The sequence below is a fragment of the Anopheles moucheti genome, chromosome 2, assembly GCF_943734755.1.
Source record: "Anopheles moucheti chromosome 2, idAnoMoucSN_F20_07, whole genome shotgun sequence".
Classification (NCBI taxonomy): Eukaryota; Metazoa; Arthropoda; class Insecta; order Diptera; family Culicidae; genus Anopheles; species Anopheles moucheti.
Window position 1 is genome coordinate 28,706,691 of NC_069140.1, and position 144,179 is coordinate 28,850,869.

A 144,179-nucleotide genomic window follows, 5' to 3' on the forward strand; every position below is an offset into this window, starting at 1 on the left:
GCGGCTGCGAATGCATAACTGCGTCGACTTTTAAAGCGAACGTTTGAGGTACTCCCAAAAGGGGGCATGGGTCAGTGGCGTACCAGAGTTTGGACGAGGTAGAGTATGAAGAACGCTTATCGTAGGGATCGTACTGTTGGGAGAAAATAAATCCATCCTGCGAACCAAACCTCACGGTACGCAGGTTTCATGGAAGCATTGTAGTAGTTAATTAGAACGGCTAGCTTCATTCGCAATGGTAATATTAAAACCGTAGTTTTATTTGCATCAGCGTTTCGTTGCAAACGGTATATCAGTTAATTAATGTTAAATAAGATTTTTTTTCTTTTATGGCGTATAATGAAGTTGGGTAATAGCATAAGTTGATATTTTTTTTTATCGTGATTGTTATGTACCGTGATCTTGCACGTAAAATAAATGGTAGACTTAAAGTGTCTTTGACCCTACGTTGTGTATATTTTTCCGTTTTTCAATTTACAAAATGCTTAGATATTTGGAGCGAACCGAATAAGACACGTGCTCATATCCAACTCAAAAAAAAAACTCCTTTTCTTCTTTTTTTACTCTCCTTCTTTCTCTCCAATCTGACATCTCCTCGCCAGATTGGACATTTGACATTTGACGTTTCGGTGTCAAACAGTGATGATATATTTACAGAATCATGATCCCAACGTGAAACTTTCCGTAGCAGTAATTATACCCTTAGTGATAATTAGACAAGCCAAAGTTTTTAATTGCAATCTTTATTAATTTCTTATCAGAACAAAGCCTGATTCAAGCCTTTTAAACATATTTCACCATGTGCCTACATCGTCTCCTTTGTTCAGATAAGAGACGAATGCAATCGAAAGACACAAAGCTAAGCTAACTCATCAACAACTCTGTTCATATGAATGATCAAAAACGACTTCACGGGCTGGGATTCTAATGCTATGACCAGTAAGTTCATTATTCATCAATGCTGTTGTCGGAGCTGCCTCTTAGAAACTCTATTCTTAGTGCAGATTCTTGAAGAGTTCAAGGTCGTTTTTTCCATTATCACCTGAGATGTGCCATTGGTCGTTGTCATGTGTAAAAGTTCAATATTCAAAGTGTTGGAATCACATAATTAAAAAAGGCTTTTTCGATAACACATTTTTGCATGCTAAACGAAGCTCGTGAAAGCATCAATTAACGATTTAAACTCTGTGTTATAATGGCTCATAAAACGATACCTCTGTAACAACACCAAGCATCGTAATGGATCACCTGATGCTACCAACTTCAGGAAGTAATGGTTCCATTGAAGGAAAACTTTACACCAACCATTTGCATTTCTTCTCCTAATTACACTTGCTCTTGCAGAAGATTCTCCTGCTAACGGTGAGGATGACCCGTTTTGTTTTCATCCTGTTCAGCTAGCCCTTACATCAAACTAACAAAAGCAAAAACGTGGTTGTCAGAGCTATAACTCACTACTCCGGCTTTGCAATAAATGCAGCTCTGAAGATGTTGATTGGATGGGTATAAAAGTAGAGAATAAAGAATACAAAATTAATTCAAAGTTGCAACTATTCCCCATTTGACATGAGCGCTTTACGTTGGGCGAAGCCCAACAAAAAAAACTAGATGAAAACAAAACCAAATAAATGGTTCGATTACTGCAACAAACAGAACGATGCGGTAAGGCGAGAGGATTTTTCACACTTTCGCGTCCGAACCGAAAGCATCACCCCGGCGAGGGTTCCACTTAATTATACCGAATTAAGCGTGCAAACACGAAAACGGCAATATGCTGGCGGTTGTTGCACAGTTTGTTAATTACATTTTAATGAATTTGAGAATTAATTTAAGCTACAAAAATGGCAGGCAGAAAAAAAAACGGCCAACGAGTAGCAGCAGCGTGCTTGAGTTTGCCGATGCACTTTGGGAAACAGATCGCTTGGGTAAAAAAAAAATGGTTCATTAAGCAATTTTTTAGTTAAGAAGGGAAAAATATACAAACAACAATGCTGGCGTACAATCACAGTTATAACGGAGGATTGAAGAAGCGACAAAAAGAACCATTTCTTTGCACAATATTGGTGTCTCCGTAGGCAAAAGATCAAGGATCGTACAGCGTACGGGGGTTTCGTCTTCAACTAGCAAACTTGGAGTGGATGCTGTTGAAGGTGTACTGGGATTTGTTGAGATGGTAATGAATGTTTTCTAGTCTTGCTTGTTGTGGATGTTGTGCAAATTGTAATGATTGTCTTCAAAATTTACTAAATATTTAATCGTTCCGATTTTTGATCTCGTACGTTTTAAATCTTGTTGGAATATTGCTGCTCACTGCTAGACTTCATTCATTAATTTAATTGTCCTACTAAATGATTATCATAATATTTGGTAGTAATCTTGGCTTAGTAGTGGGTAAATTTCTCATTCGTAACGCTGTGAAAATGATTTTTGACCTCTTCCAGGAAGACTATAACAATCGATTACAGCAGCTTTTGGTTTGGCTTTCGTCGTAAAGGAGCAAAAAGTTTGTATACGAGCCACACAAAGTATGTTTCCCTGCTGTTGTCTTTACTCAAGTGATCTCAATGCAGTAACGATACTTAATCCTATTTTTATGACCATAGATAGCACATCCAAGGATAGACACTATTGCGCTATTGTTCCCTAGGAACAGCATTACCCTAAAAGCGCAACTCCTATCGCGCTACAAAATGGGCAAAAGCAGGGAAGACAAACAAAAAACAAAATGATAAAGAAACCGACAAACCACCCCTAGCATGGGCAGGCTAGAGGAAAGGCAGCCAGGAATGGTAATGAAACAGTAGAAATAAAATGCTGCTTCAAACCAAACAAACCGCTCCGAACCGGCCACATCCGGATGGTTCGCTGTTTATTTGCTCATTTACTCGCGTATTTTCTTTGCTGTTTCATTCTCTTGTCTTTGTTTTTTTTTGTGTTGGCGCTAGTAGCTATATCCTATCGCCCAACGTTCATTTCCTCACCAATTTGGTGCCGTTTTCGCGCGCAGAAACCAATTAAGAAACGCAAATAAATGTGTTTTTTTTTTTGCTGCGAGTGTGTGTTTCCCCTATTGAAGAAACTTTGAATATTTATGTTCCGTACGAGAAAAGTGTGTGAACGACCGAAACCACAGCAAAAAAAAACCTCACCAACTCCAAAGCAACGTAACACACCGCACGAGGATACGATCGTTCAATCTTTCTGAGGCACTGTTTGTGAGGCCTTTTTTCGATAGGGATAAACATCGTAACATCGTGCCTACGGAACATACCAACATTTTCGGCTTCCGATTGGGCCCGATATGGGTAGGGCAATGCATATCTCTCCGCATGGCTGTAAAAGACCCATCAACCCGAAACTTGGAGCTGGAGGCGCATGCCAGCGGAACCTCACGGATGCTGTGTGGCAGCAGTGTGGCGGCAAGTGCAAATCCTGGCCGCCCTGTTTTTTTTTTTTGTGATTCCCTACATCGTTAGCGGCGTTTTATCAATGCCCGAACTGTCAGTGGTTATTAACGAACTTTATGATGACATCGATAAAGTTCATCTTCCATCCGCTTATCGAACCCATCGGGCGCTGCCTGATAAGCGGAATGGGCTTGGGTCGCGGTCGGGAACCTCGCCGAAATATGAGGAACTACTGCGGAAATGCCTTTTATGATGCTGGTTGGGCGTAGATTAATGTAGCGGTTGCTATATTGCTGGTTGCTGGTCGTAGCGGGATGGCACTTGTATTGCATCGCTCGATACCACACTCTGGCGGGTTATTGCTTGTCAAGGTTTCATTTTGCATGTAATGAAACCTTGGTGAAGTAGTGTATGTAATGTATATTGGAAAAAAGATGTTGCGATTGCAAATTAGCGAAGTAGATCGTCATAATAGTTTAGAAATGACTACTATTTCCTTGAAAAGGAATCATTCGTAAGCGAGGATTTATTCTGCAGGGCATTACGATAGAATGAGAATGGTGGAATTGATGCACTGGTAAATCCAAACCAAATTAAAAATTAAACCCCTAACGGGTTCGTTCTTTCCCATGGAGCGCAACTCTCGATTAAAACTCGTATCGTGTTTCTAACACCGCGAATCGAGCGTACATCCGTCCATCCCCGAGTGAGTTCCCGGTATCATTTTAACTTTGCGTCAATCCAATATCTTCCGGCGGTTGGAGCTTGTGCCACAAAGTTGCGTTGGTGAATAGCCAATTGGACGATTAGAGGAAAGGGAATTCATTCTTCGATATGCTGCACCGGTTGCACTCATTCGCTAGACGACGATTAATTTCCTACGATTTTTCATCAATCCTCAATCTCGACAGCGCATATTCTCCTAGAAGCTCCGGTCTCGTTCAGCCATAGCGGACGGCTAGCAGCCCCATACAACAGTGTGCAATCCCACGTGCAATCCCGTCACGGGTGCTGCCCATGAAGTACATGTGACCCGCTTTCATCACGCTGGTTCCACCGATGCAACGTCAAATTACGCATGATTTACATATCGCCTGGGACATCAATATAATAAAGTTCGATTGGATATATCGAAGATTGAGGGAGAAAATTGAAAAAGTTTTCCCCACCCAGCCGGTTCCATCCTTTACCGCCCGTTCTGCAAGCGGGATGTACACGGTTTTGGCTTGCAGCGCTACTAACGACTGTCGAGTAGCTGCTCAGTGCGCTCGACCGTAGCACAATGGTTGGTGGTTGGGAGCGGGTTTTTGGTGGACCGCCTGGTACACTTCGGAACGTTCGCAGCACCCCGAGGTGCATAACTTTGCAGCTTCCGTCGCATTGCCCGATGCAAATTTATGTGTGTGTTCCAGTTGCTGTTCCGACCGTGTATGCGGTCATCATGCGCATCATGGACACATGGCGATACTCTGGCTGCCTGCTTGCCTAGCAGCCATCCAGGTGGACAACGGTGAACAGTGTGCAAAGTGATGGAAAAGCTTATTCGGAAAGCATTTTCACATTCGGGAAAGGTTGAGGCCGTCTCCTGAGAACGTAGCTATGGTTGACTCGTCTATTAAGTTCTATCAGTTCTAGTGCTCTTGAATAGTGGGTTTTTTTTGTTGGGGAAGAATAAACACTACACTGACTACTCGCTGAAATAATTAAAAAGCTTCATTCGCGTTAAAACCCTATAAGTAAATAGTAGGAAGTAAAAGAGTCTTATGCCTGTCTACAAAATGCAAAATAATCTTCTTCAACAATCCATTAGCTTTATGACCATAACCATCATAAGCAGTCTAGATTCCTTCGTTTTCCATCATGTTACTAAGCATCTTACGTATTGCTTCCATTACGTTACGAGCCACAGTTGCATCTCGAACTCTTTCAGTGTCTTGTGATGACTCTCTGTTCGTCATAGTCGCAATATGTTCTTTGTCATCACGTGCATTATGTGCGAGTACCTCACGTGGCTTACGTGTATAAACCATCGTCCATGGAGGCTTATTAAGAGATTAGTTCTTTGACTAATGTAAAACACAAACATGTTTCTTTACATTGCTAATGCGGTATTCGAATGTATTTAGTTGCTATGAGGCGAAGAGTTCAATTCGCGATTAGTAGTTCGCCGTAATTGATTTGATTATTAGTAGCTATAGCGCCATGCCTTTACGAATATCGTAAATTAATCAGTAGTTTAATTTGAGTATTATTTTTCGTCTGTATTTTTTGTGTTTTTACAAACAAATCTTTATGAATGCATTTGAATAAAAATCGTAACTTTTGATAATTGTTTGTAATCTTTCTCCTATATGGATGGGAAGAGTAATAAAAAGGACAATCTTTTTAGTGAGCTTGTTGAAGCAGAGACAACTTTCACGTGTGAACCGAACATCACGGCATTTGCTAACGACGTTTGATGATTCTTACACATTGTAAGTTGAAACGTTGACCACAAAAACACCAAAACGTTTTGCCAAGAATCGGTGTCTATGGCATGTTTGAACATCTTTTTCTTTCCACACACACACATACACACCTTTCTGCACAGATCTCCTTCAAGCTCCTCGTACATGGTGGTAATGAGAACAGACAGTACCCTGGCTCGGGGAGGTTTTTGCTGCTGAGCAGCACGTAAGATTAAGCCATAAAGTTTAAACCACCGTTTCGCCTACAGTGCCGACAAATCCTCCCACCCCAAGCCGTATGACACGAGCTCGATTGTGGTCGGCAATGGCAAACCATGGGCGCCAATCCACACATCTTAGCCACAACGCACCGCCACTGCGGTTGGGAAGGAATGGGACAAAATTAAGGAACAGGCGGCAGAAAATGGAAGCGAACAGGATCATGACTTTTTTTTGTTGCGGCCTCGTGTCTCAAGGACGCAACGCAAATATGGAGTGTCGGGGACTGTGGGGCTCAAAATGGATAATTCGAAATTCCCAGCAAAGCTTTGAATAGGGGCCAAAGTCAGGAGATCCGGACAGGAGGGCCCGGGAAAGTGAATCCGGCCCGCTATAAGCCCGGTCGATGGATACAGCAAACCGGTGGGAAGAAAATTGAAAAGATAAAACACCACACTGAAGTGCGAAAAGACTCGTGCGCCGGATACGCCACCCAGGGACCTGATGGAAGGATTTACCTGGGTTAGGGGCGACGCCAGGAAGTTGCACTGGCGGCGCAGGAGATGAAAGCGAATCTTGACTGTATGCAGGATTTTTCTGTATGGACCTCTGTGCTGTGCTCAAAGCTGCCACCCACCCGACACGCCGCTGGAGTGAGAATAAGCCGTACTTCTTGAGGCTTATGTGCCGTCTTCTCCCCTCAGATGTGTGCTGACACCCGATGCGATCTCCCTCCGGGGAAGCACTGGAAAAGCTGGAAAGCCACGAAAGACACAACGAGTCAGATGGTTTCCAGCGAAGGAATAATGGTTGGTTTTGCCCTGCCCCAACCACCTCGTCGTGCCGTCGTGCACGTGAAGGCGCTGGTGTCAAGGATCGGACGCACCGCAACGACCACCGCCAGTGATCCGTACGGCCATGGAAGCGGACGCCACTGCGAGGCAGGTCCTCCAAAACGCAAAACTCGGGCATCGAGTACAATCGGCATTATAAGAAGTCACAGCTCGAGCCACCCTTGGTACGGGAGCGGCCACACAAAAAAAGAAAAATGGAACTGCTTGTGAGGCTGTTCGGCGCCAACATATCGCCTTCAAGGATGATCGAGACCGTGGAGCACTGCTGCCGGGCTGGGATGAAAGAGCAAACCGAAGGTGACATTTTTAGTTTTCGTAATCCTCCGTCGTTAGGGGGTTTTTGTCCGGTGGCTTCGCTCCGTTGTCTCTTCGAGGGAAGACACAAAAAAAAAACCCCGCCAGCGTTGAGCTCGCTTCAACGCTCCCTTTTTTTTGCGTGTCCCTTACTTTTCATTTGTTTCGGTGTAGCTTTCGCGGTGTGTCGGAAGAGTGTTTTCGAGTGAAGCACTGTGAAGCACTCCGCACACACCATGCACCCATCGATCGAGTGGATTTCGTCCACCTCTGTTAGTGCGCGGCAGCACGAACAAGCTCTCTCTCCGCTGTCTTGTTTCTACGCGCCGTTTTTACAATCTCGCTGTCCTTTTTTTCACTCGGTTTTCAAGTTCACATCTTGACGTCAGTACAGATTAGACGAGTTTTCCTTGCGCTGTGGTTCATTTCGAGGTTGTTTATGCAATTCTTCTCGTGCCATTATCCCGTTCAAGCATTGTCGCCCACCCGGCTGACCCGGCCCGGCAGGGTTGCGGTCCGCAAACAGCAAACGGGACAACACCTTGAAAAAGGAGAGACACTTTACCCAAGGTTGCTAGATTTTATTGTTGTGCATGGAATAGTTCAAACAGATGCTGTTTTGCTGCGGGATAGTACATAAAAAGAAGGCGTTACATAAACAACGTTTTTTTCCTGCGAGCGTAACTGATCTGTTAACAACGATTTAATGTTTCATAACGAGTAAAGCACCCGTTTTGGCAATGTTACTAACCGCGTTTGTTAGTTTGTTTGATTGGTGTTAGAAACAGTAAACTTACCGGTCTTATTCCTTCATTAAGCGCTTCATGGAAATGGTGGCGAATTAAGGTAAAACTCAATACAATCATCATATTACACGGAAGAGTTTCTGTTCTGCCAACCTTCGATCGTGGAACTATAGAATCAGTCGAAACGTACTGCAAAGAGCAAAAAGGATTTTTATGTCCATAATCCATTTCAAACAGAAAAAAAACAGCTGTTGTTTCACATCAAAGCGAACAAAATGGCACAACTAGAATGGCTTGCAAGAGTACACCGAGCACAGGATACCATTTATGGCTGGAAAATGTATTCGGTGACCTAACAGCTTTTGATACGAATACGAAGCTTGATAGTCAAATCCTTGGTAAAATTCTTCTGGAGTAATAGAAAGCTACTGAAAAATATTTCCGAAAAACTATATTGCTATATTATACTATATTGTTTAATTGACACAAATTAGAGTCCATATTGTTAGAAGATCAGTGTATGAAGGACATTTCCTTTTAGTCGGATTTTTTAATGACGCTGAAATTATTTCGAACATGTTATTTTTTTACACTTGAAACGGAATAAAATGTTTTTCAGAACACATGAAAACTTTCCGATTCTAATTGCAATACTTTGTAGCGTTCCAAAATGAATGCCTCATGTTGCCAAGCGGCTAAAAAAACGACTGTTTAAACATTTGATTCCTCTACGCATAGATACGCGTTCTCCTAAGTACCGGGCTCATTTTTCACGGGGTTCACAATAAAATCACATTTTATAGCATCTGCGCTACCGTTTTGTTTTTTCTTTCACTGTTTCTCTCTCTCTGTTCGGTATTGATTTTGTAACGTTTTGTTTCTATAATAGTTTTCATCAATGTCCATTTTCATCGGCCCTTCGTTTGTCATTCGTACTGCGTTACACGGTACGGGATGTGCCGGGCAATAAATCAATCAGGTGTGACAGATTTATTGAACCATACGAACGGGGACGAATTGGTTCGGGAAAATTAAACAAACGCACCCAACAAGCGCTCCCGAATTCTGATTCTGGCGAGTTTGGCAGCGTTGTGATGCTTAGAGCGAGGTCGGGAAAAGCAAAGCACTGATCTGATGTGGTGTGGTAGCGACGAATAGAGACGAAACGCAACGGAAATTTTCACTTGCTGTTTTTTTCTGTCCAAGCGACCCAACGGACATGACGTACGGTGGATGATGATGATCGAATAATGAAATTTACGAAATGGAGGCGCATGGTGCGTTTCAGTTCGCAGCACGTGAAACATTGCTCACGGCAACAAAGCGAACCGAACCCTAGCAGATCAGGTTGGCATAAAAAGTAATCCATCTAATGGTCACAATTGGGCAGCCCAATCTGCAAACCTCAGCTTTTGCCGCTGCAGATTGCTAATGCCGTTTAGGTTTATATAATTCGTTCAACCCCTGGCGCCCCCCAAGTTCCGTCGCGCCGTTACCACGGTTGCCGCAAGATGGCAAAGTCTTCATTAAAAACTGTGATGGTCGCTTATATTTGAGCTGATGTTTGTTTCCCATCTTCCAACGTCTCGAAACAAAGAAACGTCCCATTCCGGTGATAAGCATCGTTGAAGCAACATTGTGTCAGGTGAGAGAGGAAATTCGCTGATATTGGAAACACAGACGAGACACACCGGAACCGGAACGAAATCCGCAAGCTGTGACAAAGGGAAAGGTTGCCGTAATTTGATGGCAAAAAGTTTGGGTTGTGAGAAAAGAAATGAACGAAACATAACGGGCAAGGGCACATAATCAAAGTGAAATGTTCATTCGCGATGACAAAGACACCCCCAAACCCAACGTCGTTTCGTTGTGACCTGCATTTTAATTTTCAATTCCATACTATTTTAGATAAATGAAAGCAAAAACGTTTCGGGATGATTTTACTCAAAGTCAAACAGTAAAATGTTGTTTAAAAATTTTTACACAAAAATTGAAACGGCAATTAATGTTTTATTCCAGCTTTAGCGTTCATTCGATTATTCGGATTAAACACGATACAACTTACATTCCTGTTCAGCAATGGATTTATTATTGGTGGGAAGTAAAGCAAAAACACGGTCAAATTCGGAGCCTTTCGACTAAAACACGTTCATTTATTAATCCTTTGTTCATGACACATTCATGCATCGATTCCGCATTCCGGCACATTTATGCATAGTTTATCGATGAATATATTACCAAACTCACTGGGCAATACCCACGTTCTTATGGAGGATGACAAAAAGCTGTTTCATTTATTGCCTTCGACGTCGCTTTTATTTAGAATTGTAGGGCTTATTATAAAATCACACTAATTATTAAAGTGTAACAACATAACTTTTCGTTAATATGAATTAGAAAAGACTTGCAAACATCCATCAGCTCAGTATTTTATCAATCACCAAGCAAACAAAAAGTTTTAGTGTGAAACAAGGGAAATTGGATTGATGCACAATTGTTTAGATTAAAATTTTGTCTTGAAGGTTTAGCTTGAACCATGAAGTTAAGCTAAAAATATCTGAAAATCGGTATATTTTAAAATGTTGGAACTCTTCACCTTGTACCTTGTTTGACCATTTGAAATTATTTATCACGCTGTCTAAATAATGTTTACTTTGTCATCTGAATTATCGAAACTACTTTAGGTAACTGCAAAGGTAATTTTAACATTAAATATTCTCAGAAAATATCAAAAGTATTAGCATAATTGCAAAATTATGAGCAGCGTAGGTCTTCACACGATAGGACCGGTACAATATTCCACCAAGACCATTGTCCCGAATGCAGCATTGACTATCCGGAGACAGATAAATATAGTCAAAGAAAAGCCAGTTTTGGCAGGTCTAAAATAAGGTATTAAAAATAATAAAAGTTGGTGAGATTTATTTCCTATCACCGAAAGTTTCTAATGCAAACAACTACAATATTTTAAGTTTTTTTTTTCAAACTGTAACAAAAACTATAACAAAGTTGCAAACGACTTCCGAAGCGAATAAATTATAATTGAAAACCGGAAAGCAAGGGTGATTTTTTACACCTTACATCGTTTTTTTGTTTAACTTCCTGCCGTGCATTAACCATTTCGAACGCTATTTATCTATCCCGCAGCGTTTTTCACCAATCTTCTAGAGGACCGCTTGCGACTGACGACTATTCTTTCATTACGTTTTCTTCGCGTTACTTCGTTTGTTAGTGCCGTTCGCACATGGGACCCCTTTTTTACGACCGTCTGCAACCTGCCGGAGGCCAAAAATACGTGTCGTAAATACGGCTAATTAAATGAAATTCGATTTTTCACGTTTCATTTTACGTTCCGCCAGTTTTCATTTCGACCGCGGCGTTACGATTGGGTCACAGGGCCGTTTTTGAATTAATGTGTCATTAACGTTCGAAGTTGGTGCGCCCCTTTTCGGGAAGCAAAATTGAAAGCGTACTATGAAACCAGCAAAGGAACTGGCTCAAACGAAAGCAACAAAAAATCAATTCAGTACCTTCAGCGTGTAATACACGCTCCAGGTGATGGAAAAGCGAGTGTTGGAAGCGGAAAGCGACCTGGAACAAAATGGGAAAAAGAGAGCGATAAACAATATTGCGTGCGAAAACAAAACGGAAGCCTAAATGAATGGCATTCTGTTCGGCTGATATTAATGTAAAATTTCATTTTAAAATGTGTCGCGGCATGGGATGGGATGGGGTATTGTATTGTAGCACATTGAGTCCAAACAATGGCGTTCCGAAAACCATGTCAATAAGAAGTGGAATGAGTTTGTGTGGGCTCAAACAGAAAGCAACAGAAATGTTTCACTGTGCCAATGACAATCAATGGGATGGAAATGAATGTGTGATTGATTTGAGCGCACAAAACGTATCCTAATTGCAATTAGGGGAAAAAAGAGAAGCTGCAATATGCGAGAATCATTTAACCGATTGTGGTTTATTTGTTGGATTTCAGCGAGCAAATCATAATGTGCGTTGTACCCCAAATCCTTTAAAAGCCTTTTTACCTGAAAGGATTGTTATTCATTTCTGTCGTTTGTGCACTTTCGTTTGGAATTGCCATAGTTATAAAAATGTACACTTTGGGAGTATTTATTTAATCCGTTCCATTATCGAACAACCGTCCATTCTCAGCGAAATACAGAGAATTTAAAATTAATTTCTAATACTAAAGCTATTCACTGCTATTTTTATTTTAAATGCGCTTTTATTAGCTACGAAAAAGTACTTGCATTCCGTTACTAATCAAATTCATGCGTATAGTACCTTAATGCATGCAAAAGTTCGGTGCACGGCAACACATAATGCGCATAATGTATCGAACATGTGCAAGTTGCTTCATGTTCCCGAATGTTTCTGCTGTGGTCAGAAATTTAAAAAAATGTCAGTGCAAATCTGTTTTGTCTTCGCTGTCCATTCAATCAATAACAATGAAAGGCCAGCAGCCTGAGCCTCTTTGATGTGGTTATGCACACGTTGCATGAAGTGAATTTAATTGAATACTTTATCTATTGTTGAACGGAACTCGATTTGACTCATTTGGCTCATTCCAGGCCATACTCGTTAGCCCGATTCGCGTTCACTTCGCTTTCGGCTTGCTTTATCGTCAACACTTTGTGGAGATTGTTGTTGTTCGTTCGGTTGTTTGTTTTGTTTTGTTTGTGCTGTGCTGTGTTCTCCGTCCAACAACACGCTAATAATGCTCACCTTTTAGCCGTGGCTACGATCGCCACTCCGGGGCCGGGACATTGTTTGCGTCGGTTTCGGGGTTTCGAATTTCCGCTTTCCTGTTTACGCTTGGCATCCTGTCCACGATGCACGATTCCCTCGGTGCGGCGAAGAAACGCTGCAAATAAATAAATCATTCATGTGTGCGGACACACACGCACACGTTGGACGGTATCGTACACCAGCACGGCATCACGTGTGATTTTATCCATTTATTCAAATTAATTTATTTAATTTACGGTTTTTAAACAGTTTTGTTCGAGCGCCGGATGTAGTTTTTGTTTGCCAAGCGTTCGGATCGTTCTGGACAGGTAATAAGTGGATTATCTGCTTCGCTCTCCCTTTACGGGGCATAGCTGTGTGTGATTTCCAGCACCGGAAATGCACATTTCACCACATAGTGAATGCCATCGTGAAGGAAAAGCACTATGACCGCTCAGATCATATTAATAAAGTAAAATGAACGAATACTCATGGGTGAACCAAAAATATTGCAACTGTCATCATAAACTGGTCAGATCGCATCGACAACCACAAAACAATCCACCGCTTCATGTTTTATAAATTTATCTATTTTATTTACAACTGCAATTTATAATCATATGTTTGCACACACTGTACTGTGCTTAAGATTCATTTTCTTGCTCGATTTTCAAACAGTTCCCCCGAAACGGTTTCGGTTGCCGCCCCAATTTACACCGCTCAACCATAACATTGCTGCTTGTATGCTGTAACTAATCGTTCGATATTACCTATGGTAGGACTTTCCGTACTCTAACACCCCCATTTTCAACCCCCTTTTTGGCCCTTCCGTAGACGTCATTGTGACTGCCGGGTCGGGTCCTACAATTTAAATTGTGTAGCGCACTTTAGACCTCATGTATTGATATATTAATATCTAGGTAATAAAGAATCCAACTTTTGATTTTGTGTTTTTTTTCTTGCTTCTTCACCTTCCGGTTTGCATTTTTATTCGATTCATGGTTGTGATTTGGTTGCTATCGTTCATTCGACTAATTTGTGAGTTTTTGTATCGTTTGGTTCGTAATTTTACATATTTACAGCTTAGCGGCGCCTGGAACTGATTTGACAGATTGTGTAGATTCAACAAGACATGCACGCTTATGTTGCACTCTTGGTTAGAAGGCCGAATAAGATGAATGGCCACTAACCGTCACCATTCGCTCTCACGACGCGAACGTTCAAGGCAATTGACCTAATTGAAAGGACTGAGCTGCTTTTGATTTTAACTTTGATTTTGCATGATGTGCTTTCCCGCTGCATATCGTGGTTTGCCTGTATCATAATGGTGTAGTAATCCTACCAGAAAAGTTATCTTTTAGAAGAAGTCTTTTAAACTTGCCAATGTTGAGCGCCATTCCCATGTTCCGTCCCGAAAGAGAGAGTAAATCATGAAGAGGTTCTTGGAAATTTGTGCAGAATGCTGCTTACCTTGCTCTTGCTGGCTTTGAGTCATTCGGCTATGGAAATTCAATTTTATTGTTTCACGCTTCAGTAAGACAAAATACTAAAGCTATACTCAATAGTTCGTATTTGTTCAACAATGGAACAATGAATTACTGTACATGCCAGGAATATTTGACACACTTTGGGAACCTTTAGAGACTGATATCGAGGCTTCTCCAATGAGGGATAGAATTTCACATCTACCTCAACATTTTCCATTTCATCTTGGAAATAATCTAAAAATCGCACTGCCTTTGTCATTTTAAGTCGAAACCGCTCTTGAAAAATATTTATAATTAATTCGTGCGTGAAATGAGTGGCTTTAAATGAGTGATTATTTACATCCAAAAGCTAAAAAAAAATAACATACCAATAGCCGAAATACGATAAGATTTTTAAGAAAAAAAAAAACACATATTTCATAACTTGGGAAATTTTATTCAAAGTACCATTGACAGGGAATAAAAAAAAAAAAGAATAAAATAATTAATTAAATAAGAGTAAAAGAAAGAATGAAACAAATCTTTGAAATAAATAAACAAGCTCAAAGTCAACAAACAACTTAAAAAATCAGAACAAGTTCGGCACGTTGCAAATAAAAGTAAGAAAAGTATCCCGTCGAGAAACAGTTTTCCGTATGTGAAAATCCAATTTCCACCATGCAAAGATATCTCCCTGAGGAACAACGAGCGGAAAAATAGGGAAGACAGAGCGGGAGAGACTAAAAAGAAAACATCTATCATCGATTGTGTTGACAGCTGTAACCGGCAAGAAGCTCACACGAAGCGAGCATCACATCATATACCCACAAGATAGTGGCTTCCTGCGACACTCGCGCGAAACGCTTTCCAATACGGAAACAACAACACCAGCAGCAACGAAACGACGCAAATATTTCGCCATTTTTAACGTCATCAATCACTGTCTGGTGGCGCACCGGTATGCACTGGTGTGCTACCGCGTCGTTATGCAACGGAAAGGCTTCCCGAAAGGGAGAGAGGGAGAGAGCACGAGTGGGTGTGTGTGAGTGTCATGGGAAATGGACGACACTGGAATTGCTGGATGGAAAGATAGCGCAACTACTGGCGATAAGGAGCGATTCCTGAGGTGCTCGTGTCCTAGGAAAAGGAAAAGGTGACACGAGAATCACCTTCGAGACGGGCTTATCCAATTCATCGAATATCGTGCAAGGGCGGTGTCCCCGGGTGGGACAGAACCGAACATGGGAACAGGAGCGGCAACAACTCGGTCACATTGCTTTTCACACTGCCGCAGTGTGGTGTCCCACATCGCGTTTGGCAAACGATTTCCTTCCCAGCCAGTTTTCATTTCACATGTTTTACTGGTTTTTATTATTCGCTAGCTAGAGTGTTGCTGGGACTAATTCCTCTTAATTGCCTGTGGCATTCGTTTCTTATGTGTGTGTGTGTGTGTTGGTTGTGCTGCGTGTTTGTTTACAGGTGTAATTTTGCTTCCTTTTCTGTGTCTAAATTTACTTTTCAAAGTTTGTTTTGTTTAATGATCATCTTTCGCTTATGTTTTATAGATCCCTAGTGCGCCCTTTACCTTGCCAAACCCGAATGAAGTATGAAGTATGTTTTGGCTATTTTTGATGGATCTGTGTAAATGTGTGTGTGATGTGAGGAGAGTTAGAACTGACACCAAAGTTTTCCTACGGTCACTTGAGCCAGTTTGTCTATGTACAATATTTACAAACCGAATCCGTCTTGAGGATAAGGTCGATTGCATTAAGTTGCATTTGAAAAAAGCTCACTAGTGTGTGTGTGTTTGTGTTGTATCCTCCATTTTGTTCTTCCCCACGTTGCCGCTGGGACACACTACGTCCGAGCGTCCGTTTTGTACGACTTTGCCAGCTGGTTCTGTGCACACTATGGCGCCCCACACGGTACCTACCTTCTCACAACACCAACTCGACTACTATTCACAGCGTACTCATATCACAAAATGATACAACGGTTCTAGCAAAGGAAAATGCGCACCCACGACAGCTGTGTGCTGCAGCCCGCAGCCGACTGTTTTGGTCTTCGCTCCAGCGGTACTGGTGACTTCCATTGGAAGCAAACCCCCTGGACTTAATTAGGTTGACAATGCACCGCCGCTGGCTTGGCGTCTGCCGGCGGTGCTGGTGGCGTCGCCTGTCGAACGTTACCCTGTCACGTGTGGAAACGGAACCACGGCACACTCTCACAGGGCCGTATCACCGACCCTGTGAGACTCCTATAGTCATACGGTGCTTTCGCGTTTCATCATCAGGGGCGTATCGGCGGACACTTCGTCCTCGGGCAGCCCGATGCACACCCGCGTCCGGGCGGTCGGGCCGAGATGCTGCATTGCGATGGCCGACGGTGGCGGTGGGGCCGGCGAACCCTGGTTGCTGGTGACGGAGATGGCCGTTATGTTGCGGACACCGGCAATCGTACCGCCGTACGATGGCCAGTGGTGCGCGTTGGGTGGCATGGTAACGCCCGGACCCGGGCCGCTGACGGCCGTCACCGGATGCCGGGGCAGCGTGCAGGTCGTGTGGGATGCCGTCGTGAAGGTCGACGGCATGTGACACATCGACACGTTGGTGATGGAGTTGGAGGCCTGCGGCGCACCGTTACGGAGCGTGCAGTACCCGAGGGTGGAGGAATGGTTGGCATGCAGTGCGGCCGCCATTGACGAACCGATGAAGTTTTGGTTCGGTGCGGTTGTCGTCAGCAGCAACCTGCTCGGACTGCTTGTGTCAATGGTCGATATGTGTTGTCTTCGTTTGATGAACTCCATCTAGGGAAGGGAAAGGGTTAATATTAGAAGAAACGTGAAAGCATTGATGAAAGGGTTTTTTTGGTAATTGTTTAAACAAGCAAGGGGAAGTTTTACATTTAAACTTATCGGACGTTCCAAATTTAAGTTGAGAAATTGAAACTAATTCTAACTAGCTTTCAAGCTTAACTGGCATATATTCAAGGGGAGCAATATACTAACTACGGCTTCAATATTTTGTATTGTCAAAAAAACATTTCAACTGCGATAATCCAAGAGAGTATTCCACACATTTGATATTACCTGGAAAAGTCACGATAAAGGTAAAAGCATTGTACATCGACCCCAACATATTCCAAGCCCATTTGAACAAACTTATCCAGCATTGTCTTCCGTTTCTTCTATTTCATCACATACTCCCATCTGTCACATAATCTTCATTTACTTTTCCTTCGAATTTGTGTGCCAAAGTTTGGGATTCAGGAAATTGTACTGGGATGTACTAGAATTTCCTGACGTAGAGTACAAATCCTTCACACATTCTAGAACTTAAGGAAGCTAATATGGATTCTTTTGAAACAGTGTATCAGTTGAGCCTGCTTTGATCAGAATCTAAATCTACCTCAAAACTTCCACAAATTAGTCCAACTTAAATGATGCTCCAGAAATGGTTAAATCCCTTTGCTAATTGAACTCGAAAATCCTGCATTGTTCCGTCCGGGGGATGTCCTACGTTGCGGTTTTGAAGATGTTTGTCGTAATTTATCTTTCACAATATTCTGGGCTCTGAAAAGAGCCGTTGGAGTTCACAAATGGGATTTCTTGTCGACAAGAACAAAACGAAAGAGAGCTATTGAGCCACAAAGTTAGGCTCATTTTCGAACTGCTGAACTGTTGAACTGTTGAGCCACAAAGTTAGACTCTTGAGCCTCTTGACTCTAGACTCCTTATATATCCTCTGGCGAGGATCTCATTTTTATTTCCATATCTCACTGGGGCTCTCACTGGGCACTTCCACTGTCACGTTCGCTCCTGACCCAATTAACATTCTCACGTCAGACGTTTGCCCAAACGTCTGACTAATCGGGATCGAACATGCATTATGGTCTAATAAATCCTTTAGACATTGCGTAAGACAACTTTTAAATCTTCTGATAGAAGGCTTTTTCTGAGTAAAAAAGCCAAAATACGGGTCCAGAATACATAAAACGTCTTTCGTAAGCGTATTCATCCTGTATAGAGATTTCTAATTCATGACTCTGTCAACGGTTTCTCGATTGTCCTGTGCTTTTTATCATCCCCAGCTCCCGTTCCCGCTTTGATGTGATTTCAATTTATGCACCGATCCAACATTTGAAAACAATCACATGCATCACGAGCCTCACACTAACCTGATCATCCGAATCGATTGTGTCCGGAATAACGTCCGGGTTTTTCTCGTCACTCTCGTTGCCATCGTACTCCTTGCTGGCGACGCTTTTATCGCTCGGCCCAGGCGATGATGTCCGCACGGTCGTACTCTGGGCCGTTTCCTTGTTCCGTCGGCCACCGGCACCGCACGGGAACTTCAGTGCCAGCACAATGGCACAGCTGCCAATCAGTACGGCCGCCGCCAACCCGATCGCAATCGACAGCGTAGGCGTGAGCGGTAGCGGCGAACGGGGACGCTCCACTGCAAAGTGATGGGAGACACGAGACAGGGAGACAAAATGAGTGTAATCCTACTGGTTCGCCGGTGGACGCTCCTCGTCCTCGTGGTTATCGTACCCTTCTCCGAGTCCTTCATCTGCTTCTCCGGCAGCCGCTGGGTGGCGGCACTCATGACGTACGGTTCCGACCGGCCCTTCGAGTTGAACGCGTACACGGCCAGCTGGTAGATGGCGCTCGGGTGCAGATTCGGCACCGTGAACCGTGGCACGGGCGAGGTGTTGTTGAAGCGCATCTCTTGCGAGTGGCTGTCGCGCAGCTCGAGAAAGAAGGATTGCGCTAACCCACCATTGAATCCTTCGTAGCAACGTACCGCCAACGACGTCATGGACACGTTCGCCACCGTACAGTTGTGTACTTGATCCGGTCGACCTAAGGATGTGAGAGAGAAAGAGAAAAAATCGGGAAAGAAAAGGGAAACAACAATGTAAGCATTGCAGTGGAAAAGGTATCATCCGTGTATTGTGCACCGAACGGTGAACCCAATTCCGAACTGCAATGGCCTAGCGTGCTGTGGCGAACGAGAATTGTGCTTCCACGTGGCAGATAGGAACTTATTGCTTGTCCGCTGCACGTGAGAAGCACAGCTGGCTGAATAAAAATGGAAGCTCGTATCTACCCATCCCCAAGCGTGGTAATAAAAAAGTGCACTTCCAATTAGGACCCTTCGGTCCATTCGCGCTGCTGCTGCTGCACAGCTGACGATCAGCGTTCGATAAACCAGCCAGGTGATGAAATGATTTTTCTTTGTGTGTGGACAAGAATGGAAGGCAAAGATAAATTGCACACCAAAAAAAAAACCGGGTGGAGAAAACATTCTTTTATTCCCGGGATTCGGGAAACACGGGGTGGAGTACACTCCCCACTCGTCCATGGAAGTGGAAGAGCGTAATTGGTTGTTTGTTGGCTCCACAAGCAACTTTCCAAAGACGGATGAGAAGGTACGGGTCGCAAACATACGTGATGGTCTACTGTACGTGCACTTTTTTCTGTGTGCTTTCGTCGCACCAAAGTAAGAGAAATAAGATTTACTTTCAAACAGCACCGCTGCATCAGTGCCACTGAGCTGCACTTTACACGGGGGGGTTTTTTTTTGTTGTACAGCTAATGCGGCAGCTGTCCGCACTTCCATGACCCGGTCGATGTTGATGAAAAGTGATTCCTAAATAGCTGCCAATGGTACTCGACACTTACTGCCCGACCCGGGCGTTGTGGAATTGTGTGCGCTTACGGGGGTTTTTCCTGGTTTTCTCTCGCCCTCTTCATATTATTGCCCGTGCTTTAAACCTGTTTTGAAGGAGCACTGAAAAGTTCCACTTGCACTTACGACATACGGTGGCGCTGGTCGCTTACACCCCAATTCTTGCAACTCTCAAGGGAAAGAGACGAAAATCGGAAAAGGTCCATCCGCAGAGAGCTTTCTCTCTCCCCCACCCAAAATACGTGGTGCCAAACAACAACTTCCAGCGCAAACAAACTAACATCAAACTTCAGTAAACTTGCGCCAAAAAAAAAAAACGATGGCCCACTCCACTGTGCGCCACCTCAGGAGGGTAAATTTGGAGAACTCCTTCACTATTCCCATTTACTCGTTTAAGCTTCGCCTGGTTAGTGTGTGTGTGTTTGTGTATGTGTTTTTTTTTGCGTCATTCTTTTGGCGCTCTTCACCTACTAAAAGACCACAAACAAACCTCGAAATGAACCTCTCTTTGAAAATTTGCCAAAGTCACCACAAAAACATAATAGTGCTGACGATGCTGCCGCTTATTCGCAGGTTTTGCCAAGATTGGGTTGCTTCTGCTTCGCGTTACCAAATTAAACTTCCCCGCACGAGGGGGGGGGCTCTGGTACCGTTTTTGGAAGGGAGACTGCAAAGCGGATTGTTGGGCGGTGTGTTGTGCAGAAATGTTTGTTTGTGCCCGAATACTGGCACAGCTGCTTTCTGGTGCAGGTGGTAGCGTTTACATTGACGTTCGTCGCTACTTTACCAGATCCATTTAAATGTGGTATTTAGCCAAGGTAATCACAATTCTACGGTGGATACGTAAGGTTCACCGCCATTAGGTTGGAAGGAAAGAATCGTTGGTGATGATAACTTAATGATGTGCTGCATTCTTACGTGAGTTACTGAGCACATCATTTGCAGCTGGGTGTGTGGTAATCGTATATCTTGACGTGTTTTTTTTAAGCTTTAAAGTTTCATAGTGAAATACATATAATTTAAGCAATGAAGGAACATTCTGAGGGGCAAGTCGAGTAACAAGAAAATTTCACATTTCTCAAAAATGTTATATCTCTCAATAATTTAAATTTTGTTGCCTAATTCACATCTATAAATAATGAAATTAAGACATAATCACGTGCGATTTTCAACTTCAAATTAGTAATGTGAGGTACAACATTATCCCAACCCTCTACCCAAAATACCTTCGCATAATGCTTCTTTTCTATCATCTTCCTGTTGATTGTTTTACCCTTAACCTATTATTTGCAAACAAAATCCGGACAATTATGAAGGAGTATATTCACAACACATTCACCAGCGCTTGTTATTGTACTAGCGCAAAGGTACAGCACATCCTGACGTGAGCTATGTTCCGGACAACGATACCCAACTGTAGACTTTCCGGTCAACCTCACGATCCCGGAGCGAGGTACGCCGTTGCTGCTACTTCACAGGTCGATGATTCTTTTGTTTTGAGCTACGCAACCCAACACAAAAGATAAGCCTGGAACGGTTTGACTCACGACTAAACCGTGCCTACCGTTTGATCATCTACATCGACAACGTTTGGTCTCAACCGGACGTTCGACACGGCGTTGATCTTCAAAGCTTTCACCCGCCAACTGTCATGTGGCTTCTGCCCTCACTGTCCAGCATCCGTTCCTAACTTCATTCTAATTTGTAGCTGCTATCCCCTTCCTTGAAAAAGCCTCATGATGCTTCAGTGGCGTTTCGAAAAGGTAGTTTAATTTTCAAAACTTAAAACTTCGTTTCCATCCTACAGATGGTTTCGCGTTTGCTGTAAAGTATGTATACTACTTCATCCATTTTGCAGTACTTTTGCCCTTCCTGGTGTAGCCCTATGCTCCAAGGGTTGTCTTTTTAGTGCACAACGATACGGGCACACAAAAGGACACTCCTTTAACTGCGTTTGCTTCTACAGCAATAAAACATTTCGTACAGGGCTAACAGGAAAAAGGGTAGTAGAAAAGAAGGATAAAGGATTTTCTTTTCGGTTTGTTCGTTTCGGTCACATTGGGTGTTTGTTTCTTGGGTGTATTATTTAATATTTAATCTGTTCTTCAGTTTCACTCTCACGGGATACTATCCTCATTTCCTGTACAGGGTGGTTGTGACCTTTTTGCTGCATGAAATGGAGCTATAACCAAACCCCCGGCAGCATCCTTTCTGGGGTCGTTCTCACCTCACAAAACCGGTGCACCCACGTAAAGGCAAAACAATTTGCCTGACAAAAGATCAGCCAGGATTATGCTCGTTAATTTAGTCCGGCTCTTGTGTGCGACGAAACATTTGAACGGAAAGCTTAAGTGGATTGGTACGGGAGATTTAATACCCTTATATTCTTCCCACTATTGTTCAAGGTACTTCCTTTCGCTATTGCAATGTTTTTTTTTTTGTATGGGTAACATAATCTGTTTTTTATAAGTACACCGACCTTCTTACAGTTTGTGTTTAATTAGACGTGTACGCGATACATGACGAAAGATACGATGAGCTATTAGTGGGCATAGTTGTTACTTCTATTGCTTTTATATACGTTAAGGATTGTGCCATTTCTCACTAAGCTCTAGTGCACTCACTCATATCATCTGCCGAAATCGAGTCGGTATCGGTGTTCGATCCTAAACCGAAGGATGTTTTTCGTAATATTAATGAAATGAAGACGACTTACGAATATATTTGACACTTCACCCAGGATTGTCAATAAGCTAATCTTTTAGGTTGAATGTTACAGAGTATTTCGAGGACTAGTTCGAGTAGAACTTTTTCTTCTCGTTACAAGTAGTAAATCCTAGCTTTGCTTCTGGTTTGATACTGGTCCAGTCGTGCGGAAGACTAACCATGCTGCTGATTTCTCTTTAGTAGATAATACATTTGTTAAAACTACTAGATAAGACTTGTTTCTTATGTAGTAAATAAACCTAACGAATATTTAGTTCAGATAAAAAACACGCTCTATTTATGATCATTAAATATCATTAATTTGTTCACTTTTGCTACGAGTTTGGTTAACAATTTAATAACACGTAATGAAGTAGAATATTTGTGAACGTACAGAACTGACGAAACCTACACCGTTCTTTTGAAAGGCGTCGGAAAATTTTTGAACATTTGCTCAAATAATCTAGCACAAAACATAGTCCCAAATACAATGTTAATTGCAAAATGGTTTTTCAATTTTTACTAACTAAGGAGCGCAATCAAAACATGGAAAGGCGCAAGAAAAAGATCATTCATCAACGAGCAAATCCAATACCATCCAATCAGGTACGGCTACTAGAGCCCCCGTAGAACGTACTGATAAGTGAAATAGATATCCGTTGGGCTTGCTGGTGCCCGCACCGAGCAGCCAGATGGGACGATGGTGTGGAAAGAAATTTATTCCATGAAAACTCCTAATGAAATCCCTCCCGGAAGGTTTCATTTAAACGTTTGAACAACTACCAGCTACCAAAACCAATAGCACCGTCGTCGGGGGTTCACGAAAGGTACAAAATTGATTGGCGAGAGTTTCGTCAGCTAGCAACGCTTGATTTAACAAAATACATCTTTGCTGTGTGTGTGTGTCTGTCTGTGGATGTTAGTATATATAATTAGATTCTACATCGTCTTCGCTGGTCGCTCTTTGATGTGACCATTAGATTTTCAAAGCGGTTGATTAATGCAATATACGGTGAGGTAGAACGTACAGCAATAAATATGCTAATCTCTCGTCTGCTGTTTCCCAGCGGAAATAATGTTAGTGACCTGGCAAGGCGTGCTACAAGGAACAAGATATTTGATAATCGAAAAGTTAAAGATATTTAAAGGGTTCCGGATTAGGAGTGATTTCATCAAAATTGATTACAGTGAAATCGTACATCTAGCACCGAACGCTTTTTTATAAACGCATTGTTTTTACGTATTAGTTTTCCACTAACCAATTTTCATGGCACGGGCAATGGAAGCGTGTGCTGTTTTATGCATCTTCACTATTGGGATTAACTTGCCGGTATCGGATTATATTACCAATTTTTGTGCTTATTACCTATAGCTCCAGCACAAGAGAGAACAATACATGAACCAGTTGGTGGAAAAGAGGGCAAGAAAAAAAAACCAACACTCGCTTTGATAATCAAGTTGATTAGATGAAACTTCCCTCTGCCCGGGATTTAATTTCGTGCGATACTCAACTCATCCCATCAGAGTCCGTCTTTGCCGTTGGAATGAAGTGATCGACAGGCGAGATGAAACGCTGCCTGGCAGGAAATACTAAAACCAGCTAATGGATCTCCCGTTCCCAGCAAACGGCTGGCCAGAAGATCGTAACAGGGATGGAGCTTTTTTCCCACCCCCACAGCTCTACTTTACTTTTTACCCAAAAACCCAGCACGGCAGAAGCTGCTCTGCATCCGTAGATGAAGTCGATGCTTAGATCCTGTTTTATGCTGTCTCGTATCTAGCAGCTAGGCACCGACATTCTCTAGCTCCAACCGTCCAAATCCATCGCCCATTCCATCGCCAGCTCTGATTCATCGAATCGAAGTTTGGAAGGCGATCGGTTGATGTCAAAATGTTACTTCACGATTACGAAACCGATTGGATTATCTTTCCGCAACTCGGTACGCCTGGCCGACAGTACGTCCGGCAAATCGGGAGCTTCTGTTTCGGTGCGGTTCAACGGGCCGAATAAATTGATGTCTGGTAAGGTATGCTAAGGTTATGAAATGTTGCTTAAAATTCTTCGTTGAGTAAGTGTCGTTTAGTAGCCTATTGGAGTGCAATCGTCTTGGTGTTTGCAAAGTTCGTATATTGCAGCTACAAATAAATGAATGAAAGACTCCCTAACAAGCTTTCGTTTCGTTACCTGTCAAAATCAAATTCCCGTGTGTTTCAAAAACAACAGCAATCAGTTTGAAACAATGTCGTCGAAACTTTCCTTAGTTAAAACTAGCGCGTAACATTATCACAAACACGCATCTAAAATGGCAGCGGTGCGATAAAATCAATATCTAACATCGTCCCGTCGGACGTACAACGAATTGGTATCATGTACCGCATGGTGCAAATCTTTCATCTTCAACAAAAACAACCCACCCCTAACACACATACACTTTCATCAAAACACCATCGAACGAATGGACCCGCAAAAAAAAAATTGCCAAACAAGTGAAAGTTATTGCAGTCCGGGGGTGCAAACGCTCGCCCAAGCATCACCTAGAAGTAATCTCAAATACGGGATACGGGGTTCATCGTCTTGCCGGGGTTACCGTTGACTTGAAATTTACCTGCAGCGATGATGTGGAAAACGCACGGTTGCCGTTGCTTGCCGATCTTGTTGGTCGCCGAGCAGAGCAGCGTACCGTAGTCGAGCTCGGTCATTGGCGTGTACGATACGATCGATGACGTGCCTGTCGTACGATGGCGACACACACACACACACCCCAGGGGTTCATCATTTATTCGGAGGCAGCACGACCAGTACGAGAACGTAGCGCAACAGCCAGAAGCGCAGCATGGTAGCATCAGAGGAAGAAATTTAAAAAAGCAACACAAAATGCGGAGTGTTAGTGGAAGTTATGCAGCAAACTGGAATTAAAATGAACCGGTAACATCGTAACGAACTTTTGCAAGCACAATGGATGGGTTAACTTTACATCCCTTTGCTGTGCACCGCTGTACGAATATTATCCTGGTACACAAACCGCTTTAACTGCCTCGTCCTTCGTGGCAGAGAAAAATTCAACGAAACTGACAGTTTAAAAAATCAAACACCATCGATGATGGCAATACATTACCGAGTCTTGAAATGTGGCTCGCCTGCACGTCGATGCTTTCGGCTGAATTATTAAACGTCCACTTGAACTCCACATCCGGCGGATTAGCGTCGACGACGCAGCGTATCTCGGCATTTTCCTGCTTGGCCACACCGTACACCCGCGGTTGGTTCGGTGCACAGGTCGGTGCATCTGCAAAAACGGGAACAGAACGGGGCGACACACATGACACGACAAACCCATTGCTAACCGATTGTCCCGCCGCGCTACACCGAATCGATGGCCGAGTCCTTGTAACACGGCACGCCGAACGGTGAAATCATGCCGGTGTGACGACATGCTTTCGCGGGGGTCGGGTCGGCAGACGAAATGAAAAATTCAATTATTCACTTACACATCACATTCAGCTCGAACGTCGGGCTGCTGCCCTCACCCTCGGCATTGAAGCCGACGCAGGTGTAGTTGCCGGCGGTGGTACGTGAGACGCCCTGCAGCACTAGCGAGTGCTTGCTAACGATGACACCCTGCGATATGTTGCGTGTTAGCGTTTTGTTCTGCACAACCCGACCGGTGGGGGGGAGGGTAGGATCGATGTCGTCGACATTTGGATCAGTTCCGCAAGGAAAATGAAGAAATTTCGAGAATTAAAAGAAAAAAGGATATTTAGTTACACCAGAACCGAAAGGAACCACAGCACAATCGATCCACTCACATTGTGCTTCCATTCGACCTTATAAACGGCCGGATGCGCTTTGACGATACAGTCGAAGTAAACGTCCGTGCCCTCGCGGATTGCGTTCGGGTCCAAGGAGCTCCCCAGCCGGACGGTCGCATCTGGTACGTCTGTAAATGAAGAACGCAAAGCGATAGAGGTAATGGCGTGCGGTTATGTCCACTGCCTGCCAGCAACTTACACTGAATGTCCAGCTGCCAACCGTCCTCGAGGGCGTCCGACTGCACGTAGGAATTGTACGCCTTGCAGGACAAATATTTGCCCGCATCGGTACGGTTCAGCACGATGGATAGTGTGCTTGTGGTTTGGTTGCCGTCGGCCGATGTCTGCATTTGTGATGGCGCCGGTCGCAGATCCCACGGTGACAACGGATTTGCGAAAACCGAGAAAATGTGTAAGTGTGTTGTTGGCGTCGCGTTGCGGTCAACCGCCCGAACGATTCCACCGCGCTAAACATGGCCGACTTACCGTTTCCTTGCTTTTGTCGAGCCGCACACCGTCCAGGAACCAGGTGATGGAAGCGGCTGGCCGTGAACCAGCACTTTGGCACAGAAGGTCATATCTTCGGCCGGCCGACAACGGTTGATGGGCGCCGATCAGTCTTATGTTTAGTGGAGCAACTGGTAGTGTGTGTGTGTGCAAGGGCCAGATCGAATAAAGTGCGGATAAGTTTGGTGTAATACTGCCGTTCAACATTGTTCAATCACTTACAGTTCATATCGATCTGGACGGACTGCTCCACTGGATTGGCCCGGGCGTGGTTGGTCGCCCGGCAGACGAGCTTGGTGTGCAGGTCCTGGCGGGTCAGCGGACCGAGCGCAATCTCACTCCGCAGGTGCTTCCCGAGCGGCATGTACTTGGTGTCCGCTGCCATTGGCACACCGTCCCGGTACCAGGTGACGGTAGGCGTGGGCCGCCCACCGTACACGTCACAGCGCAGCTTGATGTTGTCCCCTTCGCTGTACGGTCCGGCCACCGTCGTGCGCTCCATGCCGAGCTGATCACGTATCACCATCCGCTCCGGCGGGACTGCAAGTAATCAACGGTTCCACGGAGCGAACGCGAAAGCACAACAACAGCAATACGGAAGAAAGAAAGTTCAGCGTCAGAAAAGTAATAAAATTACTGATATAATAAAACTTTTTCCTGTGCACGCGCCAAAAAAAAGGAAGCCCCGAATCATTTCCTTAACCGTACTGGAAATTCACGCTTTCAACTATCACCACTGCTTGCTTGCCCGTCACCGACTTCCCCCTATTCGAACGTGCGAACTAGAACAGGATGTGTACTTAATGGAAAATCTTGGCAAAACTTCTCTCCGCCCCCCGGGTAGCTAACCGAGCAATTCGGTTCGTTTTTCCACGCGCAATATCCACGCGGCGCCCTCCCCATGACTTTTTCCTCCTCCTCCTTCTCCTCGACAACGTCTGTAGGATTGACCAAAAACTTTGCCAAACGCTTGTCGTCTGCACGGAGGCCACCAGTGCAGTGCTCATTTTCTCGTGCACTAATTTTAATGATCTGCAGTTTAATTACGTTTCCACAAGCGCACCTTCCAATCCACACTGCCCACGGTGGCCCATGGTGGGAAGTTTTGCTGTGTTTTACTTGCTTGCGGCATCTTGGTAGCTCCACTTACCTGGGTTAGAGTGAAGAGAGCCAAAAAAAAACCATTCCCACACACAGACACACACCAGAACTGCATCTCTTTCTTTAAACTCTTGACCCAATACTGGTACTTGGCAAGCAACGAAAGCGATAACGAAGGGAATGGGTGTGATGATGATGATGGTTGTAACGGTGCTGCTCCTTACCATATTGGAGCGAAGACCATCAATGGGAAGAAAATTAAAACACGAAATTGACACTCACGGATGAGTCCTTTGACTACTGCTAAGTGGCAGACTGCACGGAGAGGCAGAGTGTAATGGTGTTGCTGCAAGTATTTCTGTCGCTTAATTATGCACTGCAGTGAAGCTTCGAGACAGCATATTTAAGCAGTCAGCTAAATGGGAAGGGCTACAATTGAGAAGGTGTATTCCGAAAATGGTTTTGTTTTTTTTGGGGGGAACGGGAATGCTTTATTGAAATTACTCTATTTCCATTTCCGGAATGAACGTCATCAAAGGGTTTAAAGAGTTCCTCATTTCAGGTTTGTCAATTGCAGTGGTACAAACGCTCTAATTTGGATATTAAGATTGCCTTATAAGAAAGAACAGCACGGCATTTCTTTGGAGTTCGAGAAGAAATTTTGACTGGAAGAGTTTTACGTGATTTCATCAAGTTTACCTAGAGGATTCGGTTTTCAAGTGCGATATGGTATGATTTAATCACAATAGTACATTTTTTTGTTCCTCACTTGATAAAATATGTAATATTTTAGCACCTGAACTATACCACAGTTTTTAACTTTGGAAAACAAAATAAGAATCATAAGGTCAAAATTCACAAGAAGAGAAAAATTGAAGCAACAGCAAAGGGATGGCGATTAGAAAAGTTAAAACATTATTTAAAGTTGTCAAGTAGTTAATGTTATTTGTGAAAGTAACGAGAATGGAAGCCCATGCTGAATGATTTTTAACAACAACTAAATTTGCTTAATGATGAAAGGTTATTCACCCTTAGAAAAGACCAGGCTGCTCCATTTCACTCAATGTGAAATGTTGCGCTTATCTTAAAACTGTTTAAACTTATTGAATGAGTGGGGCAACGTCATTGTGTTAACGTTATACTTGCAAAAAAGTCACTCTTACTAAAATTAATACTAAATAATTAAATTAAATAAAATTAAAAATAAACAAGTAAATAAATAAATAAAAACTAATAAATACTAAAACGCAAAACTCCAAATGCGTTAGAAAGCACACCATTATCAGCGGTAATGGCAGGAAATAATACTTACATTCCTGACACGTGTAAAACAAATGACCAAATGAGTAAAAAGGAACAGGAAACAATCTTAAACGTTAGATGTCCTACAAAAGACCAGGCTGCTCCATTTCACTTAATATGAAATGTTGCGCTTATCTTAAAACTGTTCAAACTTATTGAATGAGTGGGGCAAAGTCATTGTGGTAGCTTTATACTTGCAGAAAAGTCACTCTTACTAAAATAAATACTAAATAAATAAAATAAATAAAATTTTAAGAATGAAATAAATAAATAAATAAAAACTAATAAATACTAAAACGCAAAACTCCAAATGCATTAGAAAGCACACTAGTAGAAGCGGTAATAGCAGGAAAAATAATTGCATTTCTGACACGTGTAAAACAAATGACCAAATGAGTAAAAAGTAACAGGAAACAAGCTTAAACCTTAGATGTCCTACAAAAGACCAGGCTGCTCCATTTCACTTAATGTGAAATGTTACACTTATCTTAAAACTGTTCAAACTTATTGAATGAATGAGGCAACGTCATTGTGTTAAATTTATACTTGCAAAAAAGTCACTCTTACTAAAATAAATACTAAATAAATAAATAAATAAAAAAAAATAAATAACTTTATTAAAAAAAATAAATAAATAAATTTATTTTTGAATAAATTTATAAAAAACTAAAAAATACTAAAACGCAAAACTACAAATGCGTTAGAAAGCACACAATTAGCAGCGGAAATGGCAGGAAAAATAATTACATTCCTGACACGTGTAAAACAAATGAGCATATGAGTTAAAAGTTACTGGAAACAATCTTAAACCATAAATGTCCCCCATCTTAAAACATTGATTTCATTAAAAAAAACATTTGTTGCTTTTTCGCTGAGTTTGATTGATTTCAGATGATGATGATGATTTTAATATCCCGTTTGTATCAAGTTATACCTCATCTTCCCGCGAAAGAAATAATTGTGTCATGTGTTTTTCTGAAACTTTAATTTCAAGTAAATCACAAGTAAAGTTTATACATCTGTATATTAAACAAACCCATTACAGTTTTTTCTTATCCTCGGTTTGCAGAGAAGCTAATATTGCAGAAAGCGATAAAATAATATCAAACACATCAGCCAGCTAATTACGCCAGCCGCTTAGCTTGTTAGCTTAACGAGCTTGAGCAGCGGTACGAGACAATGGCAAAACTGTCGTACGCTTATAAATGGAGCGCAAAGCATAAAAGTACCGAACGATGGTTTGTCATTCGCATCCCTCCCCATGTACGATGTATGCACGCTTCACGTCAGATTATGCTCAAAATTTAACTGAACTGGTGCTCCGCGGGCACAACTCTACGGAACGCACATAACGCGACCAACTCACGTCATGATACGAACCACACAGTGACAAATAAAAAACCATGCACACACACACACACACACTCACACACACACACACACACACACACACACACACACACACACACACACACACACACACACACACACACACACACACAACATGCAGTAAAATTGCCAATAAAAAATGGCAAAATATAACACATAAATGAGAAAAATGTCCATCAAGGGAATGAAGCTTCCTGAAGGGTGTATACCATTGGCTGCAATCATGTGCATGGGAAAAAAGACAGTTTTCACAAACCACATCCCCATCCACCCCCAGAAAAACCTGGGACTGTGCCGGGTACCATTGAGTTGTGTTTTCAACGAGTTAGCACAATTCTTTCCGGCCGGTTTAGCTCGTTGGGACTGTTTGGGCTGTAGATCGCCATGTGTGTATGTGTGAGAATGGGGGGGCACAGTACGGAAAGGGAGCGAAGGGACAAAACGACGGCTCAATTTCACATGCACTCACAAACACACACACACACACACACACACACACACACAGTCATGCTTGTACGCACATGTACGCTCACCCAGCCACGCATAATGCATGAGCCATCCATATTTTGGTCCCAGTCCTTGATAGCTCCCGTACCCGAGTTTTGCGGAATTTGGAATGCGCAGAAACAGAATCCGACTATTGTTCTACATATTTCATATTTTATTCGCGTGAAGCGTACCACATTGTGGAGTGGATCCGGGCGACCGTGTTTGGTGGTGGTGGTGGTGGAGGGACGCCCCGAGGTACGGTGGGTCCGGGTCGCGAGCGACTCGTTGAATATCAAAGCACTCCCTCGTGGCTAATTTTCACCGTAAAAAGTAAAGCCAGGGAGCGAGGTACGGTTGGCCGGGTAGAAAGGATGAAGTGGGAGCGGCGTGTGCATGTGATGTGGATGAAATATGGACACGTGGAGAGATCCCATCCCGGGCAAATCCGGGGAAACATGGTTGGGTAGAATTCAAGCAAAGGTAAAACAAATACAGTTTAATGTTCGTGCCTTTTTCCGTTTGCTTCCAGGTCGAACTGGCTACACGGGCTGCGGTATACACTCTGCCATCGGTCGGTAAGGTAAGTGCAAATGCAGTTTTGGAAAATTGTTTGAAAAGAAGCACATACTAGTCAAACAGAAGAACGAAATAACATGCATGACGGGGATCAAGGCGCAAAAAAAACTATCTATTACAAACCGCTCATCATCCAGCAAACCAACTCGTTGTAAGCTGCTGAACAAGAGGACAAGAGGACGTTTGGGGACAACGGAAAAGAAGGATGTGCTAATGTACTGGCATTGTTGGTGCTGTATGGCATTTTAAACCAACCCTACCGAACAGGGAAATTCTCTTCCCGCTTCGGTGTAAACAAAAGAAAAACTCCATCCCGGGACACATATAGTTGCATTGCGCACTCCATAAAGTTCGCTATAGCAACTACCCACAAGCGGATTATCGGTTTTGGTTGCCATGCAAGGAATTTAACCACTCCAGTTCAAGATTTGTTCATGACTGCGAAATTGTGTAGGAATTTACTGCGGAAGCAAAGCTTAAGCCATCCACAAAGTTTAGAGTTTATGCAAATGATGTGCATTCCGGTTTTTGTTGAAGTTGAAGACCAATTAAAAATAGTTTAACATCCAACTGCTCAAACATCACTGGACATCATCAGCTTAGTGCGCTCGGTTACTCCAAGAAAGCTCTTCACATCCTTGAAGCTTCTGCATTTATTTACCTAAAAGCACTACCGCTTACACTCAAAACGGGCACAGTTAATCGATTTTTATTACTGTTAGTCCACACACAGACGACAAAACCATTAATTGGACGCTTGATTACGCCGAGGATTAATCTTCTTAGCGAAATAACTAAGTGCGGCAACAAAAAAACCAAAAATAAAGCACAAACTGAATGAAGTTTTTCTGGCCCAAAATTAGAAACACCGACATCATATTCCTCACCCACTCAACCACCAAAATTCCCAAAGTCCCGCCGGTATGACGAAGGATTATACTTTCGATTGTTAAATAACTTATTTCATCTCTGAGCGAACGCGCTCAAGCTTTCCTTCCTTCCCGGTCGGCGTGATCCCCCATCCCATCCCTGCTCGATGCCTAATGTCCCGAACTCATCAGTCATCAGTTCTCGCATTGACAAAGGGACGCACCTCCGAAAGCAATTATGCCCACCCATCGCTGGCCCGGGATAAGACCCGTAGGCCTTTCTGCTATGGTTTTTATATGTTTTTTTTTTGGTTTGACTGTGAAGCTCTCCTTCATTACATACAATTCCACGCCAATGAAACGCACAGGACAGAACAAAAAAGGACACACACACACACACACACACACAAAAACTCCCAACAAAAACCGCTGCTAAGTAGAGCAAAAAAAAAACAAAACAGGGGGCAGCTGGGTGTAAAAACGATCCATCCCGCACGCTGGACAATCCGTTGCCGGTCAACGACGGTCTTAATGGTTGCGTTGTTTGTCCAAATCTCCCATCATTATTCCCTGCTTAAACCATTTAAACATAATTAATTTACAGCTTTCTGGTAGAGTTTGATGGAAAACGGTTTGAGGCGATGAAAATGGGAAAAGCCTGCCAGGGTCTGTGTGTTTGGGAAAGCTTACCATCAGCGTTTTCTTTTTTTTGTGTGTGCGTGTCTTCCGCTTTTCTCCGCAAAGCCTAGACTAGACACTGGGCATACACCAGCGGTGGTATACTAACGAACGGATTAGTGACAGCGACAAAATCGACTGAAGGCTCCAGAAAGAGCGTTCGCTGTGGACAAGCGATCCACCCCGGTTAGTGGGTGGATGGTTAATTTTCTCCACCAAACCCAAACCGAAACGGGTTGGTGAGGATGGGTGGGAATGGGAGGAGGGAAGTTTCATCTTGTGGCTTCAACTTTGGTGCGATTCACACCGACAGTCAGTCAGACACTGACGATGATGATGATCCTTTTCCACTAAACAAAAGCGAGTTGTTTGACGTTAAAGAGTGATTTATTTCGTTCGTTTCCTATGACGACCAGGGAGTGGATGTACAGCGGAGGAAGTTGCCAGAAGGTTGCATCATCGATGGGATTATTGAAAAAAGTGAATCGATTGTCTAGCGTCTGGGAAGGTGGCCTTGTGAAGCACATTACCTTAAGCAGATGCTAATGATTCGTTGGAAGACTTACCACAAAAACACTGTTTCTTATTAGTGTTGGAAAAAGCGACGGGTTTTGCGAGCTTTGTTTTTTTTTTTTGGTTCCACATAGAATCATTTCAAAAGACATACACAACGTACATGAAACCGTCTACTGCCCGTAAATCATTTCGTTTGGGCGCCCTTGGAAATGGAAGGTTTCGGAGGGAAGAGGACGGCGATCACGGGTCGACAGCCGAAAGAAGGTGAAAAGGATAACACATCCTCCAGTTGGAAGAAGCACAGGGACAGCAGCGTCTGGTCCAGAAGCGGGCATTAAACACACATTAGAGGAAAGTGAATAAATCTCTTGTGCGAAAATAAACCTTCCTTCCAGAACGCTCGGTCCCGTCTCTCGATGGTTTTTACTTAACTTCCCACCCCAACCTGTGGACGAGACGAGCCCAAGCAAAACCGGTGAGTTTTCCCGTTTTTTTACCCGCCACCTCTCTCACCAGCTCGATCGGTTTCAGCGCTCGCGGACCCCACGCTTGGTTGCCGGTTTTGCTGCTTTACTTTTCATCTGCTTTACTTCTTCGGGCTGCCCACACTCCCGTAGGCGGTTCTTGTGGGTTTCTCACACGAACTTCAAGAAGAAAACATTGATTGTTCGGTTTTGGCTAAGCTGCATTCGGTTTGGCTAACCGTTGGGAAGAGGGACGGGAGCCCAACCATCCGTACCGATGGAGATCCTTTCAATGGTACGGGTTTGCTGCTGCACAGGGAGGCTTGAAGTCTCACCCGGCTGAACAGCACCGAAAGCATTAACGGCCATCCGAGAGCAGAAAGCAGAAGATTTGCCCACAAGGCTTCAGGTTCTGTTGGGATGGTGAAAGGGGAAGAAACTGGGAGGGACAAAAAAGGCAAGCTGCTGGGAGATTCCACTTAACGGTGTAGCCAACAGTCAGCCATGCGAAACGTGAAAGGCGTCCACTGGGACCAGGGACCTCTCTGCAACGGCGAACACTCGATACAGGCTGCCGGGGATTGGGGTGGTAGTGTTATTCTACCCCGCAAAGCCAAGGTAAAGAGGGTAAAGAGCACGGAGCATGGAGCAAAATGTCTATGGGAAAGAATTAGCGCCAAGATTTCGCAGAATCCTACGGCGCTGAGGCTTGAATTCGCAAACAAAGAAAAAGTGAATCGAGTCAGTAACCCGGCGGGGGTGGAAAAGCAGATGTTCTACCCGAATGAAAGAGGGATCTGAGCTGTTGGACTCTGTTACTTATTCTTTCTCTTCCTCTTCTTTCTCTTCCTCTTCTTCTTTTTTTTATCAACCATTCCGTGCCACACCGCGCACCCTAATTGCCGATTCAGTTTTACCAGATCTTCAACAGCCCAGCAATCGCTTACATGATACGCAAGAAAAACCACACTGGTTACTTGGTGCACTGAACCGAAAATAATGCCGGACCGGTTCTAGCCGGTCGGCACTCGCTTCCCGAACTCTCGAAAACGGAGGCGCCGGAGTTCCATAGCAAGTTTGTCGAGCAATAATTCTTGCATCGTTCTCCCATCGCATCTCGCGTCTTCGCAGCGGAGTAGCTCCCAATTCTTAAAGTGCAAAACCCTTCACCCAACTCCGGGATGTCCACAGTGTGGCTGGATCCCATTCGTTACCTTCCAGTTTGGTGGCGGCGAACCGTACCATTCGAACGGAGCAATTGCAGTCGCTTAATATTTTTGCTACCGATAATTTAACACAGCTGCAAATAGAACGCGAATCGCGCAGCGCCTTCGTACACCACTCGCAAGCGCCCAGTGCTCCGGCACCGGGTCTTCATTGGCTAAATTTAGTGCCTCATGAAGCACAGGTATTGGCAGGGGGGTTTTTTCCCTTTCACTGCTTTGCTTCTTTTTTTTCGGCAAAGTGAACCCAGAAATTAACCTCCACCAGCTGTTTCTTGTTCCCGTTCCTGGGCGTACGGCTTCGGTTTGAGTGCGACCTGCGCACACGCGGTCAAGATTGATGTAGTTCCACCGGTTTCCGGTGAATGAATTCGGTGCAGAAGAGGGCGCAATACTTTTACACAGCATTTTACCGTCCATTTCTGTTCGATTGCTGCCGTGCACTAAAGAGATGCAATTTATCTAAAATGGTTTTGCGGAATTATTGCATCCACCAGCGGCACTAGCCGGGCGTACCGATACGCGAGGAAGCGGATTTTTTGCGAGCTGGCAAAAAATGTTTCAGCGCAAGAAGGAAAAGGGAAGAATTAAGTTTAAACATTTGCAATTCAACTTCCACTGGAGAAATTAAAAATTCAACACCTCCGCACAAAGGCTGAAAGCATCTGCCGAGCGCGATCAAATGCACCGAACCCATCGCGCGCCGCTCAGTGTGTTAACCTTATTGGGTTAGTACTTTAAAAGCAAACATACAGCACATATATTTTTCATCCGCCTCGCGGAACGATTCACGTTTCGAGTGCTCTACACAAATCATCTCTCAATGATGTTACCATGCTTTGGTCCGGTTCCCATCGCGAGTGGGTAACCATCGGCATCGCCAGGCCCAGGCTCGCGATGATAGGACGAAGGATTTTATCTTTCCTTCTTTCTTTTTTTCCGTTTCCACCATTTTTGATAGCACTTTACGACACCATTGCACGCGCCTTATCAAATCCCGGAAATGAGAACGATGAATGACAAACGGTAACCATAAGGAAGGGATCAAACAGCTTTTTTTTCGCCCCCCATCACAGACGGTGATTTCCCTTTTTCGCTGCACCATGTTCGCCCGTATCATTGACGTTACCGGTTTGACGAGGTTTCACTATGGTCAGCAATATTTCCGGTTACTTTCACTAGCCGGTTCTGTATTCCGGATGTCGTGTGTGTGTGAAAGTGCCACTCGGCAGAGGATGAGCGTGTTTTGCAGTCAACCCAAATGGAAATGCTTTCCACAGTTTGTCGCTGTCTCTTCCGCGCTCCGATCAAAAATGGCAACCACTGATGAGCAGGGTTGAATTTGAATACTGCCTAGAACTGACGACGCCGTAGCTGGTGCGCTGGCTATTGCTGTTTGGTGTGCGTTTTTTCCGATGGTTCTTCAACGTTATTCCTCCATTACGATTCCCGGACCGAAGGGAAACGGGCCATCCCATCGTGTTTTATGTTTATTTCGTTCCATTTCATTTGACGCCCTTTTTTTGTGGAGATCGATGTGGGGGGTTTTTTTTCGGCGGGGTGAGGTTGCTCTTGCTGCAGATGGGTTCGTCGTCGTTCGGTGCGGGTCATTATTCGCTTCACCGGTGGTAGACCATTTAGATTTTAACGGTTACCTTTATGCAGGGGAAGCATCAAGCGGAGCGTTAGGAGCGTAGTCGCGTTAGGGACAAACGCGTCCTATCAAAACATCCGTCATCGACGATTCCGGTTGAAAGGTGAGTGGAAATCGATGGGATGGAAATGGTTCGGCGGTATATGTTTACGTGCCGGCATGTACGCTTGTGGCAGGAGGTGGAAAAATACTACCATCCGGCAGAAGGATGTCATTCCGCGGGCAGTTCATTCATTTTCAGACCTTAACGCTTTAGCTCTTTGTGCGATTAATGCGACTGCATACAGCTTAAGTGGATCATTGGTACAGTGCTGGAGCCTTTTGGATTGAAAGTTACTTTTACAAGTCGTTGGCTTATTTCATGTGAGTCATTACTCGATTACAAAAAAAAATCAATACACAAATCGAGGAACTCTTTGACTAAAGCTTTAATTGTGTGTGAAGGAACTCACCGGCAATGGCGTGTTAATAATTTAAGCTGTTATTAAAAGCCTGAAGAGTATTTCAACGCTCCCGAAAGCAAACTATCGGTAATGCTCGAAAAATCAATAATAAAGGGATGAATTAATTCCACACACATGGGCCAGGTGGTTTTACCAATCTGCATATGTCCGAAGCCAAATTACTTTGTGCAACCGTTTGCGAAAATACAAACAACGATAATGATTATTGTGGCAGCAACTGTGTGAGTCGAATGAAAAGTCGTGTTAACCTTCCAACAACACTTATTTACACAGCGTGCGCTGCGTTGAGTTTAAATTAAACTTTAAATTTTCCTCTTATCCTACTTATGTGAAGAAAAATAATTAACTCTCAATTAATATTGAGCACACTTAGCAAAGCAAAAAAAAATTATGTTCGCTTACTGTTATGCTGTTCTCGAGTATCACCACTCGAGCAGACCACCCAACAAAAGAGGTCTCCCTTTCATCATCGGGTTTCATAACGAAATTAAAATTCCTCGTCAACCTGGCCAGCATAGTGCGCATCGTGCGCGAAGGTCTTCATCGACAGATAATATTGCGATGACATGGCGTTCGATATCGCTTCCCATCGATTACATCGCCCGGGTATGCTGGCGGTGCTCATAAAAATGGCATCGTTATTGTCACTTTCACTCAGCTGGGAAACGAGCCACATCCAGCTTTGCTCGGCACATCTAAGGAGGGCTTCTGGAGCCATCACGGCAACGTCCGCGAGGCAGCTCTAATCTTCGAGCCTCGCCCTGCCCCCAGGACCGTTTCACATTTACACTTGACTAGCAGCAACATTATAAAAGGTCGTCGGTAAGATCATAAATGCGTCATCGTGAGAAGAAATCGAACACAAAAAAGCTGCTGCTGCCTCATACCACCTTTTTCGTCATTCCCGGCTATCCGACGACGACCCATTCGATTCGCGGCCAGCTCAGTGAAGGATCGCCGGGCTTTTTGGTGTGGTGAAGTGTACGGGTGAAGATGGAGAAATAATGGCTCTCGTGGAAAGGCATAAAAGTTCGATTTCATTTCCCGTCCGATACGGGCACGTCCGCACAGTACGTCTCCACAAAACGCGACCGCATCCGGATCAAGCAAAAACTTCCTTTCCAACGCTGAATCGATGCGTTTTTTTTCAATACACCAAAGTTATGCGCCATAAAAGTTATACATTTCTATCGGTGATCGCGCATCCGTTTCTTTACGCTTTACGCGGTGGGAAATGTTTTTACTTCTCCAATCCCACTCCAGCTCTCTCATTCCCTCAACCTTCCCTGGTTCCTCCACCACCAGCAATGGGCGCCACAATGAAGGCATTTCCCGGCAAACCGAGCATACGCGTTCAAGATCGTGCCAAGGACGTCGCCGTCAGAGCATCGCATCGGTAGCGGCACCATTATACCCGAGACACTTCAACTTTCGAGATATTTATTGTGGTTGTGCAAGACCCGCCCAGGCTTGCAGGGCCGCCCAGGTCACCCTGGCGAACGAGTTCGCTCCCGGGTTTGAGTGGCCAATTCCGGAGGCAAAACCGGAGGGTTTTCGCGCTTCAGCCATGAACCAGCCTGAATAGGATATTGAAAATTATGCAACAAGAAGAAAAAGAAAAACTTTTCCATAACTTTCATGTCTACCACGCGCGCGCAAGCCGCATCCAACGTCTTGCCGCGTGTCGGTACGGCAAACGCTGGCCAGCTGCTGTACATGCAGGAAAAAGCGATTTTCCAATAGAAAAATTCGAACGACCATCTTTCCGATCCGTCGCTGTCGCAAGTGTTCGATTCCGGTTGCGCTTCATGGCGTACATTCGCACGGAAGTTGCCGTGCGTTAAGGTTGACAAATTCAAGAATATGGTAACAGCTTTGTAAAAGTTTTTGAACATGTTTTTTTTTCTTCTCTTCCTCAGCGTCTCAGATAAAGCAAGAGAATGGACAGTTGTTGTGAATTATGTAGTGAAAGTTTTCTGTTTTTTTTTTTTAATTGATAAATTAAAAAAAAAGAAAAGGAAAAGTGATGCATGGAAAAGTATTAGACCACCCTAGTTAATGTAAAGCATTACATTTGAGAATAGGGAAAGCATTAGATACATGTCAAACATTTCCATCTAATCTTACAGAAGTGTGATGAATGGAATACAACCTGGATCAGCTACAAAGGTAATCGTGGTTTTCACCAAAGCTTCGTCTATTAAAAATATTTTTGCTTTCAAATTTCATTAAAAAATACATTAATTGCAGTCAGTGGCGGGTTTAACGGTAAGCAAACTAAGCAATTGCGGGGGGCCTCGAGCTGACGGGGGCCCCGAGCTGAGACAGGCCGAGAGTTGAGGATTTACCTTTTTCAGGAAGTGGGTTAAGCAAAAATTGGAGTAAGCAAGCTACGGGTATGCAGGTAAAATCCAAGATAATTTTATAAAACAAAGTCTACTGATCTACTGTTCTAAGAATGCCCTGATCTTGGGCTAGACCATTCTTCGGCAGGAGGCGAACACAGCAAATGTGTGCACAATTGTTCGAGCCAAGAACCCTTCAGTGCATTGCAGGTGATGCAATGCAGGTGATGAATTAGAACATTACTTACATTTCATGAAAGATAAGGACACAATTAAAAGTTCAGAACTGAACATTCAGGAAATGCATAAAATAACAAGACAAATGTCACGCACTTTCCTAAACATTGCGATTTTATTGAAAATTTTCTTAACCATCCCAATGTCAAATGCTTCAGCGGAAAGATCGTTCTCCACTTTAAAACGTGTTAAATCATATTTGAGGCATACACTAGGAGCAGAAAGGCTAAACAATTTAGCACTTTTGTATGTAGAGAAAGATTAATTAAATCAACTAAATACAGAGAAAATATTCAGGAATTCGCCATTAGGAAAGTCAGGCGCAAAAATATTTAGCTCATACTTATAGAAAAGTGTAATATTTGATACAAAATTAAATACAGTTGCAAATGAACTCCAAAACGACTAGAATCAAATTGTTTGCTTTTCATTTAAACGCAAATTTCAACTTAAAAAAATAAAATCAATAAGGCTAACCAAAATGGAATATTTGAATTAAATTAAAGAAAAAAATGAACTACAGGTATTTTTCATCTTTTTCAAATAAAACGTAAGATATATTTAATAAGAAAAGCATTTTTATTAGGGGCCTTAAAACTATTGTTGCTCAGGGCCTCCGCACTCCTAAATACGCCACTGATTGCAGTAACTTAATGAATATTAGTTTAGAGATCTTATATGCAAAGGACTAGTTTTATGAATTACGAGTTAATTATTGTTTGTCAACAAGATTCTGTTAAAGTTACCCCATAACAGCCACTTCAAATAATAAGTTGTTCCGATACTCCGATTTTGTCACTTTGCGTCCCAGTGGCTAACAAGTTTGTAACATAAAAGTAGAATAGTTCTTGGTTTCCAAGTAAGCTGTGAGTGTCGTAATGACAACAACATTACAACAACTTTCCAATGAACTCGAAAGTGATTAGCACCAAACAGAATTATGTTTACTGCTACCAATAATCGTGCTTGAACCTTTCCACTTAGAGGTTCCTCCTTTTACATTAATAACGTTTTAAAGTGCCACAAAAAGGTACAAACAAGCTTTCCGATCCTTTTTGCATCCTTTTGCCTCCCAGCCCACTTTGGTTTCAAATGATCAGCAAATATTCTTCATCGACTAAGCTGTGTTTCTTCCACAGGAAAGTATTTCAAAAGACCCGTTCAAAACAATTGTAGATAACACATTTATCACGTCCAAACTGTTGCCGGAATCTATTTCAAAGTGCTTTTGCCAAAAACGGGAAACTACCGATTTGATAGCAAAACACACACACACACAGAAAAAAAAACATGCGTTTGACCGCTGATCCCGAAACGGTTTCCGTACACCGTACACGTCTGCCCATTTCACGTGGCGGGTGTTCGGTGAAACCCTCCCACGAGATTGTTTTCTCTCGCTTTTGGTCGCCCTTGTTCGATCGACACGAGTCATCATCAGTTAGCCTGTCAGAAACTCGACCGGAGTGTGGCGCATGGTGAACAAAACCGTATTCGGGCGACATGCTTTCCAATGCCACCGTCCCTACGGTTGGCTCAACCCACTAATGGCGAACCTGGGTTCTGGGCATGGGGTCAACCCCATGGAATGACGTTGGAATGGAATGCTCTGCCCCCTGCCTTTCCAAACAGACTGGTCGGTGGTAAATGGTTGGGTGTGTGTGTGTGTGTGTTTTTTTTTTTTGTATTCGCTTTATTTCCGTTCCCTGCTCTGCAAACTCTGGAGTGGAGCTCCCAGTGAAATGAGAAGTCAAGAAGGGGTGCAATCGTTGACAAACAATCGCTCGAGACATGCTGCTGCCCTGCGTTCAATCAACCGGAAAGAGGTGATCTTAACACTGCCTGCTCCTAATGTCTGGGAGTTTGTTTGTTGGTTGCGAGATGGTAAGCGAGAAGAGGGGCCGAGACCGAGGCGAGGCAGGGCACAACAACGGATCGTAAGAAACCCTTTCCCAGTACAGGATCAATCAATCCTGCCGGCGGTTCAATGTTTTCCTTCCATTAAGCTGTCCCACCACCACTACCAACTGCGTGCCAAAGCGGGTATAAAAGAAGCACGAACACCACGACAGGAGGGGGGCGAAGAAAAACAAATCGTTTTCTCAATGGAAGTCACCCGTCTTGGCTGTAACCTGCACGTCTCGCAGCCGCCCGATTTGTCCGATTGTTCACCCGGGAGATGATGGTCTGTGTGGCGATTCCGTGTTCCATTACTATCCTTTTGCTGCAATCGTATTTCATGGCCGACCCAAAGTGCACGACCGAACCGATGGGGACACAGAAAAAGAGAGAGGAAGTGAGGTCACGACAGGGAGAAAATAATCAATTTAACATAAATCGATCTGTTGAATGAGATGATTATTTGCAGCGCGCTCTGTTCCCAATCACCTTTCGGGATGATTGTAGATGATGGTTGTTCAATGGGTTTTTTTTTGCAACAGTGGAACGGAGTGGAAAGCAAGTAGACTAAGAAGGAGGAAACGGCGGTTGGGAAATGCAACAAACGGAAATGAATCGGTCCGATCTCGTTAGTGGAAAAGTTTGAGGTCAGGACGATTAGTGCACCCGGGCAAATGCTGCTCCCAATTCCCATCGTTCACGAGAGTTGTGACAAACAGCTTGACAGTGGGCTGACGACCGAGGATAATGCGACGGCAATGGCAAACAAGCCATCCGCACCACCAGTTGTTTGTTACTGTCGCACTTTACTGTTCGCTTCTTCGTAACTGGGATGTTGCGTCTGTTTGCAACACCAGTCCACACAGGATTTGTTTTCCCGTCCAACCATCCCGCCCGTCATATTTACGTTGCTTCGACGATAACCCCATCCGTTACCCCTGCGCACCATTCGAGGTGGAATCGTTCGACAGAATTATTCCACCAGGAGCAATACCGGTAGCAGGGGGTTGATTGTACAGAAAGTTTTCTGCTTCCATGCCGGTCACTGATTACGTGCTCTGTATGTAGTGTTGCCTTCACAGTCACGGTACGACCGGTTGCTGGCTGGTCCGAAGGGAAATGTCAGCATAATGAAGGAGCAAATTTTGGAGCATAAAATGGGTTCTTTCAGCAGTGTGAAAATACACTTAGCGGCACAATTTCGTTATTAAACAGGGCACTAAAAACAGGAGCTTGAAATGATTGGGCAGAGTTTCGGTGACGTTTAAAGGTATCGTTTGGCAGCACTGATATCGCGCGGTGATTATGTGACAAAGTACACATCACAAGTTTATGCAAGGTGAAATGAAAGATGGGTGCTTCACTTGGCTGAAGTTAAAACTACAAAGTTCTCATTTCGCCCGAGGTAACTGCCCCTCCCGTGCATTCAACCGATCGTTATCGTATATCCCCCCGCATTACAAAACAAACGCCCCCGGAATTGAGCGATAAAAAAGTCGTCGGTCAAATCTCATACGAACAGCATCTTCAGGGTTTTCCGCTTTTAAAGATAGTAAAAAAGGAGTGAATAAAACTCACTACTTTATGGTACATAGATTGTTACGTCGAGGACACGGCAGCCACTTGATGACTTCTTGTGGCCGTATGTAATGTGGCCACAGTGTACCGGGCTTAAAAGCTCAATGACAAAGCAAGCAGTTCAACGGGGCCCGGGTGCTTCGTTTAATAAAATCAAACCCCGGGCAAGTGGCAGCAGCCGAAAGCAGAAGCAAGCACGAGACACGAACCGTGTCGTGTCATCTTCCAAGCCACCACGGTGTGCGCAAAAGGCACACCGCCAGAGCGCACCGACACCGGCCAAGAGTGGAAAATAACAAAACTCACATTATTACGTTATAAATTTCCACTTTAAAAGGTTATCTAAGACCACCTCAGATCGCAAGTATCCGGCGGCCCGCCTACAGTGTGCCCAGCATTGACACTCGTCTATTCAGGGTGCTCAGGGTTTGGGACACACCTACGACATCGCACGAAGGGGTTCGCTAACTCGGACGGATGCAGGGCATGCAGCCGGGTGGTAAAACCATCGCTTCGAGAACTCTTTGCAGCCATATGCGATGCGTTTTGGTGTATGTGTGGGTGGGCCGTGTTGTTGGCCGTACTCGCAACGGTATGTTTGTAAACGGTTTAGGTTATTTTTATTCCATCAACTTTTCACTCACAGCAGGACAAGCGCTCATACGCCCAGGCACCAAGGGGTGTGTATGGACGGCTCACTGCCCTGCCACCACTCGATCGGATGGTGAGCAAATGTCGCAAAATGCTTCCCCAGATAAATATGCCATTTTATGCTTTGGCGCTTGGCGTACCGGCCCGTTCCGGAATCGATTTTGAGCGGTTTAATGCTTGTAAAAGAGTAAGAGCGCAACTTTGTGTCATTTTGGCTGCCGCTCACCATTTCCGGGGTATCGTTTCTTTCGCCTAAAGTGTTTCCTGCGAATTGGATTACTTAAGTAATTGGTCTCTAGTGAGCTGATGCTGATTTCAAACTCCAATCTTAGTATTCTCCGAACGATTTCAGACATCTCAGATTGGCAATCGGAAACCATCGTATTGGAACATGATTGAGAGAAATAGAAACACACCGACTTATTAGTGCTAATGCTTTAATGTATTTTAGCAAAACTAAGCAAAATATTGTTGATGAATTTATTGAAACAATTATGCATCTGTTGATGTAATCAGTAATCTATGGTAATGGATTTCAATCAAACGAAAGGCCTAGACCTCTTGAGGTTGTAGTGCCGCTAAAGAAATAAAAGGAGCTTTGATCTCTGCAAGACCTTTCTCTCCATACTCAGAATAAGCTAACAATTATGATTGGCAGGTCTTCAATCCTGGCTATTAGATTAAAATAAATTCCAGAGAACATACAAAAGTAATAAAATGAAAATCAATATGCAGCTTGAACCTTCATTCTACTCCATTCTAGTGAAAACACTGATTATTCTAAAAAGGTTTAGCAATATTAATTGATTGCCCATCGATTACCCCTATGTCGAATTGGAGAACATCATTCCACCTACACTCCAGTCCCACGTGTCATAATAGTAACTTCTAAAGAACTCATGTCAGGCATGTAACATTTATTTATTTACCCACCGTTCCGGACAAAAATCAGTTCCCTGTCACGGTATCGTCAATGATCGGTGCTGCAAGGTTTGTACACAAATATCAATTTATTATCCCACTAGAGCGGATGGTGCGCATAAGTCGAGTCAATGTCCGTATTATCCACTCTTCATTCGACTCCACCCACGGTTCTCATGGGAATTTCACAAAGCTGCTCGCATGCCGTTCCCGGTAACTAGCCTACCCGTCAAATCAAACACGGACGGGTAGGCCCAGCCGCTCTACCATCGAACAGTGCAGGACTTCCAGTTGCGTATTCCAGTGGGTCGGTATTCTTCCCTTTGTTGGCCTTTACCATCGATACTACTCAACTCAAACAAGCCCGAACAAGGTCGGCCAAGTGATCGAACTGACGGAATGACATAACGGTCCACCGCTACTGCTTACGAGCAATCTTGACGACACTAATCCATCTGGAGCAGCGCATCGAGTGGCAGTCGGTCGTCAAGATGTCAATTTGGGAAGTTTTGTGACCTGCCATGTGCCATGTCGTGTATGTCGTTTGGCCCCGGTACCGTGCGCGCCGAACTCCCGATTATGATTGCTCTATCAATTTCTGCTCGGAACTTGGTGGTACAGCCCGACTTTTCGATAACGACCATTCCCACCCCACACACACACACACACACAAACCGGACGGTCGTAAAGATATGTCACCAGCATTTGCCAGAGCATTACGGTTGCGGGGTGCTTTATGATTCGATGGTGGCGCTCTTTAACATCGTGCTGGAGCGCACTTTTAAAGCGATGCTGGTTTCATCTGTTTTCCCTCGCATCACATCCCGGGAACTATATTTCCATTGCACTGGAGCACACATTTCGATGTTTCATATCCGAGCGGAAAGATGTAAGTACCGAAGCGCAGGAATCATGATACGGGCGCGCACGCAATCGGACAGACTGCCGGCAAACCAAATTGGTCCCCGGTGGAGCGTAAAAGAGAATCGGGCAGTGCGTTTTAATACCACGCCGTTACAAGCAACGCTATTGATTCTGATTTATATTTAATCATTACAACGTTCGCTGAAATCAACGATACGGGGCCAGTGGCCGGTGGGAAACCATTTCCCCAAACGATCGTACCCGGGATAAGGTGCCGGGGTCGTCCTGATAATAGCGATGATGAGTGACACGAAAGGGGTCCAGATCGACACGATAGCGAATGGGTTCGACTGTCGGGGGAATACTTTTTCACGGCAAGTGATTTACAATTGTTTGATGGAAATTCATTTTAAGTGTACGCGATAAATGCTTTAAGCGGAAGAATTGTTATTCTGCTGTAAATAGTCGTTTGTCATTCAATCATATCGCTTTGGGAATCAGCCCATCTTGAGATGAAATCTTATTCAAATGTCAAATATGTCAAAGCTCTTATCTGTATCTACACGAACTATTGGAATTATCACCTTCTGAGGATGTTTTTCGTTAAGGATTTATTGCATTCCGTAATAAAATTATAAATCTTAAGTAAATACAGGCAGTCCCCGACATACGCGGTTAGTCTTTTACGTGTATACAGAGAAACGTGGTTTTTGGAAATTTGACAGATGAGCTAATTTATAGCACAAAATCTAAACAAAAAGATGAAAATTGGTCGAAAATACCTGTTTTTGTCACATAAAACATTATTTTCTAACTTATTTTAATGTATCCTTTCTTAAAAATGCCTGATTAGGTGAAAAAATTAAGTCCAGAGAAGGAAGTCGACACTGTGACGTTGAAGTATAAACGAAATTGCACGAGGATTCGAGTTACGCGGGTTTTTCCCAGATTATAGCGGTCCGCTATAATAGCGTATCTCGGAGACTGCCTGTACTAATGATCCATTAGCTTGACAGGCATTATCAGAAGTTGCTTGTAAGACAGCTTATTATCAAAAATCTGAACTTCATAGAAACTGTCTAATTCAATTGCACGAATTTTTGAATTATTTTTACCAATTACCCATTCCAGTACTAAACCGCGCAAATCACTAATCGATTGCCCTTAACCACACCAACCGTTACTTACCGATTATTGTAAGATTTACGACACTATTTCTAGTTTGTGCTACGATGAAATCCACCCGACACCGGTACATGCCACTGTCGGTTTCGCGAACATTCTGTACCGCCAGTTCGCCCGGTTCCTTCTCGAACTGGAAGTACGCCCGATCGCCGAACATGGCATCATCGGACCAGCGCTTGGGCGATCCGATCTCGCGCCCTCGCGTATCAGCACTGTGAAGAGAAAATGGGAGATTAAGCAATGAGTAAGCGTGTACCTTCAAAACCCACAAACGAACCGAACCGAGTAATGCGAAGTGTCCTTTATGAAATGAAGCCATTTCCATGTTGTTAAAGTTGGCAAATCTTACATTTAATTTATTCCAGCAATATAACTTAATACTGTATTCCCATCATGCGGCACAGTTTGCTCAAGTTTCAGACGAGTTCGCCAAAATCACAATTTGTGTGCATTTGTTGTTGTTTGCCTGCGTAGCCGTGTCGTTTTGTCGTCCATCACTAATCCACTCGCCGCACCAAAGTACGGTTCCTCGTGGGACCGTACCATTTCTTAAGGTATCGGGGACCGTTGGACCAAGTCGCGAACAGCGTCGAAGTAAAAAAAAAAGCGAAAAGCGAAAAAAGTACGACCAAAGATGAATTATTTATTCACACCTTCAAACGGGCAGGCCTTCACGCGGCCAAAGCAGCGGAAATCGTCGTTGCATAGCGTCACGAAGCCTTTGCCCCGGACCCGACGGGCCGACGGGGACGTTGCGATTGGGCGATGGCCGCGAAGGACACGCAGTACACAAAACGGAAACATGATCTACATAATTGATGAAGAATTGATTGAAGTGTTGCGAAATTGAGGCCTGAGAGCGAGAAACTTTTGTCGACGACACTCCCCCGCACACCCGATGATGTGGAATGTCGGCTTTTTGCCGTTCGTCCTTATTTCGATCAGCTTATTCGGGTGGCATGGGAATTTTATTTGGGCATTGCCAGATTTGCCAAGCTCGGAACGCCGTGGAAAACAATACGCATTGGCGTTTGTTGTTGCGCGCTGATTATTGTTGATTGATCTTTTCCTTTGTGTGATGTAAAAGGTTAGGGATAAATCAAACAGAGTCCTTACATTAATTGCACACTGAAAACAGGCTGTACATAATTTGTTTATCACAAAGCTTAAGAAGGGAAGTTGTTGAAAAATGGACCAGAAAAAAAAGAAAGATGGTTGACTTAATTCAATTCAATTCAAACAGTTCAATTCTTCTTTGGTACGAAAGGCCCCCAGTCTGACATTTTCGTCTTAATTTGACTCAGTTTTGGTAGGCTGCCTTCTGTCGTATATGATAAGATGATAAGATTTGATTCCACCGTCAACATTATCACCTATGCATGTAATGTTTCTCGCAAAAGCTCTCTAAAGTTTCCTCCAAACACTACATGATGAGTTGTAGTGTCTTCGTAAAAATGCATTACCTCCTTTCATCATGAAATATAGCTTTGTTTCTTACACCGAGAACCTCACCGTATCTCGTGGCCAGCTAATCAAATTAGCTGTTGCAATAGAAACACTGCACTGCTTGCTAATTAGTAAAATTCATCCACCAACTCTTGCTACCAGCCCGAGTAAGCTCTGTTTCTGCGAATGCAATCTCAATAAATAGTTATATAATCAAATGAGATCCTTTCGTCAGTAGTACCGTCCGGTCGGAAGATGTTCGTATGTGCTAGCATGTGTTTTGGTACGGGTCTGGTAGCGGAAAAACAGCGTTGTCGTCCATAAATCAGTCATTCGTGGAGTAGAGGCTTTGTAACTTGGCGATGGCGTTTCGTTGCGAACCAGTATTGCGCCCGGTGCCAATCGCGAAACTTTCGGACAGTCGCTCTTGCATTTCCGTGTTGCTTTTAAACCGGATCCCCATCACACTCATCTTCCCTGGGTGCCGTGGCCGCGTGCGCGTAATCCGCTTACCTGTATATGGGCGATCCTTTATCTTCCCGGTACCATAGCACCAGCACGACATTGTCACCCGGTTCGTGTGTGCTGACGTTGCACGGCAGATAGATTGTCTCGCCAACGAGCGCCTCCATCGTTACGACAGGAACTGGGGAAGAAACGAACGCAAAACGTTAGAATGGGAGTGAAACATGTCAATCCTGTCTGCCTGCCTGCCGTTCTCGTTTGGGTGGACGGCATGGAGCGCGAGATCGTGTTCGGGATTTATGTCAATATTTTTGTCAACTGTTTGCCAATATATCCGCCTGGGATGCCTGTCGGAAATGAATGCCACCATCAGCACCATTGGCGACGAGCATGAAATGTTCGTTTTTTTTTTGTTTTGTTTCCCATCCTTTTTTGTGCATGAGTGTGTGTTTCTGTGCGTCAATGCCCCCAAACCGTGGGCGTGCTCTTATGCATATTACATTCGATTGTTGTTCCAGCTTGAAGTCGCCCCTATTTTTACGGGCGATGTTTTGTGTTTTTGTTGAATTGCTGGAGCCGTATGCGAGCGTGTGATATGTTTCTGCTCGTTTTTGCTTCCTGTTCCTGCAATATCGTCGATTGGATGCCCAATCATGCTTTTGCAGGTCATCCAGGAAGTAGATGGAGGGGTAGGAGATAAAAGATTCAAACGAACAAAACTCAAATGAATATTCAGAATACAGCATCCAAACGAGCAGTTATCGAACGTCCGCAAAGGGATATGGGAAAAGTGGCACTAACAAAAAAAAACATTCTCATCTCCCAAAGCACACACCAACACCCACACACACACACACACACTGATGAACTCCGGTTTAGTCCCGGTCATCGTTTACTGCCACAAATCGTCCACGGACGCTTCTGCAAACGTCGCGGGATCGGTTTCCGGTTGCCAGACCACGTCTCGAATACACGTCGTTGGGTGTTTGAAATCATGAAAATGGACCCAGCGACCGTAGCATGTACCTATCAATGAGACGCGGCACAGCTTCCCCAACAATAACAGCAACAGAAAAAAGGTTCATTGGGTGCCGAATGAAGATACAAGAATTCTGAAACTCTGATGGTAAAATGAAGCGAACGCAACTGCGGACTGCGGACCAAATGAAGGAAAAAAAATCCCGGGTCCTCCATCACGGAACCCAACAAGAACGTGATCCTTGTTACACGGCTTATCCCGTGCTAGCACGGTGTTGGCTGTGAGCTAACCAATGGCCCCGAATTGGACCGGTTGAGAACAGACAAAAAAAAAAGATTCACCCACCCGGGTTGTAACGGTGATCCTGCGCTGCGTCACGTTGAAGTAACCGGGATAACATCAGCTTGAATTCGTGCCGAACATCAGCACGGTCCCATCAGTGAACCTGGTCCGTCGTGGTCAAATTTCGAATTTCGAGCGTGTGTTACCTTCATTTTTTTTGTTTCGCTTCCCACGTTTCGTTTGTAATATGGAACCGGCCCGTGCAGTGTCGAAAGTGTGGGATGCTTTTTAGGATTTTTATCATAACGATGGAAAAGGAGTAAATGACTGAATTTCACCCTTTCGTGTCGGGGATGGAACCTATGGCCTAACCTGTCGGAAGTCGCTATTGTATGCGTACCCCGGTTCTGCTGCCGAACCTGGTTGAGATTAAATGGGTGGGGGAGGGCTAATTTTGTGGCTGGTTTTGCCGGCATGGTTTACGGGTGCGATGAGCGCTTAACGATTCTCCGGTTCGATGCACAGGTTTGGATTTACAGGTGTTGTTTTCTTTTCCTATACTTTCTTCCAAACGTGAACCGTAGCCAATGTGAACGGATAAGGTATCTTATACATTTGGGTCTTTTTTTTTATGTATCGTAAAAATTCTTCATGGAAACAGTTTGATCACTAGAAGGTAGCGTAAATCATTTTTACTAGTGATGGGAAAAATCACTCCCATGTGGGATTCGATCCGACCGATCCGGATCCGCCTTGGGATCGATCCTCCGAATCCGATCCGAATCCTACTAGATTTTTTTATGACCACAAAAAAACTCTTTGCTTTGTAAACAAAGAAAATGCAAGATGGATATGCTAATACGACATTTTTTATTCTTGAATTAAAAAAGTGGGTTCACAATTGAGCTATTGTAAAACAAAAAAAAGGAAAATTAAATTTATTTATTTTTATTCATTATTTAAAAATTCATATTTTTCAATGCATTATTTTCAGTATCGATTTCAGTGTTCAATCCTTGTACACAATTGAACGCTCCTTTTGGTATTTTTCTTTTCGAAGGACCATTTTATTTTTAACTTAAACTTAACAAAATTCACGACACGTCCGTTCCCCTTGGCGATCACTCTACTTCTCTTTTTTCTCGATTCGTTCTCACCTCGCTCTCTCACATCCTTCTAGCCCGCCGCATAGGGATGTGTAAATGACGAAATGTCATTTGGGTTCCTTTCGTTCCGGATGGGAACGGAACATACTCCCCCCGTTGAGGTCACTCAACATCAAACTAAGGGAACCTTCTCTAAGGGATGTATTCATTATCCTCGATGGGTAGTACCGATATTTTGTTCACGGCACGTCGATAAGTAGCCCCTCTTGTGAACACATCTATAGCTCGAACCAATCCATCCTCTCCTGGGTAGACTGCGGTTACTCGGCCCAACTTCCAATTCAGCGGTGGAAGATTTCGATCATGCAGTAGAACAACCATGCCCTTCCGAATATTGGGCATTGCGCGTGTGTTCTTCTTTCTAGGTTGCAGAGTATTAAGGTACTCTCGACTCCATGCACGCCAAAAATGCTCACGCATGAGCTGAAGATGTTGCCAACGCGACAAACGGGTGACTTTGACGTTTTCCAAAGAAGGCTCAGCCATAGCGGTTAAGGGTCGTCCAATCAAATAGTGGGCTGGGGTAATTACCATCGGGTCTGCAGGGTCGTTCGATACCGTAAACAGTGGGCGGGAATTCAACACGGCTTCTATTTCAATTAGCACTGTACTCAGCTCTTCGAAAGATAACTTGACGTTGCCGACAATGCGTTTCAGGTGAGTTTTGGCAGATTTAACAGCAGCCTCCCAGAGGCCGCCGAACTCTGGAGCATCTGGCGGTATAAAGTGCCACTCGATTTCCCTGGCACTACAAAACTCCTCGATGGCATCGACCGATTGCTGGTTTTGAAATTGCTCAAAGAGCTTCTTGAGTTCATGATTAGCTCCTCGAAAGTTTGTCGCATTGTCGGAGTTGAGCTGCTGGACCATCCCACGTCGACCGATGAAACGCTTAAGGGAAGCCAAAAACGCATCTGTGCTTAAGTCAGATACTGCCTCTAAATGTACGGCTTTAGTTGTCATGCATACGAACACGCATACATAAGCTTTGGTAACCACTGGACGCCGTAACCCTTGTTTTATAAGAATTGGACCGGCGTAGTCCAACCCTGTGATTGCAAAAGGAGGCGACGGTGTAACTCTGGAGGCTGGTAAATTTCCCATTAACTGGTTGTTGTTGGTTGGGTTTAGTCGGAAACATCTCACACATTTCCGTGTTACGGCTCGAATGGTAGAACGGGCGTGGATAAGCCAATAACGTTGTCTCATAGCGTTTACCAAGCCAGTTTGTCCAATATGCAGATGCTCTTCATGCATCTGTTTTATCAGCAAACGCACAACAGGATCCTTGTTGGGTAAGATGATTGGATGGCGATTCTCGAATGGAAGTTGTGATTTATCTAAACGACCACCTACACGCAGTAGCCGATTATAATAGATTGGACGAAGGTTTGCGAGGTTCTTGCACGGTTCGTTGTGAATCACTCGCTGGATCTCATCCGCCAAATAAATGTGTTGGATAACTCGGATGATCGCTTCGGTAGAACGACGCAATTCTCCAACAGATAAATGACGGCATTTTCTACGTTGGTTCGAGGGTGTACGGCAGTTTTCAATGAAGCGTAGTACGTATCCCATAATGAGCTGAATCTTCCTAAAACGACTAAACTTGTTAAAGAATGCAAGAGGCTCAGTACTTACAACCACAGTCGAGATTACATCCTTCAATTCAGGTAATTCGTCATCAGGGATTGGGTTCAACCGCAATACTTCGTACTCTAATCGGTGCATACTCTCAGGACCATTCCACCATAGGCTGTTACCTTCCAGAGCCTCGGGCATTTGTCCTCGAGAGACGACGTCTGCTGGGTTGAACTGGGAACGAATGTATTCCCATCTGCAGTTACTTGATTCTTCCTGGATCACGGCAACACGATTGCGAACAAACAGCTGCAACTGGTTGAGCGGCTTTTTAATCCAGGCTAGAACAATCGTGCTGTCACACCATAACACGATTTCACGAAGCATCAAATTCAGGGCTGGCAGTGCCCTTTTCAACAGTCGGGTAAGCAGGAGTGCTGCGCACAATTCTTTTCGCGGGATGGAAAGATCATGCAATGGTGCAAGCTTCGATTTGCTGGTAAGAAGTTGTAACCTTGCTGAACCATCCGAAAACAGGCTGCGCAGGTAAATGCATGCTCCGTAGGCGTAAGATGAAGCATCGGAGAATCCGTGTATCTCATATCCGATAGCTCCGTCGAAAGTTACACATCGTGGTATTTCGATAAGATGTAGTCGGGACAAAGATGCTTGTAGAGCTTGCCACTCTTGTGCTGTAGCTTCGTCGACGGGATCATCCCAATCTATCTTCAGTTTCCATAATCGTTGGGTAAGTAGCTTTGCCAAAACAATGACAGGGGATACCAGACCGAGTGGATCGAAGAATTTGGCTATCTCCGAATACATACCGCGTTTCGTAACGCGTTGAAGGTTAGTTGTTGAGGAAATCTCCGGACGGTAAGAGATGAACAGGGTGTCTGCAGTTGGATCCCAACATACTCCCAGCACTTTGATGGTTTCGTTAACTCCTCTTTCTTCCATTTTCACCAACCTTTCACGGTCCTCTTCTGGTATTTGCTCGAGGAATTCTGGTGAATTCGAGCACCATTTTCGAATAGGGAAGCCTCCTTGCCCTAGAAGTTGCTTTAGTTGACGTTGCGCGGCAATCGCATCGTCCACTGAGTCCGCACCCGACAGTACATCGTCCATGTAGGTTTCTTCCTGGACGATTCTCGATGCAATTGGGAACGCGCCACCATCTTCTTCTACTAATTGTACTAAACACCTTGTTGCTAAAAATGGTGCAGACGCAGTACCGTAGGTAACGGTACTCAGTTCTAAAACTCGTAACGGTTTTGATGGGTGATCTCTCCAAAAGATTCGCAGGAATCGCTGATCTTCTTTCGTGTGAAATATTTGGCGATACATCTTAGACACGTCTCCAGAAAAGGCTATTTTGTATTTACGGAAACGAAGCATGATGAAATGCAGGTCGTTTTGTACTACTGGACCTATCTGTAGTACGTCATTCAGGGAAAACTCGGATGGATGTGCCTTGGCACTAGCATCAAATACCACTCGACATTTAGTACTTGAGCTGGACGGTCGCAACACTGCATGGTGTGGCAGATAATAAACCAGTTGGTTTGGTGAATCTAGGGCTTCGTTGATTTCGTTGCAATGACCTAGTGCTTCATACTCGTGAATGAATTCCTTATACTGTTCCTGCAGCTCTGGGTTTCGGGCAAGACGTCTCTCCAGCATAAGGAATCGCTTTAGCGCAACTGCTCGGCAATTGTTTAATTGGTCAACGGTGTCCTTAAAAGGCAATTGGACAATGAATCTACCAGTCTCATCACGCCTGTACGACGATAGGAAATGTTCTTCACAAGCCAACTCTTCTTTAGCCAGCTTAGGAACCTCGGGAACCTCCTCAATCTTCCAAAACTGTTGCATCATTCGCTCCAAAGTTTCGACCGAAGCGTGGTTAGATTGTAGCAAGGAATGGTTAGATGCTTGCGACTCTGTGATGATTCCAGAAACGATCCAACCAAAATGAGTATTACGCAGCACTGGAAGGCTGTTCATTCCGTTAATCATTCCAGACTTAAAAATGTCGAAAAACAGTTCGGCACCAATCAGCAAATCAATCTTGTCCGGCATATAAAAGTTGGGATCTGCTAAGATAATACCATGCGGAATCTCCCAGTGATCGATGTTTATCTGAGATGATGGAATTGTACCCGTGACCTTCGGCGTTACCAGACACTCCAAGTTGACTTCAAAGCTAGAAACTCTCGATTTAATCCTCAATTGTACCTTCTCTCGAGCAAGGGTACGCAAGGCATTGATACCTGAGATCGGCACATTCGCTGGTGATTTTGTTACTCCAAGGCGGTTGGTGAATTCTTCAGATACAAAATTTACCTGTGAGCCACTGTCCAACAGGACTCTACACTGATGAGGACGATTCTTGAAGTCGAACACTTGAACAACAGCTGTTTGAAGCAGAACCGTTTTAGTTGACCGAACAACATTTGAAGAACATGTGGTGGAAACCGGGTTGGTAATACCACGGTTGATCGTCAGTCTTGACGTTGTCTCAGACGTCGTAGCTGGAGTGGGTGGAAATCTATGAGCGGTTTCTGCTGGTTGAGGCACTAAGGAACTAGAATTTGGGTAAAGTGCGTTTTCGTCGTGGATGATAGTATGGTGTCGTCGTTGGCACTTACGACAATTCACTGTTGATGGACATTCTCGAGCACGATGACCCTTTCGCAGACAATTAAAACAAACTCCAGCGGTTCGAATTCGTTCAATTTTCTGCGATGTTGTCAGATTATTGAGTTCAGTGCAATGATGATTGCGATGCGAACCACTGCAAATTTCACATAACTGCGGAGTGGTAGTGGCTGCTGCATGGCTTTTCTGTGGTAGCTTCCTTTGCGTGGTGTTCTGTGGCGCACGAGGGTTAGGCTGTGGCTTACCATTGGTTGTAGCCGGAAATGCTGTTTCACAATATTCCAAGATTCCACACCGAGATTTTAAGAACTCTATGGTTTGTTCATACTTGGGTAATACGGTTTTCTTCTGTGAGCCTTCCCAAGCTTTCCGGGTAGATTTGTCGAGTGCTGACACTAACAAATGCACAATCATGAGGTCTGAAATTCCTAAAAGTTCTTGTCCCTGATATTTCAAACTCTCCACATGACGTGACGTTTCTTGGACCAAGTGGCGTAACTCGATGTGAGTTTCTGATGTCATCTTCTTCAGGGAGAATAAACCACGAATATGGTTTTCGATGATGATTCGTTTGTTCTCATATCTCTCGGTTAATATGTTCCATGCCTGTTCGTAGTTGCCCTCGTTAATCACTTTTGCATCTAATATTCCAGCAGCTTCTCCGATGAGTGCCTTATCCAAATGATACAGCTTTACGGCCTCACTGTCTCCGGAATTGGCCATCAAATCTTGGAAAATCGCTTTGAACTTAGGCCATGCTGTATAAGTGCCATCGAAGGTCGGGATCGGAACCTTCAACGGTTTTTGCTGGATTAATATCTGTGGTTGCATGGGTGTTTTTTCTTCCTTCGTGTCTATTGTTAATTTCAATTCGTCAATCTTGGTTAGTGTTGCGTTATTTAGTTCTTCAAAATCAATGTATTCCTTTTCTTGCTCTTCCATCGCATCGTCACTCGTTATTCCGATTATACTCATATGTAGACGATTGTAGTCATTTTCAATCGACGTTGCGGTTTTCTCAAACACGTTGAATTGGGACAGAGTAACATGCAGTGTCTCTGTAAGCGTTCTGTGCAAGCGCAAAAGTTTGCTTTTGACATGCGATCGTTGACGAATTGCCTTTGCCAGCTCTTCTGGTTTGGTAGCCATTTTGTCCTTATTTGCGTTTTTCTGCGAACGCGTTTCTGGTCCCATGCAAAAACGAAACCTCTTAAATGCTCACAAACCAGGCACACCGCACACACACGATGAAACTTGTAGCGCAAGATGCACACAGGTAACAGTTACTGAAACGCGTCCTTTTGCGAGATTCTAGGAACAAGAATCGATCTGCGCACAAACACAAGTCACTCACACAAGCTCGGATTACCGGAACCTCACTCACGCGCATACACGAGGGGACTATGAGCCTGACGATTTCTGGGAACACTAACGTTCTTTGTTCACACACTCTCAAACGATCGACGGTAGTCGCGATCACAATCACGACCACATGTAGCAACACACAAACACACGAGTAGTAGATGGCAAATTGGTTCTTTTTCAAATGATTTGGGCACGACGCGCACAGACGCTGGTTCGCGGAAAATGTTCTTCTAGTATGCGTGTGCTCACACAACTCACACGGACTATGGTTATCGGGATATTAAGTGATCGGAGCGGTCACTTACACACACACGCGCGCACCGACGCTCTTGTGTGGGGAACGTTCTTAGAATAAAACACGTGGTTTCATACAACGCACAGGGAACATTCGCAGGAAACTATCCTTTCTAGTGACACGGATGGTCACACAATGCACGCGGGCGGTGGTTGTTGGGAACTCCTTTTTACTTATGACACGGGCTGTCACACAACACAAGTGAAAAGTCACACAACGCACGCGGGCGGTGATTGTGAGGGAACACTTTTCTTGCGTCGCGGGTGATCACACAACGCACGCGGGCGGTGGTTGTTGGATCACTTTTTAGGGACACGGACGGACACACAACGCACATGGACTGAGGTTGTGAGGGGACACTTCTAGTGACACGGGCGGTCACACAACGCACACGGGCGGTGGTTGTTGGGGAAACTACTTTCTTGGAATACGATTGACGCTGGTGGTCACACAAATTGGCACGGACACTGACAAACGCACGCGGGCGGTGGTTTCAGGCCGCAATCCTGGTTTTTATCCGGTTCGATCGGACCAAATGTTCAATCCTTGTACACAATTGAACGCTCCTTTTGGTATTTTTCTTTTCGAAGGACCATTTTATTTTTAACTTAAACTTAACAAAATTCACGACACGTCCGTTCCCCTTGGCGATCACTCTACTTCTCTTTTTTCTCGATTCGTTCTCACCTCGCTCTCTCACATCCTTCTAGCCCGCCGCATAGGGATGTGTAAATGACGAAATGTCATTTGGGTTCCTTTCGTTCCGGATGGGAACGGAACATTCAGTATTACTCAACATTCATGAGACTATCATTTTTCAGCATCAGCAGATTATCAGCATATCACAATTTTATCAAAAAAAAAAAAATTATCCAATTATTTCTATGTCTTCCTCGTTTAAATTATGCTTTAGAAATAATATTTCATTCATTTTTTGGGGAGCAGTCTATTTCTTCTGTCCGTGTAAATTTGTCCTGCCTTAGAGAAAATACGTTCACATGGAACAGAATAAAAAGGCAATAAATCACAAAATATCCGCATCCGAAAACAATCCCTACCACAATCCCACATTCCAATCATGACAGATCCGGATCCGGGATCTGGACTCTTGTTTTGGATTTCGATCCCGGATTCTCGTATTGACGAGTCCGGATCCTGAAGGATCCGAATCCGGACTCTTGTTTTGGATTTCGATCCCGGATTCCCGTCATGACAGATCCGGATCGAAAAGGATTGTTTGGGATTCCAATCCAGAGGATCCTGGATTTGGGATCGAATCCGGATTGATCCAATGAAGGATCCAATCCCAGAATCCGATCCGATCCGATCCGCCCAACACTAATTTTTACTTTTCCAGGTTAACAAAAAAGCCATTATTTAAGTTTGCTAATTTAAATCTATTAAAACACATTCCAGACCATTACAGTGCTCCGATTTTCATTATTTTGTTTTGGGTTTTTTTTTCAAAATTTAAGTTTTGAATTATTTTATAAAACACAGAACATGCTAAGCAACTATAGTATAAGATATTTAGAATAAACCCTCCATGATCAAAATTGGTACTTGGAAAAGGACAGGAATTTTTACCGGTTTTGTCGTTTGAGAAACCACCGTCGCTATGGGCAATTCGCTAAAGCAACCCTGAATTCCATTTAAAATCCCGTAAAGTGTGTTAACAAAAACTCGCTTTTGAAGTCTATTTTCCCTATATCGTATAAATAGCAATACGGACAGGCCGTTTTTTTTCCTGTATACAAAAGATATATATTTTTGTGTACAAATCTGATATATAATACCTCGTAGGGTTTACTTCCACTTTAATATAATTTGAGCCAACATAAATCCCAATTTTGTCAAATATTAACAGCATCATATTCTTAGGCAAACATAATTTCAACAAAAATCTCATCGTGGCTCAAAGTTGAGACGGACGTTTTTTTTTACAAGAAAACCAGCATAACAGCATAACTCATCCTAAATTATTGCGGCTTACTGAAATTGTGCTCGTAAATTCGAACCAAACACTGCAATGTTCACTAAACGATTTGATCTGTTTTCGAAAACAAATGCTACCGGTCCGGTTTTTGAAGCAAATCAAATTATCAGACCGGGGTCATTTCAGCTTTTAACTGAAAACCACGAAAACCCAACCATAAACAGCTATGCGTAAGCATACTTAACAAGGAAACAAAACCAATCATCTATCGCACGGTGCCGCATTGTATCCATCATTTGTGTTTGCGACGCCAATGGCATTCCATCATGAGACTCCATCCACATTTTCTCTCACATTGCCACTGTCACCAACAAGGTATTGTGTTATTGTTTTCTGCCAGTAGCAAAAACAAGCCCCATTTCATATCGAGATTTTCACCAATTCTGGCCGGCCGTTCCGTAGCATTGGTCGCGATTTGAATATCGATATGAAACCGTTTCCCGAACTGGCCATTTCTCCAGTCGAGTGAATCGGGCGCAATTTCCGGGTTTTGCTATTTTCGAACCGGTCGGTCGCTTTGATGGCTTCATGAAGTGGACCCGGCGAATGAAGGGTGGGAAATGGTGTTTTTTTCCACCAAATTGCCCCACAGCGTAAAAGATACTTTCCATCGCAAATGATTGAGTTCCAACGATTGGTGTGCGGTCATGGTGCGGAACGGGAGCAAAAACGCTACGAGCCAGTATCTGGCTGATAGGAGTCGAGTAAATGTACGTAGCGTTTGGAAATGGAAATGTGAAACTAAGCGGCGATAAAACAAACCCGCGCGCCACGTGAGCAGGGGGGAATAACAAATTTATCCAACGTGTGCCCCCGAATGCTAGCGACCGGATGGGTCAGCTTGACCGTATGTATTACCCTGCGAATATCACTCCGACTCACGCATGATGGATTGAGTGTCGGGTTGGAGTGTAAGACTTTCCCGAACTCGTGGTGTAACCGGCATGAAAAGGGACAGCCAACGGTGGAAGAAAAGCAAAACATGAAGCTTCCACTGTCCAGAGCGGACAGTTTGGATGGATGAATGCACAAACGGATGGACGGTTTTGGGGAATCATATGTTTAGTTATGCTGACGTCATCGGTACAATAAAAGAAGGCTTTCGGTTTGGTTTGCTTCATCAACTTTTACGCTGGCCACTCTGGCCATCGGTGGGATCTATATCCAACACACACACACACACACGAAAAAAAAACCAAAATCCCCACCACCAAGGGACAAATTTTGACCGTACCGAAAACCGAACAGCAATCCATCTGTGGCACGGTAAGTTGATGGTTTACGATGGGACAAAAAACCGAAAAGAAAAAAAAATCCTGCCTGCACAATCAAAGGATATTACACAAATTACAGTGATTTTTACGACGCCCTGCTAAACCCAGGCACAGATGACGGAGCATATTACCGGCACACATGGGCAGGAGTTAGCTAACTGAGCAACAGCAAGGATGAAAGCTTGCATTTTGCGTTCATTTTGTGTAGCATGTTTGCCGGGGAAGTGTCGGTGGTTTCACGTGCACGCATAACAGGCTGCTACCACGGTGGACACGGTATAAAAATAATTTGCTCTGCTAACCAAACTGACCTGCAATATAAAGTCAGCATAAATATCAAAAAGATTGGACAGATGCTGATGTGTAGTATATTTATTGCTGAAATTACAATGGCAGCCAAACTCGGCATGCTGAGTGGATCAAAGCTAAGAGGACATTAAACAAAAGGAAAAACTGTTTTTATCATTAAAAAAGTCCCAAATCCCCAAGATACTTTTGGATTATAGCTTGGAAATAAAGATGAAGCGAAATCGAAAACTCCAGAATGATCGGACTTTTGAAGTTTAATGCGTTACCCTACGTAAGCCTGAAGTCATCATTTACAATAGTGTCGATTTTCAGCTGTTTTACATGCTTGCACTAAAAGGTTTGTTTAGGATTAATCGTTAAAAGATTAATAAAGCATAACAAACAACTTAAAGTGTTCGGAGTGAAATAAAGAGGAACCCACACAACTTAGCCATTTAAACGATCAGATAATCAAACCAGTGGTTAAGGGCTGAGATTCTCACGACCATGCTCATTAACAAACTAAATTCGATTGTTGCCCCATCTGATAACAGTACTTCAAATTACCTTCAATAAAGGGTGTCCCCGAAAGTATAAGCACAATTTCTAAATGACGTATCTAATAAACGGATGGCGTAAAACAGCTGATTCTTGATATGCTTGATTGCTTGAAGAACATGAGGTACGGTACGTGCCGAAGGAAATGAATCCCCCGGAACTGTCCTGAAGCCAGACCGATTGAGTTATTTTGGGCGCTAACCAAGGCACAATTGGGAAGCATTTTAAAGCTACGGAGGACATCGACAGTTTTCAAAAAGACTGGACGAAAATGTCGAAAATCGTTCGGGACAAGTCTGTGCTGAGCCTGATGGGAGGCGTCAGATCAAAAGTGCGATCATTTGCGTACGATTATATTTTTTAAATTTATTTTTGGGAAATAGTACAAAACACTCCACAAACTCTATTTATCAAATAAACATTCAGTTTTTTGAACAAATTTTATTTTTTGTGTAACTTTTAAATCGTGCTTATACTTTCGGGGACACCCTTTATGTAAAGTTTTATACAAAATGTAAATAACTTTTTGCTGCGAATGAACAACATGTCAGTTTTTCGGAGACGCTCTAATGAAGAGATGTATAGTGATGCAGATCTGATGAACTGGTCTTGTTATAAGAATGACATTACATTGTCCAGGTTGTAAATGATTAACGAAACCATCGAAAAGGATAGACTCTGATCGGATCAAATTGACATGTTTAAGGCGTAAATGAGTTGCTCCATATGTCGAGATGAATTCCTGTAATAGGTCATGATTGGTAAATCCCTACCAGCAGGTTAGTCATATTAGTCATTCGCTATCTCTTTTCTAAATTTCGACTTCCGTAAAAATATCAAAAAAAGAGCAGGTGACAATATCACACTCTTCACCATCACCGCATTTTAATGTACCAATTGGCACATTGGCAGTACGCAACAAGAGGAGTCGTATAGCTAACCAGCAACAATAAAAAAACGACTTCCCAGCGGCGGTAGCTTAACGAACAATGGACAAAAATGATTTGCATTTAAAATGTCAAATAAATGCCGATAATACCGAAATCATGCCACGGAGACAAATCTAATTTATATCATTACGCGCCCTGCCTGACAAGGGAACCCTGAAAGAGCGTCCCTGGGAATAGGATCGATATGTGTGTGTGTGTCAACTTGGAGCTCGCGTTCGATTTCCTCTTACTCCTCTCCGTGGCGTACGCGGACACAAATTGATGCTCAATTTGGATGTTCAATTTACTTTGCACGTTTCAATATCTTTGCACCATAACATTATACCTGACACGTGTGAAACGTCGAATTGGAGCGATGGCTTTTTGGTAGCTGTCACTAATGAAAATTATCACCACCACAAACGATCGATTATTAACAACGGGCCCCAAATTTAAGCCCGATGTAGGGTAGGCACGCACAGTCGACATTCACCCGATTTTGATTGACCCGAAATGATCGATGTTCGATGGGTTGAGGGAACTTGTGTGTCGCAAACAGTCTACCACGGTTTGATGCACGTTGAATTCTAGCACCCTTCCCATTCGCGTCAGCTTATTGTGCTGAGGATGGCGTTCCCTTCCAACCCATTACGCAGCGTTCGAAGGCAGGAGAGATTTTTCACTCCACACAATTTAAAGTGAAAGCAATCGTTGCTAAGTTGCAAACATCAGCCCAAAATGGTAATGAACGGAAATATGTTTCTTTATGCGTCCCGCCAGTGACAAGCGCTCCATAGATCGCTTATCTCTTTCGTCAATACTATTACCCATAACAACAAGCTGCTGGTGCGAACGGTTGGGTAGAACGGAAAACTGGCAAAACATCCCAAGAAAAGCGTGAAGCAAAGATGCTTTCCGGCACCACGGCGCATACACCCAAACCGCGATGGAGGAATATTTTCCCTTCATTCAACTTATTGTGTTGCGTTGCTGCTCGCGTCGACACGGTTCGACTTGTCGGGTTTGACTTGTGTCGGTAGACAAATTACAAATAAGATTACGATTATTATTTCCCAAACGTCGATTCCATTGCTTCCAGTGCTTGCAAAACGAATTCGTGTTTTTTTTCCCTTGCTTGTGTCTATCAAGCCATCCACCGTGGATCCTGCTCCGATGAAGCACGGCATTGTGGCGCATTTACTGCCGTTTTTTTTCATCTTTTTGGAGAGGATGGCATTCTTCTTTCGTTTTATTTTCACCCACTTTTGATAACAAATCCGGGCCAGCTCGTATCGAACCGAAGCGCCTGCCGGGAACCGGATCGGGAGAGATGTTATTGATTTAGCAAATAATCTCGAACGAACGATGGCGACAGGTGGAACGTGGCGTCAGCCGCATTGTCGACAATCTACAGCAGCACCCCCAGCAAAGCATCTATAGCTCATCGAGCGGCGAAATCAACCACCACTGAAAGACAATCCAAAACGCTCGTTAATGGTGAACGATAGAGCGAACCTTCCACATGTTCACTCACTCGTGGGCACATTGCGTTGCGAGGCGAAACGTTTGATGATCGTTGCGCGCAAATCTAATGGAACGAAATGATAATCTGGTTCCCCGCGAACGGTGCACGCAAGCATCACCGACCGAAAGCGAACATCCCGTTCACAGCCGTCCGGATTACGTTCCAGAGCGAGGGAACGCGTTTGCTCTTATTCCTGTTACTGTGATGGGGTGCCAGCTTTTTCCGTTTTGCTGTTGGGGCGTGCAGCTCAGCACTCAGCTTCCGTCGAGCCCTATCGTGAAGTAGCAAATATAAACAGAGCAGAGAGTTGTTTTTCGTTGCACGCCAACGGAAACTAATCGTGTATTGCTGTGATTTTTCGAGCCTTGGCAAAGATTTTTCGCTGCGGTTTTGTGTTTTGTTTTTATGCTTCTTTTGTAAGCTGGTTACAATATAGCTTCAGCTCTGGTAGGGTTTTCTATCAGAGTGTTATTTTGTCGGTTCACTGGACCGGATGCTTCGCACTTTTACGACGCGTGACACAGATTAGTTAATGATAGGTTAGAACTGTGAACGGTAAACTCTGCAAATTTGTAATGTTTTCACTTCGACTGTTATAAAATTTAATAAATTACAGATCAGAATGCAAAACATAGAATGTTTGTCATTGTCTTAATTAAGTCATCGCCAGTTTTAAAAAATCTATGTAAGATCACATATTCAACTTTTTTACAAATCAGTCTCTTTGCGAACTAGAACCTTACTAGAATTGTTACAAGACTTTTAAAAATATTATTTTGATGACTAAAACTATAATTTCGGTGTTTAAAACAAAAACACAGTCTCATCTTTATACAGTAGAGCAGAGATTTACGTATGTTCAACCTTACTGGGCTTTAACTCACTGAGCTGGTCAAAATCTAAACATCCGTTCCCATTAAATTCGAATCTCCTTAAATTATATGAACTTTATCCCAAGAACTACTTGTATTGCTCTCTAGAAAATCGTGTCAACATTATTACCCAGCCAAACATATAAGGCCAACAGACACCGACTAAGCAGTAATGAAAAACCAATCGTAAAACACTAGCAATTGACCTGCTGACCTTAATCAAAAGATCTCCAACACCTACGGCACTGTTACACTCGCTTTTCGGCTTAATCAAACCGAAAAGCTTTAGAGCAAATCGGACCTTTTTCCAAGATTTTCGTTTGAAGTTCATCTGTCCTTTTAACCGTTTGACTTCGTTTTAGCTCATCCAAAGCTTCAGGTTCGATTGTCGAGGAATATGCCTCGCCCGTACGTCCTAGGGTATATGAAGGGTTACATCAGCCATTTTCCAAACCATCCCATGCTTTCCGGGCTGTGGCCATATTTCAATCGATTTCCTGTGGAACGATTGAGTGATCGGAAGGTGGGAGCGTGGGCCAGAGTTAAGATGCTGTGAAATTGAGGACACAAATCGTTTGAAGCGAACCACAGCACCCGGTACATTCTGCCCTGGATTCATCCCGCACACCCCGCCCAGTCAGTAAAGGTCAATTAAACTTGTATTCCTCGATTTGATTGGTTCTTTGATTTCCTGCCATTTGGGTTAGAGTTTTTGTTGTTGTTATGTTGATGCTGCGTGCGATCACGAATGTAATGTTCCTTCTGTTTTCATTTCATTTCACCTTGTCCCCAGTACCAGAAGCTCTAGAAGTCATGAAGGGTCAGCGACCGATACTGTTGGTGGTCAGAGTGACTTTTTCTTCATTTTGATTTATTTGCCAGCCATCCTCCGGTTTCGCATTGGTAAACCGCATCGAATTCGCACAGGTTGTCATCGGTTTTTTACACGGCATTGATGAAACTTTTCTACTCGAATCGAACCAACAACAACAACAAAAATACCCCCGGAGAAGCCCGAGAAACTTTTCAAACCCCGAAAAATAATACGATCCAATTAAAATATAATTAGGCCAATTTTAAAAGGATCCCCAGAGACGCACATCAAGCAAAAACAGGGAACCCAAAAAGGAATCGCAACGGTCCCTTGGGATGGGAAATAATATTAAACTGCTGAGCCACCATCCGCCACCACCACCAGGGGTTTCCAACCGGTTGCGAGCAGGTGAAATATTCGAATCTGGAACGGTAGCTAACGAAGCATGTCTGTGCCAGAACGTTCGTCCGTTTGACGTCAGAATATCAATCAGAGTGGTCAATGTGGAGGTTATCCGGCAGTGGGTTGCTTCATGCCTTATTTAAACGATAAAAAATGGAAGGCTCCCCGTTCGAAAAATCGAACGTCTCATTGTTGATGGCTCCGAGGGAAATCGGAGTCGGAAGACAGGTGATCCCCGAAAAATTGTTTTTTCCCCTACGAAAGGAGATAAGCCTTGCCTGATTGTTGCGCACAAATATTTTATCATCGTACAGTAAATTCCATTTCACTCTCATCGGTACATTTGATATCTGCTCAAGCATTGTGCTCAGTATAGAATGTTTGAAGTCTTAGCGAAAAGAAAGCGAAATGCATGGTTTACCACTTGCTAAAGATCCGTTTCTTCCAAGCTTAACCGAATTTGAAGCGCAATGTTGTTTTTCTCAGTTAGAAATTTAATCCAACAGGCTTTCTTTGTTATTTACGAGTTGCTTGAGAAAGTCTTAAAAAACAGATTGAGTTTTCTTTCTTAAATTACAAAAGGGGTGACGTACCGTCACAGACAAATCACAACAATATTAAAGCCAGAAGTTTTGGAAGGGTAAAGGTTTTGCCTGGTTTCAATTTTTTTACACCCATTCTGTGAATTGAAAATGTGTTGAACAGAATGGTTAGTGTATTGAAACACCTTCGATGCGAAAAGTGAAAAATAGGCAGAATATGTTCCAAAAATGACATGATTGCGACACGTTCTGGCTTTCGGGAATCCTCACATGGGAGGCAAAAACAATGGGAAACAAAACAAAAACAGTCATTGAAACTTGCTAGCTTGCATAAAATAGCAACAACACAAGAAAGCATTAAATAACAACAGCATGCGACTTGTCTACAGTGCTACGGCGAAATGAAGCCGACAAAGTACACGTTCACACGAGTCCCCAGTCGAACGTGATCTCGTGAAATGTTGCTGTGGATACAAAACATCGTCTCGATTGCACATCGGCAGCATAGGTGGTCGCTCGTTAAAAAAAGATTTGCTTTCAAGAGTTCTGTTTATGTTTCAAAAAGTCAAAATGATTTTTCTTCCCGTAGCAGCTGTAATGCATAATGGTATGCGGGCGGATGATTTCATGTGCTGGATTGATGCTATAAAGCAGTTGTAAAGAACATTTTACATGGAGGACACTACAAAAATGAATGATTAATACAAAATGATTAAGTTTCGCTTGTGTTTCCTTTTAACATCATACAACTTTGCTATTATTGCTCAAGGTTCGGTCTAATGTGAACAATGAAGGGTTTACAACCTACCAATTCTTGCCAAAGTGTTGCATAACTCTACAATGCTCCTTGTAGTTTCATCATCAGTTTCAAATTAGATTTATCATCTTTTGTCTTCCGCGCTATTGATGTGAAAGACCAACAATATACCGTTAAAGATTAAAATCAAAATTAATTAAATCAAAAACATCTTCATTGTGAAATATCCTTCCATTATTCTGACGTATGCATTATTTAGCCTAATGTTGCCACCGTCGTTAAAAGCAGTGCTCTACCGTGGCACAGTGTTTTAGTATAAATGGTTGGATAAAGCGAACGCGTTCCTGGTTGCACAAAATAGAGGGGCTGATCGAATTTAATTAATTAGCGCTTCGTTTAAGGGATCATGGGAAGGTATGTGGATGCATGTGGCAATGCAACGTAAATATAGGCCAGGTTGAGGGCGATATTTGCATTCCAATGAATGAGTAAGCCAATTTATGCTTTCACCTCGATAGCGGTTGTATTGTAACATTTCTATACCTACCAGAGTAGAATATAATGCTATACAAATGTCAAACAAAGGAGATAAATACATAACCTCATGTGTATCTATATTTATTGATTGATAAAAGTGCAATGCAATAACACCGTCGTAACTGTTCGATTATTTGTTGTTTGCTTCGACATTGTTACATTGAACTCGATTTTTCATCAACCGTTGTTGTTGATGCGAAACCTGATTTGTATGTAAATTGTTTCGCAAAAATGTAAATTATATTAACCTGTTTATTTACTGCAAAAATGCAAATTATATACCTACCAATGCGTTTAACATTTGCATGAGATACATTGTACCTTGCAAATATAAATTCCATTCGATCAATTCGACTTAACGAACATAACAGCTATAATAAACCCACTTGTAGCTGATCATCTACTTTGTACTATATTTATTGCTTATTATGCTGAACGGAGCTTTCCCTTTTGTCTAATCACGAACCGTCACTTGAGCCGTCAGCTTAAGTATGGCACCGTGCGACACGGATGGGAATTAAATCCATGAGCGGACTGTGTTGGAAATTTGGTGCACACCTGAAACTTTTCCCTAACTTCATTGTTTTGGAGGGAATGCTTGTCGACTAAACAAAATCTTGTCGAGCGATTCTTATAGAGGAAAAACTTCAGAGGCAGCTTTTCGAGATGGCTCTGAGACATCAAGTCTTAGTTTTTATTGATTTATGTTGGTCGATGGCTATCAAACGAATGTGCTGTATTTTCATGACCTGTCGAGTCCCCAACATTTTTAGCAAAAGTTTCTCTCGTTTCGGAAAGACAAGAATCAGTGATTTATTTCAATTGTTTTATTGAAATAAAAATTCAAACAAAACCAAGCTCTTTTTCTAACACACAAATTAAAGTAATGTATCAAAATTTAGCGAAAATAAAGCACAAACAACGAAGGAACACACAATTTATGTGCGAACGGGGCCGACGTTAAGAAAAAGCCGTAAAGTGATAATTAATTACTTAACTGAACTAACGAATCGTACGATACACGCCACTTCACTCAAGACACATGTTTGAATCACTCTATTCTGAAGGTCTTCACTTTTTCCCTTTTGGCAAAGTGAATGAAACCATTAATTTTGTTCAACATTTTGTCAATTTTTCGCCCTTGTAACAGGCTTGTCAGTCATGCGTAATTTGAAGTGTGCCTGCGTAACAGGCCAACCATTGCCGGACGAGCATGAGATGTTATCGAAAACGTCAGCAGAACTGTGTTGTCCCGTGGAAGTGACAAAGTTCGGCTCAAAACGGGCGATGTGCGTGTGTCCACTGTAGCTGGGCCCTGCCCCTTCTTCGACCCCCGTGCATGTATCACCTCGGGATAGTGATGAGTGTTACTGATTGGTCCCCTTGGCTCGTGAAACTTGGGCCACACTCATAAGGCAAAAAAAAAACACCCGTAAGCCTCTACCGTGGGACCAAAAATGGACGCAAAACGGCAACAAAAGGAATAAGAAACAAGCATGACACGGTAGGGTGTGTTAGCGATGGGAAAAGTTTCCAGCTTCATGCCTCATCGGAACAGTGATTAGAAGTGTCATTTTTGTGTTTAGGAAAGTTTTTTCTCCCATCCTTATCTCGTGTATGTGGGGCTTCCTATGGTTTCGAGCCTGTGTGGTTCGGGATCTGATAGTAAGGGCGAAATAGCCGATCGTTTAGTAATTGCCTTGTTTTGCCCGCTAGCTAACGATAAACCCTTTGTGCCTGTCCGTTAATCACTTCAAAGCAGCCGAGCAAGTTGCTTTCTTTCAAATAAAAGGACATGCCATCAGCTGTAAATTTATTTAATTTATTGAATTATTGAATATTTACCATCTTTATCAACTAATTTTAGTATAAAATGTATGAATAATATTCTGGGATGGACATTTTGTGTCGAAAAAATGGGCCGAAAAAAATCACCAAAATAGAACTAAAAAAGGAAGAAAGAAAGAGATTATCACTTCAATCAAAACAACCAATCTTCGTCATGCATAAAGATACGTTTTATACTTTTCCACACTCCCATAAAACAGTCTCAAGCAGCAAAAGCAAAAACCAAACGCGTGGCAAAGCGGAGGCTTCTTCTGTTGGCCCATTAAGATTGCTCCCATCTTCCGAATGCTGTCCCTTCCGTGCCTTTTGTGCTCCCAACCAACCACGGCAGACCCTTCGCACGGGCACACTTTTGCAACCCGCAAATATGACAAAATCCGAGCAGACGAGCAGACGGTGGAAAATTGTGATGAAAATGCCAGCGCTACTGCTGCCGTCCTTTCGTGCGTCCTACGGAAAGGCACAGGAAACTGAATGACACAATCACGCACATAAAAGGCTTGACGCTCGTAATAAAAAACCAAAGAAGAGAAAAAACCCCCCACACACACACACACACACCCAAGCGGATCCGCGTGCCAAACGGGGATATACACATAGTTCGTTCCCCCCTTGGTGTTACGGTTTGGGGACGAAGTCGGTTGGAAGTCTTGCTCCGTTTGCAACCCGCTCGCACCGTAACATCCGTTGAACCAGAAATAGAAGAGACACCCGATAACCGGCCGAACCGGCACCCGACCTCCGCACCACAGGACGGGAGCGAAAAACAAGCCTTCGCTTGATGGAAAAGCCCTTACGGAACACATAATATGATGAAGATTAAGATATTACGTATTCATCTTGTGTGGATAATTTATTTGTGCTTTGGCTTTACGTTTATGTTCCCGACGCCCTCGAGGCATCGATCGTCCTCGAGACAGGGGTGGGAGGGTGAGTTTTCTTCCTCTCTGGCACAGGGCTTATGTATTTCTTGATCCCTTCCACGCCCCCCGGGTAACATTGGGGCGGGCAGGGAAGCGGCACCGAACCGAACCGGGCACATAAAGCTTTAGCTCCGGTCCGAACATTGTTGAGTGCTGTTGAGGTAGACCACACACTTTTGCCCCACATGCACGTGAAGCCATTGCGCCGTGGCGAAACGGTGTTTCGGGGTGTTGCGAAGGTTGCTTTTTTTTATGCTCCATTCCGGGGCACAAATTTGGTCGCTCTTCCCGGGCGGGACGCTTTCGCTGGATGAAACGATGCGATGAAAAGCTTTAAGGAGTGAAGCGAAGACAAAAACGCACCGAACATGCAGAACACCGCATCGAAGGTGCGCTAGCGCAGTTAGGCTGGCACCGGACCGGACCACCGCCAGACCACCACCTCGACAGGTGGGGCGGGCAGGGTGGTAGATCGTTATCAGTCGCCACACAATCACAATCACCGGTAAGCAAATGGCCGCACGCCCCGGGACGACCGGTATCGCCTCAAGTGTTTCTTTTCTCATTAAAGGATGGATAAAACCGCGACTCCTTTTGTGTGGCCGGTACGCCTTTGGGGGCCTGGGGCTGATGGTTATCGTTTTTGCTTTGCGTTTTGCCACTTGCGAATATCCTCCCAAGGTACACTTGACAGCACACTCATTGGACAGCTCACTGCAGCGGTGCGCACGGTGGTCGTTAAGTTATTGAAAAGAAATATGTTCCATGAGAGGGGGGAGGATTGTGCCAGGTGCCGTTGCAGTGTGTCATGATTGTGTGCTATCATTCTAAAGTGTTTGCGGCCAGTGCGGGATATTGCACGGGAGTGTACGCTTCAGAGCTACGCCATTGCGCTTAAATCACCGGTGTGTGTGATGTGACGGTCATGATGAGGTGTGGTGGTTCCACTGCATCTCCGTCGAAGGTGTTCCTTTATGCGAAACGTGAAACATCACGATAGTGTAGCGTTAGACACTTTACCATCCCCATGGTAGGAAAATGCTCAAGCACAGCATACCCAAACCGGACACGCTCACCACCGCAAGGTGATGAAAGCAATCGATTTTATCAACATGCTTATGCGCTGGGAAAATATTTTCTCAATCCTTTCACACACGCACACACACTCGCTGCCCGGTTGGTCGCCATTTTGCCCATCTACCACGAACACCCAACATGCTGCCGGGATGCTGCCCGAAACATATGCGTTGTGCATGTTTCACGTTGCTGCAGAGCCGTAACCGGTACGCTGATTACGGTACGTTTTGGTGCACGCGGCTCTATTTACCCTGCACCCTGGTTGATTTTTATCAAACAAACGAAAACACATAAAATGTGCCTGTTGATGTTGTGTGGCAGTAGGACTGGTGATGCTGCGCTAGGGGTGTGTACCCATGTGAGATACCGTGCCACATTTCTATGGTCGGGTCTCTCCGGAGGCTTTCAGAGCATAACCGATTCAATAAGCAAAGCCTTTGGGGGGATGAAAACCCTCACAGCAGCATCCCATACAAACACATACGCAGAATGCTCCTACATTTTCATTTAACAACAACCAAAAAAAAAAAAAAAAACCCACCCGATGTCGAGCGATGTGCGAGACATTCAGGGGTTTTTTTTTTCTTTCCCCAGTTTCCAGCGGAGTTTCCTTCTGCTTCCATTCCGTCTTCCGCAAGGTGTCATAAAACGTGCCACATTTCGTTGGGTGCCTTCAGAGGCGTGCAATGTTTGCCCTGTGTTTCGTCAGTGTACAAACACCGAATGCCGGGCGAGAGATGGTATCGGTAGCGATAAGCAGGTGGCACAGAAAAGCCACCACCTTCGATTCGGATTCATCAGAAGCTTTAGCGATGAGCACATATGCCACGTGTGAAGGTTTTTTTTGTCTTCTTCGCTTCTTCTTTTTCCTCTTCTTTTTCCTTTTCTGCTTCTATTTGACAACCCTGAACCGATGGACAGTTTGAGGGGATGGTTTGCTGTTGGTTTAAGTTTGCTCCATTTTGGTTTGCGCACCGGTCGGTGTGCGGGAATGTGATTAACCGTTCGCCTGGAAACCATGATCCGCTCGGCAAACACCAACCCAACGGTGCGTTGATTTATTTGCTGATAATTTCTTTGTTTTCTTTACGCGTGGGAACTCCTATCAATTCCTCTGTACGAAATGATCTAGCGTACGGTCGTGGATGATGGTTGTTATCGGATATCACAAATGCGCTCTAATGGAGATCCTATCAAGGAGATTTTTGGTAATATATGGAAAGAGGTATCATTAAGGATACATATTAAAAAATTAAAGGCATGACAACGATACCTCAACAATTAGGTAATTAGGTTTTTAAATAATAATTCAGTGTCTTGTAGTTTGAACCTTAAACGGTGTTTCAAATCGCCTGCCTCTGGCAAATTCATCTTAATTCAACAAAATACACTAACGAGTGAGGATTCCGAATCGATCAACGAACCATTGAACATATTTCCTCGAGAAGCTGGTGAAGCAACAGGAAGGAGTGGATCTACCATTTTCTCTTAGATATCAAGAGCTCCTCTAGATTTCGGTTGAAGCCTTAACGACATGTCAGAAATCCAAACTGCAGATTATGAGGGAAGGATAACTTTCAGAACCCTTTGCTACCACCATGGCTCAAAACCAAGCTTGTCAGCGCTTCAATCTACTGCGAAAGAAACTTGGAGCGTAAAACTTCATTCTCAACTCACGAAAGGTAACTAAGCCATCGCAGATGCTGATATACCCTTTAAACATAGGCATCAATGGTTGAAGGTACTTGTAAAAGTTATCAAAATTTGCATTAAGTTATTGTAAACGTTAATAATATTAGTTGTTTTTTTCATTCGTGAATAAAAAAATTTTCAATAATTTATAGTAAGAAGAACATTTAATAATTAATATTTGAAAGCTTTCTGCCAATTGTTTAAAACACCACAATAATGTGACTTCAATCATATGGTTGCAATAAACTACATAATTAATATATTGTAGACCAATGTGTAGATGATATCAAAGTAACGTGTCAATCAAGCATTTGTGTTACATTTTGATTGAAGTTTATTGAGTCTTTGCCCATCCCCTTTCAATTACACCTTGGCTATGAATTATTGATAATGATGCAACAAATTTACCGCTATGGTTCATCCATTCATAGTGCCATAAATCAATCCACATGCGAATCACATTCAGCACGTGCAGTTTGTTGAACCCAAAACAACTTGTTTACATTGTGTCACTGTTTCGTACTGCTGCTAACGTGTACGATCACTCACCTGCGATAACAAACATTCGTCCACGAGAGGAACAAAAAGGGAGAAAAAAAATATGGCCCAACCATAATTCATCAATCCAACTCTAGCAATTTTATCACTCAATCGACATATGCACTCACACGCGCGAACGGCTCCCGTATGTCAAAATAATCGCATACGTAAACAACCATCCGTCTCCATCGTTGATCAATTATGAGCACCGGGAATGGGCGAGGTTGGGCGAGGGCGAGGGTACGGTCCTGTGCCGCCTTATCCGTCATGCAAGCTGTCACGACCTGGTCACATACGTTCTTTTTCTGCCATTTCCCGTGCGGCTTGCGGCTTGATCCAAATTTCGGCTGACACAAACACTCCCAAAAGCTAGCTCATCTGTCAGAAGCAGTCGCATGTCGTGCCAAATATTCGTACGAAAAAGCATAATCAATCGCAAAGTTTGTGTGTGTATGTGTGTAGGCGCGTATTGCTTTTTCTTTTCTTTCCCGAAGGATGGGAAAATATAGCGGAATCCATCCCAATCATGGCGAAAGCTTTGATCGAACCAGCCTTTCCGCTACATACTATGTGCGACAAGCAACACCCCAATCTCGTGTTAGATATCGATCGTACCGCCAGCATAACGCGTTCCGTTGGGCGCGTTTCTTACACCCAAGCCCGGTGGGTTGCTTGAAGCTTTTCCTGCCAGCTTTTCCTTGTGCAGTTTACTGGCGGGGTATGAGTGGACGAGTTTTTTTTTTTGTTGGCAACGCTTCTCCATCGCTTCTCGGCGAGTGAGATATGGAAGCCATTTTTGTAACCTACATAGTGTTGCATAATTTATGGATGGTGGATGTGCTTTCCTATCTACCATTTCCCTATCAATAGAAACGATTTCGCCATTTGCAAAACGACAGTGACATTGCGACGCAGGATATGCAACGTGACACAACAAACGTTTGGGTTTCGAGTTTCTTTTATTTTTATTCATTTTTCTCCTGCATCGCTTTCAGCATCCCAGATGTTGACTGGATGGATGGTGTTTTGAAGCGACAGCAAATCAAAACACACTCCATATTGCGGACAGCGCAATCCAATCCCTTGACGCCTTAAAGCATTTGCTGGGCAAACAGATTTGCTTCCAACGCTGCCTGCTTATATTCCAATCTTCGTTTGCATCCTTTTATTTTGCTGGTATTATGGACGAGGCTTACGGATGATGGACTAGCCGTTCAAAACTCGACCAACCATATCGGGACGACGACGACGATCTTACCTCGAACAATTGCGGGATGAGGGATATGGGGCCCGTGTGTGCAATCAATCTAAGTGTATCTTTGCGATAAATCATTTCTTCTCAAGTGTAACACGAGCTTTTCGTGCCGCTGTGACTATTTGTTGGGCTGGGCCTGCAGGAAATTGTACTCCATTCATCGCAACGCAAACAGCTTTTAATAATATCGTCCTGATGAAAATAGCTTTAATTTCTTCACTACTTTTCCTGGTAGGGCTTTCGCTTTGATCGCTTTAATTCCATCAAAGCATAGGGAGGCGTAAATGTGTTTACAATCTCAGTTACATCGTACACGCCATCGTACGCTCCGTAGTGATTACCAGGAAAAATATCTCATTTCTCACATTCATTATCCGGCAATTGAAACCTTCCTTACGTCCCCGTTACCTTCTGTCTTCATCCGCCAGCTTCGACGCGTCTCAAGTCGCTCCCGAGGTTCTGCGCTATCGTTAGCTATTCGGAAAACTTTCTCCCACTACAACAAGGACGGCAGCTTAACTACACCATATTTCATCTCGCACGTCCACCCGAACGATGATAAAGCTCACTGTCGGCAAACGATAGCACAGCAGACACAATCTTCGCGCTTAACATTGCGGTAACGGATAGTTTTCCCTTACACATTCAAAAACACTTTCCCAAAGCCTCCATCAAAGCTCGCAAGATCTCGGAGCTGTCTCGGAGCCCTGGAAGCTCCAACCACATGGCAAAGTTTTTCCATCGGCCAAACAACCCCGTTCTGCTGTGCGCCGTCGGAAGTCCTTAACCTTCTTCTCACGGGTATCACGTTGACGGGAAGGATCCCCCAAAAATAAGCACACTTCAGTACAACCAGTGGCGCCGGAAATCGGTACGATTTGTATCGGTTGGTGGTAAAATATGCAACTCCCCATCATCCCCAACCGGCGGCCCGTGTCGTGACCTCTTCGCTGCACAAAGCGATGCACAAAGCGATTGGGGCAAGTGTTTGCGAATCTCGGTTGCATAAAATGCACCTCGGTTTCCTTGCCGGATTGCGGGTTTTGTGGGCACTAAATGTCATTCTGCCTTTCGAAAAGCATCTTGCAAATGACGGTGGCATGGGAAATGAGGAATAAACAGTTCTAGAACCTCCCTGGAAGGTTCGCACCCACCCCGCCCCGAAGAACATGAAACCGAATGAGAGTTTTTCGAAAACCGCAAACAATACGGCGGGAGCGATAAAGACAGCAACTTTTCTAGGCACTGATCCGGTTGCCAAAATTTTCATGAGGTTAAGCTGAACGAACAGAACGAGTCGATTGGTTCGGTTGACTGTTTGCATTAGACAGATAATCATGCAGCTGCTCAAAGCAATCTCAAAGTTTGTAGGATGCTTTTTTACAAAACAAATCATGAATAGAGTGCATCGGAGGGAAGAGTTTGTCTTTTTCAAAAGAAAACTAATTTCAGTATAAACTCATGTATTGATCGATTGATTGATTGACTATAGGGACGCTTCAAAAGAGGCAGCAAGTCATCGGTTATTCTCACAATACTTTAATGACTTCGTAGAGACCAATAAGGGCTGCCTTTTTGGCACACACTGCTGAAATAAGTCTTCTGTTCTGAGAACAAAGTGACTTCCGAACATTATTTCTGAAAGTTCAGTTCACGGAACAGGTTGACGAGAGAACGAGAGAGGTACGTTCCCGCGACGTGTAAGTAGCGTAAAGTATTGCCCATTCCCGGTAAATCGCTTTAACTTCATTAAAGCCAAGAATCGATTTCTATAAAACATTCACAAAAATCTGCATGCAAAGCGCTTTAGAGCCCGCGTCTACCATTTCCAGCAAGTTTGCAACCGTGACGCGGTACCTTAATTGCTGCGTGATCGATTTTCGCGCCGTGATGTTTCATCATTATGCTCTTGTATTTTTCCAATTCTCCAACAATCATCTACCAATAGCCTTCCACCATTCACTTAGCGACACTTATCTGCCATCTTATCATCTCGCCACTCTTGTGCATGGTGTGGCGACAGTATTGTTCGCACGATTGCTAGCAGCTGACAGAAACATTGGCGCGCGACAGAACGAGCCCGCGACATGACAGCGAAACGGCGTAACAAACGCCACGATTGTCCTGTGTAAATGTCTCATAATGTACGAAGGCCCATCAGCGAAGGCTTTTTCCGTTACCCTTCGTGTCGACTTTCTTTACCTTCGGGTCGGGTTTTAATTCCATTCCTCGCGATGTAAACCCCATTTTCGATGCAAAAGCGTATGAATAAAACGTGGAAAAGCCTCGGCGAAACATTTTACCCCCCCGGACCATGTACATGTTGATGAATAAATTTAGATAAAAGATTAATTAAAGGCAAGGAAATTTACTTCATCCAGATGACGCGTAAAAGTACGGACTCCGGTCTTGAATCACCGTCCCGTGCTATACCACGGTGGGTGTACCATCGCCCACCAGCATCGTCGAGCGGTTTGGGTCGAGTTTCCTTACCACTGCCAATCCGTCTCCGGTATCGCAGCATGTCTAAACAATTCTTGTGCTCAGTTGGCCGGCTTCATTTCAACAGGGAAATTCTCCGACTGTCTCTGACGTCACGCTCGAGCAGGCCTGATGAACCTGAATGATGATTATGATGATGCTGAACCACGGTGACGAACAAGACCCGACTCGGTCTGGCACAACACCTCCTGGCCGAAATGATGGATGTTTCCATCCTGTGCAACATCGACTAGAGAGAGACCCCCCTGTCTGTGGTGAAGCTGCGGATGTTCCCGAAGGGCCTCCGAAGAAACCATATATCTTCTTATCAAATACCTTCCCTACCTTCCTTACGGGGCCGAACACGGAAGACAACATCATTGCCCTGGTGTGGCCGGGACAGCACAAAGCGAAAATCTCGCACGAGCAGGCTAACTTGCCTTTGAATTTCTAATCTTCGTCTCTGGACGCGCAAGACGACCTTCTCTTCCACGGCTTTCCCTTACCGCCGGGTGTTGGCTTTCAGACCGAAGCGAACAAGAAACTTCAAAATGATGAACTGTGACACTGTGGATGCCGCCAAGGTAGTGGGGCACTGGGTAGGCGTCGTATTAAATGTTAAATTCTGTACATTTCACATCCTCCACCCAGCTCGTCCCCATCCGTGCACGAGCCGAAACGATTCAGGGTTGCTACACTCCACAGCGAAAGTTGCCTCGCTAGGAGGTGCTAGTGTGCTTGCTGGTGTCCTCGGCACAGTGAGTGATAGCACATTTAGCACAGTTGGCCGTGTTCATTTCCACCAATGGTGCAACCCAGCGGCGACCGTTCGCCTCTCCGATCTCCAGACAAGCACACACAATTCCCACAGGCTAACCGTATTAAAGGGCATGTGACCTGCCGCTGTTAGGCCACCGTTCAATGTAGATCGCATTCGCGCCTAACCTTCGGCACACTGTCCGTCCCCCCGAACCCAACCGGGACGGTTTGTGCAAAGGGCTAAATAATAAATTGATTCAAACCCGATGACAAATATCACACCTGTCTGTTGGTTTTGCTAACGTCCTACAATGTACGGCGGGCAACCTCCACCCGAGGGGGAAAGTGGCACTGCAAGGTGAGCCACGTACACACCGAGCCTCAATGTCGAGGCGCGCGCGTTGGTTTTGGGTTGCCGGTTTTTTGTCGCTCTCTCGCCCCATTTTGGCTTCCGTTTCGTGCGGAAGGTTTGATGAATGATGTTTGGTGTCAGAAATTGGTTTATTGCTCGTTAATATTCAGTTTTTCTTCTCGCGTTAGTTGCTGCATGACGAACAGTTTGCCATTTGCACTCGATAGGGTAACAGGACGTGCGCTCCCTGGAGTTTGGTGATGAAATTCTTTTAACATAGTTTTTTTATTATAATACCCCGAGGAACGCCACGTTAGTGTGTGTGCGCGTGAAGCGTATGTGCTTTTGTTATGCACTCCCCGATTGCGGGTTGAATAAGATTAGCTTAACGAATATTTATCAAACGCCAAACCAAGCGCCGGGATCAAGTGGTGTTTGCAGCAAATTATAGTTATGCCTATCATGCAGCAAATTGTATAACAAACGTTTTGGGATTGAGATGATGGCTTCAATTATGTGCAATAACGGAATTAGTGTATTGAAAAGAGATTACTAAATTAAACTTTTATTCGGTATTTTTTTAATGTAGAGAAATAATTTAAAAAGTAGTGAAACGATTTCACTTGCTAATTGAAAAAATTTAATCATGTCACCAAGAACCCTACTTTATATTTATTCACCCAAAAATGAGCAACAAAATCATTCTCGAATCCTTCTATTCCTAAAACATGTTCATTAACTTATATTGTTTATCATTGGATATTGTTGTTATTTCAATAATTAATATATTTAATTAGTAATAACTTTTTTTTGGTTGGTTAGTTATATTTATTGCCTAATTATTTATTGTTTTGACTCAACTTTGACATTAGAACACTGCATTAAAGCATCTTTGAATCTTGCATTAAGTAGCCGAAAGTTACTGTTGCTAAAAACTGGTAGTTACAATTCTTCCTATTTTTTCAGTTACAAGGACTCCAACGCTAAAATATTATATGATGCTAGTTGAGCTGCTTCAACATTTTCAATTTATTAAAGGTCGCTCTCGTGCATAATTATTCAATTTAACCTACAAATTAGGTACTTCAATCTGTTCGGCTGCAAACCTACCTATAGTATTACGACACGTCCATGGACAAGAGATTGCCCATAATTTGGAGGACGGACATCAAATGATGATACCATTGAGTACCAGATTGAAATTCTCTTTATTAAAAATCTCTAATATCGAATGAACCAGACTCTCGTTTGGGTCAGCGAAATATTGAATTAGCTTGCAAATAAACTCTATCGTTGTCGTTGGATTTATCTCGCAACAGATGATAGTGAGCATTAAGCATCAATTCAATAACTAGAGCAGAACGCGGACCGCAGTTACGCGCAGTTCACATCATCATCCGAACATCGAACGGAATGACTGGACACATTAATTTTCCTTCCCATAAATACTTATGCAGACTGTCTGAGCCCCTTAAATCATATTACGGTACTGTGCATTTGCAATGTACAGGCGGCTGAAGTTGAACCGAAGTTAACAGCCTCCATAATCGGGACCGAATTCCAATTGCATTTGACAGAGAATTATGGCTTTTTTTTAAAGGTTAACCGACGAAAAAAATACAACGTCACACACACACACACACATACACACGCCTTCAAAATGGTATTTCCTAAAGTTTATTCCTACCATCATAACTCACCGCGTAGATAAAAATGGTACCACGTAAAATGCGATAAAAACTGAACGCGCGCGAACGATACACACTCAATTTTTCAGACAATTTGGCAGCAAGATTATGAACACCTCGTTACACTTATGGCAATATCGAAACGGCGGGTGTGTGTGTGTGTGGTAGTGTGAGAGTGCGCTTTTTTCCAATACGTGCAATGAAAAAATACTCCATTCATCTATTACCAAGCCTCATACATCATACCCAAATCATCGAGTACTGAAAATGGGTTCCACCATTATAAATGTACGCGCGCCCATTTGTACTGTGCGCCGCCACGTGTATCACGTGATCAATTCCGGTGAGTCCTTTCGAGCAAGCATAAAAGGTTTATCAAAGTCGTACCAAATTCTAGCGTACCGTGGTTCGGTTTTCGCCATAATGCCACAATGAATGCCGCGGACAGGAGCAGGAAACCCGAAAGCACATCCGGCCCGGACATGCTTGCAGCATACCCGCCATCACCACCACCACCACTATCGAGGTCACCGAGGTGCACGAACGCGCGGATGGGAAGCGGTGCGATCACTACCAATAAATAACGTTTTATTGTTGCCCCAGATCAATATATTCTCATTTGTGCGAATTTGCTATTGACCCAATTGCCTGGAGCGGAGCGGCCCCGGAAGCGCACTAAGGCCGGAGACGGATGGATACCGATTTTGAAGTGGTGCGGTACGATCGTTTTCGGGTGGCGTTTAGGTGTATGCCACTTTTCATTAATAGCACACGCGCGAAAAAAAAAGAGAAGTGTAGCATTTTTTGTTTTTAAATCGAAACTCCACAAATTTGAAAGTGTACCACCGAAACGAACCGAAGTTAAACGTGGCGTTGGTTAGGGTGGGAACAAAATATTGAACATCAAGCTCCTCACCCCCTCAACCGAACCCCGTTTTATTTGCACATAAGCCACCCGCCAATCTTGGTAAAATGGAAAACGCGAGAATGCAGCGGTACAAAGCGGTAACAAATTGAAACACAAACTTCACCGAACAAATCGGACGGCTGCCGATGGTAAAGGCACGTGAAACGTGCACGGGACAGAAGCATAAAATCGACAAATGCCTTTTCTTTGGCGGAAAGCGCGAGAGCGGGGTCCCCCCACCCACCCACCAATCGAATGGGGTGGTGAAGGGGTGGTAACGGGTGGTGGTGGTGCTTTGTGTACAATTTATAGCCCGAACCGTCTGGGCATAAATATTTCGAAATCAGTTTTCGCATACAGGTTCTCTTTATGTGTGTGTGTCTGTGTGTTCCTGTTTCCTTTCCCTCCCGTCTTGCTCTAACGGGCCACCTTCTTATGCTGGGTTGCCCTGCCCAAAATGTGTTTTACATTCCATCGTCACTCTATAAACACGCGAGCACTTGGGTACACGAAAAGTAAGAAGTTATGGTACGTTCTGTCCCGACGAAAGATTATCGTTTATTACGCACACACACACATACACATACACGTAAGCAAACAACGCCCTCGAACAATCTTCCCAAGCTCGTCTGGGTGGGACATTTCGTGAACCGGAAAATGGCTGACGCAACAGGCCCTCGCCCAAACCTTTCGGGAAACTGCCAGGACAATGCCATAACTTCAACAGCAGACCACCCTCACGGGGTTCGCTTTTTTCTACTTCCCCTCTCTCTCTCTCTCTCTTCCATGTGTTTGCCTCTTTTATCCTTGCGGGGAGTGATCCGAAGCGATTCTATAACGTCGTATCCGTTCACACCAATGGTCCGCCGGACGCGCGCCTCCTAATAGCTCGTGGTTTTGCTTTCCATGGCGCTTATCTTACGCTTTCCGGATGGTCAACTGGGCAATAGACCACGACCACGAAAGCCCCGGGAACATCACGTTCACAGCGGGCATAAACATACATCTTTACGTCTTAATGGCGTCACCTCCTGCGTACCCTTACCGCGACACGGTGTTGGGTGGTTAAGGGAGCACAGAGAAGGAAAGAAAAAAAAATCAACCCCCTATACCACCCGTCGTGTCGCAATTTCCCCGTTCCGTTTCGTTCCTCCTTGCCCCACCACGCTCCATCGCTGCAGTGCTGTGAATTCTGCGTACTGATTAAGGCGGTTCATCGATTTTTCCCCAAAAGTTTTCCAACCGAGTTGATAATAATTTGCTACGACCTGTTCCCTTTTCCGGCGTTCCACCATGCGCCGGCTGCCGCATTCAATGGTGGCCACGGATTTACGCCCGAAGCCAGCATCTTTCGCTTCCGGAACCGGTCGGAACAAATGAGTACCGAAATCATCGTTCTGGTGAAGAGTTTTCATTCCGGGCCACGTCCCGACCGGTAAGGTTTGGATCACCGACGAAAAGGGAATGGCTCCAATCAGCTAGCTTTTACCGCCGATTCATTGATTGTGCCAGCAGAAAGGGAAAACACTGTCTCGATTGATTGGAAAACTTTGGGGTTTTTTTTTGTTTTGGTTGGACCTTGTTGTCTACGCCAAACGCTTCTGTCTGTTCAAGCTCTTTAGTATAAGTAGGAAATTAGGAGCTGAATGGTGGCAGAACAATTCTATTCTTCATTTAGTTGAAAGATAGCATTGATTCCATTTTTCTGTGATGCAAACAGCATGAGTTAATTGCTATTTTATTGTTATGTATTACAGCCAAATTTACTGATTTGTGGCCTGATTATTTTTTGGTAGAATTCTCTAAAGATTGCCACAGGATTTCCATGTGACGACTTTTATTTCCTTCCATCCCATGCATCACAGATGCAATCCAGTTTTCAAAAAATATTTGAATTTAAATTATATAACTTAATACTGTCGGAAAATGTATGCATCAATTCCGATGCCAAAAATTTCGTACAGCGAGAGAACATTCAAGCGAGCGAGAGAAAACCTTCATCTCAACACGTGATCCACTCCCCCGAAGCTCATTCATTTGCGAGCGGCCCCGAAAACAAAAGCTCACCGGTGAAAATGGTGTGCCGAAAAGTACAATTTTCATCACAACATTTTACGGGGAAACGATCGCTCAGCTAAGGGTTGCAAAATTTCATCTTCACAACATCTCCGGGTGGGCGCACTGCCGTGGGTTCGTTGGCTGACTCAGCTGCTTTTGGTATCGATTGTTTATACAATCACTACGAGGCGGAAGTCAGAACTCTTGTTTCCGCTCCATTAGCATGACCCGGAACTGATGCGTTGCGCCGGTATTGGTGATGGCCGCGTATGCGTGTGTACGTGCGCTCGCCTTTGATCGCTGCAGTGCGAAAGAGATGGGGAGATGGTTTTCTTTCTCTCTCGCCACATTAGCATACGGTAGGTTCGCCACCCCACTGACTGACCCCACCCCCCCTCCACCGGCAAGAAACCCGGTCGGTGAAGACAGGAAGGGTCCATTTTGCCAAATATTCCGATGGAAATTAGGTGCTAAAGCCGAAATCATCATCATTTGTCGAACCATTCAAGCGCACCGACTAAATGAGGTATGCGCCCCACTAGACGGTAGCGGACCGGGTGAACAAAGGAGCAAATGTTGCCGCGGAGGAGCGGGTATGAGCCTCGGAAAACATTGTCAGGTCAACCGGAACGTGGGGCATTTCGGGTAAGCAGCATGATTGCAAAACCATTCAGCCCCTTACGGTGCTCGAATGGCTGGCTGGACCTTTGCTGTCCGACAACTTTTGACTTATTGCGTATTGCTTGTTTACATACGAACTGCCACGGTTGGGGTTTTGGCTGTCGACGGTTGACATTTCCGGTAGACCGAATCATCCACAATGCATTGGGGTGGAAGGAATGGGGGGCCGGCTCGGTGCACGGAAGCCGAAGAATGCACTTTTCTACTTATTCACCGGTGACCGGTTTGGGGCAACACAATCCGAGTCCAATCCATGCTGAAGAGAATGGAGCAATAAATTATGAAATAATGCACGCATAATAAACTGCTCATGCATAACGCTTGCAGTGGGCATTGAAGTGTGGCAGATGCATCGAGATGCATTCGATTGAAGGACAGCACGACATTTGTTTTGTTGATTTTTGCTGTAGTACTGGATAAAACAGGATATTCTTAAGCAAAGATAAACATTCGCTGCAGGGGTTTAGGTCGATATAAAATGCTGAGCTTATTCGGAAAAGCCATTTAGATTCAGAAAATAAATAGAAATACTTATTGCAACAACTCTTCCGAGAACTTTGCGTCCCTTTCGAACAAATACTGTCGAACAAATACAGAATACTGCATTAAAGCTGTTTTGATCAACAGCGAACAAAGAATTCAACCAGCTTTGCTAGTTTAAACGCAAGCTCTGACTTGAGCGGCTACCCACACATATTTGCTTGACTCGCTTCAAAATGCTCCCCCAGGCGTAACATTTTGCGATGAAATGTAAAATCAACTGAAGCGTTCGTTCTGGTCGACAGAATCGCACATATTACGCCAACACGATCGATCCCAGTCCGATGCAGAAATCTCGAGAATTTTGCCGACCATTGTACACCGATATGGTCGGTGTGCTGAAATATGGCTCCAGGCTATGCGCTCCATTTGTGCCTGTGTTCAGGCAAAATCTACGCACCGAACCGAACCCACGGAACGGATCGTATGGAACAAAAATTACCTGTAAATGAAGTTCCTGACTTCCGTCGCGCTACGTTACCGAGCCCGTGAAGGTGATGACGAATATGCTGAATTCCCCGCAAAGCACACACAGGCAAGTGCGTACCCATCAAAATTCAGAACTAGAAATGCCAGACCGTGCCAACAACAGCACCGAACTGTCCACAGTGGATTCCGCTTGCCCGCTAGTGGGCAATTTTCCCGGTTTTTCCGGCCAACATGCGCCTATGCGTTGTATTGTTTTATGTGTAGCATAAAATAACTTAAAAACATATTTCTTCCCTCCCTCCCGTCTCGATCCGTTCCCTTCCCATCCATGCGCCAGCACGATCCTGCTGCACAGCACGTTGCCATGGCCATGGAAGCGTGGCACTGTGAAAACGCCACCCCAGTGCCAGAGGGCCGGAACGGCACCCGAAAGCTGACCCAAACAGAATCGGACATAATTCGGTACAGTATTAGAATTTATAAGTGCGGCTGTTCGATGTTGTGTTTTGTGCAAGTTTTTTTTATTTCGAGTCTATTTTTCCCCACGCGCGCGCTCTGTGCTCTTTTTTGTTTGTGTCGTATTTCTTTCCCTTCCGGTCCCTGTCGCTGTCGCTTGCCAAACCCCGATCCTCTTTCGCGTGGTGGTGGCCAACCGCCATTTTTACTGTACACGCTTCCGTTCCATTGCACTCTGTTCCAGTTCTGGGGGCCCATTATTATTGCAAAACATGCCCGGTACCGACCGCTATCCCCCTCCCTGGCAGACTGATGCTTTGGCCCCAGCCCTAGTGCCGTGTTACATGTTCGGCCGATGGAATCGCTAGCTTATGGGCTATGTATTTGCATTGTTTTATGTGCTGCTGAGTTTTCCACCGTAGAGAGCAAAGCAGGCCATGGCTTGCCCAGAGCTTGGCAGCAGGAACAGGCGCGCCCGTTTTCGTGTCTTTATTAGTGGTACATTATTTGGGACATTCAACTCCGCATCTGTAGGCCTTTAAAACGATGCCTAGGCGGTATGTTTAATCCGTTTGTTATTTTTGGGTGAATTTCGAATTTCGTTTGTTTTGTTTTGCAAAATCTTCACCAGCGCGATGTAAACCGGCGGTTGATTTTCCATTCACAAAATTGTGCACACGACAGCAAATCCTGCATTGCCGATTCAGTAAAATTTGTTGTGTTTCACTATCAAACCACCCATTACCATATTTGCTGGCGCGATTCTCCGAAGAGTATAGAATTTAGTGATTGGAAAATCGGCTCGTTCAAGAACGTACCGGCAAGATGAAAAGTTAAAGCTATCAAATACAAAAATTTAAAAAGTTTTGAGTTAAATAGTTTGACAATTTTTTATACAATAACAAACATTTCTATTTTGTGTACATTAAATTTTATAATCAAAAAATCAATTTCAACTTGCCGATATGAAAACCAAAGGCCGATATTCCGTTTGCTAAATTGGGTAAACGATACCTTATTTAATTTGACTGATTCAGTAAAGTTTGTTGTGTTTCACTATCAAACTACTCGTTTCTGTTATTCATTTGAATGATTCAATTATGCTCCAGATACGCCTTCTTTTGCGAAACCTTGTGATTTACAGTACACAATACGCTCTAGGTGTGCGGTAGAGAAAGAGTTTTATCAATTTATTGTTTTAAATGGACACATTTACTTAAAAGATTAAATAATGCTTTTCGCTTGCAATAACATTGTCCCTGATGGCGGCTGGGTACGAGCAGCATTAAATGTAATTCCATCATTTAGTAATCTTTCGACAAATATGTACCGAGCATACAAAAACTCGTGCCCCCTCCATGCTTCTTGCAAAAACACTTGGCCACCACTCAAAAAAACGAGTTTCAGATCACGATGACCGCAAATGTTTGCACCGACATTGTATGCATACGAACTAAATGCACTTCGGGGCGTGTGTAACGACGACGCACGCCAGCGACGCAAAGCGTCCGAAGGCGGACGACCGAAGGGAGACGGAAGCAGTTCAGATATGCAGATAAAAGAGGACACCAAAGGAGAGGAAAAAAAAGGAACGAACCATGTCACACTTAGTTACTGCAGCTCCATTTGGCGTTATTGGCGACCTCCGTCGGGCCAAGGCGATCGAAACATCGCCAATATTGCTTCCCTTCCTGCCTTCCGAAGATCCTGTATGCCATCCCTCCTGTCTCGCCGCCCGGACGGAAAATCCAGGCCAACATTCCACCGGGTTCTAGGTTCGTGTGAGAAAAATATGCTAATGTGCAAGCATTCGCCTCCCTGCACACTTGTGCACGGTCGATAAGGCCGGAAGTAGATGACGATGGGCAAACGGCAAATTTTCATCGGCACCGGGCGAACGAGGCCAATGCAAACCCATTGGAAAGATGAGCACGTTCAGAGGGGTGTGTGTGGGGTGTAGAGGGGGAAGTGGGGATGGGGTAGAAAGTAGCGGTAAGAAAAAGATATAAAATATTTGAATAATTTCATCTCCTTTCTTGGGCTGGGTTCCGCATATCACCCACCCTGCTGCGCCCATTCCATCCGAACTGGTCGGACATGTCGGTATCGAGAAAAGTTAGTTCGTGCTCGAGTTCTCGTTTCGCGAAAGTCACGAACAGCAGCAATTCCAGCAGTCTCCTACCGCTGACGCTTCCTGGGGCGATACTTTCAAATACTACCAATCGAATGCTTCGACAGACTCGTACTCGCTGTTCGCTGCAACCGTGGCCATGTAATACCGTTCACCTTGTACACGGTACCCCCGGCGGCTTTCTGCAATCGATAGCCGACAACGTGCCCGATGATGGATTCGTCGGCTAAGCAGGTTGGAGAACCGATGGCCCAAGTGGTAATTTCCACCTTTTTCTGTGTGGCATTATATGCATTTTCCACATTGCTCATTGCAGCATGCCATTTGGAGCAGCTGCTCCTTCGATATTTTTTTTTTTTTGCTGTCTGTTCCACCAACCACAAGCCCAAGAGTTTTCAGTCGAGAACATTCAACGGTGTGGGACAACAACGTTGCATCGATTCTCGCCTGCCAAGTGCATCCTCACTCCCGGGGTGAAGTTTTCCCCTTGCCAATGATGGTGCTAATATGGAATATTGAGACTGTGTCGGTGACTGCTTTTTTGCCGCTTTCCTTCGTAATATCCTGGAGTATTGCTTCTCCCGTAGCGGAAGTGGATTGAAAGAACTGCTGAAAATAAAGCTCCTGCAGGACGTCAAACCAAGCCCGGTGCAGGAAATGAGACACCTCGTGCCGCTACCTCCGGGTCGTACCCCGGGTTTCGTCGGATTAGCTAGCGCAGTACGGTCGGACCCATCGACGCTGGGCGCGAATAAGGGGAAGAGAAACCCTGGGCGGCGCGTGGAAACCCGAAACGAAACTTCTGTTTTTGAGATTTTTATTGTTCATCACATCTCATAAATATGTTAAAAGCAGCACACCCTGCACCATTCGCTAGCTATTCGGCCCGATGTCCGGACTTTCTCTCCCTCGGAATGCTCGGAGCGGAGTGGGAGCAGTTTCTGCTGCAAATGGGAATATACGAAACTTTGATGCGAGATCACCGTCGTCGACGATTTTACTCCCGGGGTTAGCATTTCGGGAAGGTCAAACTCGTAAAGTACGCTGTTGGGTCAGGCACGGTAAAAGTTGCAGAATGTTGCTCTGTCCGACTGTTGCCCTAACTTTGCATGAGTTTATCATCCGGGTGAAGCGAATGAACAGGGCCATTGCCGGGTGTGCGGGGGGTGGGGGGGGGGGGGGGTGGGAGGACATTTTCTTTTTTTGTTACTTGTTTCTGCACGGACAACAACAAACCGTACCGAAGGATCTGAAACATTCTTCTGAAAACAGGGCTCCCTGGACCGAAGACCGGGACCTGATGGAGCTGACCTTAGATGAGAAAAGTTACGAGCGAAACCTGCTGCGGACGTGTGCGTATGGACAGGCAGCCCCCAGCATCGTGTTCCATCGTGCCAAGAGGAAGGTTAATGAACTTTTCTACGTGTACAGAGTTTCTTCCAACCAAATCAACCGCAATCAATTGATAAACTTTGATTTATACGAAGAAACACATGTTTGTTATGAGCCCCCACCCCACCCCGGCAAGGTGACGCAGGCGAAGTAACTTTATTTTCTTTTAATATTCGTACTCGTTTTTTGTCCTTCGCTCTATTCCCTCCCTCTCCACCGAACACTATTTATCTTAATAAATCATTTTAAATACAAACTCCAACAAACCGAGCAATTCTGTCAACGCATTTATGCGCGCTAATTGAGATGAATCGATTTTGGGCGAGCAAAAGAGTGCAGTTTCAGCAAACAATACCGTGCGAACGCCGGAACCTTTTGCAAAACCCAAAGTGAACGATTGTTCTGGGTACAACTTCGTCAGCTTTAACTGTGTTTTGTAAATTAACCATTTTGCTAATTGACAGCTCGACACACATCGGTCTTTTATCATCATGGTGGAGTGACACAGCGTTGTGTGGGTTCGGAATCCCAACCTTACCCCCGTCGGCGGGATCTTGACTAATTAATTCAGCGGTGAGGAGGTCCCACACACACACACACACACACACCTTTCGCAAAGAAGCATCTTCTACGGTTGGTGTATCGATTTTCCCAATTGATCGTGCGCAAGAAGCACGACCTGCCAGCGAACAGTTGCTAGTTATCTGGTAATTAATCTTTGTAAAACTGATTACCCCCTAGCGCAACGAAATGGGGCCGCGCATCCCCCCGACCGGAAAAAACGGTCGTTCCAAGAGGGGAAAACAGAATATGTAATAACGAGAAAGAAATTTCTTTCTTGCTTTCCACAATACGGGAAACATTGTTGGTGGCCAATTGAAAAGAAATTCAATTACAACAAATCGATTTCAACAATGGCCACACGGAGGAGAAAAGATGGCTGCACGAGCAGCAGGAACACAACAAATGAATCACCGACCGACCATGGGACGATGTACGATGGCACGGTGGAATTTGTAAACGCAGGTGGAACCACATTCCTACAATCGTCTCGGTCTCGGCTAGGTTGCGGCCGAATTGCGACTCCATCCCTAGCGGGCTTCGGGGAAACATAACCTCTTTAATCCACGAAACAAAAACCCTGGGAAGCGAAAATTCAATTTTGCCCCGTCGTCCCCGTCTGCTTTTGCCCGGGAAAATCCGCACAGGGATTATGTTTCTTTATGATTTTTATTAGTTTTATGCTTGTTGATTGCTATCGTGTTTCCGATTCGATTGTGTGACCGTTTTGGTGGTTATGTGGAACATACATTTCACGTTTATGATCTTTATCGGCAGGCGGAGGCGTCAGCGTCAGAAATTCCGTGGAGAGACGGGGAGAGTCGAGTGGGCCAACGTGGGCCGGAAGGTGGAGGTCATTACACATCGTTTACCGACAATCCCTGACAGGGTGAGCTCAAAACCGTATAGCTTTCACTTTTCGAGTGGATCGCCCGGCGAGTGTAAGTGAGCGTGGAAGTAAATTCAATTTCACAACGGAACCCATAAATCAACACAGCCCAAATCCATGCTCATGCCTCGTCGTTGTTGTTGGCTTTCTTTCCGTTTTTTTTTTTTTTCGAGCGCTATTTCCGCCAGTCACTCGACCCAGGGGCCGGTTCGGTTCACGTGTTGATGAGGGCGCTAGCAAGTGAAAATAAGAAGCCCCGAGTGCAGCAACAACAAAAAAATCGCTTTGCGGTGGCAAAAGCACACGGAGCGAAAGGAGGCGGATCGGGTGAACCGTCTTCCGCGCACCGTGTGGCCGTGTGAGAGATGTTATCAAATTTGATTCAATTATATTGCTGTTCTTTCCGCTAACAAGCGACCATATTTAACAATGAACCATGCTCAGGTCAGACATAGGCAATCCGGCTCTCGCCCCGCCACCCCAAAATGGCCCACCGTGAGGCTCGTGATTTGCTTGGCTCGGAAAACGGAAGCTCGTCCGCAACTGGACCGGAATACCGGAAGTGCTTGAGCGGTTTGGTTGCGGGTGCTCCGAGGTGGAGATAGAAGTTTTGCACTCGCCTCACCGTTCGCGGGTAGAAACAAGCTCGTAAACCTTACGCTCGTTGGGCAGGTCAGAGCGAGATGTTGTTTCCGGTTCGTAACGAAATAAAATCCCTTCCCACCAGCGACCGTCTCTCCCGGCCCCAGAAGTTACCCATGCATTCCTTACACGATGCGACTCCAAAAAACCCCGAGCGACTGGAAGTGGATTATTTTTATGTGTTTACAGCCACCATTCGTCGGCAGCGCTCGAACTCTGCTCGTATATTCTGCGCTCGGATGGTTCCCACGCGTCCTGCCCTGGCCCCCATGCTAGCCGGCATTACAATGTGTGTCAAACGAAAGCGGTTCCAGAGTTCTCGCGCACTACACGGCTCCGAGGATGCTCCGAGGACTTCCTTGTGCTTGTGATTTTTATTCCCATCCGGTAGCCCGTGGCCCGTACCGCGCTGGGCGATACGGGCGATGGATGGTTTGAAATTCGATTTCCAAACCGGAACCGGAACGTCCCTAACCGTCCGACTGTTCTCTGGCTTCTTCCCGCCCATTGCTTCGATCTGTCTCGGGAATAAATTGTATTTGCAGTGCCAGAGCGGCACGACAGAGGGGCTACGGTGTCGATCCGCCTGCTCCCGATCGGGCCCGAACGCGTCACGGACCGAATCCGACAGGACAACTGTCAATTATAGAAAGCAGCAGTATAACGCAGTTGCTACGTTACATTCGTTATTAAATTCAATTTTGCCACCGTTAAGGTTATCGTTTTTTGGGGTTGTGCGCGGTTGTGCAAAACAATTTTAAATATATTTTAAACACGTTAGTTTATGGCGGAACACTTGAATGGTCTGATTATGGGTGTACATTATGCGTGTCATAAATTTAATGGGAGAAAAAGCATTTTCTCTTTCTCTAATGGACCGCATCACTGTGCTGTCAATCATCGCGTGCGCGTGTGTGAGTGCCTGCTTCGAACACTTTCGGCACACAACATCACGATCAATTGAATATGAGGATCACTTGCCCGTGCGGTGATGCTTCGCAATAAAAGAAGCCGTAAAAACAGGTTAATGATTCGCTTCCCCATAACATCTTCTCTGCGTCGTAAACAATCATTCACACGCTCGCCGTACCCGAGTATCGCCGCAAGCGCTCGAAATTATGTAGCCCATTTTTCGAAAGCCCATTTTAACTTTGTTACAGCATCACATCGAAGTATTGTACAGCCTTCCGCCACTTTCGCTCACGCGTGGCAGTAAATTGAGGGCCTCAAAGAGGAACGAGTTGCAGCAATTCGAGACCGCGTTGATAATGTCTCCTCCAGAATGATATGCACTAATACGCGCGAGCATATTTCATGCCGCCCTGGGCGGGCACGACAACCTCCCGCACACAATAATGGCCTATGATACACCATAAATCATTACCTGGCATTGCTCAGGGTCCTCATCGTGCGCAGGATCTCAGGACCGCCCGGAGCGTCCTTGCGTAAGCAGGCGGCAAAAAAAACCATATTACGCACATACACAAATCTTCCACGGTCGCATGCATTGTTCACAGAAACAACACACAAAAAATAATACAGAAAACATTAACCACTTGCCGGTTGTGTCGTTTCGTGTGATGAAGATGAGCAAAAATAGACATAAATTAATTGGCCCCCAACAGTTGAGCTTCTTAACGCGCACGCAACACACACGCACGCATGCATGTGGTTATGCGTTTGTGTGTGTGTGTGCGAACTTCCGGGGGCTCTTTTTATCGTTACTGTAAGCCCCCGGAATGACTTTTCGATCAACCCGCGCCACCGCCCAACGACGACGCAGTTTGATACCCGGGATGCCCACACAAACAGAGCTGATATATTGGCCACGGTCTAATAAAACTCATAAATAACGTACTTGAACATTATCGAAAAGACTGCAAAATTTATTGGCCGCTTGATTTCACCAGCCGTATGAAAAAAAAGTACAGCATGTGTGTGAGAAAACGGGGAGTGGGTTTTGGAGAAGGCACGTTTCTCCCAAACGACCCGGGTCACTACGGTTCGCTTTCTTATCGTGGAAAGCACAAATTTGGACCAACTTTGCAAAACCGGTAACATGGGCACTTGGTCACGCCCCGACAATAGCTTGCTGTTCTGCAAGATGTTTACATGTGTGACATGTTGGTTTTGCTGTCCTGCCGAAGGATTCACGAGTATGGCGACATTGTTGACCAGTGTGTTTGCAATTGAATCCCCGAAATTTACCGTACTTTGTTTAGATTCTTTTTTTTATTTGAATAAACATAAAATTAAAATGATAAATGATGGACGATCTAAAGAGCGAATCAAATATTACCCTAATGTCCAAGCATCTCAGAGAACTGATGTGATCGACGACTAAGCAGAAGATCGTTACAATTTATAACATAACATAATTCAATTGCAAATGATTATTAATTATGGTCATGAATTGTTTTACTCTTGACACATGTTTGTTAACTGTACTGACTGCGAAATTTGCATTGATTTTGACAAAAATATGGCAATTTGTATTTTGTGTGCCCTGATATCAGTTTTTCGTAGTTTTTGAGGTTTCTTCAACCTTTCACAGTTTTATACTTTAGTATATTAAGTCTTTAACAGATGATAAAATTCGTAGTAATTTACAAGATCTACCCTAAATATAGATCAATCCATATTTGAAATTAAAAACTCTTCCAGTATTTTTCAGTACATCTTAAATGTTATTTAATTACGTTTCATAATTATGTTTTTATATAGCAATTTATGACTCTTTGCTTTGACAGACGCAACAAAAAGTAAAACACAGCACAGTAAAACGTGAAAAAAATTGTGTGCATTGTCGCCTCGAAAATCATCGTCCATTGCGCATTGCTCGTACTATGTGACCATTGTAAAACGGTTAAATCCTCTCTAGATCGCCCATGATTGACCGCTTAGATTTTCCTTCCGCTGCTTCTAATTTTATCTTCCGCCTTTTTTTAGCCACCCTAGTGCAACACCCGTCAGAAAGCCGGGATGGTCGTTATAAAGCAATTTTCTCAATTTTTGTCAAAGAAAAAGTGCCACCGTACTGTACTACCGGGTCGTTGGGATTTCCTTCGGCGAATTTGTCGTTTGTACTTTTGTCGTCACCGTTTTTTCTTTTTTTTTGCATCATTTTATTCCTTTTGCTCACGTAGCCATAATTAAATCTGACTTGCCCGTGCACGACGACCGGCAGGCAGGTCGTTAATTTAAACTCGATTAGAGTAATCCAATTATGATGAATTTCAGAGTGCGCCCGGCGGCGGCGGCGGCCACCAACTTTCGGGGGCCACCCATCGTTTTGGCCGTGACGCGTGGACTTAGAAATGGATTCGGTTCAAAGGTTGCTATGCGGCAGGGCGGGCACGGCACCCGGTCCGGGGTTACCGCAGATTCGGTCTGATAGGGCTGTGCAAATGGCAGTGCGCTAAGTATGATAATAGTATAAACCAACTCGAGCGATTTGTTTCATTGGAACCGTCGGCTAAGCCTCAGTTATGCTAATCCATTTTGGGGTAAGTTAGAAATTGAAGCGCACCGAACAGCTTCTATTACCTAAACAGCATCGTAGGTAGAAGGTTCAGGAAATTGAGACGATTGTGCCCGTCGCATGGTATCGTTGGAAATTCTAATTTTAACATATTTACAAACACAATCAATATTTATTTTAATGCAAATCAAAAAATTATCTTAAAAGCCACCAAAATGCAAAGTGTCACTACGTTTTAGAGCCTCTTCAATCGCCATTCTCTAACAAACAGCTGTAACGCTCAATTTTCAAGTCAATTAGTTGATGATATCAATCAATTTGGCAAATGCCATCATTTCTGCATGATTTGCAAATGTTTTCCGCTTGTTGCCTTTCGCTATGACAATGCCATGTGATGGAATTAGAAACGTTCCGATTCTCATTCGATTAAAACCATTTCTTTGATCATGAAACTGCGTACCATTTTGTAAACTCCGAGCGGGAATTTTTATTTTTGGTAAAATGACACTAACACCGAAGCAAACAAGCAGTGTTCTAAATATATACCAGCATAACAAAGGATCTGGCTCTGTGCTTCATGTTTCGGTAAACATGGCGGTGATTGAAGTACGATGTACGCTCTGTCAAAGTAAAATTTTACTTTTCATTGTTTCTTCCTCATACCTTTTGTTATTCTGTTGTCTCTTTCGTTCAACAGCATCGATCCTACAGTGATTACCTTTCTGAGAATTTGTACCTTTTCCTTTCGATTGTGTTTATTTTTCGGTATTCTGCCAAATAATATTCCAGGAAAGTCTAGCGTATTCAAAACCATCGTTGGTAGATCCGACGGTAAAAAGCACATTTCCTTGGCACTCTTCACGCATTGATGTCATCAAAGGCAAACTTCGTTACTTTCAAGATCCTTCATTTTCTCTCTTTCTCTTCCTCGCTAAAGTAACTTTTTCTTTTTTTCCCTTTTATTACCCTATCTCTCTCTCACACTCACACACCTTCCTCGTGTGATCTCAATCATTTTCCACGGAGGCCTGAAATTCGAGACCCAATTTCTCGCCGAAAATATGCTCGATGCTGTTCTTGTTTTCCGCCAGTTAATGGCGACGCATTTTCATCTCCGCATCACCTCCTTTCAGCTGCCTTTTTTGAGAAACTCTTTCTGCGTTGGCTTTCACGGGAGGGGGGTTGGCAACGAGCTCATTTGCTACCCATTGCTCGGTCAGATCTTCATGTTTCCCAAACTTTTGTTCACGGGCTACCGGGCGTCTCCATTCGTCGGTGGGTTATCAAAATGTTCCGAACGACCTACCGGGCGCATGGTACGTTTTCCCCTTTTCGACACCCAGCTGCCCGGTCCCAACAAACATTAACGTCTTTGCAGACTGTACGGCTTTCTTTTTGCCTTCGTCAAACCACATCCTTCGCCATCTGGAACCATTATGCCCTGGCAACACATTCTACGACGCTTCTCATCTCTGCGGGCCCGCTTCGGTGCAAAACAAACGGCAGGCAGTAGAAAAGATTGTCCCAACGGTATGGTCGGTTGCCTCGAAAGAGCAGCATAATGGAAGAACAAAGTAAAGACCATCGATGTGTATAATGTTACCTCACGAGCTGCACCGGGAAGGATGCCAGCGGGAGCGGGATGTTCGTGGAACACCCCACGACTTTGCCGCTTTTCAGGTTCGTTTTTCTCCCAGGCGCACTGTCCCGTACCAACATGCCTCAGGACGGTGATGAGACGGCAGGAGAAGAGTGCAAGTAGTATGCGGTTTGTTTATTTGACGAGTACGGGAACGGGTGAGATGAAAAAGAAACGGAGACTTCAACCGTGCAAACCGTTATCTGCCTAAACGTTGGTTTTTTTTTGGTACGTCACAGAGTAATAGGGAATGGAAATTCTTCATTTGACTTTTCCTTCGCTACACTGTCCCACGAACCCCGTGCCCTGTGCCCGTTATCAGTTGCAGAAATTTCGAGCACCAATGAAGGGATAGGGTGACGGCGTTTCCGCTCTGTCGAGTAAAACGAACCCGTGTTTTCATTTTCATCTAATGGTAAGTCATCTTCACCGTTTCGTCACACTGAAGCTTTATCGTTCAAGTCTTTATCCCAGTCTTTATCGTCCAGGCATTATCGCATCTTTCTTCGGAACTGTTTCTGCTACTGATTGCCTGGCAAAAAGTGTTGTGGTTTGTCATTCTTCTATCAGTTTCGGTAATTTATCGAACATTATACCGTAATTGGTGATTGAAGTGTAGTGCGGTGCTTTCTGAATCTTTTGCGAAGTTTCATTAATCATAATCATGATCCTCTTCTTGTTTGTAAAACTTCATACATTTGTTCAAAGTTTTATGAAGCGTCTTGATAATGGAATCTTTCAAGAACCACTGATTCTTTTACTGATAAAATCCCCAAATCTTTGAATTTCTGAAGTGTTACAAATTATTTTCTTCGACGTTACAATTTTTAAAATTTGTAATATTATGCAGTAATATATTTCAACTATCTTGGTTAACTAAAATTAAATAGACTAAAAATAGTTGCATTTAATTGCGACGTTGGAATACTTCTAAAGCTTCGATGTAGAGATTCAGAATCATTCATTTATTTTGAAAATTCAATATTGAACAAATAATGCCAGAATCATAAATACAATTCTGAAAGAAATCATATCGTTATATTTATAAGTCAAACAAATTCTTACAAATTTCTACCAGAAAAGCGCCTAGCATCAATGCTATGCCTTCAAGGAAATTATAAAATAGCATAACCAGCATAAATATGAAAAAAAAACCACGATCATTATTATTATACTCTCTGCACTGTTTACTTTCCCATCCACACGTTGTAATCTTATTTAAGTCTAATTAAAATAAACCCCACAGCTTCAACGATCCGTAATATCGGCATTTACAACTATTAATTTGCATTCCGACATGCCTGAACTGAAACATCGCTCAGGGGGATCGTTCCTGAGGGGTTTCTCTCGCATGCTTTTCAAGAATTACCGCCTTCATTCAAACGTAACAAACAAAGAATGGGAATGGTTGTGTAAATACTCGTTATTTACCAAATGCATCGGTGAGTGCATGAGTTTTACAAGCCAATATTGGCAAAGGACAGTAATTGTGCCATGTTTTATAGATGTACGCATCACCAGGCAAGGCAAATACCAAGCATACTACTCATTCTACAAATAATGGGAACGAAGGAACGCTTTCTTCGTATTTGTTTTTGCCATAAATTGGTATTTCATGTTGATATGTACTTAAACTTCATGATAGGTAAAAGTTCATGGAAGCCAGGAATCAGGCGGGACAGGAAATATAAATGAGCTCTCCCACAAAACTTCACTCAAAAAGCTCGGAAAACTTCTTTACGGGCTCGATGTTTATACATGTGTGGGTGTGCTCGGTATTAGTTCAAATCAATACATCCGGCCCAAAGCATCATTCCAAAACGCATGCGAACGAGAACAGGGTCAGCGCTGGAATTGCTCCCGGTCGTACACTTACGATCATATGGAAATTGAAACTAAACTATTGCTTTCACAAATGCGGTCGAAACCGGGTAACCGGTAAGCGGAGCGGGTCCACCCATTCCACTGTGTCCACAAGTTGCAGCATAACTTTTGCCGTCTCACTTCAACCGCCGCCGTCCCAGGCAAAAACACTGGTCCGGCAAATGCAGTGCTGCCCCTGCCGGAAATGGGAAATTGTCAGGAAGTTGACAGGATTGGTTGCAGGCGTATCTTCCGGCGTTCGCCACCAAGTCGCTGCCGGTGCGAATGTGCGACGGTGTTTTTGTGCAAACCGTTCCCAGAACAACAAGAACAACCCCAAAATGCCTGGCGCCCGGGAAGACAGTAGTACGTCTTCCCCGCGGCACAGGATTATGCATGCCCCCCTACCGCACCGCTGCACCAACCGAGACCGCAGGGCTGTCCGTCGTGCTGTCGGCACAAAACTCCGAACCTCCAAATCCCAGTGCAAAAAGCATCGGACGCCACAAACTGGGCCAAACGGGGCGCAAGGAGCCGAACATTTTCCGCCCCGAATACGAATACATTATTACTATTTTCGGATACAACGGCCAGTGCGCTCGCCCCCAACCCTACGCTCACCTCCCAGTGACACTTCGGCCCAGTGTGTAGCGTGTCGAAAAGTGAGTCGTCGTCGGTACGCTTTTGCATTGCGAATGCATTTCTATGCGCATTTGCAACGTGGTTCGGTCGGCGGTGGATCGGCAAGTGACAATCGGATAGCTCTGCGTGCTGCTAAAGCTTGCATGAACGCTGCCGCCATTTCACAAGTCACGAGTGAGCGGAGCATAAAAGGGAGAGCCGTACTGACCTCGGGCCCACCCCGATCCAATCTAGCTGGAAATAAATTTAGGAAGCTTAATATCTTCCAACCCCAAAACCCAACCGGGGCCGTCGTGTCCGTCGTGAGAAGCGATCGGGGTGATCGGGGGGGGACCAGTGTTCATGTTCAATGGTGCAAACGTTTGTGTATTCAAATGTTATGCTAAAATATTTAAATCTTTTTTTGTTCCTCGTTCCTCGTGCGACTAGAGACAGAGATCGAGTTTGGGCTGTGCAACCACTCGGAGAGGCCGGAGCCTCACTGTTGATGGGAAATGTACGAGACACTTCATCCTTCAGCAAGCACTACTCGGTACGGGCTCTTGGTAAGTTTTGCCTCCCGGGGTCGGTTTGGAGAGTGTGGCAACGCCACGGTGTACGAATAGCCACTTTCCCTCTGACGGTCTCGGACTTGAAGTGTTCAACTCCCTTCGTCACTCAATCGGGGACACACTTGCTCTCTCACTTGCTCGCGCGCTTCGCATGTCACAGCCCTCACCCCCCGTGCATTATGAAGCCGTTGTTTTAATTGAATTTGTAGAAATTTGCATACCATTGTTTAGTTTATTATGCCGTATAATTGTGCGCCCCTTTTGGCAAATGGCACTCGGGAAAGCGAAAGCGGAAGTGGGACCGGTCAGCTGCTTGGGTGGCTCGTTAAAAAAGGTATGCCAATTGTGAGTGTGGGTGTGGGGTGCACGGTGTGGTATGGGGACGAATTTTTCAAAATTTTCCCCCCACTTGCCATGGCGCACGGTCCCAACGGGAGTGCATAAATTTGCCGCCATCCTTAAAACTGTGCCGCTGGAGGAGAGTTTTCCCCGATAAGGCCTGGTTTTATTTAAAACGTGTTTACGGATGCTTTATGTGGCGCACTCTAGACCCAGGCTCGGGGTTTGATAGTTGATGAGCCTTTTCTTTCCACCACTTGTGCCTGTGTGGTTTATGGATCGTGATCTTTCTAGAAGGAAAAGGAAAAAAATGCTCCCAGGGAGTTGCTACTCACATCTCGGACATTTCGGTAAAAAGCATGCCAAATGGTTGGCGATTGTGTCCGGGTTTTAACAGAGTTCCCGGCCTCAGCTCCGGTGAGCAATTGGGTAAAAAATAACATTCGCAACAAACTTTCTCTCGATGCAAATTCTGCCTTATCCAGTGAACCACCTGCAGAGCGCAGTGGTCTCTATCATTTCGATCTCGAGAAAAAAACCCTCCCTCCCCCGTAGATGATAATGTCGGATGACTTTTGACGAAGGTTTCTCGGCCAATCCTCGACCAGGCACGTCAGGGCTGGTGGGATTTCGGTTTTGACATGTCCAGTGCAGTGTTTGCTTCGCTCGTTCCTGCTCTCCCCCACTAGTCACTATTCGTGTCCAAACAGGCCGAAGCAACAGGCGATCGTGGCAAACCGGAAGGCACAGTGTGTCACCATTGTGGACCACCGTGGGCACCGTGGGGTGTTGGAGCTTTTGACAGAATTACGAAATATGATTGATGGTGATGAACATTTCAACGTACCCGTGTCTGGTGTGTTGGAATTGTTGGACCGAACCGTCCGGTCTAGTTCTACGGGTGTAATTAACGTAATGAGGTTCGCTACCGAGGCTGAACGGTGAGATTGGGTGTCCGTCAACGCAGCGTTTGACACACCGCACCGTACGGTCCACCGAGCAACCGGGTATATCACCATGATGGATTACAGCGAGCGCAGTGGACTACAGCAGTTGTGGCCGGAGTTGTTCAATGGGGGGCAAAGATGAATGATCTTACCTCGGACGCGGTGCTAAGGTATTGCGACAAAAGTTTACCCTAATTGCCTGTGGTTTAATACCCCGTGCCCGTGCCGGAGGCCATCGGTACGAGACGGTGACGCGTGCGTGGTGAAAAGGATCTGATAGGATCAAGCTTTGTTCGGTTCGGTGCGAAACGGGATTGGCTCTAATTAAATCAACCTCGGCCAAACTATACCTACGACGGCGGTATTTGTAGAAGCTTCCGGGGGACAAATTTAGCGCCATTCATTAGTTACGGTCAATTTTAGCACACAAGCGGTATCTTTAAACCACGTACCAACGACTTTGACTTTGATTGAGTGAAAATGTTGTAGCATTGCCGAAACGAACGCTCAAAGTTCAGCGGCGCAATCAATGGGACGTTATTTATGGGGCGGTGGGTCAGCTGTAAATGATTACCACTTAGAACGCAACACAACTTGCCTATTATATTTAAGTGTTGAAAAATACGTTTGGGGAGTCTGATGAGTCTGGATTAGAGATGGGAAAATATGAACGAACCTGGTGGAACGGTTCCGCTCCACCACTGGAGTGAACGACACCAGGTTCAAAACATTTTGCTCCTCAGTTCCAAAATTCACTCCTTGGAACGGCTCCGAAATTTCACTCCTACGAACAGCTCCATAGTTCACTCCTACGAACAGTTCCATAGTTCACTCCTAGGAACGGAACCAAATTTCACTCCTAGGAAAGGATCGAAATTTCACTCTTCGGAACGGCTTGAAATTTCACTCCTAGGAACGGTACCAAAATTCACTCCTAGGAACGGCTTGAAATTTCTCTCCTAGGAACGGTATCAAATTTCAATCCTAGAAACGGATCCAAATTTCAGTGGTTATAGTTGACAAGCTAGCCCGTGCATTTTGTTGTTGTTGTGAAATTTAGCACTCGTGGGTTTTGTTGTGAAATTTATCTTCGTGTTAATTTATTAGAAATGTAAGATAAATGAAATGTATAAATATATGAATAATAGTTATATGTTTAAATATAAATATATAAATATATAATATATAAAATATATAATATATAAATATATAATAATAAGTCGTGGGGTTCCCTTTTAACAAACTAGCTCTTTATTCCTTGAGATGCAGATCGGAAGTGTCCTTTTTCTAGTTCCACCGAGCGTAGAAATTGATAAAAGTCCAAAAAAATCTATATTAACAAGCACAACAAGCACAAGCACCGAGTTGTCGATACAAGCAAAGGAATAATGTTTGAAAAAGGAATTAAACGTGATGTAATTTAATGAATGTTACATGTTAAACAACTTTAACGGTATATTATATTATATTTCTTATATTCTGCAGGGCATCTCAGGCTCATACATTTTTTTTGTAGGACCAGGTTCAAAAACCTGTTGGAGTGATTCCGCTCCTTTCCAGGAGTGAACATTTTCAAACCGCTCCTTTTTTTCTTTTGGAACTTTTCCCATCACTAGTCTGGATGTTCCAATAGCTGAGAACGTTTCCAATAGCTGAGAAGCTGGAATAGAATTCTTTTTCGTCTACTTGCACGGAGGCCCTAGCAATTTAAGCAATTTATATTCAAACTAATTAAATATAAGAATTTTGTAATTCAAACATATTAATTTAATATTGCTATCATTCAACGTGACATAGGCTGCTTTCAGCTTGAATCAAAGGCACTGTATGATTTCATTCATGACTTCTAGCCGAACCACTCTCTCGTTATGTTTTATACCATCTTGCACCACTTTTCAATTCCAAACTGACAAATCGTTTGCTTATTTCTCATCCTTGAAACCCATTTCTCCGCTGGGGATGGGGTTTAGCCGAGATGCAAAGTTTCCCAACGGAAACCAAGGGCTTCCGATTTCGCTTCCGGTGCCACTGCTTAACAAACATGAAACGCTCGATTCCCGCAGCCTCTTACAGGCAGCCGCGACTGCCGAAAGTGAAGCTAATTGCAGATTAAAATGAATGTTTGACTAAAGCAACTGCTACCAAACCGGTAAAGGACGCGCCCTAGACGCGGCACCAAATCGAGACAGGAAAGATCCACCGCAATGGTTTCGGAAACCCCCGGCCAGCCTCCTCCCGCACCAACTACGCCACGCCAATCGGGACGGAGAAGACTGATTGAAAACCGTCCGCCGGCAGGAAACGGTCCGGCCCACGCGGACGGTTCCGGGTGCGGGGTACGCTGTTTTGACGGGGTCGGCGAAAAGTTTTCCTTTGCGCCGTTCATTAAGCTCCAACACTAAATCACATATCTTTTGCATGAAAAGCCGGAACGGTGCGGCGAAAGTTCGGCACAAAACGAGCACAATCAAATCAGAAACAGCATAAACTGCATAACTAAGCGTATAACTTTCCCGGGGGCGGTACGTTTCCGTGCGGCGATCAGCATGGGCTTGGACAGCCGGGCAGCAATTTGGGACAAGATTGACTAACGAATATGCTACTGCACTGCACGGAATGTGGACAGCTTGCTGGGGAAATTGTGTGAACATTTTATTACTAGCGTCGATCGTAAAACGCGCTAAATAATGCAATTAAGCGAACTAGTTTGAAGTATTTCCGAGCGAAAATTATGTTTCGGGCGATGCTGTTGCTACGCGTTTGTCTGTTGCTGTAGATTTTATCTGATTATTTTCGCATTTTTCGCCTAACCTAATGGCATAACATTTCACAAATTTCGTGTTAAGCCGGTGACGAATCTGGAATATCGGATTTTACCACGATAATTGCTACGTTGAGGATTAAATAGCAGCTTTAGAAATGCTTGCTAATTGGATGGTATTTGTGGTTTATGATACAAATGCGTATTATGCATTAATACTGTTTAAACTTTTATCATCATAGCAGCCTATATCAAACTACAGAACTGCGTGACTCAACATAGCAACCATCACCATCCAACCATCAGACTGGTACAATACATTACAGCCGTCAATATTGCAATGCTAGCGATACCAACACATCGAACGAAATGGAAGAAATGCGAGTGACGGTGCCAGCGGTTGACCGAACAAAAGAATGCAAATTGAACGTAAATGAGTTTTGTGTAATCAATATGCGTCTGGTAGGAATATGAATAGCACACATCACGGTGCAACGAACGTATGGTTCCACTTTCAATTACGAGATTTACGGCTACATACATAACGTTCGTAGCGAGACGGGTGAGTGTGTTGAAGAACCGCAATTGCAACCAAAAGCATTGAATTACGTTCGATGGAATTGTTTTGGCTGCAGGCAACAAAGCCTTGCAACACTATCTTGCAAATACAATTTAAATTTTGAAACATATTGTCGGAGACTTGCATTAATTTATTTTTGCTTTATTTAACAAATACTGCAAACATAGTAATATCAAATTTATTACGAATAAAGTTTATGGTTTGATGAATTTTCTTAAAAACATTGAATTTTATCTCTAGTTTTGGGGTACTAAAATAGTCTTGCAAGCATTTCTGTTTCAATTTAGTACGTGAAAATCTTTTTGAATTTCAATTTAATGGATTTACGCTCAATTAAAAATAACATCAACGTTAATTATTGTTGGTATTTTATTGATCTTTATTCCATCAACTATTGATGAAAAAAAATTGATACACACTGTCACAAGTTGGTGACTACGAGGCAGAAATTAATGCAAACTGGCAAAAATTGGTTGTTTGTCGCGATGTTTTATTTCAACAACAAAATCCCTTCTCACTTGTCCAAGATTAAAAAATGAAGAAATTGTTTAATACCAAGTCAAGCTAATTCAGTCTCATCCACAACAGTCAGAAGTGTTAAAAGAATGATATAAATTACTTATCCGACCGATCCAACTATCTGCGCTCAAGCTTTCTACAAATCACACTTCACCATGTGTTGCTTCTTTGTTGCTGGTGTCCAACGCGATTCGTAACGTTAGTCATGGAAGTACATGGTTTTCATTACTTAACAAAGGTACATTTAATAAACTCTCTGCTATTGTGCCCTGTGCTCCAGAACGTCGGAAGCGATGGACTATCTCCGTTCATTTGAAATTTCTCGCAAGCAGAAGCACCGGAATAGGTGGGTTTATCAAATATCAAAGCATGCCATTACACCATCATCTATTTTAAATGAATTTGACACCTTCTAGAATTGCATGTTTGACCCGGCCATGCAAACTACCATCTGCTGGATAGCTAACACACACACAAAAAAACACACACACCGAAGCCGTTGGTATACTAGAAGGAAATAGTAAATCCTACCGCACGGATGTCAGTTCAGCAGTGGCAACTAACTCGCACCCATCCCGGACGTGTGATCCTAGCTAGTTGCTCTCGCTCACAAAATCTATTGGATAACAAGCTCAGGCGTATCTGCTTTACTGGTTTTGTGCTGGGCAAATAGTTTGTCCTTTGTTGCGGTTCCGTTCCCCACTTTGAAGGATGTTTGGCTTCGATGTAATATTTCATAAAACCCGGTCCCCGTTATGCACAGGGAGCCGCTGTGAGCCTGTGTCAATGCGAAGGGCAGCAACACGAACACGTGGTGTGCAGCCAGTGATCGGGAGGAAACCACTTAGTCTGCTTGGAAATGCATCAATAATCTTGCCTCTTTTACCAGTAACTTTCAAACCCGGATCGGTTCGGAATGTCTCTGCACACAACTAGCGCACACTATACGAGCACTGAACGGGACTAACTCCATCCATCATCAGATTATGAGATTAAAACTTTTCGTACAAATAAATTGATTTATGATAAAACATGCATGCATGTGTGTATATGCTTGTGTGTGTGTGTGCGATGTATGTGGCAAAACGGTTTTCCTACTATCATCGAGGACATTCGTTCCCGGAATGCATTACGCCTGGCTGGTTGGCGCTCGCACCGTGAAGGGCATTGTAATTTGACATTTTCTAGAACGATCTCAATTAAGCAAGAGTCATTCAGAGGAAAATTAAACCGAAATTGATGGAACGTTTTATCCACCAGCAAGGCGACTTAGATGTGAATTTATGCATTTAAGAATTTGGAGCCTATTATGATATTCATTCAAACGAATTGCTTTTACTTATCTGCGCTGCTAAAGAAATATTGCTGTCAGTCATGTTTTTCAGCGGCTCTGGTGTGAGTTTTCTGGTACTTGTTTTGAACATTAGTGAAACATCATTCAAAACACAAAAATGCGAATATTCATCTTGTACCATAGCTGTTTTAAGAAACGATTCAAAATTAGTTGATTTGTATCCAATTACTTTTTGGAAAAGTTTCGAAAACATGTTTTGCAAGATACTTCTTTTTTACATCTATTCGTAAAGCGTGCATAATAAAAAAGTAATCATATACACTTCCGGACTCTGTCCGAACTCGTGCCCTAGAAGCCAGCGAAAGCCTCAGGCACGATTTCAAATTTTATCCAACTTGATGTACTATAAACCACGAAATGTTGCCAAATTTGCGACCACCATTCGTTGCACGGTTTCGTTCCCGAATTTCAAGCCCAGTCCCGTCCAAATGGGCCCAGTAACAACTGCTTGCTTGGAATTTAACGAGCAACGAGCCATTTGATTTTCCATCATCACCCACCACATCCCGTCGTCCTACAACCCACCCTGCCGAAAATCACGCCACTGACGAGAGGTCGTGATCCACATCCTCCCACTCAAAAGCTTTGCGCCACAGTAACTCCCGCTCAACGATGGTCTATAATCGAAATACAGCACCCAAAGCCGACCCAAATTGTTATCGTTACAATTTTATGTACCCCACGGACTGTATTTTCGAGGGTGCTTCATTTAGTCATTCTTTTGGTCGATCGATTTCATTCGGCGCGGAGAAGACAGCCGTTCGTGTAACATCTTTCGCTTCATTTTCTGTCACCATTCGGCGCACCATTCAAACTGACACACACTGGCACACCACCCGTTAAATTCACGAAATTATAGCTTTGTGATGCCGTTGTGTCGATTCATGGTTTGGGGCCAACCGGCCCGGAGCAAGGAGCGGTTCTGTCTCGTTTCTTGACCGGGTAGGAAAGTTCAGCCACCGTGCCCATAAATTAATAAAGCAATGGACCAAAACGGAAGCCATTTTCATAACGGCTCTTCGTCATAATTCACCATTCACTTTGGCGCTGTACGCCCTGTTTCTTGCTGCCGAGCAGTGCGCCTGGCGTTCAATCTCGACTCTCATCATGACATATTGAGAGTAACTTATTTATCGCTCCCCAGATCTCTACGCCTGTATTAAACGTAGAAAGATTGTGCTGATAAATTATATTACACTTTTGTGCATATAGTTTTTAAACTTGATGCAATGGATCAAACCGCGGCATTATCTAACTTTCTTTGCGTAATGGTATAAACGAATCGAATCTATATCTTTTGAAAAATAATTTGTAAACTACATAACAATTATAGTAATACATCAAAATTAATTATTCGCAATCCCATTGAATTTCTATTGGAAACATAGTTTAAACAAAGATTATACTCTCGAACAGATACGTACAGTAACAGAAATTTGAAATGTTAATGGAGACGCCTGGTCGTTAGTAAAATACTGCAGTGAATTTGCATTATACAAAACAACTTCGTATTACATTATACGATGGAATGTTTATCTTTGTTTTAGCAAAAATCTGCTAAACTGCGTTAATTTCTCGTTTGTACAACCCAAAAAAAAAACAATAAAATTAAACATTACTAAAACTAAAGCACGGCTAAATCTAATGGAGGCGCATGGTCGCTTATGAAACATTTTGTTCATTCAAAATGTCCAAGACGTTTGACACTTTCAAACAGTTATAAAAATTTCAATAACAATGTTTCGTCTGCTCTTAGTTACTTTCTTAAAACTTATGTGTACTTACCATCTTTCACACTTGCAGTGTACTGAACTATGAACAACAGCAACAGACCGCCCAGCTGTAGCAGCATTGAAGACTCCATAGTGGCTGCCGTGTAAGTTTATTTTCACTGTTTCGATACTTCAACTATGTCTCTCGCTTTCCCCGTAACAAACGCTTATCATGCCTTGCGTGTTTTGGGGTAGAAATACTTTTTATGCTTATCTGTGCCAGATGCCGCCGACACGTCACAGCCGCTAGCACTCGAACACTCGATACCTGACGCGCTGAAAGTTGTACCTTAAAATGCTTTTAGGAAATGTTTTTCTCCCCATTCATTGACACGCTAGCTCGCTTACAAACTCCCACACATACACAAACACACACACACACACTGTTTGCACATGTAACGTAATTTTGATACTCCAGCTGTTGGCACCGAAAGCTCTCAGGCTTTCTCTACTACCGTACGACAGCTATACCGCTATGCCACAAATTCATCGATCAACTTCCCTCGATGGAAGCTAATTTATAACTTTGAACCCAAGCGGCGTCACCGGCTCATCTTTCCGCATCTTATTTCCTGTACACTGATTCAGCACCCATGTGAACGCACACATTCGCAAACAAACACACACTTCAAACGAACAGCAAACTTATAGGAAAAACGAACCAAAATACGCAAGCCGCACCACAACCAAGAAAACAAAAAAGAACCAACACACTTCAATACACCAGCGCAACGACTATTGAGCAGCCGGGAAGCAGCCACATCGTGCTGCAAGATACTTGTTTCCCGTGGCGAAAGTTTTCATGGCAAAAAGTAACTTTCTCTTCCATCCTTCATGTCGCTGCACTGCATCGAAACTTTTTTTTTCGCAAACCCCACTGAATCGAACCGTACTGCTGCCAAATTTGAGCCGATATTCACACGATTTCTAAATCAAATTCAGCCATCTTTGTTAGCCCCCGGTGCACGGGAATGATACGCCTCGTTTATCATCACCATTTTGGTTGTCTGGACGAAGCAGCTTTTTAGAAGCTTATTTGTCTCTGTACGATCTGCCGTTAGCGAACGATTGCGGCACATCTAGCTGTATGGCGGCGTTTAATGCATTCGATCGCACGAAAGATAATATAACAACCAGCGACAGCTCATTTGTAACGGGTTGTTTCGTGACTGCTTAATTCTCACTCCTATTTCCGAGCCATTTTAGTGATGGTCTTTGTGAAAGCTCACACTGTGACATTTTAAATGTTGTTACTCGTACAATGCTAGGCATGGTTCCAGCATTTTTCAGTAGGCGATGTTAGCAGCATCTGTAAATAGAAACAAAAATAATGGTATTTTAGACTAGTTTTAATATTCCACATCAAAACTAAGCATTCCACCGAAACACTCTTGCCGTAGGAAGGTTAACATAAAATATGTGTTCATTTCCAAGCGTGAGTTGAACCACTGGGCGCCTCCATTTATATGCGATTTTCTAAAAATATATTAAGCATAACAAATAACAAATTGCCTTCCAGTTCTCACTCGCATTGAATTGTTTCAAAATAACAAAGGAAAACTTCCGCATAGCCAACCTGTCACAGAACATTTGCAATTTCAACAACACCAATCTAAAATACAGTTAGCTTCACGCTTTCGGATACATTTAAACTATGTCCTTAATCTAAATCGGCTGTACAATGTGTAACACAATTTGCTGCCACACGCAAGCCATGCTGCGGGCACCACTATGCTTCAAATAAAACACCACGCTCTGCCAAACACTAAACCTGCGGCAGTACAAACAGAGATAAAAAAGCAAACCATTTTCACGATTAAGTAAACCATGCTTCGGCGGATAAATAACTATCGCGGCAAAACCGTCACAAAAGGTACATTTCCGCAATCGGTAATAATGGTAATGATTACAAATCGAGCTGCACACCGGCCAAACACACCGGCCGTGCCAGTGTTGGACGTGAAAAATGTAACGCCACAGTCAAACGGGCCCTCTCCATTTGTGGTTCCGAACGGTGCAAAAATTACAGTTCATCCGCCCACCTCATTCTCAAGGGCGGGAGTGGCCCCTTTTTCGCCCGTGCTGGATACGGAGGATACGGTACTTCGTGGGCGAATAACAATAAACACCAACTCAATCACAAACGAAATACCATCCTAAAGCGCACCGTCCAGCGATTCCCGGCAGCACGCGATTAGTAAGCAGCAGAAGCTAGAGCGAAATTTGTTTCCCGTTGTTTTTTTTTTTTTTGCGCTTCACGCTTGTTTGCCACAGTTGCCCTCATTTGCCACCATTATGGCTATTGTTCGCGCAGCAACATCGACAAACCGGGGCGAGTAAGCTTACAATGGGCCTCACGTACCGGGCGCACCGTAACGCGCGTTTCGGGCGCATTTTGTTTGCTTTGCGTTCCGAAACCCATACACCCCACCGCCAGATGGTATTTGCGTTCGCTGTGTGTGTGTGTTTTTTTTATTGTATAACATTTCATTATTTGAACAAAATTTCCTGTACCTGTCAAACTTCTTTATTTGGAAGATATTTTCCAGGAATTTTTGATGCAGAGCATTATTTAAATGTGATTGCGAAAAAATATTTTACAAAGCATACAAAAAAGATCGAAAGCTAGCATAATATACATAGTACAGAACAGCCATTTTGAACGTTTTTCGTGCGAACTCAAATAATTTGTTTTATGTTTGCAATTTTAAAGAACCCCTTGATAATTTTCATTTTGGCAAACCTGAGTATTAATATTATTTTTAATCGTCAATAATGCCGTTTTTGACAAATTTATGATATTAAGAGTGAAAACAATAGCCTTAACTGAAATACAATAATATTTTTGGAGATAATGAAGGCAAAAATGTAATTATTTTATCTCTTTACCGCTGATGCAGTAATTAAACTATCAGTATTTATTTTATCAAAAGTTATATTAAGATATATTCCAAATTAAGAAGGGTTTATACCTACAGTAACTAACGCTGCCTAATGATGTACAATCAAACATTTAAATATTAAACCAGCTAAACGCCATTTCAACATGTACAGATTATTAGTAGAGCTAGATATTACCATCAACAACAACTATCATATTAGTATGAAAAGCTTTTACCACCAACATGTCATTTTATCGACCCAAATCTCTACATTCATTTGAGAAAAAACGTTGTTTCCTGCGGTTGAATCAAACATCTCAATCCGCTAGCACTCGAAGCACCACAAACTGTCATAAATGATTAGATTCAATTACGAACAACCACAATCACCAACTGGTAATGGTTATTGAAACGGACCAGAAGAGTGAGAGCGAAAAAAAACGTAGCGTCTCTCCACGCTGGCTGAGTGTACACTGCATCTAAAGGATTTGTGGTTTTCGATTCCAGCTTTGGATTTCAATCACACAAATTTTGGGGCTACCCGCGGGACAATACCCCGGGCCCAAGAATTCGACGAGTTTCGACGGGCGACCGAAACATGCTGACCGGAAAACACTGCAAACATCGAACCTGAAATCGAAATCAGCAAAGCATGTGTCCCTTGCGGGAGTGATGTCGCGCGCGCATTCAGCAAAATCAAAATGCATGATCGGAAAAACCCGGTCCTCCTTTGCCTCGGTGCGTCGGTGAGACGCCAAGCCTTAATGGTTCGGTCTGGTTCTGGGGTTTCGCCCGGTTTCAGCTCGAGCAAAAAGCTCGTTTCCAACAACTGGAAGCATTTTGAAGCAAATCGTTGATTAAAACGCAACTCAACCCAACGGTGGTTGCCGTTTCATTGCCGAACCATCAAAGCTGGTGGCTGTGGGATATTGGTTGGCTACGCGCTGCTAGTTCTTTGCGAGTGTGGCCGGGTGCGCTGCAAGAAAGCCAACCGGCTTCGACCACGACCAACGCCAGCTACCGCTGACTCAGCCAACCCGAGCGTGAACGCGTAGGTCGAATTGCAGAGCGGGTACGCAGCTGCACGGTGGCGTCGAAGAATTCTACCTCTTCCTTCTGACTTAGAACCGTAACAAAAAAAACCACGGTCACGATGGACGAATGTTGCAGAATTTGATGCAATGGGATGTGTTCGCCGTTTTTTTTCTTTCTTGTGAACATCAGAGCGTGAGTGTATGTGTGTCATCCGCAGGAAAGCTTCTCAAAGCATCGTTTTGTCATCGTCGATGTCGAATAAAAGCGAGCTCACACGGTCGCATGCATACACGCTGTATGCGCCCGTCGGTGATGCAGGTGTTTCCTCTTTTGCTTGTCTCTACCATCAACCATTTGAAAGGCTTAACGTGATAACAAGACCGCCATTCTACCATCTTCCCAAAAGCATCATCATCCGGTGCACCGATTGCGAAAAACGGAGGTTTAATGAAACATCCCATCCTATTGAAAGCACGGCAAGCAGGATCCGCATGCCAGCCCGGGCTGCTGGGGACAGAAATTCCGCGGTTTTGCCTTGCGGCCACTCGACGCCCGACGAGCACGGAACAAAAAAAACACACACACACACAAAAATGAGCACAATAGCGATGCTCGATGCCGTGCTAACAGTGTATCATCAAAATAAAAACAAATAGAAGGAACATGCACCTCCGTCGGGTGCGGAGGTTTCTGTGGTTGGCAAATGCTGCACCATCTCACCATCGTACCGCTAACCAGTGACCAACTGTGAAGGGCGTTATGGGACGGGAAAAAGAATGAAAGGATGGTGCAACAAAAAAAAAACAAACTCCCGAGCACCCTAAGTGCCACAACGGACGGATACGCCAAAGATTTATGTCAGAATTCGTGCTGCCATTGAGCGGATCGCATTGTACCGGCGAGTCGTGCGCCGTGCTACGGGGGGGTCGGTTGATCAAGGAGCAGCGCTTTACCGAGATTTGCTAGATGTAGCAACCTGCTTTTGTATCATAGACGCGTCTGTGGCTCTGTGTGTTGATGCATATGGCGCTTCAATAGAGCTGCTGGATATTATTTCTTTTCAGTTTTTTTCGTACCAACCTATATCCTTCTCGTGCATATGAGTTGCGACCTATCCCCGTATAGCGTTGCTTTTGAAAAATGGAGAAAAAATGGAAAAATTCTTCTAGCAAGGTAAAAATGAAAAAAGAACGGAATACAGATGAGAAAAAAACACATTCAACATTTCGAGTCGATTAATGGTGGTAATATGACTAAACATATGCGAACCATAATTTAACATGGTAAATGCTTATTATTGATTTAATCTAACTTTTTTGAAGCATCTTTCACTTTAACATAGTATTCATATTATGTGAATTATTAACTAAATGCTCTGATAGAAATAAGCTATAAGTGTTGATTATTACACTTATACTATTTTAACGGATTGTAGCTGAAGTTGCCCATTAAAATTTGCTAACTGAATGGGTAAATAGTTTGTTTTCTACATTGACTCAATCTTTTGCGATTTTGGTATGAATTCAGAGATTTTTTGTTTGATGAGAATATTTAAAATAATAACCGTTTTTATATAGAATTGATTTTTCCTATATTAAACAAACGTATTTAACAAGGTTTCAGAAGACTTCAATATCTCCATTACAACTTACACCACTGTTAGCATTATAGCTTTGGTCAGATATTTGGTCTCGTACGCTATCACGTTAATAAACTAGAATTCTGCATTGGCCTACTCTACTTTCAAACCTTCTCTTTATTCTCTAACACTCACACCAAAATTCCTTAAATATTCTATTTGCGTTTGCCATTATTAGCTTGTTGAAAACGACAGGTAGAATCATCGCTCAACATTCTCTTTGGATATAATTGACACCAGAAAATGCACCACCAATCGCCTTATCTATTTTCCGGCCTTAACCTAATTTACTCTAATACTTTGAGTTAAGCCCCTTTTGAAGCTAACCACAAAAAGTTTCTTTCAATTATGTAAAGATTTTGCATTGTTTATCAGTACGGATAAACTGGCCAGATTAAATTGAAAACTAAACAAAAATTAATAAATAAAAGTTAAATCGAAACTAAAAAAAATGCAATCTACTCTACACAAAAACAATTCTTATACAAAAATAAACTTAACGTAACAATGGCATCAAGTTTTGAAATTTGAAAACAGATTAGTTGATACACATATTTGGAGAAGGAGGAACACTTCAAGTAAATTTCTTTACGAAGGAATCCGATCTTATGGGACCAAGTAATACACAACCAGAGCACGCCACTACTATTCTAATTCGTCACTGCTTCTTCAACGCGATTCACGCAAATTGATTGAAAAAATTATATTCATTAATTAATTTTGGTACACAAACGGTGCATTCTGTAGAACATTTTTGCGACTAACGAACATCCTTTTTTTGACCAACCACGTTATCTATCATCAATATTTTTTTTGCTAACACTGAGAGTTATTAGCAAATATATGTTTTCTTTTCGAGCAAAACAAACTAAAATACATTTTATTAAAATCACTCAATAATTATTTTACACTATAGGGAATATTCCATCTTTTGTACCATAGCAGCTACTTTAAATATTCCGCTTTGAGCACAGGTTTCTGTTATTTTTAAAGACCAACTGCAATTCTTCACCCAAGAAAGGTCTTCATAGGCAAAAACGAGTGACAATTTTATTTCCCCCATGATTGATGGAAAGAAAAGTCCCTTACTTTATGGCCTGCCACCAAACCGCCACAAACCAAAACCTTGATGGAATCGGATTGGCTTTTTCTGTCCTTAAAATGTTTGTTTAGTTTTCCCTTCGCTTCCTTTTTTTTCATTTCTTCGGTTACTTGTTTACTTACACTCGTTCGGTGTCCTTTTCTAGCGCCGGTTGGGATTTTGAGTAGTTTGACCCATTTTCGACCCACTCGGAGCTACTACTTCCAAAGCCATCAGCCGAAAAGAACCATCGCCCCATTCAGCCGAACAGGATTATTCATACGAAAGCGGCTAGCAGTGGGCAGACTGCTACGGCTGAAGGAGGTACGGTTAGCCGAGTTACGTTGCTGAGTTGACATCACTAGCCAAATCATCTCGTGAACGACCGACCGTTACCAGTGCCCGGGAAAGGCAGCGTCAAAATATAGTGCTAAATTCTGGCTGTCAATTTCATCGTAAAGAATTTTTTTCTCTCTTAAGCTAGGCTTAAATTTAAATCCCAGTGATGCGATGTTTTTTTTTCTGCCTCGCTCTATATTACTACTCTTCGCCATGTTGTTGCTGGCCGTTGTCATGATAGTAGAAATTTGACGAAGGCCAACATGCCGATGGTTTTCTTTTTTTCTAATGGAAACGAAGGTCATCGTCAAACACGTCCGCAGCATCGATGGGCATATCCATGGATTGCATGGAAACAGCACGGAGTGGAAAAATAAAAACATTACACCAACACACAACAAAACAAGCAAAAGCTCACGAGAAACTGAAGAAAATATGTTGACTCACTCAATCCTCGCCTTGAGCGACAGAAACGCCCAAAACCGGCCGGGCATCTGCATGTCATCTGCCTGTTTTGACTGCCGGCTGGTGACAGGCCGACTTGAAACAGTGGCGTTTCTCATTTCGCTTCACCGTACACTGGCTGATGGGTTTTTTAACCTGTTTTTGGTGCCTTTATTTTCTTCTGGCCTGTTTTCTGGCGAACAATTTACCATAAAACCATCCATCTTTTTGTGGCTTGCAAAATACGGGCGGTTCCTTTTGTTGCGAGTCGTAAGCATTGTGATTAGAAGGCAATGGTTGTTGTGTGAAGATTCGGTTTTGTATTTTTTTAATGAAATAAAAGAGTCGGAAACGGTGGCGATGAGAGAACAGTAACCAAAAACACCGACACCCGGTGACACCATAGCTGGTAAATTCGATTGTTTGTAATCCATTTTACTGTTTGTTTCGTTCATCTCCAATCTTTTTTTCATTGGCGACTTCTGCCTGTCTGTTTCCGTTCTGTTTTCCAGTATTGACTGTGTTCTACAGCACTCAACATGAACGTGTATTGTAATGTTTTGCCTATGGTTGCTTTGTTTCTCTCTCAGTGAAACACACTCTCCAAATGTGAAAAGTACAGAAAGCTCACACCAAAAAAAAAAGCGATACCTTCACCAAAGTTGTCTTGATAAAAGATTTTAAGCCCACAACCACCGTGATGGTGAAAGTGTATTGTAACGTCTAACACAGACCACACGACAAACAAACAAAAAAAAAACATGAAACCGAAACAATGCCCTTAATCTTAATTAATTAAAAAAGGATCTACCATTAGTGCCTAGTGCCGTTACATCAGTGTTACATTTTTTATCATAAAAAGCACTCCGTGGGAGGCTCCATTGTGACGGGTCTGGAAAACGTGGGGACAAAAACTATACACCAGCAAATAGGTTCACTGTGAGTGGAACATGATTTCATTACAGAACAGAAATGTTCAACTTTTTTTTTTGCTATTCCCATGCTTTGCTCTATATCGAACGAAAAAAGTTTTCCTTAATTGTTTTCTATTCCAAAGTTACGTGAAATGTAATCGACTTGTTAGATTTTTTTTCGTTTTATTGCAAACTCGCAGAGAATTAGATTATTAGTTGGTGTTTATACGTTACGAAATCATTCGAACTGGTCGTTGTTACCACATCATAATTTCGCTTTTAAGATGTCTTTGGTACCGATTGGCGCAATCTCAAGCGAAAATTACATTTCATTTTTTAATTGACATTTTTATACAGTTCTGAGTTCCGATTTTATTTGCAAACGCGTTGAACTAAACTAAATATTACTAGTTTTATTTTAAATTACAATGTAACCTACCCATTTGTTTTAAATTTTAACGATATCTTCTATTGAAATATTACAAAATACTACAAAGAACCTATTCGAAAACTTAAGCTTAAGTCCACATTATTTACCCTATTTGATCTGAATAGTCCACTTTTAACTATTTGATCTGAAAATCAGTTGAGCTAAACGATTAAATCGAATCAAATCAATTAAAAATCCTGTATTTAAAAGTATAAGACACTTTTAAAACTCTACAAAGTACCTGAATGTATGTCTCATAGTCGTGGACAGGTCGTAAATAAAACCAAAAATAAGTGTGTGTAAAATACACACTGTGTCAACATTTTCCTACGTTTAAAAAGTTTTAATTTATAAGGAATTTTTGGAATTTGAAAAAGGGGTCCAACATGATGACGTAAAGTTAAATGAGCCCATGGAAGACGAGGGAGCAAATGTTAGCTTCTGCTATAGGATCGTCAACATTCTAGCACATGTTATGCTAAGACAGACAATTATAGCATTGAGTTGGAGTTTAAAGTGTTTGGCAACTCGTAGGAAAGTTTTGTTGGCTATCAATATTACGTAATGCTTTAGAAAAGAGGACTCCCAGCCTAAAATGAACTACATGTTGAAGAATTACGAGAGTTCGGCCTGTGAGGTTGAGTCACAGTTCATGATGCACACGCAACCTCTGAATAGCGCTTCCAATAAACCATTGCATACTTATCACACGTACGAAAAACGTTACCACCACCCAAGATATCGTCGATGGCAATCGAAGGTTCCGGTACACCCACCGGCAACCGTGTACCAGCGGCGCCTTGATCCGGGTCGGAAGAGCGTTAATTTGCCGCAGTAAGCTTATGCCCCAGTACCCATTCACCTCATGCATGTCTGCTCCCGTCCAAACATGCCTCCGTTGACTTTCTTTATTCAGCACCAACGCCCAGCATCATTAAACAACTTTCTCCCAAGAATTGGGCGTACGAAACTGGGCCCACTGGTCCCATTTCCCACAGCGGCGTGGGAAGCCGTGGTCCCGTTCGGTATAAATCAATTTGACACCGCAGAAGGTTCCGAGGGCACCGTCTGCCCCCGTGTTACGATAGTTTTTCGGTGGACCGAAATTTCACCACAAATATTTATCTTGATCAACAGTTTCGGAACAGGTTCTGCTGGGTGGGAAAACGCTGCAAGCGGGTCTGCTGATGCCGCTGCCCAGCCAGCAACCATCCGGCGCTGATTCGCCGTAGGAAAATTTCAAAAACAGTGTCGTTCTTTTAATGAGTTCAAATCGACCTGAGGCGCCGGAAGCTGTAACGTTACAATTTGCCACGGCGGTAGGCAAAACTGGAAAATGGAACTTACACACACACACACACACACACACACATCCGCACACTCACTGGTTTTCTTTGGTTGGTTTTGTGTCAACAGTCTTGCCCCACGTTTACTCGCCGTTCCCCTTCTTCCATCTCCACTGGGAACTCTAGCGGCCCCCCGGCATGTGTCTCGTGTACGTGTGTACGCATTCAAGCAGCATCAGCAGCAGCAGCAGCAGCAGAATGAGCGGCATAGCGGCCGGATAAATATAAATTATAACTTTGTATGTTTGTTTGCACAGCCCTGGGACAGCGACGCATAAGCCCTGGAAAATTGGAAAATGGATTCCTTCGTATTGCGACGATCGCCGGGGATATGGGAAAACGCTCCGGACTCGGGCGAACGCGCCCCGGTGGTGTTGGTGGTGCGGTATATCGGTTCCGTTGAAGACCGGTTAGGGCTTTTCCCCTTACCGAACGATTTCCTTGAGCGGAACGGTGCGTATGTTGGCTTTTTCCCAATCCGGAACCATGCGTATTCAGCGCGTGCTCAAGAAAAGTCACATCTTGTGCCAAGGATTTCGGGACGCCCGGATCCGTTTTGGGCAAAGATGGCCCCAGTGAATGGGGGAGGGACGATGGTAATTCAGGGGGGTGTACGGCTCAATGGTGCTTCTTTATATTTCTATAATCGCATTTTGCACAGCCATATACCCATGCCGCTTGGGGAATATGGGCAGATGTGTAACCGTTTAGAGCGCAGGAATGTGACCATGACACGAAGCGTAGGAAAACGATTGACATGGGAAAAATACATACCCCCACACACACACACACACACTCACACGTCCCACCAGAACTTTTCCAATCAGTTAAACTTCCCTCGCTTGCTCGGAAAAAGGTGTAATTGTTAGGTTTCTTTGCAGTGTCCTTTGTATCGGGTGTCGCTCTTAAAGCAGAATTTAACATAATTACGGTACGTCACTTTCATTAGATCCCGGCCCGCTCACTTTCTTACCGTTGGTGCTTCCACTCGCACTCGATAAGCCACCGTGCAGCACATTCACCTAGCGGTGTAAGATTAAACACGCTCAACTTCACACCTCATTGAAGCTTAGCACACGATTGAAGCGCTAATAGCCACGAAACGAAACCCTGCCGAAAGGAAATGTTAGCCGATAGGCGACGGCGCGACGTACGTTAATTTTTGATGTTGTGCGGTGATATAAAGGTTTCCCACTTTTCAAACGGCAAAACCCATTGTCGGTGTCTTACTTAGCATTTCGTCTGGCTCCTTATAAAGTCGGGCGAAACTTTCACCCCCGGAATGGGGAACCATTAGCACAGGAGTACTAGTGTACCACCATCCATCGTTTCCGTGTGCTTCCGTGCGCTCTGCGGAACAAATTGAACGTACGTTCGAGCCGGGCTCGCCCGACGACGAGAGGGTCCACTAATTAAATGAAAAGCAATTGACTGGAATTAAACGGTATGTACTGTCATTAGAAAACAACAGTTGTTTGTTGAAAATTTAAGCGTGAATAATTCTTCCCCATTGGAGCGTTTGGCGCGGGTTGATGAAAGCGACCAAAACTTTCTGTTCGCCCTGCATCCTCCGCATCGCGTTACAGCAAACCCCGTGGTATGACCTACCGGTTTGGTTGCGCCATTTATTTTCGACACGAATGAGTTTTCCCGGTACACACATTCAGCAAAAACATTCAACACAAACACTTGCACTTGAGGAATGTTGATTTTTTTTTTGTGTGCGTGTAATCGAATTTCATAAAACGAATCGTTGGTAAAATGTTTCGTTTGCTAACGCCACTCGAAAATTATGCAGCAGTGCTTTGATGGTACCGGAAAACAGCCCTCGACCCCGGAGAATCAATTAGGTTGGCCTAATTAGGCACTTATCATATTATTTTTCTCTCGCATGTTTGCGCCAACTGCCTTTGAGGAGTTTCTCTGATTCGCAGGAGAGCTCTTGGAAACGATGGTACGCTGTTGTACCTTAATTCATCCCACGATTCACCAAACATACTATTTATGTCAAGTTTATCAGAACTTTTTTTTGGTTCGAATCATGACACTCGAAAATTTTAAAAATTAATTGAAGCTGTTTATTTACAGTCCCATTTTACGCAGCACTATTACAAAGGAACTGAAACTGGCTCAGATCTATGAATGTTTATAAATCTTCAATGTACAATTATTCAAAAATTTTATGAACTACTTGGGTTTGAAAAGTCTACCCACCACTAAACAAACGAAGGCTTTCAATGTTTGAGATATATCATATGAATATAAAGTTTATTTATTTTGTTTATTTCTCTTTCACTCAATCTCTAAAACTTTTGTACTCAAAAATTATTCTTAAAAGATAGCACTATTATTTATCGCCCCGAGTTGTTAATTTGCCTCAACAACAGCAAAGTAAACTTAAACCCATGAATGCTAATATATTCATCCGCTGCACACTTAAAACATCACCAAAAGCTGCTTACAAACACAAAATTACACCGGATTACGAAGGCATGACGCGGAATATTGATTGATTTCGGGAAAATAACATTTGCCAGCCCATTCCTGCCAACGCGCAGAGACACGAAACCCCTGCTCACGCTGCTAGAGACTAAAGTACGCAAACGATCAACGAAAGTGGAATGCGAATTAGTAATTTCATCAAGAGCCTTCTGGTGCCGGTTTAGAAGAGGAGACGATCGAAAGAAAATGTCAACGTGTATCGCAAGGCAGCGAGCAATGGCCGACAGAACGAATCAGCTTCAGCAGCAGCGATTAATTCGATTTATCGTGTCAACCGTCGCCCGTACACAGTGGCCAAGTGCAGTGCTGCTACATATTGAATCGAATGGATCATCCGATCGACAGATTCGTCCATTGCACAACCCAACCCGGAAGCTCAACCCGGCGAGATGGTATCGTTTTGCATCGATTCTTCTACGGCGAGCAATCCAAAAATCTGGCACGGGCACGTTTCTTCGTTCGCACAGGGACAGGGAGCTGGGAGCAGGACAGGAAGCGCAAGGATTTCCATTCCGATTCGTACCATTCGCCCCAGACGTACCGGCACACCAGCTAAATTCACCGAACAAAAGAGCCCGAAAGGATTGGTTTGGCGTGTTTTTTTTTTCCCACGGTACTCCAACATCCCAATGCGAGACGTCGCTCTATTGCCAGCATGCGTCTCCATTGTGCGGCTCTCCATTACGTGCTAAGCGTGCGGCAGTGAACGAAGAAACAAAACGAAACAGGGACAAAATCGACACAAAGCAAGAACTCAACAAACCACTTCGTCACAGCGACACAGTCTGCTACAAAGAATCATCTTCACCCCGAATGCCAAAGCACAGCCCCCAAAAATAAACCACCGCACGGCGGTGGCGGTGGCAGCCCGTTCGGGATATTGCACGAAACCCAGTGCGCCGTACCGTTTGCCGAGAAATGGCTTGATTGAAATAAAAATGGCACTCTGCGGCAAAACATTACCGAACACCACTCAGCACAATTAGATCCGGTTTGGCTGAAACTGGTAGCGGATGTAGCTTAACTTCTGTCCACTTCCTTTCCGTTACACAACCGATGACGAAAACATCGTCCAAACGGCCCTTTTTCCTACCGTTTGGAACCCCAATGGCTTCTTGGCAACGTATTTCGGTGCCCTCCCACAGTGAATGGGGCTACCTCAGGCCACGCGACACGGTTGTCCGAACCCGGAACGCGTTCTGCTTTAATTAGGAATTTATTTGAATATTACTTGAATGTGTCGCCGTGTTGGTTTTCGTTAATTTCTTGACCCGCTGGGGCAGCCACGGTTCGCTTCCCGAGCAACGCAAGGGAAGCCCTAACATTTCAGCACCCCATTCGTGTACCACACGTTCTTAGGAAAAATAGAATCCCCGCTTCCCGCATCGAAAGGCGACGCAAGGTGACGATGGTGAAGAAACTTTTGGGCCATTACTACAAACACCGGGTCGCTGTGGATCCTGGGAAGCAGCGAGTCACAACACCTTACAACTACAGCCCCACTCCATCCGTGGCGTTAAGCGAAGCGACTCGACAATGCCAGCCACCCGACTCGAGTGGCTGGGAAACGTGAGAAAATTGCCAAATACACGTGGCCCTCACCATGGCAGGTTATGTACCGCGGTAATTCGTACCACCGACTGATGTTGATGGTTTCGCTAGAAGGATGTATTTTTCTTTGCTCAGTTCCGGCATTTCCCAGGCCACACAGCGTTAGCCCATGGATGGCATGAAACCGAAACGTGGACCGAAACAAGCGGACGAAAAGAAAGGGGTAAATTGAAATGAACTAATTACGGAGCACCCAAGAGGTTTTCCGGTTCCGGCTGGCGAGCAGCACTAGTGCTAGTTATGAAAATGGCAGAGGAGGTGCAAATGAGTGTAGAAAATCAAATCAAATGAATGTTAACCACTCAAGGCATCACTGTTGGCGTGGAGCGAGATACGGCCCGGTATGAGACAACGTAGACGCTCGTGACGGTCCGGGCCAGAGTTGAGCGTTTGAATTGAATTGCTGATTTTGTGGCAACGCAGGTGTGCGGTACCACTTTGGTTGGTCAGTGTTTGCGAACAAAGAACATTATGGTCAGGTCGAAATTACGTTTCATTTTAACTGGCTAAACTTTCTTTACAATAGACATCAACTTCACAATTTAGTGCACTTACTCGAACAGGTAAGGAAATCAAACTCGGAATAATTTTTTAACCTCGAAATAACTGGTTACCAATAGAACTTGAAATGACTTGCTGTAGTAATGAGGATGGAAATCTGGTCAGCTACCAGTCAACAAATCCTCTCGCGATCCAATCAGTGTTTTGCTAAACGATCAGGTCCACTGACGGGTAGAAACTCCACTGGTGGATGATATCAAGTTACTGGCATCTAGCCCGGAATCTGTAAGACTATCCCTGGGCTCAACAACAGCAAGACATCTGCAAGCAAGACATCAACAACAGCAAGAGTTCAGCAACTACAAGGATGTTACGGTGTTCAATACCCTCTACAAAATATTCTCCTAAATACTAGCAGTTCGAAGTGACACATTCTCGGAATCAGCTCTGGAGACCGAGAGGATTGAACGTCCAGAAATAAACCGCTAATCTGATTTTCATCAAGCAGCTTATCTAGAAGAAGATGACTGACCACACTTTTGAAACCTTCATTGCTTTCAAGGAAGCATGTGTTAAGATAGCCAGCGCTAAATTGTATGACGCTATCAGCTCCTTCGAAGTCCTGGATGAAAATTGCCAAACTAATTAACAATAACATTGGGTTGCTTCAAATGCTAAGCGATGAAGGATGTAACGTACGTCCGGATCTATGTGAAGGTTACAGGCCAACGAATTTAACTTTCCAGGCTCAAACCGTCTCTCCTGCATGGGCATTTTCTTGCCATTTGTAATAAATGAATAACAAATATTAAATGTAATAAATAACGTAACAAATAAGATGTGCAAGGCTCACATAAATGCATCCAGCTCTTTGGCCTAAACTCAAGAACCCTACACGGTGGCACTTGATCGTTCTGAAGCAGCATTTTTTCTGTTGATTTGTATAATTCAAAACAAATTTCAAGCGTTTTGTAATTATTGTTTTATAAAAGTTAATATTATTGCTCTATCTACACGAAAACCAAACCTAAGAAAGGTTAATCTTATGTTTCGCAAGTAAACAATGGTGTGAACGATTCAGCAAAGCATTCAAATAAACTTAACCATCCACGGCGCATCAGCGGACCGCAAGACTTCATCATCGTCATCCGATGCCATCGCTGTTCTCTTTGCCTTGCTGCAACTGCAAAGGCGTTCCATACGCATCGCACCGGAAGACCCGCCATGCTCATTCGTGAAACATATTCATTATCCGAACGAGTTTAAACGTCTTTCCCTTGCCCCGCACAAACCTTGCACCGAGTCACTTTCCATCCAAACATTACCATATAATCTGTTTTGATGTTGATATGCTAAAACCGGGTGTATTATTCTGTGTGTGCTCCAGCGGGAGAACATAATTAGAAAATATGCCAAAATGTAGCCGCTTTCAGCTCCGTCTCGCATCGTCGTCTTAACGCAAGGCGGTCCGCTTAATTTGAAGGCATCCTGTATTTTGTGACAACCAAAAGCATACAATCGGAAGAAAACTCTCGTTAAGATAAACCATTACAGCCGTTCCTTTCCAGCAGTCAGGCAGTGGTGTGGGTGTGTGGTTTCTTATTAGCAGCGACAACACCACTACGTGTCGTTTATGACACTGACATCACACAGCACACAGTGCCGTGCGGCCAAACGTGAGATGATTAACGGAAGTGCTGGATTATGCCTTCACGTCACAAACCGGAATAAAACGAGCTCATTGTGATGGTTTTAAAAGGGCCAACAAACTCTGAGGGACCGAACAAAACGCTCAAGAAAGATAACGATTTCTACGAAAAACGATGTGCTGGTGGTGCGCTGTGCGAGAAGCATCAACGGTGCTGCGTAATGTTTGAGACGTACTGGGTAGGGAGGAGATAAAAAAAAACCATCATTACCAACAAGGAACGGGCCAGATCACACAGAACAAAACTTTATACCAACAGCTCAAGGCCTACTTGGAAGAGCTTTCTTTTTTTTTTTGTTTCGGTCATACGCAGCACACTGCCTGGCCCCGGGATGAAAGCCTCCGATTTAATCAACGTATTGCAGCCATTGCCACAGAACAGCAATTCTAGGTGTAGCCAGGTTCACGCGATCCTCCGTACACAGGCGTGATCGGTGCGTTGAACCTGCCACAAGGGAGAGAAAGTGTCCCCATACTACGCACTTCCTAGGTATCATTTTCTTGTTTTGCATGTTTTACAATAAAACACACAAAAAATCGTGCCAATCAAACGGGAAAACATCAAGTCTGCACCCACCGACTGCTAAGCCGCCAATAGGCACAAGAAGTTTGAAGCACACAGATCAGTAACCGTACAGCTGCCGGAAGCGGAATGGATAAGATGGAATAGAAGGGAATGAGAGGGGGGTTTAGAGTAGGAGGAGGCGAAAGAGGAGTAGAGTAAGCGTATCAACAGCCACCATTTTGCGTCATCTTACAATCACCCGCCACGAGTTTTCCGCATCAAGTTTGGGCCAGTTCTTCGAGGGAAGGAAATTAAATGAAAACCGTTCCCGCACGTCTAAAGCGTGGCGTTATTTTCGCGAACAGACGGTTTTATGTGGGACCAACCGACAAGAAAGAAGTTTTGGCCCACCACCAGTGGGCCTAGTACACCTATAGTGGGGGTCCGCATCCCTTCCACCGTTTTTACGCACCTTCCAACCCCTCCTCCCTGAACAACAGCAACAACAAAAAAACATTCCTTGTGGGCCGGTGAAAATGGCAAACGCTTTTGATGATGCTTTTCCTTAACGAAATTCCTCACTAACAACCAAACCAAACAAAAAATCAACACGCACACACACACCATCATCTTGCGTGGGACTCGTGGGAGCTTTCGAAGTCGTTTCGCTCCATTCTTCAGCCCTTCAAGGACACCCTTAGCGCTGCTGGTGGTGATGGTGCTAAACAGAAACAATCTCGTGAAAACACGCAACAAACCCGACCCCACTCTGGATAGGGGGGGGATTGGGGGGCGAGTTTTTTTATGCCATGTGACAGAAGCCATCGAGCAGCAGGGATGGTCCGGCAGGGGGAAGGTCGGTGGTGGGAGAAGTGGTGGATGGGCAAAAGTGCACCGCCGAAAGTAATGATGGCGGTAAATTTTAAAAGCATCATTTTCTTGCCACGTTTTCTTTTGGCGACGTCGACGACAACGCACATTTTCGCATCTTTGGCGTTTGGTTTACTGGGGAGTTTTGTTTCATTTTTTGTTGTTGCTTTCTTTGTTCCATTTCATGCTACTTTCGCTCCGGATGGCAACATTACTTTCACCGAGGAACTGCCACGAGGATCGCCACAGTAAAAACGGGCGTACCGGGCAGGTGTACCGGGAACGTTATTTGAAACGGAGACAAAGTTTTTATCACGTCTGCTGCGTTGTTTTACACCACCACGCGCTTAACGCGCTGGATGGCCGGTGTCTTGGACAGGTGATTTTCCATCCTTCGCAAACTCTAACGGAACCTTTCAGCTGCTGTGTGATTAGTTTTGCTTTGGTGTGTGGGGCCCATTTTTTCATCAATTTCCTTCCATTCCGCGAACTGCGAACATCCTGTTGCAATTAGGCTTTAACGAAAAAGGAAAAGGAACAGCAGCAAAGCTCCTGCGTCAGCAGCACTTTTCCGGACAATAGGGAAAACTATCGGTACAAGCTACCGTATGCAATGCATCATCAAAAAGCAGGACGCTCATTGCGCTGGACGCCATCAGCGCCGTCAGCCACCAGCGCTGTACCATTAAAAATTAATTAAACACTGTCAACGCGCCGTTGCAACATTTTTCATCGGACCACGTGCTCGTGGTCCCCCGCCCCCGGTAACCTCCCGCTCAGCGTATGAAAGTACATGGGGAAAGACTTTAATTTAGATGAAAGTTCGGTTTGTTTTTTTGTTGTTTTTAATTTTGGTTTGCTTTTAGCCGCTGTTGAATTTTTCGCGGTTTTTACCCTTTTGGCAGCAGTGGGCCGGGGTGGGGGAACCAGAAAATTGCCCACTGGCGAGTTACAATTGGATTGAGGGGCACAAAACGATAGGGTCCAACAAGGATGTCATGTTTGAAGCAAACCCCATTTTGAATCATGTACGCGTAATTTGCTTAACACTAAAGCAACCGAGTGTGTTTCAATTAATGATGAAATATGTTGTGAAGTTCGCTAATAAATAAGTTCGTACAATTGAACACATTCTCAAGCATTTGGAAGAAATCTAACCCCTAAATATCCTAACCAACCAAACAAGCATCAACAAAAGAGTAAAACCATTATTGTATTCTTATTGTTAAGTATTGCTTACGAGTAATACAGCTTTGTCGGATTGTTACCTCTCTTACCGGACTGCGTTCTTTATGCCGTTTAACCTGTTTTTTACACCTTCGTTCCCCACAGCGCACACAAAATTTAATTCCGTTTCTATTTGCACTATTTCTAACTTTCACACTCACGCGAAACACCTTTTACATCCTCTTTGATCCTTTTGCTAGATGTGTGAGCACTTTTACACCACGTTTTCCCACATCACACTTCGCACACTTGCCGAACGGAGCACTAACACGAAAACACACATTCACGATGGTGATGGCTGGAAAACGTGAGGGAGAAAAAAAATACAGACATGAACAACAACATGGTTTATTTCGACATTCTTGCTTCGCCTCCCCCCCTTCCTATTGATAAACTTTCACCATGATAAAGTTATGATGGAAAGTGGAGTATTTTTTTATATTTTTGTTGCCATCCCTATACCACTTTTATCCACTGTTAAACCACTGGCCTACACTATCGTGTCTAACGATGGTTTCGTAAGCTAAACGATTTAAAACACACACCCACACACACATATGCACGCTAACCGCCGTGGGTAGACTTCGCGAAAGCTTTGGCAATGGTTTGCGAACTTTCGACACAACGATGCCGAGCCAACGATGGGAACGGAACCGTGCTGCTTAGCAAACAACAGAGCGCCAGCCTATCGTGGGGTTTGATTCGCTGTTGTATTGCGAGGCACCATCCTTCTAAACGTTTCATGGTTGAATATTGCTACAAACAAGCTCAAACTGAAGGAGCAAAATAAAAAAAGGGGGAACAGTTCTGAAACTCACTGGAGATATTTGAGAGAATGATCTTTTTTTTTCGTTGCTGGTGGTCACTACTTCCCACACGGTTGAAACGAACGTGTACCATTACGCACGATTGGACGAACACTTTCATTGCGTTGTGTTTTTTTTTTTTTGGGAGGGAGGCTGTGAAACGGTTTATGCTACCCCAACACGGCCGGGTTTTGGACCAATTATCCTTCACCCGCTAGGGTTTGAAGTGGTGCCACGAGTGGTGATAATAAATTAATGCTTTCAACATAATCCATCGCGAGGGTATTTTCCACTTCCAACTCTAAAGGGCCCTAAACCCCTTGTTCACCTCCCATCGGGGTTCCGCACTCGAGCACTGCAGTTTCCGGCATCCTTTCCGGCATTAGTTGGTTCACTGTAGCTTTCCTGGCTCGGGGAGTTTCGATTGCATCCCACCTAACCCCCACACCGTGATGCATCGATGCGACGAGAAGCTGAAACCTGTACGATAGTTTCTAACGATCAAGCTGCCAAACGGTGGTCAGATGCACCAGCTGTAATCCAGATGCACCGGCACGGGCTTATTGCGTGACCGTTTTTCCTCACGTCAACGATGGCTACGCAAACAGTCTACGCAAGCTAAAAACACACCACAGTCAACACGATTTACGCGAACGTCGTGCGGCACGTACGTACGTACGGGCCTAGAGTATCGTTCCGTTGGCTACACGTCCTGATGCTAAGTGGAATGACTGGCTGGAATCGGTTGCTTCCGCCGTACTGGACATACACTTTTGACGGACAGCTTCTTCCCAACCAAAACGGCACAGCATCCTTGTGACCTGTGACGGCGTAAGCGCCATACTGGGAGGTTTCTTTCTCTCAAATACTACACTTTCGCTCGTAGCACAGTGTTGGAATTTCGCCTCGGAATGCTACGCACCAGCACACACAAACACACATACACATCGATACACCCAATTTCATCCTTCTTACCCTCTCAGTGCACAGCATCTGATGCTGGTCGGGGATTTTGTTGTGCGATCAAATCCCGCACCTGTCAACACTGGCCCGCGGACGTAACGAACGCGCACCATCCTCATTTCGCGGGATAACCGTAGCACCAATCCATCGCCCATCAATGCAGGGCGGTGGCAAAAAGGGTAACAACTTCCGGCAACTGCTGCTATCACCAAGACTTTCTCGGTGAACCGAACTTTACCCTTACGGACGAATTAAAAAAAAAACAGTAAAGCAAGTATCTCGAACGCGCCGTTGGGGTACCGTGTCAGTTTCCCGTAGGCCAACGCGTGCTCAACGTCTGTCGAACGAAGGCGTCACACCGAAACTAAGGTAATCGGGAAAACTGTACGTTCGGAGCGGCCAGGCTAGAGCCCACCGTTCCGCCACGAGCGTGGAAAAACCGATGCAAAAACCGGACACTCACGCTCCCAAAGTATCCTTGGAGCACCATTTGTCGGAGCGCGTGAGTGGTGAAGCATTTTATCTGCTGGCGCTCGCTACATTTGCAATGTCCTTGCCCTTGCGTCACTTGGAAAGACCTACCCATATTCTCGGAGCGTGTGTGAGAGAGAGTTCAAGTTGGGAATGATTTTTTCCACGGTACTGGATGGGAACGATTTTTGCGCTCAATTATTTTCCCACATTCTAACACTCACGTGAACCGGGCTGGTTTGAAATGGGTGGTCTCGGCTTTCTGCCGTGCCCTCGGCGAGTGCACGGGCATGCGCTGTTCCGCGTGGATCACAACCCGTCGGCTCACCGGCTGTCAATGGGTATCCGATGAGGCGCCAGACCACACATGCCAGATTTGTTGCACAGTGCCCTCTGGACGTCAAAATGTGTACTAGGAAACGTCTTGTTCGAACACATCTTCCGGGCAGAAATACTTACATTTTCCACACAAACATCTTTATCGTAAAATCACTTAATTGTTCATAACTGACTTCATTTTGTTGGATACTACAGGATTATTGTTTGGATTTTGTTTTGGGTTTATTCTTTCAAATAGTAACAAATGAATCACAATTCGCCTCGACCTACAGCTGCATGTTGTTTTTCAAATAGTTTATTGGGTAACCCCAGGAAACATTCACCAGCCATTGTCCATCACCGAAAACTTCCCAGTAACATTCCCAGGGACATTCTTGCAAAGGTAGAAACATTCTGACCAAATGTAAAACGTGCTAATTCAGTCCTACGATCCGTTCATTATTCATCGCTACCTGTTTACTCAACCGACTTGACAAAATGTTGAAAGCTCTAACCGGTCTCTCACCCTTTTTCGAAGCACCGCCCGACACCCCTTAAGTGGCACTTTTCACTGCCACAATCTTCTGGGCAGCTTCTCAGAATGTGCGCTATACATCCTTTGATAGCGAACCATCGCACCCGCCTGTGTGAGCCTGTGCGTGCCACCGGGGCCTCGGGTTGATGCTAGGTGAAAAGTTAAAACAAAGCTTTAAACATTAACGCCAATCCCGTAATGGCCCAGGTGTGACCCACGTCGTGTGGGGGTGGCTGCCCGTCGTCCTTGCGTACGCGTGAAAACAGCGCACTCGTGTTCTGTTGGTTTTGGGTGAAATTTCATAAATCTTTAATGCTTGATTGCCCGACATTCTGCGAACCGCGCCGCGTGATCACACGGTACAGACTTTAAAAAGTAATGCATGATGTTGGCTGGATTAGTAACGGAAAGAAAAGAAAATCCTCCAAACACACGTAGCAAGAAATATCAAATTTCGAGTGTAATTGTTTCGCCAAAGGTTTTACTGTGGGGATGTGACAGAAGACCATCTAGCCCGCAGCCTAACACTTTTCCTTTTACGGTCCGCTGGTGCTACTGCATTTGCATTAGCTTCCGTGGAACTTTTCGACCCTGAAATACTTCACCAATTGGCTGCACTTTAAGGTCCATTCGGAGATGAAAACAAAAAGCACAAAAGTCGTCACGTTGCAGCGAGCAAAAGCGTCTGCGAAACACAACAACGTACCGCAAACTGACGACACGGGGTGGTTGTGCGAGAAAATGGTGGAAAACCGCTCCCCACAGCGCGGGCACAAGAGCACAGCAAATGAGCAAAAAATGGAACACATGGCCACACGGCCCTGCTGGCAGTAACATTCGACGGTACCGTAACGAACCGCGTTGCCTTGCAAGATGCGAGCAATAAATGGCAATATAATTGTTCCCAAAATAAACAGAAGCCGGGGAGCGGTGGTTGTAACTGTTGTCCACCGGATCTCGTGCCCACCTGTGTGCATGTATGCGCACGGAACATCTCGCTGATAAAGTCATCGGGAGCGTGCTGTTAGCTCGCAACATTATATCGCTATCAAGGGGTTAAGGATAGCATTTACCCGGAACTTTCGTTATCATCCATCATAGTTTCCAATGATTGCTTTTTGACTTTAAATGTGTATAATAATGTAATCTATTTCAAAGCAAACGATGTCCATGTGTGTCAATTGCACATAAATTAATGGTTTTATTAACAAATAATAATCTGCTTAGTGGATTGTTATACTTTAACACAAATAACCATGACTTCACAGAAGGACCACAGCATCCACCCAATGTAATTAAGCATTGAAAGCTACATTACGCTTAAACGGTAACTATTTTACAGTACAGTACAGTACCTACATAAGCTGTTCCTCGTAACCAGGATAGTCCCATACGATCACTTTAAAAATAAGCACATTGATCGCATAGATTTACGGTGCATTAGTAATTAGAAAATCCGTGATGGTTTTACAACCCCCAACAATTATCCTAATTGTTTTAACAATCACAGGGCATTTAATTTTTGATTGCTGTTTGTTTTACAAAGCTTCAATGAAGTTGCTGTTAACATAAACAATTCAATTGTGAGCGAGTAATTAGTATTGAAGCACACTTGCAATGCATGTAAAGGGTGTTGCACATCGAATTGTTTTACGGTTAAAACGCTCTCAATAATTAGCTATTGGCTTATGTGCTTTTAAATTTTTTGTGAAGAAATACTTTAGAGTGTATTTGTGCAATGTTTTTCGCCCGATGAAAATTTATTGATAGTTGTAAAAAAGACGTTGAAAAACAACCCCGTGAAATGAGTTTTTCTAGTGCGTGGAAATTGAACTCCGCGCCAAGTGCCGACGAAGCCTTATTGCCTCATCATGGATCCGGGACTACTGTTGTTTACCTTCGACCATAAGTTTGAGGTTCGGAAGAATTTAAGTAACAGAATCCTATATAATTTGCCAAGAAATACATAATTTTGCAAACGATCCCCTAATATGCATAAACAAAGTTGTGGGTGTTCGTTAGTTCGTTACTACCGAGACTGTAAACGGAAAGATCTACCTACATCTTCCTCTGCAGAAGCAATACGAACGCCTTACGGTCTTCTCACCTGATATAGTTTCGAAGATCGGGTTTACAAAACATTCTTAGATTTTTTACCCCTCAATGCACGGGAACTAAGACTTACTAAGAAAAATACTAAGGGACTACGGTAACATTCTGAACCAAAAAAATCTTAAGCACACATGAATAAAAAAAAGATATTAAGTACAGGAAAACAGAAAGACTAAAACAGATGCTTTACAGAACCTGATGAGTGGTGTGAAACGCGTGCGGTTTTAGTATAAAGGATAATTGATAAGAGCACATATAAGGGACATATTTTATTGCCTGATAGTATGAATATGTCCTGATATGAAAATGTTTGAATCAGTCATCTAGTTAATTCTCTCCAACCATGCTGCAATACGATGTTGCTTCACCATTTCTACAGTAACATTCGTGACAAAAAGGAAAAACAATACCGTGAAAAATTACTGAAAGACAAAACAGAACAGTAGTGTGATCTGCGCAGTAGAACGCCACAGTTCAGAATATTTTGCTGCACAAATAACTGATGATGTACTCAACAGCGTGTTGGATTGTAAAACTCTCACTGATAAGAGTCTGTGGTTGTTTATCTGGGGTAAGACGTTATTTGCGCTGCATTTCAGGCCGGATTATTTGGGAAATCCTCTTAAAGTTGTTTTATACAACAAAATCTAGCGAATATATAATATCCCCACCATCTCTTTTACGGGGTTTAAGGTGGGACTTATCATCAAACACAAAGAGTCAGAAGACAATGTTGTTGAAGCAGCGTACAAACAAAATTAAAAGCAACGCATTACACGTTCTCCCATGATATTTTTAGCTTATTTTTCCTTTGTATTCACTTATCACGTATTTCAGCGTGCACCAAGTAGCAAAAAAAAAAAAACACGCACAATTAATGTTTGTCAAGAGAGAAAGAATGATTAAATTCCGTTCGAAGGGCACACCACGCGTGATTGGAATCAGTACCTACAGTAAATCCTTTACCCAGCGTCAAGCAACGCCGGATCCATGATTTTTAACAAATCCCATACCATCATAATCCCATCCCAAACATCTGTCTGGCTGGTGTGGAGCAAGTTGCTAGCGCAAGGTGACTTTTAAAATAAGTCGCTGCCACCAACGCCCATCGCGGATGAAGCGGCTTCATTAGCGGATGACGTATTAATGCTGCTGGAGGTTTTTTTTTGTTTAATAAAGCTTCAAATTACACCACACAAAGGCAGGGCAACATGTGCGTACGAACAAAACAAGAAAAATCGAAACAGACAACCCCCGAAAGAGAATGAACAAACATTACAGCGTGCCAATTCATCTCGACGCGAACCATATTGGCAGTGAACGGGTGGGTGTGCGAAAAAAGATCCTTCCCAAAACAATATTTGCCTCTACTTATGCACGGGATCCGTTTTTCATGCGATGGGAAAATTTCACTGTCATCGCGCGAATTTTCCCGCCAATTCCGGAAGGATGGATTAACGATTCCCTATCCAGCGCGGGCAGCATCCGGTGCCGACGTCGACCGTCGCCTAGCCTAGGTGTCTTATTTGCCAAGAGAGAAAGAGAAAGAGAGAGCACACACACAGCCTACTACAATGCCCGTGCGTTACGATCGGGACCTTTTTTCTCATTTCCAATGCCTGCGCTCAAGTGCATGTGATTCGTGTGATTAATGATGATTTATGATGGTAGTAATTATTGTATTTGTGATTAAGTGTTAATTATTTTTCATAAGCCTTTCGGGTGGCGTTATAGCAGCAGAGGGAAAGAAAAAATCGTTTTTACTAGCGCCGAATGGATTGCTTTCCCTTTTCTGATGTGGCTGGTTTTTGTATGCACTCAACCACAATGACTTATGTTTTCCGTTAGTCATTCGAAGGCGCTAATGACTCGACGGATGAATCTTCTTTTTTTTCGTTAATTTGAATTTCGAAATGATAGAACTGGGCAGATAGATAGATATTTAGCAAACGCAAGAAGCTACTTGCCTTTCGCTAATTTACTGTGCCATGGGCTGGATTTGGGTCTGTTTAAAAAAAATGCAAATTAAGCGTAAACAGCTGTATGAAATTCATTCTGAACAATTAAAATCATCTTATATGTTTTTAATGTAAAACTGAAAATAATTATACACCTGATAAGATTTTTTAATTCCCACCCTAATAATGTATCTATCACCCAACTTCACACAACATCATCAGCATAATAACTGCCGTCATCGTCATCGTCGCGTGTAGGTATACATTCGATCACCAGCCATTCCACTCGAACCATCGTCCTCAATCAAATTCGGGGCAAAATTTAGCTATTACGACTTACGACTAATAAAAAAAAAGGGTGCACGCGCCCGATGATGGACCTAATGAAGAGAAGAGAAACCTCGAATGCTTATCAACAGGCAGCAACATGATCAACACCAAACACCGCAGCACCAGCAACCGCAAAATCAAACATAGTCCCAATCACCACCAGGTGTCTGCAACCAACAAACAACCTTTCGTTCCTTTTCGGATGTCTGCCGACTGCCACGGCAAATACAGGCCGTTCGAGCAAACTCAAGCGAGCGAGTAAAAAGAAAGCAAAACCGACGGCAACCTAATATGGGAAGCGCTGGTACGAGCAATCGCCCGGCGATATCCTGAGTTGGAGAGCCAACCAGGCCCACACATACACACACACACGAACGGAGTCTTACAGAACACCCTGTAAAGAACTCGGGCAAAAATAACAAAATGCCCGGAAAACATTTCCAAGAAAGCGATAAGGATCTCCAATTTTCAGTTTTGGAGGAAGACTTTGCTTTTTTTTTCTTCTGATTTTCTTGGTTTTTTTTCTGCCTTCGTTGTATCAAGCTCTTCAACACCGGTCCACCGTTCTATCCATCCCGTTCACTCCGGGGGGGCTGATGCGTTGGCTGATTTCTTTTCGATGATCGTGCCGGGCCTTTTCCCATCAGTATCAAACGATGGGACTTGTTTACGCATTTCCCTGGCGGTGTCGTGCCTGAACTTTGTGCTGCTGCATGCTGCCGAAGGAAGACTAGCAAACAAACAGCAAGGCGAAAAAAAAGTGTTGCCAATGTACTCGACAACTTGAAAGTTCTTTATACTCGTTACTCTTTTTTTTCCTCCCCTTTTCGCTTCTGGTTCGCTGTGCTGGCCCGTATCGCTTGCAGCTTCGATACGATCCCGGGCAGAAGGCTTCCCTGAATCGCCTTGATCGGTTCCATGTTTTTCGAACGGTCGGGATATGTTTCCCTCAATTACAAAACGAAAAATTGCGAAAAACTGATTCCCGGTTTAAATCCATACGGACGGATCGAATATACGAACTCTGAAAGGTTTTAGTTTATAGTTCGCTGCTGAAGCTACACAATTTGCCCATCTTCTGTAAGTTATGTATGACCCGAGCACCTAGAAGTAGAATATGGAACAAAACAAGGAAAATGGTTTAACATAAGGGCCGATGGTCATGTTTCTAATCAACCACCTAACAACTCACTCCCCTGAGAGTGTCTGGCAGCAGACAGAACAGCATGTTTGAGTGAAACACAATGGAAAAACAAAACTTTAAAGATCATGCACCACTTACGTTTGACACGCGTGGTGTTCGAGCTTCGATGTTGTAACTTGTTGCGAAATGTTTGTTGGGTCCGCTGGTTGTGGGTGGCGTGTGAAACTTCAAAGTCTCCGTTGTTCCCGGTGAATATTTTAACCAAACATTCAACATTCTGTCAATAATTGATTAGAGCTAACGAAAATTCGAGGAAATTGGAAAACTGGCAAATATGAAGTATTTGTTTGAGTTACAATTGCATTAGTAAATATTTTGGCAATCTTTCCGTTTAAAATTACATGAATGAAAGCTCGTTTAAAAAAAAATATTGTGCTTATTCGTTGAGTGGATATTCAGCTATTGGGTTCACTTTACTTAAACAAAATAGCTTAGAAGGCTATTTTCACAATTTTGCAGAATTTCCCACGTATTGCGAACTGGTCCTGATGACTTGATCTGGTCCGAATGTTTCCGATTATAATTACAAATTAAGTTTGAGCAGATCAAAGTCAATAACGGAACAGCTTTCTTTCGCAGACTTCTTTCGAACTTATTTAAATGTTTCTCTTGAAGTAAAATGCTAGACATCTAAAGGAACCAGCGGATTATAAACAACCAGATGGTAGACTAAAAGTTAGGTTGTCAATACTCCCTTTCTGTTTGAGAAAAATATAATTTGAATCGAAATATAATTTTGAGAATCCTGAGGACAATGAAGTAAACATATAGTTGGATTTATGTTGAAAAATTTAACAGGCGATTCACTGCATAAATACTCATATACTATTCAATTCATTATTGCGTAAGTATCTTTACTATAATAATCATAATTTGAGGTTATACTTGCCTTTCAAATCATCAATACAACACAGATCTATCATAAATGATGCATTGTTATTTTGCAAATATCATTAACAATGAAAACCTGTGTGGTGTGATAAAATCATAAAGCAGTAACTTAATTTTATTTATAAACATACAAAATGTTAAAGCGATGTAGACTCAGCGATTGTTTAGAAATATTGCAAATAATTTTGTACAAAATTCACCCCCACATCGTCTCGTTATCAACTCTTCAGGTACATTAAATTAAGTTTTCATGCTTCAACCGTAACCATAAGACTTTCACTGTTTACACGCTAATTGAACGTTGTCATGGATGTCGCCCGTAGTGTATAATCTCAACCAAACCAGCATTACCTTCGGTCCCTTCTATTTCACCATTTCAGTAACATGAAACAAACGCTCCAAACGAGACTGCCTTTTCTGATTCGTTACGAAGCTAAGTAGTTGCAGTTGTGAGTAAAAGCTTTATAGAAACAAAACCGTGAAGATTGCTCTCCCATTCCTACACCTTGACTAGCCACTGCACCTAACTGGATGGGTTCCCTTTTCATGGTCGAGTCGGTTCACAGAACCACAGGGAAAAAACCATCCACCCCAGACACTGGCAAAATCCACACAACCGGGAAAAACAGTGACAGAAAATATGAAGTGAAAGGAAAAGTTCTTAATTATTTCTACTTCTCTTCATCATTATCCTATGAATCGAAGTAAAAGGCTTACCTTGCCGTACACTACGCACCGACCACGAACGGAGATGAATGACAATAGAAGGCAAGGGACGACTGGGGAGAAACAATAATAAAAAAATAACTCCCAAAACCTTCTCATCCCACTGGGAAAAGCCGAGAAGCAATGAAGCTTCACGGTGAGTTGCTCTGCCTGTCCGGTGACGGTAGTGATCGTGGAACTTGAGGACATTAGGTAAAGCTATTGCTGGGGAAGACAAACCTGGCAAGAGCGTGAACAGGGACATATTCCTTAGCCGGTGATGAGATGCGTATTCCCAGTGGAACGGACTGTGGTCCGGTATCGAGTCGGGTTGCGTGTGCCTGCCGACGAGAGATAAGAAGGGACAAGTTTGTTGGAATTAATTACCGTCACTTATATCTTCATTTTTTTCCCCGCTTTTGGGCACTCACGCCCTGTCCGTGCTGCTTGGTTTTTTTTTTCTTTTCGGCGAGTTTCTACTCTTTTCTTTTTTCGTCAACTTTATTCGTTTCTTTTTGCCTTCGGAATATTACAACTGCACGCAACAAAACCCAATGACCGAGACGAACCGACGATTGGAGGATTTTTTCCCCCTTCTTTTCCAAGATTCGTTAACGGTAACATGGACCGCAAAGGGGGAAAAAATGCTGGAGCTGCTTTATGCTTCGCGAGTAACAACCATTTAAGAGACATTCGTTTGTACTTGGTGCTTGTCTGTTTTTTTCACTACTTTTCCTTTAAGTGTGTATCATCTATGTAACTTTAGTGAATCCTATTCTTCCCTCGTTAATCTCCTATTACAGGGCAGTGTTTCTTCTTACTTTATCGTTTCTTTTTGCTGCAATTTTTTATCTGCCTGTTCCGCTCGTCCGTGATTCTTAAAGATTACTCGAAGAAAACCCCAGTACCATCTTGCACGGCCATCCGCTGCCTCGGCAAATCAGGCACCGAGCCCGGGCCGGTGGCGTTTTAATTGAGATTCGCGGAAAAACGGAAACATTTACCTCGCCCCACCTACCGGCGCAAGATGCGAGCAATCAAAAACCGAGTCACAGCGTGAAGCGAAACGCTGGTTCCTTCGGGCCACCCAAGTCGGCCCCGGTGTGTTGCGCATGATTTACGACGCCACAAGGATTACGGCCACGGTTGTCCCGGGGCCAACGCTGCCAAGCGTTGGCCAATAAGTTTGGCAGGACCGGAAAGGATTTCGCAAAAGTTTGGTTTCGACCCCGGTCGAAACATTCCCGAAAAGAGATTAGTTGCCGTTCGCACGTTCGCGCGAAAATGTTGCTTCATTATTTTTCGCGTAATGAACAATTCGAACTGCCACGGAAAAACCAACCATGAGCGAATTTATTTTACATAAACGTAACCATCCCGCCACGGTACGGATGGCACCCCGCGAATGATAAGCTGAGCCCGGTTCGGCTCACCTCGGAAGCTCGTGCCCTACGCGACTGTGGAACAGATGTGGCATTGGGGCCGGAACGTCGAACCCGTGTCGTGACAGCTGCGGGGCGTCACCGGAAGCGAAAGATTAATCATTTTTTCAGCATAACAGAAATTTGTTTGCCGAAAGTTTTGGACGCAACATTTGAAGGAAAACGATAATTAAACTGGAGAAATACATTTGTAACAAGTGTTTAGTGGCTGGGCTGGGACGGGGGAAGTTTGCATTACACACGCAAGGTTATTAATATTGAACCGGCAGAACGATTGCTTATGGTTTATTTTATTCATTTTAAATTCCTGCTGGAAGAAACACTTTGCAGCACATCAGTTCTTTGCCTTGCCATTCATTAATTACAACTGAAAATTATACTTCCAGGATACCGATAATTTACTACATACATTAGCTGAAACAAGAGCAATTAACTCAGGGATTGTATTCCACATTAATTATATTACAATCATTCACTATTTCCACAAAAAAATCCCTAACATTTGGGTTAAATATTTGTGACCAATGATGTTTCAAATTACACCGGACAACCCAAATGCACAAACTGTTTAAAGCCGATTGTTTCAGCTGACAATACGAAAAGCTGGACCTTTGCTTATAAAATAAACAGGATAAGCTGTCAGCTAATTGAAGATATTTCCACCGTACTATACTATAATTAAACATTCTTATTAGCGTACCGCGCAGTTCGCGTTTAATCAACTGTGCTTTGGACGGTGTTTACTAACGATCCCATTACTCTCAATGCTTAGGTCAGCCATTCGCCAGTACCAAAGTCGCGTATTTGCAGTATACAGATTTGCCACCCGCTTTAAAGTGCCAGGAAAAAAAAAATCATCACATCAAACACGCCAGCAAAACGTTTCATCCATCCAAGGATAATGATAGCTACGCGTTAAAATTCAACTACCTTTCACAGCGGCCACCGATGGCAACCATGGCAGCCCCGTAAACTTAATTATCCTCGCCAGCATGTGCGAGACATCGTGAAGCGGGCGTCGATGTGCCGTCAGCAGAGTCACCGAAAGTGACTCTAGCTATTGCTGGGTACAAGTCCGCGAGGACTCCCGTAAAAGGTGAAAAAAAAGCTTAAACGAACTGACTGCTACCATTTCGTAGTCCTTCGTTTGGTTCGAGTGACCTAATATGTTTTACCTTTCAAGTATTTTGCCTTCCCGAGCGACCTAATCTTGGAAGAGGCAACGAAAAAGGTACCTAATTTAAGTACACATTAAATACGAGTGAAGAATTCTCAACTCATTCACGGTGCTGCATTCTTCTTTTTTCTTTCATTTGCATTTGTATTCGCCGTTTTATGTTCCGTTGGTGTGGGTGGCCTCTTTGACAAATGTCTGTCATATTTTCGTACTGTTGCTTTTACAAGATCACGAACTTACCGCCGTGCAAAAAAACATGATGATAATTTACATCAGGCGTCTCAACGTCAACGTCTTCGGCCGAATCTTGAAGTGCCGCTCATTAGGGCTTCACCTCGCGAAAAGCACACGGACGGACGGAAGCTTCTTTACAACACTCGAATGGAAACGGTTACACTGCCGAGCCGGAATCAACACTCACGCACACGCATCGTCCCGTTTCACCCCACCTCCCCCCGCGGGACCACCATTTGCAGTCCATAACTCAGTTGTGGTGCCATCTTTAACCAGAGAGCAAAAAAAAAACCATGCAAAAGACGTTACCATCCTAATGCCGATTACGGTACGGAAAATGGAGAGTAATTTGGGAAGTTTTGCTGTGCGAAAACGATAACGATAATCTTTTGCGTTTGTGCGACCACCGCAGGACGGCCGTTTCGTGCGCCGGGATCCCAAGACCCAGCGTGAGACACGGTAGCGTCCTTTTGAACGGCGCAACCCGACCGGCATGACCAATTAGAGAGGATTTTCTTATGTCATCGGATTGGGCGCCCAATCCACACCGATGGTGCCGCACTTCGGGCGACCTTAATCCCACAATCCCGCCAGCGCGAACGTTTCGGTGCCGGCTAAACGAATAATACGCAACATGAAACGTGCCTCGGTTGCAGGTTCCATCCTGCAACCATGCAATGAGGTAAGCTTTTCAAGACCACTCGAAAAGCATCGAGCGTCAACGTCAAGCGGCTGCAACTCCGTGCCGGCTAACGGAGGAAAGCTAATGCTTCCTTCCACGGGCTGTTTGCGAAGGATATAAATGTATTCCTCCACACCGTGCCGCGTCCGAAGTACGTCCGAAGGGATTGAACACCCTGCCCTGGTGGTGCGAGACTACCCACGGATAAAGCGGTACCCCAAACGAACCGGAAACCAGTCGTCGACGCCTCGGCGGTGTCACCGCGAAATGTACACACGGAATTTTGTACCGATATTTTGCTCCACACCACGACGGGGCCTTTAGCTTTCACAGCCGTTCGGGCACGGCATATTTCCACCCCCCCCGGCCAAAGCCCTGCCCCAACGCGGCAAGGCGTGCCAAGATACGGCCCGGGACCCGGATATTGAATGTCAGCAGAAGCTAAAAGCTAATGCACCACAAAATGCAACCGACGCTAACGAAGGACAATCGGATTCACTCGCTGATGATGGTCGGAAGCAACCAGTTGAGCACTTTCGGATTAGGGTCGTATCTCGCAACCGGGATCACTCACGGGTGCGTCATGATGGTTGCCGAGGTTAGACGACACCCTGTACTGTAACCGCCCAATCGGTACGTCAACGCTTCCAAGCGGGGGTTTGCTGATGCTTGCTTCAATTTGCATTTTTTTCTATATCTGGCTGTGAAACAAAGATTTAACCATTAAAAATACAGCAAGGATATGCGATGCATTTTAGCCCCGTTTCAGCGTTAACCTTCGAGATGAGAACAGAAAAATGTTGTATCTCAGTGAAGTTGCTAAATGGAATTTTATTTTAATTCGACAAGTTCATGTATTAGTTGAAACGAATTTTTAACTTTTTATTATCCTAAGTAACATTATATTTGATATACACTTCTTAAAACAAAGTTTGAAAAATTCTTAGACACAAATTTCTGTGATTTTTCAACTTACATTTTGTCGAAACAGATTTAGCTCACTTGTAGAACTGTGCTAATATTCACACATCACTTTTTTAACAAATAAATAATTATATTAATAAATAAATTTGTTCAATTTTTGGAATCGTCGACAAACTTCAAACTTTAAACTAAACTTTGAAACGTTCTTATTGAACAATGTTATCAAATATTCAGCACAATGTTTTGCAAAACCCTCAGCGATTGTCACTACTGGGTGCCGGAAATTATCGTACGATGTCCACGTTGCCTCTCCACAAAGTTGCATCATTAATTCTGCACCTAGATGCATAGATTCACTTTGTTCAACGATTTGCTTTCCTTTTTTTTTTTGCTTGCCCAAACATCCCTGCTGCTCAACTTCTTGATCCAGGTATCTTATCCCTGCGAGCAGGGCAACTTCGTGTCCTGTGGTCCAGCGGTAAGATACTGTCGGCCAATTGTGCAACATCTTTTTTCGTGCAACGTGCCCACGTCACTGCACGTGGGAGCAGTTTTAGAAAAATTCATTATCATAATCTTCTTAGGATCAAAACTTTTCCAATATCCGGTGCAAGCAAAATCCGATTATCACTTCTGCGTCCACGGCAAAAGTGCAACCTCGGACAGGATTCACGCTTCGCCGTGGGTAAAATGAGTCGAAAAGAAAATCATCACAAAAACTCTTCGTGGCGAAAGTTTATCTTCGATGGGAAATCAATTTGAGCCCAACTGTATGAATTATCGACAAGATCGTCAAGAGAAAAAGGACGTGAACGCTCCATTTCCGCCATCATTCACTGTGCACTGTGCAGATGATGGAGTCGATAGAAGAGCCCAAAGGTAATGGACGTCACCAGTCAGCGTTCGGTCAGAAGGATGCAATCGAGTGCAAGCCCGGGTGAGGAGCTGGTGGGTGTGAGTTTTGTTTTACTTTCAACTGCACCAATAGCACAATTGTTTGTTCTTCACTGTGTCAAACTTTGCAGCACCATGTTTGCACCCCTCCGTTTTTCATTAGTTTCCTGTGTATCCGATGCGCATGTGATTGCACTAGTGTGCAATCATGTTGCTGAAAATATTGAACAACTTTTCTCTCATTTGAATTAAGGCAAAATTTTATTTCATTACAGCAGGAAAACATTGCGTTGAGTTGCAAACTTTCAACAAATTTGGCACCATCATCATTGTGTGCTGTCAGCATCGCATTGAGGATCGTCTCTGTGCACATTCAAGCACATTATTATTTGATGATTTTTATTTAAATAAAATGGGACGTAACTTTTTTTACAACAACTCTTTTAATGTTCCAAAATATCGTACCATTGTCTATTTAGTTGTATAAAAAACACATCAACTTTTAAAAACATACAAGGATAAACGAACGAGAATGTTAGCCTGAGGCACCTGTCTGTATTTCTACCGCACGCATGAAACGTTGGCAAACGCTCGGAACGCCCCCAAAAATCAGTCGATCGCTCAAGCGCGTCGAGTTTGTTCGAAATAACGAGCAATTAATTTTCGACTAATCTATTTAGCCAAAGATTGCCGTTCCCTTAATCGAAATCAGCATCGTTCGCCCGCGAAGATTGAGCGCACCGTTCCGGTGGTTTCCCCATCGCATGGATACGTCACAAGCTGTTGCTGCCATGGCTGTAGTAGGAAAGCCTCTCATAGATGTTGCCTCCAGGCATGTCCTGAGATGACGCTTAATTTCATCGGACTATACAAGTGGATCGTTTGCTTTCCCCCGGGGGTGGTGGCTTCACTTACTCTCGACTCGAGAGAAATCTCCTTAACTCAATACCCAACGCAACGCAACTCTCACTCAGAGGGCGATGATGGCGCTGACTGCTCTAGTCGCATCCAGTCGGCTCCGTTGGTCCCCTGCTGGCCGGATACATCGACCGTCCGGCGCGATGGGACGGTCTATCGTTGCCTGCGGAAGCAACGCCACGTCGGTCGTTTTTGGAAGTGCCCTTGTTTGCGTCGTATTCTAAACGCATCTGTTTATCACCACATTCGCCACGTTCACCTGTTGCGGGCATGTTTGGAAACAACTTCGGTCAGTGTCCGAAATTAAACCTGGGCGGGTGAATGTTAACAAATCTGTCGGCAAGACCACAAGACTCTTCAGTGAAGTAAAAATGAAAAAAATAATATATAAATGACCAATTGTCATGAACCATCGCTCTTACCATCGTTTGAAGAAGAAAAATTCGCATAACAGTTCGTCTGTGTGCACATTTTTCCGCTATCCACTGTAATATTTTTATCCATCAACAGTTTAGCAATATCATGAAAGGAGCAAATTAATGGGACTCTTCTAACCACTTCAGTATCGGTCTGATTGAGTACTTTTCTTTCAAATGCAAATGAAATTATTACATTTTGGAAATTGAATTTCAAATGTTTAAGAAATATTTTTATTATCGGCACAGTTGTACCATTTTTTTTATAAAACAATATTTTATTCCTGTATCCGTAGTACAACTAATGTCTACCCATCTGCAAGTTGTATAAATAGAATGACGTATTACTCACAAAGCATAGCAGCAAAACTAACTGAATTAGATC

General features: G+C 43.8%; 1 protein-coding gene across 1 annotated transcript; it reads right to left on the reverse strand.

Annotated features, from left to right (window-relative positions):
• Positions 1–16,442: 16,442 nt before the first annotated feature.
• Positions 16,443–107,890, reverse strand: LOC128296991 (contactin-4). The gene is made up of 13 exons (XM_053032528.1): positions 107,794–107,890; positions 49,257–49,389; positions 47,301–47,509; positions 27,118–27,435; positions 26,875–27,026; positions 26,588–26,732; positions 26,386–26,516; positions 26,068–26,227; positions 25,695–25,865; positions 25,185–25,307; positions 18,732–19,043; positions 18,356–18,636; positions 16,443–16,985 (listed from the first exon to the last, which is right to left on the reverse strand). The coding sequence occupies exons 1-13, from the start codon at positions 107,870–107,872 to the stop codon at positions 16,443–16,445; spliced, it is 2,757 nt and encodes a 918-aa protein (XP_052888488.1). The 5' UTR covers positions 107,873–107,890.
• Between the last annotated feature and the right edge of the window lie 36,289 nt (positions 107,891–144,179).

What these genes read in the sequence shown, in the direction of transcription:
- LOC128296991 (XM_053032528.1), bottom strand. Translation starts at nt 107,872, where the DNA reads ATGGAGTCTTCAATGCTGCTACAGCTGGGCGGTCTGTTGCTGTTGTTC. An exon ending in TCGACAAAAGCAAGGAAACG is followed by an intron (nt 26,733 to 26,874) that starts GTAAGTCGGCCA and finishes TCACAAATGCAG; the next exon opens with ACATCGGCCGACGGCAACCA. An exon ending in TTTCCACATCATCGCTGCAG is followed by an intron (nt 19,044 to 25,184) that starts GTAAATTTCAAG and finishes TCACATCCTTAG; the next exon opens with GTCGACCGGATCAAGTACAC.